We start from the raw sequence: 144,179 nt of genomic DNA, 5'->3' as shown, positions 1-144,179 counted from the left end.
GACGGTGGTTGGCCCGGCCGGCTAGACCGCATTGTAGCACACTGAGCTTCCCACTGCAACTTATGCTTCATGTCCATGTGCCGGTTCATGCATGAAGTACTCAAACTATGTATTTTTTGGCCTCTACTTAGCTTTTGCTGACAAATGTTACAGATAACACGAGTTGGGTCATCTTTATCGATCTGAAAAAATGCCCAGGCTATGCAAGGCTTAGCACCCATGCGACCTGAAGAGCCACCACGACTTGTGGTGAGAGGCAGAGTTGTGTTTGAGGATGCAGTTGTTGACGTGCTTCCAGTACTACGTCTCTGTCCAGGAAGGCGCAACCTGACCTCGTCGTCACTAGCATCTTCCTCCACCTCCTCTGCTGACCTCATCTCTTGGCTGACTGTGGGTTGACAGTAAGTGGGATCTCCGACCTCATCATCATCACCCTGTGCGTTATCACACCCATCGTCCTCAGAGCCAACCTGTTCCTGAACTGACAAAAAACTAAAGTTGTCGCTCCAATCAGGTATTTGAGTCTTATCATCGTCTTCCTCATTGTCTCCACCAACAGGAGTTACAGTTTGGGAATGAGGGTCTACATTATGGTCAGAACCTTCTGCGTCTGGTCCTGGATCCGACTCATAAAGATTCTGGGCATCAGTGCAGATCATTTCCTCGTCTGGATTCACAGAAGCGCTGGAGTCGACCTCTGATTCCCAGGCTATAGTATGAGTAAACAGCTCTGCAGACTCAACCATCTGTTCTACCTCATACTCAGACGGGCAGCTGGAGATTTGGGAGCTGTGAGGAAGCAAGTGCGATTTGGGTGACACCTTTGAGGACTGGAGTATTTGTGATGTTGAAGTTGATGTGGAGGAGAGCCCACTTAAAGGAGCACTTGATATCCGTTGAAGCACCTGCTGTTTTTGTGCCTCATCTGGAATTTGTAGCGATTGGCGTGGCCGTAAGAAAGGGATCTTATCACATTGTCCGCTAAAAGAAGTAGACATTTTAGTTTGGCTGGAAGATGGTCTTTCTTCTGCAGATGTTACTGTTGCTTTAACACCTACCCCACGGACACAACCTTTTTTCTCCTTCCCAACACGCCTATTCCCCTTTCCACCAGCAGCAGGCCTTTTTCCACTCATTTTGGTGGTTAACTAATTCACAACTCTGGAGTTGTTTGCACAAAAAAACAATGGATGGTAACCGAGCAGAGCTGAGTGGCCAAACTGTGGTATTAGGCCAAAACTATTGGCTGGGTTAGATGCAGAAAAAAATTATTTTTAATTTGCAACCTGATGGAGGTCAGTATAGATGGACTAATAGACCAAGTCCCACACACCGCTAGAAGCCCAAATATTTTTTCAGAGCTAGATGTAGAAAAAAATTATTTTTAATTTGCAACCTGATGGAGGTCAGTATAGATGGACTAATAGACCAAGTCCCACACACTGCTAGAAGCCCAAATATTTTTTCAGAGGTAGATGCAGAAAAAAATTATTTTTAATTTGCAACCTGATGGAGGTCAGTATAGATGGACTAATAGACCAAGTCCCACACACCGCTAGAAGCCCAAATATTTTTTCAGAGCTAGATGCAGAAAAAAATTATATTCAATTTGCAACCTGCTGGAGGTCAGTATAGAAGGACTAATAGAACAAGTCCCACATACTGCTAGAAGCCCAAATATTTTTTCAGAGCTAAATGAAGAAAAAAATTATTTTTAATTTGCAACCTGACGAGGGCAGTATAGATGGACTAATAGACCAAGTCCCACACACTGCTAGAAGCCCAAATATTTTTTCAGAGCTAGATGCAGAAAAAAAATATTTTTAATTTGCAACCTGATGGAGGTCAGTATAGATGGACTAATAGACCAAGTCCCACACACTGCTAGAAGCCCAAATATTTTTTCAGAGCTAGATGCAGAAAAAAATTATTTTTAATTTGCAACCTGATGGAGGTCAGTATAGATGGACTAATAGACCAAGTCCCACACACCGCTAGAAGCCCAAATATTTTTTCAGAGCTAGATGCAGAAAAAAATTATATTCAATTTGCAACCTGCTGGACGTCAGTATAGAAGGACTAATAGAACAAGTCCCACACACTGCTAGAAGCCCAAATATTTTTTCAGAGCTAAATGAAGAAAAAAATTATTTTTAATTTGCAACCTGATGGAGGTCAGTATAGATGGACTAATAGACCAAGTCCCACACACTGCTAGAAGCCCAAATATTTTTTCAGAGCTAGATGCAGAAAAAAATTATTTTTAATTTGCAACCTGATGGAGGTCAGTATAGATGGACTAATAGACCAAGTCCCACACACCGCTAGAAGCCCAAATATTTTTTCAGAGCTAGATGCAGAAAATTTTTTTATTCAATTTGCAACCTGATGGAGGTCAGTATAGATGGACTAATAGACCAAGTCCCACACACTGCTAGAAGCCCAAATATTTTTTCAGAGCTAGATGCAGAAAAAAATTATTTTTAATTTGCAACCTGATGGAGGTCAGTATAGATGGACTAATAGACCAAGTCCCACACACTGCTAGAAGCCCAAATATTTTTTCAGAGCTAGATGCAGAAACAAATTATTTTTAATTTGCAACCTGATGGAGGTCAGTATAGATGGACTAATAGAACAAGTCCCACACGCTGCTAGAAGCCCAAATATTTTTTCAGAGATAAATGAAGAAAAAAATTATTTTTAATTTGCAACCTGATGGAGGTCAGTATAGATGGACTAATAGACCAAGTCCCACACACTGCTAGAAGCCCAAATATTTTTTCAGAGCTAGATGCAGAAAAAAATAATTTTTAATTTGCAACCTGATGGAGGTCAGTATAGATGGACTAATAGACCAAGTCCCACACACTGCTAGAAGCCCAAATATTTTTTCAGAGCTAGATGCAGAAAAAAATTATATTCAGTTTGCAACCTGATGGAGGTCAGTATAGGTGGACTAATAGAATGATGCTATGCCCAAAAGATTTTACTTCACTAGGTGCAGTAAAAAAATTGGTATTCTATACACAGGTGGTATATCTTGCAACACAGATAGGCTACTCCACTGACTAACACACTCTGCAATAGGCCAAAAAGGATTAGCTTTGCTAGATTCAGCCAAATGCTGTGAAAAAAACTTGCACAGCACTGGCACAGACCTGCCTGGCAAAAACTGATAGGAACTGATGTAACCTAGTCCTGAAAAGGACTCCAATTACAATTAGTCTTTACTCCCACAATCTATCTATTTAAGAGCACAGACCTGCCTGATAAAAGTCGTAGGAAATGCTGTAACCTAGTCCTTAAAAGGACTGCAATCACAACTATTCCCTACTCCCAAGCTATCTGTATATTTGTGCGAAAATTGGCTTGAAATTAACAAGGTATAGCGCACACAGCAACAGCGGTGCCGTCTAACACGCAGCTGCAGCAGTGAGAAAATGGTGGCGACGGGGAAAATGGCTTGGTCTTATAGGGCAAGGACATGTGACATACACTGCCAATGACACATGCCCTTGCTTGTGTGAAAAAAAGCACTTCGCTCCGTGTGTGCGCTGCTGATAGGCTGACAGATTGCACCTCCCCACTGCAAATGCGGGAAAGAGAAAAAAAAATGGAGATCTTCATTGTTCCTGCAGAGATCCATCCCCTGCCCCTCCCCCCGCCCCGCTGTACACTCAAACTGCGTATTAACATTAATTTTCATCATTACTGAGAAAAAATCCAGTTATGATTTTGGTGCACGAACAGTTATCGAACATAACCTCGAACAGCCGAATTTTTCTCAAATTGTTCGTGTTCGCCGACCGGCTCGAACACCGCCCAAAACAGCTCGAATTTGAGATTGGCGAACAGTTCGAGTAGAACAACGCTCATCTCTAGTGGAGACAACCATTCATGAAATTGGTTCTCCAGAGCTGACCACAACTCCTCAGCTGTGTGACTCACATTTCCCAGACATTTCAATGTAAAAACCGCCTGATGACGTTGAGCCCTACTGCCAGCATAGTAAGGAGGTGTGCAGGATCCCTTCTGCGCAGTTAGAAAGCTTGTGGCATGACCAGACAGGCTTTGGGTGCAGGTGGAAGACCGAGAGGAGGTTGAGGAGGCAGAAGCAGTGGAGGAACTTTGACATAAAGAGGATTGACGCACAACTCGTGGGGACGGTAAGACTTGGACAGCAGCCCCTTGTCCTGCTGTCACCATAGTTACCCAGTGCCCAGTCAGCGACATGTAACGCCCCTGTCCATGCCTACTCGTCCAAATGTCTGTGGTGAAATGCACCCTGTCACACACAGAGTTTCTCAAAGAAGCGGTGATGTTGTGTGCGACATGCTGGTGGAGCGCAGGCACACCTTTCTTTGAGAAGTAGTGCCGACTGGGCATCTGGTACTGGGGCACTGCGACGGACATAAGGTCTCGAAAATCCTCTGTGTCCACCAGGCGGAAAGGCAGCATTTCTGTAGCCAAGAGCTTGCAGATGGTGAAATTCAACCTCTTAGCTTTCTCATGGCTAGGATGAAATGGACTTTTACTTGTCCACATCTGAGGGACCGAGGGCTGGCTATTGTGCTTAGACGGGGTTGATAAGGGTGTCCCCGGCAAACTGCCGGTCTGTGAGGAAGATGCAGGCGGACATGTTAGGTTGCCTTGATCCAAAGGTGGTGCTATCGATGTCGGACAGCGCTCAACACCAGCTGGTGTTACCACCTCCAAAGAAAATGATGACCTGCCAATCACGCTGGCTGTTGCGGGTAAAGAGGTGGCAGGTCTGCGCCCCAAAACAGGTGTGACTGCTGTCCCCCCATTCACAGAGGATGAAGAGGCCGCGGATGCACAAGATATGGCAGACGGTGGTTGGCCCGGCCGGCTAGGCCGCATTGTAGCACACTGAGCTTCCCACTGCAACTTATGCTTCATGTCCATGTGCCGGTTCATGCATGAAGTAATCAAACTATGTATTTTTTGGCCTCTACTTAGCTTTTGCTGACAAATGTTACAAATAACACGAGTTGGGTCATCTTTATCGATCTGAAAAAATGCCCAGGCTATGCAAGGCTTAGCACCCATGCGACCTGAAGAGCCACCACGACTTGTGGTGAGAGGCAGAGTTGTGTTTGAGGATGCAGTTGTTGACGTGCTTCCAGTACTACGTCTCTGTCCAGGAAGGCGCAACCTGACCTCGTCGTCACTAGCATCTTCCTCCACCTCCTCTGCTGACCTCATCTCTTGGCTGACTGTGGGTTGACAGTAAGTGGGATCTCCGACCTCATCATCATCACCCTGTGCGTTATCACACCCGTCGTCCTCAGAGCCAACCTGTTCCTGCCCTGACAAAAAACTAAAGTTGTCGCTCCAATCGGGTATTTGAGTCTTATCATTGTCTTCCTCATTGTCTCCACCAACAGGAGTTACAGTTTGGGAATGAGGGTCTACATTATGGTCAGAACCTTCTGCGTCTGGTCCTGGATCCGACTCATAAAGATTCTGGGCATCAGTGCAGATCATTTCCTCGTCTGGATTCACAGAAGCGCTGGAGTCAACCTCTGATTCCCAGGCTATAGTATGAGTAAACAGCTCTGCAGACTCAACCATCTGTTCTACCTCATACTCAGACGGGCAGCTGGAGATTTGGGAGCTGTGAGGAAGCAAGTGCGATTTGGGTGACACCTTTGAGGACTGGAGTATTTGTGATGTTGAAGTTGATGTGGAGGAGAGCCCACTTAAAGGAGCACTTGATATCCGTTGAAGCACCTGCTGTTTTTGTGCCTCATCTGGAATTTGTAGCGATTGGCGTGGCCGTAAGAAAGGGATCTTATCACATTGTCCGCTAAAAGAAGTAGACATTTTAGTTTGGCTGGAAGATGGTCTTTCTTCTGCAGATGTTACTGTTGCTTTAACACCTACCCCACGGACACAACCTTTTTTCCCCTTCCCAACACGCCTATTCCCCTTTCCACCAGCAGCAGGCCTTTTTCCACTCATTTTGGTGGTTAACTAATTCACAACTCTGGAGTTGTTTGCACAAAAAAACAATGGATGGTAACCGAGCAGAGCTGAGTGGCCAAACTGTGGTATTAGGCCAAAACTATTGGCTGGGTTAGATGCAGAAAAAAATTATTTAGAATTTGCAACCTGATGGAGGTCAGTATAGATGGACTAATAGAGAAAGTCCGACACACTACTAGAAGGCCAAATATTTTTTCAGAGGTAGATGCAGAAAAAAATATATTCAGTTTGCAACCTGATGGAGGTCAGTATAGATGGATTAATAGAACAAGACCCACACACAGCTAGAAGCCCAATGTTTTTTCAGAGGTAGATGCAGAAAAAAATATATTCAGTTTGCAACCTGATGGAGGTCAGTATAGATGGACTAATAGAACAAGTCCCACACACTGCTAGAAGCCCAAATATTTTTTCAGAGGTACTGTAGATGCAGATAAAAATTAGTTTTAATTTGCAACCTGATGGAGGTCAGTATAGATGGACTAATAGAGAAAGTCCGACACACTACTAGAAGGCCAAAAATTTTTTCAGAGGTAGATGCAGAAAAAAATATATTCAGTTTGCAACCTGATGGAGGTCAGTATAGATGGATTAATAGAACAAGACCCACACACAGCTAGAAGCCCAATATTTTTTCAGAGGTAGATGCAGAAAAAAATATATTCAGTTTGCAACCTGATGGAGGTCAGTATAGATGGACTAATAGAACAAGTCCCACACACTGCTAGAAGCCCAAATATTTTTTCAGAGGTACTGTAGATGCAGATAAAAATTAGTTTTAATTTGCAACCTGATGGAGGTCAGTATAGATGGACTAATAGAGAAAGTCCGACACACTACTAGAAGGCCAAATATTTTTTCAGAGGTAGATGCAGAAAAAAATATATTCAGTTTGCAACCAGATGGAGGTCAGTATAGATGGACTAATACAACAAGTCCCGCACACAGCTAGAAGCCCAAATATTTTTTCAGAGGTACTGTAGATGCAGATAAAAATTATTTTTAATTTGCAACCTGATGGAGGTCAGTATAGATGGACTAATAGAGAAAGTCCGACACACTACTAGAAGGCCAAATATTTTTTCAGAGGTAGATGCAGAAAAAAATATATTCAGTTTGCAACCTGATGGAGGTCAGTATAGATGGACTAATACAACAAGTCCCACACACAGCTAGAAGCCCAAATATTTTTTCAGAGGTACTGTAGATGCAGATAAAAATTAGTTTTAATTTGCAACCTGATGGAGGTCAGTATAGATGGACTAATAAAGAAAGTCCGACACACTACTAGAAGGCCAAATATTTTTTCAGAGCTAGATGCAGAAAAAAATTATATTCAGTTTGCAACCTGATGGAGGTCAGTATAGATGGATTAATAGAACAAGACCCACACACAGCTAGAAGCCCAATATTTTTTCAGAGGTAGATGCAGAAAAAAATATATTCAGTTTGCAACCTGATGGAGGTCAGTATAGATGGACTAATAGAACAAGTCCCACACACTGCTAGAAGCCCAAATATTTTTTCAGAGGTACTGTAGATGCAGATAAAAATTAGTTTTAATTTGCAACCTGATGGAGGTCAGTATAGATGGACTAATAGAATGATGCTATGCCCAAAAGATTTTACTTCACTAGGTGCAGTAAAAAAATTGGTATTCTATACACAGGTGGTATATCTTGCAACACAGATAGGCTACTCCACTGACTAACACACTCTGCAATAGGCCAAAAAGGATTAGCTTTGCTAGATTCAGCCAAATGCTGTGAAAAAAACTTGCACAGCACTGGCACAGACCTGCCTGGCAAAAACTGATAGGAACTCATGTAACCTAGTCCTGAAAAGGACTCCAATTACAATTAGTCTTTACTCCCACAACCTATCTATTTAAGAGCACAGACCTCCCTGATAAAAGTCGTAGGAAATGCTGTAACCTAGTCCTTAAAAGGACTGCAATCACAACTATTCCTTACTCCCAAGCTATCTGTATATTTGTGCGAAAATTGGCTTGAAATTAACAAGGTATAGCGCACACAGCAACAGCGGTGCCGTCTAACACGCAGCTGCAGCAGTGAGAAAATGGTGGCGACGGGGAAAATGGCTTGGTCTTATAGGGCAAGGACATGTGACATACACTGCCAATGACACATGCCCTTGCTTGTGTGAAAAAAAGCACTTCGCTCCGTGTGTGCGCTGCTGATAGGCTGACAGATTGCACCTCCCAACTGTAAATGCGGGAAAGAGAAAAAAAAATGGAGATCTTCATTGTTCCTGCAGAGATCCATCCCCTGCCCCTCCCCCCACCCCGCTGTACACTCAAACTGCGTATTAACATTAATTTTCATCATTACTGAGAAAAAATCCATTTTGGTGCACGAACAGTTATCGAACATAACCTCGAACAGCCGAATTTTTCTCAAATTGTTCGTGTTCGCCGAACGGCTCGAACACCGCCCAAAACAGCTCGAATTTGAGATTGGCGAACAGTTCGAGTAGAACAACGCTCATCTCTACTTATCAGGCTCTCCTCGAACCAATCCTTCTAGAAGGACAATCATTAGTGAAAGCTGCTTGCAGCATTGTTATTGTCTCCAATGGAAGAGTGCCAGTTCGGCTGATTAACTTAAGTGACGCACCTGTTAACCTTCACAAATTTCATCCATTAGCGCAGTTGTCTCAACTCTCACCAGAAGACATCATCTCAAGTGAAGTAACAGCTAATCAACTTTCTACCGAAGCTGCCCAAGACAGTAAGACAGTCAGACCCCTGGGGGACTTAGCTAAATGTGGGAGATGCCACTACTCCAGTAGAGAAAATCAATGGAGTTCTGAACATTGCCTAACATTATCATCAAGCATTCAGTAAGCACCCATTGGCTTTAGGTAAGACTACTCTGATTCAGCATCAAATCCTCACAGGTGATCATCCTCTCATCAAGTAGCGACATCGTCCCATACCACCTGCAAACTACCAGCCTGTCAAGAAAATGCTTCAAGACATGAAAGAGGCTGACGTCATACATGAAAGTCAAAGCCCTTGAGCTGCACTGCTGGTCCTTGTAAAAAAAAAAAGATGGCTTCATCCGTTTCTGAATTACTGCAAATTGAAAAACATCACACACAAGGATGCCTATCCATTGCCACGAATTGAAGCGTCCCTGACTGCTCTAGGATCTTCCTCCTACTTCTTTACTCTTGACTTAACCTGTGGATACTGGCAAGTTCCCATGGTGCCAGAAGACAGAGAGAAGACTGCCTTTACCACATCAATACGGCTTTTTTTAATTTAACTTTATGACTTTAGTACTTTGTAATGCCCTTGCTATGTTCCAACGGCTAATGGAGAGATGTCTTGGCCATGAAAATTTTCAGAGTGTCCTCCTATAACTTGATGATGTCATTGTCTATTCCCGGACATGTGAAGATCACATTCATCATCTGTCTGAAGTTTTCAAGGTACTAAGTCAGCATGGCCTCAAAATCAAGCCCTCCAAATGCCATTTTCTAAAACCACAAGTCAACTACCTTGGGCATGTAGTAAGTGGGGAAGGGGTGCATCCTGACCCCGACAAAATTGCTGCAGTTCAAAACTGGAGAACGCCCACTACTGTCAAGAAGTCCAAAGCTTTTTGGGATTTACAGGCTACTATCGCCGCTATATTCCTCACTTTGCTCAAGTGTATGACCCACTTGCTGAATTGCTATGGGGATATCCCAAGGAAAACTACAACCAAAGCCTTCCAGTAGACTGGAAAAACCATCAAGAACAAGCATTCCAAACACTGAAAGCCCTTCTTACCCAGCCACCTATCCTGGCCTATAATGATTACACTCAGCTATTCCTTTTGTATACAGATGCTAGTCTCCAAGGGCTAGGTGCTGTTTTGTCCCAGGTAGAGATGAGCAAATGTTTCAAAATTCAATTCAGATTACGATCGCTGAATTTGCGATATGCGCCGATTTGTTCATCGAATGTTCGTCGAACGTTACCGAACGCCATAGGATTCAATGGGGGGACAAAAAAAACACATACACAACAACTTCAAATGGGCCCAAAAGCTGCCAAAACACATCAAATTAGGGGTAGACACTAGTGATGAGTGAGCATTAAAATGCTAGGGTACTCGTTGCTCGGGTCGAGCAAATTGGAATACTCGGGTGCTCGACCCGAGCAACGAGCCCCATGTAAGTCTATGGGAAAATCGAGCATTTTTCAGGCGGCTCCCCCCGGCGGTCTGCAGAGGGCCTAAAAATTCCCCAAATCTATGGGAACAGTGCTCAAATGACATGGGAAAAAGCATTGGGAAGACCCCTGGAAGCATTTCTGACTCCCAGGTCACTGCTGTCAACAACGTTGTCAGAGGTATTAAGCCACTCACAATAAAACATACAAAACGAAACCAAAATGGATTTTCCTGGGAAATATGTTAAAGAACATCCTTTCCATGACATGTACAATGTATATAAAGCAAAATAAATAACCAAAAGCAAAAATACTCCTCCACACCTTGGGCTATGTTCACACGTAGCGTTTTTTATGCGTTTTTGCACTTTTGCATTGCTTTCAACAAAGACAAATACATTCACTGGGAAATGTCATTTTAACATTTTACAACCTTATCTGGCCATGTGGTGTGTGGCACATCATCAGACACATGCATATAGTGTTGAAAAGACATGGGAACAGTATGGGGAAGACCTCTGGAAGCATTTCTGACTCCCAGGTCACTGCCTATAAGTGTGCCCATCATAAGTGATCCTTGGCGCATGCGAAGATGCCTGCCGCCATGCACCTGTCGTTTCAGACTTGCAACAATCACCGTCCACGTCCTTGTCCCAGTGCAGCGTTCAGCTATCCCTACCCCATTCCATGGAATGCAAGCACAAGTATGCAGCCAGCCACCCACCCACAGGCTGCAATATTATACTGCCAAATTTTTGACAGCTGCTTGCACTTGAAATGTGGCCTTTTAGGCTCGTGTGGGCAGAAGCATTTCATAACCTCATGCCGGCGGAGGCCGGGTGTTCAAACTCGGTCACCAGCCACCACTGTTTCTCCCGGTGTCGCCTCCGCCTTCCACAAGCACGGGTCCTGCAATATTACCCATGCCCTCCCCAGTGCACTTACTGGGAAGGAGCGCCTAACCACAAACACGTGGACAGGTGAATGTAACCAGGGACGGTAAGGAGCCACTCCACAACTATTTTTGCTGACAGTTGTATTTAGCTCAGTGAAAGGACTGGCATAGAGGGAAACCGTGTCTTCCCTGGGTGTCATTTCTCCCAGGAAGTCCTCTAATGCAGCTAGTTGCAGAAGCAATGGCAGACCGTCTAACATCAAGTCGCACTTGTCGGTGGTGCTTTGGACACACACACATCTTTCTTTGCACATTTAATTTCATGAATACAGAGTTGGACAATGGCCTGATCTGCAATGCGGTTAAAGAAATAACATGCATAAGCATGTCCGATCCACATTAAAAAAGCAGCCATAGAGTGTCCGGGAACCTTTCCCATTGCTTTTCTTAGCCAGGGCTGCTTCTCGGAAGGGTTGGATGGGCCCACCAGAGAACCGGAGACTCCTCTGGCGGGCCCTGGCTACTCCTTCAAGAGAGTTCATAGTGCCGAGGTGAGGCCATGATGATGATAGAGACCACCATCTGCTTAGTTTTCTGTTACCTGGAATGCAAGTGCAAGTATGGAGCCAGCCAACCCACCCACAGGCCGCAACACTAAACTGCCAGATTTCTGGGCAGCTTTTTGCACTTGAAATATGGCCTTTTAAGCTCGTGGAGGATGAAGCTTTTCACAACCTCATGCCGGCGGCGGCCAGGAGTTCATACTCGGTCACAAGCCACCACTATTTCTCCCGGTATCATCTCCGCCTTCCACAAGCACGGGTCCCACAACTTTACCCGTGCCATCCCCAGTGCCTAACCACAAACACGTGGACAGGTGAATGTGGCCAGGGACGGTACGGAGCCAGTCAACAACTTTTTTTGCTGAGAGTTGTATTTAGCTTGGTGAAAGTACTGGCATAGAGGGAAACCGTATCTACTCCGGCTGTCATTTCTCCGTCACCAAGTTCCGCCCATTGTCACACACGACCATGCCTGGCTGTATGTTCAGCAGTGAGAGCCACAGATCAGGCTGCTGTGTTACAGCTTTCAACAACTCTGCAGCGCTGGGCAGTTTGTCAATTAAGCATTAAGCATGATATCTTCAGCACAACCTGTTGCCGCTTGGCCAAGGCAGTGCTGCAGAGCTTGTGACTGATTGGTCATTTCGGAGATGGAGGAGGTGCATGAGCTGAACAATGTGATTCCATTGAGGTTAAATTGGTGACGCTGTTTTAATACTAAAGAAAGATCCTATTGATTGTTTTTTTATGTTATTTTTTAAGACAAATGCATTCACCGGGAAATTTCATTTTAACATTTTACAACCTTATCTGGCAATGTGGTGTGTGACACAATATCAGGCACATCCTGTTTTATTTATGATGGAGAGACTCTGAAAGTCATAAAGCCTATTTTCTTAGGGACATCAGACGGCCCTTACTATTCTTAAAAGGCCAGCAGTCGGCCTTCGCTATTGTTAGAGAGCCATCAGCCGGCTATGCTTTTTTGTTCCCATTATTAACAAGTGGGTCTCCAATACTGTTATTGTGAATCCAGTGACTGCAAGGGCTGCCAAAAATTTGGACGCAGCCCAATACCCCTTTGAAGAAACAAAGAGGAGGGTCTCCGTAAAAAAAATGTTCTCATTATAAAGGAGAGGGTCTCCTATAGTGGTAATGTCCATGCTGTGACTGCAAGGGCTGCCAAAATTTGGGAAAAACCCCACAAAGAATTTAAAGACACACAGAGCAGGGCCACAGTAACAATTATGACATGCTCCCATTAGAAAAGAGAGGGTCTGCTATACAGTTATAGGGTATGCAGTGAGTCCAACGGCTGACCAATTTTAGGAAAAACTCCGCAAAGAATTTAAAGACACACAGAGCAGGGCCACAGTAACAAGTACGACATGTTCCCATTAGAAAGGAGAGAGTCTGCTATACAGTTATAGGGTATGCAGTGAGTCCAACAGCTGACCAATTTTAGGAAAAACCCCACTAAGAATTTAAACACACATAGAGCAGGGCCACAGTAACAAGGTACGACATGTTCCCATTAGAAAGTAGAGGGTCTGCTATACAGTTATAGGGTATGCAGTGAGTCCAATGGCTGACCAATTTTAGGAAAAACCCCACTAAGAATTTAAAGACACATAGAGCAGGGCCACAGTAACGACAAATTCCCATTATTATGTAGAGAGTCTCCCATAGTGTTGGCCTATGTAGAGAATGCAGGACTGCAAAAAATTTGGAGGCACTTCAATGCCCCTTGGAAGAAATGTGGAGGAGGGCCTCATAAAAAAATGATCCCATTAGAAAGGAGCGGGCCTCCATTTTTGTAATGCCCATGCACTAAGTGTATGGTCTGATAAACATTTACCCCTGGGGGGTATACATGAACATACTGTATGAAAAATTTTTTTTACAGGCATCATAAACACCCTTTAAAAGAATTATGTGGGTGTTGCATCACGGACCACGGTCACCCTGGTGATATTGTGGTGGAGGATGAGGAGAAGGAGGAGGACAAGAGTAAATAGCCCAAATCAGGAAGCGTATACCCATGTGTGTGTGTGAAAATGTGCATGGGAATACATATCCCAAGAAAAGACACTGGATTTGAGTTTATGTTACGCTGCTATCATGTCTGACATCCATGTCCACTCCTGAGTTCTTATGTGTGGAGTCTGAACTGAATACCGATGGCCTTGCTGATGCTGGTACTCAACAACTGCCCTCTTCTGCTCACAAATCCTTCCCAACATGTGCAGTGTAGAGTACCAACGCGTGGGGACATCACAGACCAGTCTGTGAGCCAGAAGCTGCAAACGCTGCTGAAACACTGCAAGGGCAGCGGAAGCTGTAGCTCACTTTCTAAAATGGGCACACAGGCAGCGTACTTTAACAAGCAGATCCAGCAGCTCCGGGTAGGATTTCAGGAACCACTAACCATGAGGTTAAGCACATGGGCCAGGCATGGTATGTGTGTGAGCTTGCCTCATGGTACATGTGAGTCGCTAACAGGTTCTGCCCATTGTCACACACGACCATGCCTGGCTCTAGGCTCAGCGTTGTGAGCCACAGATCTACCTGCTTTTTCAGAGCTGTCCACAACTCTTCAGCATTGTGCGGTTTTTCACCTAAGCATATTAGCTTCAGCACAGCCTGTTGCCGCTTGGCCGAGGAAGTGCTGCAGTGCTTCCAGCTTGTGACTGAAGTGGTCATTTCAGAGATGGAGGCTGAAGAGGAGGATGAGGCTGAGGAGGATCAGGTGCAGGAGCTGTATACCATGGGGGGCAACCCTGATTGACCTAGGGCCCGCAATCCTTGGCGTCGGGAGGACGTGTTCGGTCCCAAGTTGCGACTGCGTCCCGGCTTCCACTATGTTAACCCAGTGTGCCGTCAGCGAGATGTACCGTCCCTGCCCACAAGCACTTGTCCACGTGTCCGTGGTTAGGTGGGCTTTACCGGTAACTGCGTTGTTGAGGGCACGGCTAGTGTTTTGGGACACGTGCTTGCGTAATGTGGAGATGGCACACTGGGAAAAATAGTGGCGGCTGGGGACCCAGTACCGAGGGACGACCTCCGCCATCAGGTTGCGGAATGCTTCCGTCTCCACGTGTCTAAAAGGCAACATTTCGAGCGCAAGCAGTCGTGAAATGTGAGAATTTAGTAGTGTGGCCTGTGGGGCATTGGCTGCATATTTGCGCTTGCGTTCCAAGGACTGGGGTATGGACAACTAAACGCTGCGCTGGGACAAGGACATGGACATGCTTCCGGATGCTGCTACTTGAGAGTGTGCAATTACAGGTGCAGGGCAGAAGTCATCTTCGCATGCACCATGGACAGGGGATTGGCTTGCATGTACAATAGCGGAAGGAGCAAGGGTGCCACCCGCAGGCACTGCACCTGGACCCTGGGGTTCGGCCCACAAAGTTAGGTGCTTTGCTGCCATGTGCCTGATCATGCTGGTGGTGGTCAGGCTGGTCGCTTTGCCACCCCTGCTGATGCAGGCCTGGCAGGTGGTGCAAATGGCCTTGTTGGGGTTATTGACAGAGTCTTTAAAACACAACCACACTCGGGAAGACCTAACACTTGTACTGGCAACTTCCTTCGTGTTGGTGTTACGGGGAATGGTTGCCAGCCTTCTGCCACCACACTGCTTCTTCCTGCCTGTTGGGGTGCTCTGCCTCCCTCCACCTGTGTGCTGCTGTCCTCCCTTTGCATGTCCTCACGGCTACTAAGACTTATCTGAATAACTTCGCCACTAAGGTTTTGATTAAAGAAGTGAAATTTTAATACATTCCATTCATTTACAAAAAACGTTTCGGTCAAACAGACCTTCGTCAGTAAACTGCAGAACATAAATATAAGATAAAGTGAGTTAAATAATAAAGTCCAAATTAAACACATAGAAAAATTGCATAGAACAATACAATAAGGATTATCATTAGCATAATTGGTAAGGAGGGAAGGGTAGTGGGAGAGGAGATTGGGTATCTGAGAGCACAGACCTTAAGAGTAAGTCTGTCTGCATTTTCCGTGGAGAGGCGTGTGCGCCTATCAGTGATGATTGCCGCAGCGGAAGTGAAAACACGCTCATTCACCACGCTAGCAGCCGGGCAGGTGAGCACCTCCAAGGCATTTAAGGAGAGGTCGGGAAAAGTGTTCAGCTTAGACACCCAATAATTAATGGGAACTGAAGCGTCAGAAAGGATGCACGTATGGTCACTTAAGTACCCCTTGACCATGTTCTGCAAATTATCCCTCCTTGGCATTGTTACAGGCACAGATAGCCCTTGCTGTTGTGCTGGTTTATTGAAAATTTCCCAATTTGTGGACATTTTCCCCCCACCTCTGTTGGAGCTGGTGTTCGTATCTCTCCCCATTATCCCTTGGTGTTGAAAAGAGCTGGTACCTCTGCCACTAGCATTGTCTGAGGGTGATGTTTTCAGCAACTCATCTACAACGGCCCTCTTTAACGATTCCATTGTATAACTCTTTGGTGACTCCAAAAGGAGAGAAGGAAATTTCTCCTTGTACCGTGGATAGAGAAAGGTGGCCAACTAGTATTGGTTGTTGGATAAAATGTGTATCATGTGAGGGTCTTGCCACAGACACTTACACATGAACTGTGCCATGTTTGCCAAGCTGCAAAAATGCAAATGTTCTGTGACCCCAACAGTAGAAAAAGTACCCATCCTCTCCTCACGCTGACTCGCCTCCTCCTCCTCTTCCACCTCCTCGTCCTCCTCTCCAACCCATCCAGCCTAGATAGACATGAAGTTTGGGTTGGGTGTCCCCTCTGTAGCATTACAAGTCCCCTTGTAGCACAGAAAAACATGTCTTCTCCCTCCTCATCCTCCTCATTCTCCTCCTCATCAACCATTGTTGCCTCAGAATATTGGCTGAACTGGATAGTAACACCCATTGGTAAATCTGGCTCCATACCAACATGCTGGGCACTCAAAGCTTCTTCTTTGAGATTATGCAGTGATTGTTTCAAGAGAAACAGCAGCGGGATGGTTACACTAGTAATATTCAAGAGACACAGCAGCGGGATGGTTACGCTGATAATAGCCTGATTACCGCACACGAGGTTGGTGCTGCACACAAAGTTCTCAAGATCCTCACAAATGTCAGCGATCCACACCCACTCGACAGTTGTTATGTGTTGTGGCTGACCCTCAGTCTAACGGGCATGCTGAAGCTTGTATTCAGCTACTGCCCTCTGCTGTTCACTAATCCTCGCCAACATATGATACGTGGAGTTCCACCTTGTGGGCAGGTCGCAAATTAATTGGTGACTTGGCATATTCAAGCACTTTTGCAGCACTGTAAGAGCAGAAAAAACGGTAGATGAATGGCGGAAATGGGTGCTAATACGGCGCACCTTCTCAAGTAGGTACCGCAAGTCACGGTAAGTTTTCAGAAATTTCTGAACAACTAGGTTCAGCACGTGAGCCATGCATGGCATGTGTACCAGCTTGCCGACATTTAAAGCCACCACCAGGTTACACCCATTATCGCAGACGACCAGACCGGGTTGGACGCGTAGCGAGGAGAGCCACTGATCGGTCTGTTGTTTTAAAGTTTGCCACAGCTCTGCTGCAGTGTGTGCTTTCTTACCTAAAAAGATCAGCTTCAGCAGAGCATGTTGCTGCTTTGCAGATGCGCTGCTGCACAGATACCAGCTTGGCAGTGATGGGGAGGGTAATTCATCAGAGGATGAGAAGCAGGAGGAGGGGAGAGAGGAAGTGGAATATGAAGAGGCAGAATCCCTGACAGAAGTAGGGCCCGCTATTCTTGGCGTGGGTAGGATGTGTGATGTTCCACTTTGCGCCTTTGTCCCACCCTCCACCAGGTTCATCCAGTGTGCCATGACAGAAATGTATCATTCCTGTCCACAACAACTTGTCCAGGTTTCTGTTGTTAGGTGGACCTTCCCGGTTACGAAGTTGGTGAGAGCACGGTTCAGATTGTTTAACACGTGCTTGTGTAACGCAGGGAGGGCACACTGGGCAAAATAGTGGCGGCTGTAAACATTGTATCGTGGGGCAGCAACAGCCAAGAGATCACAGAAAGGCTTTTTTCCCACAAGCCTAAATGTCAACATCCCCACAGCTAGCAATTTGGTAATATGCGAGTTTAGTATTTGTTCCTGTGGGAGCGTGGCTGGGTATTTACGCTTTCTTTCCAAGCTCTCAGGCATGGACAATTGGATGCTTTGCTGTGACAAGGAAGTGGATGTGGTTAATGTTTGTCGTGTGTGAGCAACCGAAGCTTGTGGGCAGAAGGTATGAGTGCCTGCTTCCTGAACAGCAGATTCTGAAGGACATAGCCCACGTGAAATGGCATTGGTTTGACCCGCAGACGCAGATTTGGTACCCTGGTGTTCCTCCCAACTACTGGGGTGCTTGGCTGCCATGTGGTTTCGCATACTGGTGGTGCTTAGTAGAGATGAGCGTTGTTCTACTCGAACTGTTTGAAAATATCAAATTCGAGCTGTTTTGGGCGGTGTTCGAGCCGTTCGGCGAACACGAACAATTTGAGAAAAATTCGGCTGTTCGAGGTTATGTTCGATAACTGTTCGTGCACCAAAATCATAACTGGATTTTTTCTCAGTAATGATGAAAATTAATGTTAATACGCAGTTTGAGTGTACAGCGGGGTGGGGGGAGGGGCAGGGGATGGATCTCTGCAGGAATAATGAAGATCTCCATTTTTTTTTCTCTTTCCCGCATTTACAGTGGGGAGGTGCAATCTGTCAACCTATCAGCAGCGCACACACGGAGCGAAGTGCTTTTTTTCACACAAGCAAGGGCGTGTGTCATTGGCAGTGTATGTCACATGTCCTTGCCCTATAAGACCAAGCCATTTTCCCCGTCGCCACCATTTTCTCACTGCTGCAGCTGCGTGTTAGACGGCACCGCTGTTGCTGTGTGCGCTATACCTTGTTAATTTCAAGCCAATTTTCGCACAAATCTACAGATAGCTTGGGAGTAGGGAATAGTTGTGATTGCAGTCCTTTTAAGGACTAGGTTACAGCATTTCCTACGACTTTTATCAGGCAGGTCTGTGCTCTTAAATAGATAGATTGTGGGAGTAAAGACTAATTGTAATTGGAGTCCTTTTCAGGACTAGGTTACATCAGTTCCTATCAGTTTTTGCCAGGCAGGTTTGTGCCAGTGCTGTGCAAGTTTTTTTCACAGCATTTGGCTGAATCTAGCAAAGCTAATCCTTTTTGGCCTATTGCAGAGTGTGTTAGTCAGTGGAGTAGCCTATCTGTGTTGCAAGATATACCACCTGTGTATAGAATACCAATTTTTTTACTGCACCTAGTGAAGTAAAATCTTTTGGGCATAGCATCATTCTATTAGTCCATCTATACTGACCTCCATCAGGCTGCAAATTGAATATAATTTTTTTCAGCATCTACCTCTGAAAAAATATTTGGCCTTCTAGCAGTGTGTGGGACTTTCTCTATTAGTCCATCTATACTGACCTCCATCAGGTTGCAAACTGAATATATTTTTTTCTGCATCTACCTCTGAAAAAATATTGGGCTTGTAGCTGTGTGTGGGACATGTTCTATTAATCCATCTATACAGACCTCCATCAGGTTGCAAACTGAATATAATTTTTTTCTGCATCTACCTCTGAAAAAATATTTGGGCTTCTAGCTGCGTGTGGGACTTGTTCTATTACTCCATCTATACTGACCTCCATCAGGTTGCAAATTGAATATAATTTTTTTCTGCATCTAGCTCTGAAAAAATATTGGGCTTCTAGCTGTGTGTGGGACTTGTTGTATTAGTCCATCTATACTGACCTCCATCAGGTTGCAAACTGAATATATTTTTTTCTGCATCTACCTCTGAAAAAATATTGGGCTTCTAGCTGTGTGTGTTACTTGTTCTATTAATCCATCTATACAGACCTCCATCAGGTTGCAAACTGAATATAATTTTTTTTCTGCATCTAGCTCTGAAAAAATATTTGGCCTTCTAGCAGTGTGTGGGACTTTCTCTATTAGTCCATCTATACTGACCTCCATCAGGTTGCAAATAGAGATGAGCGTTGTTCTACTCGAACTGTTCGCCAATCTCAAATTCGAGCTGTTTTGGGCGGTGTTCGAGCCGGTCGGCGAACACGAACAATTTGAGAAAAATTCGGCTGTTCGAGGTTATGTTCGATAACTGTTCGTGCACCAAAATCATAACTGGATTTTTTCTCAGTAATGATGAAAATTAATGTTAATACGCAGTTTGAGTGTACAGCGGGGCGGGGGGAGGGGCAGGGGATGGATCTCTGCAGGAACAATGAAGATCTCCATTTTTTTTTCTCTTTCCCGCATTTGCAGTGGGGAGGTGCAATCTGTCAGCCTATCAGCAGCGCACACACGGAGCGAAGTGCTTTTTTTCACACAAGCAAGGGCATGTGTGATTGGCAGTGTATGTCACATGTCCTTGCCCTATAAGACCAAGCCATTTTCCCCGTCACCACCATTTTCTCACTGCTGCAGCTGCGTGTTAGACGGCACCGCTGTTGCTGTGTGCGCTATACCTTGTTAATTTCAAGCCAATTTTCGCACAAATATACAGATAGCTTGGGAGTAGGGAATAGTTGTGATTGCAGTCCTTTTAAGGACTAGGTTACAGCATTTCCTACGATTTTATCAGGCAGGTCTGTGCTCTTAAATAGATAGATTGTGGGAGTAAAGACTAATTGTAATTGGAGTCCTTTTCAGGACTAGGTTACATCAGTTCCTATCAGTTTTTGCCAGGCAGGTCTGTGCCAGTGCTGTGCAAGTTTTTTTCACAGCATTTGGCTGAATCTAGCAAAGCTAATCCTTTTTGGCCTATTGCAGAGTGTGTTAGTCAGTGGAGTAGCCTATCTGTGTTGCAAGATATACCACCTGTGTATAGAATACCAATTTTTTTACTGCACCTAGTGAAGTAAAATCTTTTGGGCATAGCATCATTCTATTAGTCCATCTATACTGACCTCCATCAGGTTGCAAAGTGAATATAATTTTTTTCTGCATCTAGCTCTGAAAAAATATTTGGGCTTCTAGCAGTGTGTGGGACTTGGTCTATTAGTCCATCTATACTGACCTCCATCAGGTTGCAAATTAAAAATAATTTTTTTCTTCATTTAGCTCTGAAAAAATATTTGGGCTTCTAGCAGTGTGTGGGACTTGTTCTATTAGTCCTTCTATACTGACCTCCAGCAGGTTGCAAATTGAATATAATTTTTTTCTGCATCTAGCTCTGAAAAAATATTTGGGCTTCTAGCGGTGTGTGGGACTTGGTCTATTAGTCCATCTATACTGACCTCCATCAGGTTGCAAATTAAAAATAATTTTTTTCTGCATCTAGCTCTGAAAAAATATTTGGGCTTCTAGCAGTGTGTGGGACTTGGTCTATTAGTCCATCTATACTGACCTCCATCAGGTTGCAAATTAAAAATAATTTTTTTCTTCATTTATCTCTGAAAAAATATTTGGGCTTCTAGCAGCGTGTGGGACTTGTTCTATTAGTCCATCTGTACTGACCTCCATCAGGTTGCAAATTAAAAATAATTTTTTTCTGCATCTAGCTCTGAAAAAATATTTGGGCTTCTAGCAGTGTGTGGGACTTGGTCTATTAGTCCATCTATACTGACCTCCATCAGGTTGCAAATTAAAAGTAATTTTTTTCTGCATCTAGCTCTGAAAAAATATTTGGGCTTCTAGCAGTGTGTGGGACTTGGTCTATTAGTCCATCTATACTGACCTCCATCAGGTTGCAAATTGAATAAAAAAAATTTCTGCATCTAGCTCTGAAAAAATATTTGGGCTTCTAGCGGTGTGTGGGACTTGGTCTATTAGTCCATCTATACTGACCTCCATCAGGTTGCAAATTAAAAATAATTTTTTTCTGCATCTAGCTCTAAAAAAATATTTGGGCTTCTAGCAGTGTGTGGGACTTGGTCTATTAGTCCATCTATACTGACCTCCATCAGGTTGCAAATTAAAAATAATTTTTTTCTTCATTTAGCTCTGAAAAAATATTTGGGCTTCTAGCAGTGTGTGGGACTTGTTCTATTAGTCCTTCTATACTGACGTCCAGCAGGTTGCGAATTGAATATAATTTTTTTCTGCATCTAGCTCTGAAAAAATATTTGGGCTTCTAGCGGTGTGTGGGACTTGGTCTATTAGTCCATCTATACTGACCTCCATCAGGTTGCAAATTAAAAATAAATTTTTTCTGCATCTAGCTCTGAAAAAATATTTGGGCTTCTAGCAGTGTGTGGGACTTGGTCTATTAGTCCATCTATACTGACCTCCATCAGGTTGCAAATTAAAAATAATTTTTTTCTGCATCTAGCTCTGAAAAAATATTTGGGCTTCTAGCAGTGTGTGGGACTTGGTCTATTAGTCTATCTATACTGACCTCCATCAGGTTGCAAATTAAAAATAATTTTTTTCTTCATTTAGCTCTGAAAAAATATTTGGGCTTCTAGCAGTGTGTGGGACTTGTTCTATTAGTCCTTCTATACTGACCTACAGCAGGTTGCAAATTGAATATAATTTTTTTCTGCATCTAGCTCTGAAAAAATATTTGGGCTTCTAGCGGTGTGTGGGACTTGGTCTATTAGTCCATCTATACTGACCTCCATCAGGTTGCAAATTAAAAATATTTTTTTTCTGCATCTAGCTCTGAAAAAATATTTGGGCTTCTAGCGTGGTGTGTGGGACTTGGTCTATTAGTCCATCTATACTGACCTCCATCAGGTTGCAAATTAAAAATAATTTTTTTCTGCATCTAGCTCTGAAAAAATATTTGGGCTTCTAGCAGTGTGTGGGACTTGGTCTATTAGTCCATCTATACTGACCTCCATCAGGTTGCAAATTGAATAAAAAAATTTTCTGCATCTAGCTCTGAAAAAATATTTGGGCTTCTAGCGGTGTGTGGGACTTGGTCTATTAGTCCATCTATACTGACCTCCATCAGGTTGCAAATTAAAAATAATTTTTTTCTGCATCTAACCCAGCCAATAGTTTTGGCCTAATACCACAGTTTGGCCACTCAGCTCTGCTCGGTTACCATCCATTGTTTTTTTGTGCAAACAACTCCAGAGTTGTGAATTAGTTAACCACCAAAATGAGTGGAAAAAGGCCTGCTGCTGGTGGAAAGGGGAATAGGCGTGTTGGGAAGGGGAAAAAAGGTTGTGTCCGTGGGGTAGGTGCGGAAGAAAGACCATCTTCCAGCCAAACTAAAATGTCTACTTCTTTTAGCGGACAATGTGATAAGATCCCTTTCTTACGGCCACGCCAATCGCTACAAATTCCAGATGAGGCACAAAAACAGCAGGTTCTTCAACGGATATCAAGTGCTCCTTTAAGTGGGCTCTCCTCCACATCAATTTCAACATCACAAATACTCCAGTCCTCAAAGGTGTCACCCAAATCGCACTTGCTTCCTCACAGCTCCCAAATCTCCAGCTGCCCGTCTGAGTATGAGGTAGAACAGATGGTTGAGTCTGCAGAGCTGTTTACTCATACTATAGCCTGGGAATCAGAGGTCGACTCCAGCGCTTCTGTGAATCCAGACGAGGAAATGATCTGCACTGATGCCCAGAATCTTTATGAGTCGGATCCAGGACCAGACGCAGAAGGTTCTGACCATAATGTAGACCCTCATTCCCAAACTGTAACTCCTGTTGGTGGAGACAATGAGGAAGACGATGATAAGACTCAAATACCTGATTGGAGCGACAACTTTAGTTTTTTGTCAGGGCAGGAACAGGTTGGCTCTGAGGACGACGGGTGTGATAACGCACAGGGTGATGATGATGAGGTCGGAGATCCCACTTACTGTCAACCCACAGTCAGCCAAGAGATGAGGTCAGCAGAGGAGGTGGAGGAAGATGCTAGTGACGACGAGGTCAGGTTGCGCCTTCCTGGACAGAGACGTAGTACTGGAAGCACGTCAACAACTGCATCCTCAAACACAACTCTGCCTCTCACCACAAGTCGTGGTGGCTCTTCAGGTCGCATGGGTGCTAAGCCTTGCATAGCCTGGGCATTTTTTCAGATCGATAAAGATGACCCAACTCGTGTTATCTGTAACATTTGTCAGCAAAAGCTAAGTTGAGGCCAAAAAATACATAGTTTGAGTACTTCATGCATGAACCGGCACATGGACATGAAGCATAAGTTGCAGTGGGAAGCTCAGTGTGCTACAATGCGGTCTAGCCGGCCGGGCCAACCACCGTCTGCCATATCTTGTGCATCCGTGGCCTCTTCATCCTCTGTGACTGGGGGGACAGCAGTCACACCTGTTTTGGGGCGCAGACCTGCCACCTCTTTACCCGCAACAGCCAGCGTGATTGGCAGGTCATCATTTTCTTTGGAGGTGGTAACACCAGCTGGTCTTGAGCGCTGTCCGACATCGATAGCACCACCTTTGGATCAAGGCAACCTAACATGTCCGCCTGCATCTTCCTCACAGACCGGCAGTTTGCCGGGGACACCCTTATCAACCCCGTCTAAGCACAATAGCCAGCCCTCGGTCCCTCAGATGTGGACAAGTAAAAGACCATTTCCTCCTAGCCATGAGAAAGCTAAGAGGTTGAATTTCACCATCTGCAAGCTCTTGGCTACAGAAATGCTGCCTTTCCGCCTGGTGGACACAGAAGATTTTCGAGACCTTATGTCCGTCGCAGTGCCCCAGTACCAGATGCCCAGTCGGCACTACTTCTCAAAGAAAGGTGTGCCTGCGCTCCACCAGCATGTCGCACACAACATCACCGCTTCTTTGAGAAACTCTGTGTGTGACAGGGTGCATTTCACCACAGACACTTGGACGAGTAGGCATGGACAGGGGCGTTACATGTCGCTGACTGGGCACTGGGTAACTATGGTGACAGCAGGACAAGGGGCTGCTGTCCAAGTCTTGCCGTCCCCACGAGTTGTGCGTCAATCCTCTTTATGTCATTTTTCCTCCACTGCTTCTGCCTCCTCAACCTCCTCTCGGTCTTCCACCTCCACCCAAAGCCTGTCTGGTCATGCCACAAGCTTTCTAACTGCGCAGAAGGGATCCTGCACACCTCCTTACTATGCTGGCAGTAGGGCTCAACGTCATCAGGCGGTTTTTACATTGAAATGTCTGGGAAATGTGAGTCACACAGCTGAGGAGTTGTGGTCAGCTCTGGAGAACCAATTTCATGAATGGTTGTCTCCACTGGACCTGAAACCAGGGAAGGCCGTGTGCAACAATGCTGCAAACCTGGGTGCGGCCCTTCGCCGGGGCAATGTCACACACGTGCCTTGTATGGCTCACGTGTTGAACCTGGTTGTCCAGCAATTTTTAGCCCACTATCCCAGACTAGATGGCCTTCTGCAGAGGGCACGGTCGCTGTGTGCTCACTTCCGCCGTTCGCATCCCGCAGCTCAGCGACTTACATCTCTACAGAAGTCGTTGGGCCTGCCACTTCACCGGCTAAAATGCGATGTGCCTACCCGGTGGAATTCAACTCTGCACATGTTGCAGCGACTGTGGCAGCACCGACAAGCCCTGGTGCAATACGTTCTGACGTATAGCCTGGGCCAACGAGATTCAGAGGTGGGGCAAATCACGCTGGAGGAGTGGTCTCAGATCAGGGACCTATGCACCCTTCTGCACAGTTTTGAAATGGCGACGAAGATGTTTAGTGCTGACGATGCCATTATCAGCATGACTATTCCGGTGATTTACATGCTGGAGCACATGTTAAACAGAATTCGGAGTCAGGTGGTGGCACAAGAGGAGGTGGAGGAAGTAGAGGAGGAGGAGTTGTATGCGGAAGGGCTAACATCTGCAAGGTCCAGACGGTCGGCAGCACCAGGGCGGCAGGCATGTGAGGGTGGGGGAGATGATTTTACCAGGGCGCATGGTAGCAGCCAAACTAGTGAGGAAGGTGCAGGAGCCCAGGAAGAAGTGGAGGACGAACTGATGGAAGACTCATCAGATGAGGGAGACCTTGATCACATTTCTGTTGTGCGAGGTTGGGGGGAGAGGACAGAGGAAGGAAGCATGATTGTTACCTCGCCACCAACACAACAGGGACTTGGTGCTCCTGGATGCGCAACACACATGAGTGCCTTCTTGCTGCACTACCTGCAACATGACCCTCGAATTGTGAGAATTAGAAATAATCCTGACTACTGGGTTGCCACACTGTTAGATCCCCGGTACAAAAGTAAATTTGCAGAAATTATTCCTGCCATAGAAAGGGATGCACGCATGCAGGAGTATCAGCAGAGACTGTTGCAGAATCTTACATGTGCTTTTCCACAAAATACCAGTGGTGCACGTAGTGAATCTCACAGTTCCAACTTGCCAACCGTGGGACCGTCAAGTGTTCAGCACTCAAACCGTAACAGAACCACAGTATCTGCTGGTAACATCAATTTTGCGGAATCATTTCACCACTTTTTTAGCCCATCCTTTGCAAGGCCACAGGAGATAAGAAGTCTGACACATAGTCAACGCCTAGAGACGATGGTACAGGAGTATCTCCAAGTAAACATTGAAGCCACGACTGTGTCACTGGACCCTTGCTCTTTTTGGGCTTCCAATCTGGATAAATGGCCGGAGCTAGCCACTTACGCCTTGGAGATCTTGTCATGCCCCGCAGCCAGCGTTCTGTCTGAACGTGTGTTCAGCGCTGCTGGTGGTGTGCTGACAAATAAGCGCACGCGGCTCTCCACTGATAATGTAGACAGACTCACGTTCATAAAGATGAACAAATCATGGATCCGAAACGACTTTTCTACCCCTGTGTCATCCTGCGGAGAGTAAAAGCTTGATGATTGGTTAAAATCACCCTACCAACCGTTTTAAGCTTTCAAATTACTAATCATGTTTATCTGTATCTTGACTGAAAAATAATTTGGGCTTTGTAGCAGTGTGCAGCACTGATCCTATTAGGCCATCTATAATAAGCTTCACCAGATTTAAAATTAAAAATAATTTTTAGCTGCATCTAGCCCGGAAAATAATTTTGGGGCTCCGAGATGCGCAAGACACATAAGTGCCTTCTTGCTGCACTACCTGCAGCATGACCCTCATATTGTCAGAATTCGAAGTAATCATGACTACTGGGTTGCCACACTGTTAGATCCCCCAAACTTTTCGATCAACCTTTTCATTTTAATAAAGACCAAAAAAATGGTCATTTTTGAAATTATAAGCATTAGCAGGTTGTTAGAAACTGAAATCAAACAGTTTTCAACTCAAAACTTTATTCTAGGTGATGTTACATTTTCACATAGGACCCCTTGTTCGAAAGGAGCTTCTGAACTCTCTCGTCCATTGAATTTGTCAGGTTTTGGATGGTTTCTGCTTCAATTGTTTTGCATGAGGACAGAATACCCTCCCAGAGCTGTTGCTTAGATGTGAACTGCCTCCCGCCATCATAGACACTCCTTTTAATGATGCTCCAAAGGTTCTGAATGGGGTAGAGGTCAGGGGAGCATGGGGGTCACACCATAAGTTTGTCCCCTTTTATGCCCATATCAGCCAGAGATGCAGATGTTTTATGTGCAGCATGAGATGGTGCATTATCATGCAGAAAAATGATCTTGCTGTGAAATACACGGTTCTTCTTCTTGAACCATGGCAGGAAGTGCTGTTTGAGAAAATCCACATACATTATGGAGTTCATCTTTAGCGCCTTCAGGGATCCTAAAGGGGCCGACAATCTCTCTCCCCATGATTCCAGCCCAAAACATTACTCCACCTCCTCCTTGTTGGCGCTGTAGCCGTGTTTGCGTGGGGTGTCCATCAACCAGCCATCCTCCACTCCATTCATCTGGACCATCGAGCGCTGCACGGCACTCATCCGTGAACAAAACAGTTTTGAAATCAGTCTTCATGTAATGTTTGGCCCACTGGAGCCGTTTCTGCTTGTGTGAAGTGGATAGAGGAGGTCGACAGGATGGCGTATGCACAGCTGCAAACCTCTGAAGGACCCTGCATCTTGTTGTTCGGGGGACGTTGGAGGCACAAGCAGCTTCAAAAACTTGTCTGCTGCTATGACAAGGCTTTTTTGCCGCTGCTCTTTCAACCTGACGTAATTGTCTGTAGGAAAGAGTCCTCAATTTGCCCTTATCAGCACGCACACGTGTGTACTGTGAATCAGCTACATACTTCTTGATTGCCAAGACACTTCATCCTGATCATCGCACAATGTTGATTGTAGTCATGCCTTGACCTAAACACTCCACAATTTGTTGCTTCTCAGCAGCCGACACATCCTTTTTCTTTCCCATTTTGGCAGAAAATGTAGGCTGCTTAATAATGTGAGAGAGCCTTCTTAAGTAGTCTTGCCTTTCATTGGACACACCTGCCAAACTAATTAGCACTGGTGTCTGCAATTGCTTACAGTGATTTAAAGAGCCCTGACACACATCACCATCAATGAGTTTAACTGACAAACAAACAAATTCTTCCCTTATCACTCCTAAACACTTTTTGCATAATAATTTGGAACGCGGTGTACATGTGCTTTTCCACAAAACACCAGTGGTTCACGTAGTGAATCTTACAGTTCTAACTTGCCAACCGTGGTCTGTATGGAATTGTTCAATAAAGGGCCCAAAATTAAGATAACATAGATGGGAGAGGTCTCTATGAATAGGAATTCCTAATTATTTGATACCCTGTGAGGGCCAGGCAAAGGGAAAGTTGGACTGGATGGAATCCTATATGGATTTAGGGAAGGAGACATCGAGGGCCTCAGACTTCGCTGCATTGATTTTAAAATTTTACCATGTAACAAAGTGATCTATTTCAGCCATAACAGCAGGGATGGATATATGTGATTGAGTGATATATACTAGGACATCATCAGCAAATAGAGAGCACTTGTACTCGGTGCCTCCCACCTCAATCCACCTAATATTGGGGTTATGGCGAATTGATGAGAGCAGGTGCTCCGTCACTAGGATGTATAAGAGAGGGGACAGAGGACATCCCTGCCTTGTCCCATTGGTGATTGTGAAAGGTGATGAAAATGTTCTGACGCACCCCCTGGGCCTTGGGACACCCGGAGCCGGACCCTTTTTGGTGGATGCTGGTGGTTGTAGTCTTCGTGGCGGCGATTCGGTTCCGTGGCTCAGGGCGGTCAAACCAGTGGCGGAACTATTTATGTGGTTTTGATGTTTAAATGTCCGACTACGCCACCCGTGGATTGCGGTCAGAGTGAACCGCCGCTACAGGGCAGACCGCTAAGGCTGGTGTTGTGGGTGCAGCAGAGCATAGCATAACTCCCCACGGGAGGAGTATAGCCTCAGGGCAGTGTATGCGGAGGATGGGGGTGATGGTGCAGGGCAGCAGCAGTAACGACACGGAGTCAGTGATGCAGTTCAGGGCCTTTACTCACAGTTCTTATTATCCAGACCACGTCTGCAGGTAACGGCTGCCCACGTCGTACTGTGCTCACCAGGTGAGGGGCTCAGACAACTCCCAGATAACTTTGGAGCGCTTCACAGGACCCCCTTTGTGTGTCCTTTGTCTGGCCTTTCTTACCAACACTTCTGTCCGGCTGCCTCGGGCCTCCTCTTGGTAAACTTGGCGCCAGTTTCCCTGACCCTATATGGTGCCTTCCTAGCGGGTGGAGCAAGGGGCTGCGCCACATAAAATGTCAGAGCCTCCGGTTTCTAGCTGAGGGTCGTTTCCTGCCTCCACTTGTTCGGGGACCGGTCTCCCCCTTTGGCCTGACCCCTCCACGCAGGTGGATTCGGGCGTGCGGTGGCGACTCGCCCGTCCGCACCCCTGGGATCCCTTCATTCCTCGTTCCTGGAGCCTTCTCCGCTCCTCTTCCTTCCTTCTCCCTCTTGCAGGCCTGGGCCTCTGTTACTAGGCCCGCCTCCGGAGCAGAGCTCATGCAGAGCCCCTGCTCCCTGCCACTTCTGCTCAGACTTCTCTGCACTGAACTAAGATGGTGCCCACCTTTTATACTCCCTTCTCAATGCACCCAGGAACTGCTTCCTCCCTGCTCCTGCACTGCAGGGTTCCCCTTCCTCAGTGTTCCCTCCCCCCACTCCAGCCAGGGACAGGGACTGTCGTGCCCATCTCAGGGGCATATTGGTCGCCCTGCCCCACGGCAATGTGGTGTAATGCATGCAGGTGTCGGGTCCTGATCCACACTCCATCCTTATCTGAGAGTGAGATATCACACCTCTGGGTGAGGTGCAATACGTCTGTAGCAACCGAGCCCTCGGTGCTACAGTTCCATTTATCTTCAGCCTAGGTGACGTATTGTGATACAGGGCCGTGATTTTGGCTATAAAAGGGTCCCCTAGACCCCTACCCCAAGCTTTTTAAGAGAATCATATATGGCGTGCCAGGAGATTCTATGGAATGCTTTCTCAGCATCCAACGAGAGTATCTACTTACAAATTTTTAACTGCATCTAGCCCAGGAAATACTTTGTGCCTAGTAGCAGTGTCTGCTAGTCAGCGGATTATCCCGGCTGTTAAGCAAGCTACACCACCTGTAGTTTGGACACTTAATTTTTTCAAAGGAAATGCTTCGGGACCACGGGATACTTAGTGAAGAGCATCAGGAGGCACCCCAAGGCAGAGGGGCTGGGACTGGCACTAGGATGCCTTGCGGTGAACAGCCGAGCTCGATCCTTATAAAAGCTTTTTAACTGCAGCAGCTTTAGTGGACGCTACTGGAGCTGGAATTACGCGGCTGCTGGCATGAGACTTGCCCTCCAATAGATCCTTGTAAATGGATTTAAAGTGTATTCATTCAAATTAGAGGGACAATTTAAATTAAAAAGCTTAGAGCTGCCTCCACCACAGGGGGGCTCTCTCGACCCACCAGCGGACAGGCACCAGTATTGGGAGAGGGGGGCTGGCCGTCAGGGTTCACCGCGGCTCTGGCACAAACCCGGCGACACGGAGGTGGCACGGGCAGGAGCGGACTGGCCGTCTCGGCTTCTCACTTTTTGGATTTTAGAAGGGCATGACATGCCTATATCTGTGTCTCCCCCTCCTTTTACTCCTCCACCTCTTTTCTTTTCGCATGACTATATGTACTTGTCACTTTTCCATGTGTTAGTTGTGTCTTCTGAGCAGTTTGTCAGCTTTTGGACACCTTTGAAGGTGTTTTCTATGTGTTTCTATGTGTTTTTGTTTGCCTGCCATTGGTTTTAACGGTGTTCGAAGGTGTTCGACGAACAGTTCGACGAACAGTTCGGCGAACACACGGGTGTTCGACGAACCGAACCGAACTCGAACACTACGGGGGTGGCTCAACACTAGTTGCAAACTGAATATATTTTTTTCTGCATCTACCTCTGAAAAAATATTGGGCTTGTAGCTGTATGTGGGACTTGTTCTATTAATCCATCTATACAGACCTCCATCAGGTTGCAAACTGAATATAATTTTTTTCTGCATCTACCTCTGAAAAAATATTTGGGCTTCTAGCTGGGTGTGGGACTTGTTCTATTACTCCATCTATACTGACCTCCATCAGGTTGCAAATTGTATATAATTTTTTTCTGCATCTAGCTCTGAAAAAATATTGGGCTTCTAGCTGTGTGTGGGACTTGTTGTATTAGTCCATCTATACTGACCTCCATCAGGTTGCAAACTGAATACATTTTTTTCTGCATCTACCTCTGAAAAAATATTGGGCTTCTAGCTGTGTGTGGGACTTGTTCTATTAATCCATCTATATTGACCTCCATCAGGTTGCAAACTGAATATAATTTTTTTCTGCATCTAGCTCTGAAAAAATATTTGGCCTTCTAGCTGTGTGTGGGACTTGTTCTATTAGTCCATCTATACTGACCTCCATCAGGTTGCAAATTAAAAATAATTTTTATCTGCATCTAGCTCTGAAAAAATATTTGGGCTTCTAGCTGTGTGTGGGACTTGTTCTATTACTCCATCTATACTGACCTCCATCAGGTTGCAAATTGAATATAATTTTTTTCTGCATCTAGCTCTGAAAAAATATTGAGCTTCTAGCTGTGTGTGGGACTTGTTGTATTAGTCCATCTATACTGACCTCCATCAGGTTGCAAACTGAATATATTTTTTTCTGCATCTACCTCTGAAAAAATATTGGGCTTCTAGCTGTGTGTGGGACTTGTTCTATTAATCCATCTATATTGACCTCCATGAGGTTGCAAACTGAATATAATTTTTTTCTGCATCTAGCTCTGAAAAAATATTTGGCCTTCTAGCAGTGTGTGGGACTTTCTCTATTAGTCGATCTATACTGACCTCCATCAGGTTGCAAATTAAAAATAATTTTTTTCTGCATCTAGCTCTGAAAAAATATTGAGCTTCTAGCTGTGTGTGGGACTTGTTGTATTACTCCATCTATACTGACCTCCATCAGGTTGCAAACTGAATATATTTTTTTCTGCATCTACCTCTGAAAAAATATTGGGCTTCTAGCTGTGTGTGGGACTTGTTCTATTAATCCATCTATACAGACCTCCATCAGGTTGCAAAGTGAATATTGTTATGCACACGCCCGGGCTAAGCGGCGTGTGCGTGTGATTGGTAGTGATTCCACTGGACCGTGCCGGAGAGTGAATGCCTGGAGGGGCGTAACTAGGTATTCACCCGATCCGACCAGGGTCGCACGACGGCATACGATGCCAGTGCACCAAGGAGGAACCGAGCAGAGGGACCAGGTGCTACTCCAGGACAGACCCCGGACACGGCTGTTGACCCACACAGGGGAATACAGGAACAGACTGGTAGGCTGGCACACTGACTGGTGGGTATAGGCAGGCACGACTGGTATGCAGGCAGGCGGGTAAGCAGGCAGGGGGGTATAGGCAAGCACAGCAAGAGTGCAGACAGGGAGGCACTAGCAGGTAGGAACACAGGCGGGATAGGACCCAGTACACACCGGGACTCAGGAACAATACAGGCAGAAGGGTACAGGCAGGGCAGGACGGGACTTCCGGAGCAGCGGGCAGAAGCAGGGCAGGACAGGACTGCCGGAGCAGCGGGCAGAAGCAGGGCAGGACAGGACTGCCGGAGCAGCGGGCAGAAGCAGGGCAGGACAGGACTGCCGGAGCAGCGGGCAGAAGCAGGGCAGGACAGGACTGCCGGAGCAGCGGGCAGAAGCAGGGCAGGACAGGACTGCCGGAGCAGCGGGCAGAAGCAGGGCAGGACAGGACTGCCGGAGCAGCGGGCAGAAGCAGGGCAGGACAGGACTGCCGGAGCAGCGGGCAGAAGCAGGGCAGGACAGGACTGCCAGAGCAGCGGGCAGAAGCAGGGCAGGACAGGACTCTGTTCACACGGAACAGACAGGAAGGGAAAGACAGAGCCAGACACCCACAGGGTACTTGCAGTGAAGTAGCGAGTGGACCACAAACTCACAAACGGGAGTACAGAGACAACAGGCAGGAGTTAGGTACGAGTTCAGACTCTGCAGAAAAAGGAAGGGAACGGACATAGAGGAAAAACAGGTAAAGGATAGGAGAGAGTTCAGACTGGAACTGAGTGTACGGAGGAGACCGACACTGCAGCGGGATACAGGAGCGGGTCTGGGAATACTGCCCCCAGAGAGGCGGGACGAACAGGCAAGGAGCGTGTTCAGACAGGACAGACAAGATACAGGAGCGGGTCTAGGTAATCGGCCCCTAGAAGGCGGGAGGAACAGGCAAGGAGCGTGTTCAGACAGGACAGACAAGATACACAGAAAGGACTCAGTTCAGACACGGGAACTAATACCGCAAAGCAGGAGACATACAGGACTCAGTTCAGACACGGGAACTAATACCGCAAAGCAGGAGACATACAGGACACAGTTCAGACACGGGAGCTGATACCGCAAAGCAGGAGACATACAGGACTAAGTTCAGACAGGCCTGGAAATACAGCCTCCAGGAAAGGCAGACAAGGAAACAAAGACGGGACCTGGCACCTTCAGAGTGCAAACACACACTGAAGGAAAACACTTATGCTCAGGCAGGGATAGAAGGGAGCTGCTGAGCTATATACCAAGTGTCAGACAGCAATAGGCTGAGGACGCACAAGGGGTGTGACCCACAGCAGGTACAAAAAGCAGGAAGTGATCGGGCGCCGCCCTTAAGCAGCAGAGACAGACACAAACAGACAGCATGGAGGGAAGCCAGAGAGACATTCTGGACAGGAGATCAAGTGCGCTCTCTTGCACAGTGGGAGATGGACCACCATGCAAGGACGCCGCCAGGTATGTTACAGTACCTCCCCCCTTACGCCCCCTCTTCTTCAGGCCTGCCAGAATCTTCCGCAGGGAATTCGAGGACCAGTCGTTCACTGGGTTGGAGGGGGACAGAGACTTGAGGGTAATCTCTGCTTCGAGGTACATCTTGTCAAGCTCACAGGAAAAAATGGACGGGTTATCAGGTACATAATGAGGAAAAGTCACTGTCTCTTTGTTATCTGGTGGTACCCCGGAGGATTCAGGAAACAACTGGAGGTCCTCCGCCGGGTCAGAAGAGTGCAGAGGCTCAGAGAAAACAACTGCTTCAGAGTACACTAGGTCGGACTCACTGGAGGAAGCAGGCGAGGTATCGGGTACCGAGTATAGGAAAGTCTCTGTCCATTCACCACCAGGTGGCACCCCGAAGGGTTCTGAACACAACTGGAGGTCCTCCGCCTGGTCGGAGGGGTGTAGAGACTCGGGAGTAACCTCTGCTTCGGAGTACACTAGGTTGGACTCACTGGAGGAAGCAGGCGAGGTATCGGGTACCGAGTATAGGAAAGTCTCTGTCCATTCACCACCAGGTGGCACCCCGAAGGGTTCTGGAGACAGCTGGCGGTCCTCCGCCTGGTCAGAGGGGTGTAGAGACTCACAGGTAACCTCTGCTTCAGAGTACACTAGGTCGGACTCACTGGACGAAGCAAGCGAGGTATCAGATCCAGGATATAGGAAAGTCTCTGTCCATTCACCACCAGGTGGCACCCCGAAGGATTCTGAACACAACTGGAGGTCCTCCGCCTGGTCGGAGGGGTGTAGAGACTCAGGAGTAACCTCTGCTTCGGAGTATACTAAGTTGGACTCACTGGACGAAGCGAGCGAGGTATCAGGTACAGAGTATAGGAGAGTCTCTGTCCTTTCGCTACCAGGTAGCACCCCGAAGGGTTCAGGAGACAACTGGAGATCCTCCGCCTGGTCGGAGGGGTGTAGAGACTCGGAGGTAACTACCACTTTGGGGTACCCATTGTCAGGCTCACAGGACGAAGCGGACAAAGTATTGAGTACCGGGTGTAGAGAAGTCTCTCTCCATTTGTCATCGAGTGGTATCCCGGAGGATTCAGGAGGCAACAGGGGATCCTCCGCCAGGTAGTAGAGGTGCACAGACTCAGAGGTAACCACAGCTTTGGAGCATCCTTGGACATGCACACCGGTTAAAGAGAGAGAAGCATCTGATGCCGGGTGCAGGAAGTTCTCCTGTGTGGAGTCTGGATGGGCAGAAGTCTCTTCGGGCAGGAGAACTGGTGCACTACCCACGCACATTACCCATTGGGGTTTCTCCGGGATACAGGGAGGTGAAGCTTCAGTAGGGACTTCAAGGTTGGGGTCAGGAGGTCTCAGGGAGGACAGACCCTGGCGTGACGGCTTGCCTCTACGTCTAGCACGTCTGGACTGCCTCTTGAGGTTGAGAGAAGTATTCCGGAAAGCGTAGTCACCCTGTGAGGATTCTGGGTGGGCAGTAGTCTCATTGGGCTGGAGGACTATTGCGCTACCCACACACATTACCCATCGGGGCTGCTCCGGGATATTGGGAGGTGAAGCTTCAGCAGGAGCCTCCGGGTTAGGATCATCGAAGACCATTAGAAAGGCCACCAGGAAGGCCATTAGGTCCCGGAGGATCGGATCCTGTGTTTCATATAGGGGGTTGATCCATTCCAAGGCATCACCCGCCAGGTAAGACATCATAAAGGCCACTTTAGCCCAATCGGAAGGAAAGTAGAGAGGGTAGGCCTTAAAGTGTAGCATGCATTGCTCCACAAATGCACGACACTGTCTTGGATCCCCATAGTAACGTGGCGGATCCGCAGGAACGAGAGCTGATAGATCCATCTGGACGGTGCGTAATTTCGCCTGGAACTCAGCTAAGAGAAAAAAAATTTATTTATTTATTTTAATGCATATATTCGCTGGAAAACTTCTCAGAGGGCGAAGGCCGTGGGGCTCAACGGGAACCATGGCCTGAGCATGCTGTTATGCACACGCCCGGGCTAAGCGGCGTGTGCGTGTGATTGGTAGTGATTCCACTGGACCGTGCCGGAGAGTGAATGCCTGGAGGGGCGTAACTAGGTATTCACCCGATCCGACCAGGGTCGCACGACGGCATACGACGCCAGTGCACCAAGGAGGAACCGAGCAGAGGGACCAGGTGCTACTCCAGGACAGACCCCGGACACGGCTGTTGACCCACACAGGGGAATACAGGAACAGACTGGTAGGCTGGCACACTGACTGGTGGGTATAGGCAGGCACGACTGGTATGCAGGCAGGCGGGTAAGCAGGCAGGGGGGTATAGGCAAGCACAGCAAGAGTGCAGACAGGGAGGCACTAGCAGGTAGGAACACAGGCGGGATAGGACCCAGTACACACCGGGACTCAGGAACAATACAGGCAGAAGGGTACAGGCAGGGCAGGACGGGACTGCCGGAGCAGCGGGCAGAAGCAGGGCAGGACAGGACTGCCGGAGCAGCGGGCAGAAGCAGGGCAGGACAGGACTGCCGGAGCAGCGGGCAGAAGCAGGGCAGGACAGGACTGCCGGAGCAGCGGGCAGAAGCAGGGCAGGACAGGACTGCCGGAGCAGCGGGCAGAAGCAGGGCAGGACAGGACTGCCGGAGCAGCGGGCAGAAGCAGGGCAGGACAGGACTGCCGGAGCAGCGGGCAGAAGCAGGGCAGGACAGGACTGCCGGAGCAGCGGGCAGAAGCAGGGCAGGACAGGACTGCCAGAGCAGCGGGCAGAAGCAGGGCAGGACAGGACTCTGTTCACACGGAACAGACAGGAAGGGAAAGACAGAGCCAGACACCCACAGGGTACTTGCAGTGAAGTAGCGAGTGGACCACAAACTCACAAACGGGAGTACAGAGACAACAGGCAGGAGTTAGGTACGAGTTCAGACTCTGCAGAAAAAGGAAGGGAACGGACATAGAGGAAAAACAGGTAAAGGATAGGAGAGAGTTCAGACTGGAACTGAGTGTACGGAGGAGACCGACACTGCAGCGGGATACAGGAGCGGGTCTGGGAATACTGCCCCCAGAGAGGCGGGACGAACAGGCAAGGAGCGTGTTCAGACAGGACAGACAAGATACAGGAGCGGGTCTAGGTAATCGGCCCCTAGAAGGCGGGAGGAACAGGCAAGGAGCGTGTTCAGACAGGACAGACAAGATACACAGAAAGGACTCAGTTCAGACACGGGAACTAATACCGCAAAGCAGGAGACATACAGGACTCAGTTCAGACACGGGAACTAATACCGCAAAGCAGGAGACATACAGGACACAGTTCAGACACGGGAGCTGATACCGCAAAGCAGGAGACATACAGGACTAAGTTCAGACAGGCCTGGAAATACAGCCTCCAGGAAAGGCAGACAAGGAAACAAAGACGGGACCTGGCACCTTCAGAGTGCAAACACACACTGAAGGAAAACACTTATGCTCAGGCAGGGATAGAAGGGAGCTGCTGAGCTATATACCAAGTGTCAGACAGCAATAGGCTGAGGACGCACAAGGGGTGTGACCCACAGCAGGTACAAAAAGCAGGAAGTGATCGGGCGCCGCCCTTAAGCAGCAGAGACAGACACAAACAGACAGCATGGAGGGAAGCCAGAGAGACATTCTGGACAGGAGATCAAGTGCGCTCTCTTGCACAGTGGGAGATGGACCACCATGCAAGGACGCCGCCAGGTATGTTACAAATATAATATTTTCCTGCATCTACCTCTGAAAAAATATTTGGCCTTCTAGCAGTGTGTGGGACTTTCTCTATTAGTCCATCTATACTGACCTCCATCAGGTTGCAAATTAAAAATAATTTTTATCTGCATCTAGCTCTGAAAAAATATTTGAGCTTCTAACTGTGTGTGGGACTTGTTCTATTACTCCATCTATAATGACCTCCATCAGGTTGCAAATTGAATATAATTTTTTTCTGCATCTAGCTCTGAAAAAATATTGAGCTTCTAGCTGTGTGTGGGAATTGTTGTATTAGTCCATCTATACTGACCTCCATCAGGTTGCAAACTGAATATATTTTTTTCTGCATCTACCTCTGAAAAAATATTGGGCTTCTAGCTGTGTGTGGGACTTGTTCTATTAATCCATCTATACAGACCTCCATCAGGTTGCAAACTGAATATAATTTTTTCCTGCATCTTCCTCTGAAAAAATATTTGGCCTTCTAGCAGTGTGTGGGACTTTCTCTATTAGTCCATCTATGCTGACCTCCATCAGGTTGCAAATTAAAAATAATTTTTATCTGCATCTAGCTCTGAAAAATATTTGGGCTTCTAGCTGTGTGTGGGACTTGTTCTATTACTCCATCTATACTGACCTCCATCAGGTTGCAAATTGAATATAATTTTTTTCTTCATCTAGCTCTGAAAAAATATTGGGCTTCTAGCTGTGTGTGGGACTTGTTGTATTAGTCCATCTATACTGACCTCCATCAGGTTGCAAACTGAATATATTTTTTTCTGCATGTACCTCTGAAAAAATATTGGGCTTCCAGCTGTGTGTGGGACTTGTTCTATTAATCCATCTATACAGACCTCCATCAGGTTGCAAACTGAATATAATTTTTTTCTGCATCTAGCTCTGAAAAAATATATGGCCTTCTAGCAGTGTGTGGGACTTTCTCTATTAGTCCATCTATACTGACCTCCATCAGGTTGCAAATTAAAAATAATTTTTATCTGCATCTACCTCTGAAAAAATATTTGGGCTTCTAGCTGTGTGTGGGACTTGTTCTATTACTCCATCTATACTGACCTCCATCAGGTTGCAAATTGAATATAATTTTGTTCTGCATCTAGCTCTGAAAAAATATTGGGCTTCTAGCTGTGTGTGGGATTTGTTGTATTAGTCCATCTATACTGACCTCCATCAGGTTGCAAACTGAATATATTTTTTTCTGCATCTACCTCTGAAAAAATATTGGGCTTCTAGCTGTGTGTGGGACTTGTTCTATTAATCCATCTATACAGACCTCCATCAGGTTGCAAACTGAATATTATTTTTTTCTGCATCTAGCTCTGAAAAAATATTTGGCCTACTAGCAGTGTGTGGGACTTGTTCTATTAGTCCATCTATACTGACCTCCATCAGGTTGCCAATTCAAAATAATTTTTTGTCTGCATCTATCTCTGAAAAAATATTTGGCCTTCTAGCAGTGTGTGGGACTTTCTCTATTAGTCCATCTATACTGACCTCCATCAGGTTGCAAACTGAATATAATTTTTTTCTGCATCTAGCTCTGAAAAAATATTGGGCTTCTAGCTGTGTGTGGGACTTGTTGTATTAGTCTATCTATACTGACCTCCATCAGGTTGCAAACTGAATATATTTTTTTCTGCATCTACCTCTGAAAAAATATTGGGCTTCTAGCTGTGTGTAGGACTTGTTCTATTAATCCATCTATACAGACCTCCATCAGGTTGCAAACTGAATATAATTTTTTTCTGCATCTAGCTCTGAAAAAATATTTGGCCTTCTAGCAGTGTGTGGGACTTTCTCTATTAGTCCATCTATACTGACCTCCATCAGGTTGCAAATTAAAAATAATTTTTATCTGCATCTACCTCTGAAAAAATATTTGGGCTTCTAGCTGTGTGTGGGACTTGTTCTATTACTCCATCTATACTGACCTCCATCAGGTTGCAAATTGAATATAATTTTTTTCTGCATCTAGCTCTGAAAAAATATTGGTCTTCTAGCTGTGTGTGGGACTTGTTCTATTAATCCATCTATACAGACCTCCATCAGGTTGCAAACTGAATATAATTTTTTTCTGCATCTACCTCTGAAAAAATATTTGTCCTTCTAGCAGTGTGTGGGACTTTCTCTATTAGTCCATCTATACTGACCTCCATCAGGTTGCAAACTGAATATAATTTTTTTTTGCATCTAGCTCTGAAAAAATATTTGGCCTTCTAGCAGTGTGTGGGACTTGTTCTATTAGTCCACCTATACTGACCTCCATCAGGTTGCAAATTCAAAATAATTTTTTGTCTGCATCTAGCTCTGAAAAAATATTTGGCCTTCTAGCAGTGTGTGGGACTTTCTCTATTAGTCCATCTATACTGACCTCCATCAGGTTGCAAACTGAATATTTTTTTTTCTGCATCTACCTCTGAAAAAATATTTGGGCTTCTAGCTGTGTGTGGGACTTGTTCTATTAGTCCATCTATACTGACCTCCATCAGGTTGCAAATTGAATATCATTTTTTTCTGCATCTAACCCAGCCAATAGTTTTGGCCTAATACCACAATTTGGCCACTCAGCTCTGCTCGGTTCCCATCCATTGTTTTTTTGTGCAAACAACTCCAGAGTTGTGAATTAGTTAACCACCAAAATGAGTGGAAAAAGGCCTGCTGCTGGTGGAAAGGGGAATAGGCGTGTTGGGAAGGGGAAAAAAGGTTGTGTCCTTGGGGTAGGTGTTAAAGCAACAGTAACATCTGCAGAAGAAAGACCATCTTCCAGCCAAACTAAAATGTCTACTTCTTTTAGCGGACAATGTGATAAGATCCCTTTCTTACGGCCACGCCAATCGCTACAAATTCCAGATGAGGCACAAAAACAGCAGGTGCTTCAACGGATATCAAGTGCTTCTTTAAGTGGGCTCTCCTTCACATCAACTTCAACATCACAAATACTCCAGTCCTCAAAGGTGTCACCCCAATCGCACTTGCTTGCTCACAGCTCCCAAATCTCCAGCTGCCCGTCTGAGTATGAGGTAGAACAGATGGTTGAGTCTGCAGAGCTGTTTACTCATACTATAGCCTGGGAATCAGAGGTCGACTCCAGGGCTTCTGTGAATCCAGACGAGGAAATGATCTGCACTGATGCCCAGAATCTTTATGAGTCGGATCCAGGACCAGACGCAGAAGGTTCTGACCATAATGTAGACCCTCATTCCCAAACTGTAACTCCTGTTGGTGGAGACAATGAGGAAGACGATGATGAGACTCAAATACCTGATTGGAGCGACAACTTTAGTTTTTTGTCAGGCCAGGAACAGGTTGGCTCTGAGGACGACGGGTGTGATAACGCACAGAGTGATGATGATGAGGTTGGAGATCCCACTTACTGTCAACCCACAGTCAGCCAAGAGATGAGGTCAGCAGAGGAGGTGGAGGAAGATGCTAGTGACGACGAGGTCAGGTTGCGCTTTCCTGGACAGAGACGTAGTACTGGAAGCACGTCAACAACTGCATCCTCAAACACAACTCTGCCTCTCACCACAAGTCGTGGTGGCTCTTCAGGTCGCATGGGTGCTAAGCCTTGTATAGCCTGGGCATTTTTTCAGATCGATAAAGATGACCCAACTCGTGTTATCTGTAACATTTGTCAGCAAAAGCTAAGTAGAGGCCAAAAAATACATAGTTTGAGTACTTCATGCATGAACCGGCACATGGACATGAAGCATAAGTTGCAGTGGGAAGCTCAGTGTGCTACAATGCGGCCTAGCCGGCCGGGCCAACCACCGTCTGCCATATCTTGTGCATCCGCGGCCTCTTCATCCTCTGTGACTGGGGGGACAGCAGTCACACCTGTTTTGGGGCGCAGACCTGCCACCTCTTTACCCGCAACAGCCAGCGTGATTGGCAGGTCATCATTTTCTTTGGAGGTGGTAACACCAGCTGGTGTTGAGCGCTGTCCGACATCGATAGCACCACCTTTGGATCAAGGCAACCTAACATGTCCGCCTGCATCTTCCTCACAGACCGGCAGTTTGCCGGTGACACCCTTATCAACCCCGTCTAAGCACAATAGCCAGCCCTCGGTCCCTCAGATGTGGACAAGTAAAAGACCATTTCCTCCTAGCCATGAGAAAGCTAAGAGGTTGAATTTCACCATCTGCAAGCTCTTGGCTACAGAAATGCTGCCTTTCCGCCTGGTGGACACAGAGGATTTTCGAGACCTTATGTCCGTCGCAGTGCCCCAGTACCAGATGCCCAGTCGGCATTACTTCTCAAAGAAAGGTGTGCCTGCGCTCCACCAGCATGTCGCACACAACATCACCGCTTCTTTGAGAAACTCTGTGTGTGACAGGGTGCATTTCACCACAGACACTTGGACGAGTAGGCATGGACAGGGGCGTTACATGTCGCTGACTGGGCACTGGGTAACTATGGTGACAGCAGGACAAGGGGCTGCTGTCCAAGTCTTGCCGTCCCCACGAGTTGTGCGTCAATCCTCTTTATGTCAAAGTTCCTCCACTGCTTCTGCCTCCTCAACCTCCTCTTGGTCTTCCACCTGCACCCAATGCCTGTCTGGTCATGCCACAAGCTTTCTAACTGCCCAGAAGGGATCCTGCACACCTCCTTACTATGCTGGCAGTAGGGCTCAACGTCATCAGGCGGTTTTTACTTTGAAATGTCTGGGAAATGTGAGTCACACAGCTGAGGAGTTGTGGTCAGCTCTGGAGAACCAATTTCATGAATGGTTGTCTCCACTGGACCTGAAACCAGGGAAGGCCGTGTGCGACAATGCTGCAAACCTGGGTGCGGCCCTTCGCCGGGGCAATGTCACACACGTGCCTTGTATGGCTCACGTGTTGAACCTGGTTGTCCAGCAATTATTAGCCCACTATCCCAGACTAGATGGCCTTCTGCAGAGGGCACGGTCGCTGTGTGCTCACTTCCGCCGTTCGCATCCCGCAGCTCAGCGACTTACATCTCTACAGAAGTCGTTGGGCCTGCCACTTCACCGGCTAAAATGCGATGTGCCTACCCGGTGGAATTCAACTCTGCACATGTTGCAGCGACTGTGGCAGCACCGACAAGCCCTGGTGCAATACGTTCTGACGTATAGCCTGGGCCAACGAGATCCAGACGTGGGGCAAATCACGCTGGAGGAGTGGTCTCAGATCAGGGACCTATGCACCCTTCTGCACAGTTTTGAAATGGCGACGAAGATGTTTAGTGCTGACGATTCCATTATCAGCATGACTATTCCGGTGATTTACATGCTGGAGCACATGTTAAACAGAATTCGGAGTCAAGTGGTGGCACAAGAGGAGGTGGAGGAAGTAGAGGAGGAGGAGTTGTATGCGGAAGGTCTAACATCTGCAAGGTCCAGACGGTCGGCAGCACCAAGGCGGCAGGCATATGAGGGTGGGGGAGATGGTTTTACCAGGGCGCATGGTAGCAGCCAAACTAGTGAGGAAGGTGCAGGAGCCCAGGAAGAAGTGGAGGACGAACTGATGGAAGACTCATCAGATGAGGGAGACCTTGATCACATTTCTGTTGTGCGAGGTTGGGGGGAGAGGACAGAGGAAGGAAGCATGATTGTTACCTCGCCACCAACACAACAGGGACTTGGTGCTCCTGGATGCGCAACACACATGAGTGCCTTCTTGCTTCACTACCTGCAACATGACCCTCGAATTGTGAGAATTAGAAATAATCCTGACTACTGGGTTGCCACACTGTTAGATCCCCGGTACAAAAGTAAATTTGCAGAAATTATTCCTGCCATAGAAAGGGATGCACGCATGCAGGAGTATCAGCAGAGACTGTTGCAGAATCTTACATGTGCTTTTCCACAAAACACCAGTGGTGCACGTAGTGAATCTCACAGTTCCAACTTGCCAATCGTAGGACCGTCAAGTGTTCAGCACTCAAACCGTAACAGAACCACAGTATCTGCTGGTAACATCAATTTTGCGCAATCATTTCACCACTTTTTTAGCCCATCCTTTGCAAGGCCACAGGAGACAAGAAGTCTGACACATAGTCAACGCCTAGAGACGATGGTAAAGGAGTATCTCCAAGTAAACATTGAAGCCATGACTGTGTCACTGGACCCTTGCTCTTTTTGGGCTTCCAATCTGGATAAATGGCCGGAGCTAGCCACTTACGCCTTGGAGATCTTGTCATGCCCCGCAGCCAGCGTTCTGTCTGAACATGTGTTCAGTGCTGCTGGTGGTGTCCTGACAGATAAGCGCACGCGGCTCTCCACTGATAATGTAGACAGACTCACGTTCATAAAGATGAACAAATCATGGATCCGAAACGACTTTTCTACCCCTGTGTCATCCTGGAGAGAGTAAAAGATGGATGATTGGTTAAAATCACCCTACCAACCGTTTTAAGCTTTCAAATTACTAATCATGTTTATCTGTATCTTGGCTGGAAAATAATTTGGGCTTTGTAGCAGTGTGCAGCACTGATTCTATTAGGCCATCTATAATAAGCTCCACCAGATTTAAAATTACTAATCATGTTTATCTGTATCTTGGCTGGAAAATAATTTGGGCTTTGTAGCAGTGTGCAGCACTGATCCTATTAGGCCATCTATACTAAGCTCCACCAGATTTAAAATTAATAATAATTTTTAGCTGCATCTAGCCCGGAAAATAATTTTGGGGCTCCGAGATGCGCAAGACACATAAGTGCCTTCTTGCTGCACTACCTGCAACATGACCCTCATATTGTCAGAATTCGAAGTAATCATGACTACTGGGTTGCCACACTCTTAGATCCGCCAAATTTTCGATCAACCTTTTCATTTTAATAAAGACCAAAAAAATGGTCATTTTTGAAATTATAAGCATTAGCAGGTTATTAGAAACTGAAATCAAACAGTTTTCAACTCAAAACTTTATTCTAGGTGATGTTACATTTTCACAAAGGACCCCTTGTTCGAAAGGAGCTTCTGAACTCTCTCGTCCATTGAATTTGTCAGGTTTTGGATGGTTTCTGCTTCAATTGTTTTGCATGAGGGCAGAATACCCTCCCAGAGCTGTTGCTTAGATGTGAACTGCCTCCCGCCATCATAGACACTCCTTTTGATGATGCTCCAGAGGTTCTGAATGGGGTAGAGGTCAGGGGAGCATGGGGGTCACACCATAAGTTTGTCTCCTTTTATGTCCATATCAGCCAGAGATGCAGATGTTTTATGTGCAGCATGAGATGGTGCATTATCATGCAAAAAATGATCTTGCTGTGAAATACACAGTTCTTCTTCTTGAACCATGGCAGGAAGTGCTGTTTGAGAAAATCCACATACATTATGGAGTTCATCTTTAGCGCCTTCAGGGATCCTAAAGGGGCAGACAATCTCTCTCCCCATGATTCCAGCCCAAAACATTACTCCACCTCCTCCTTGTTGGCGCTGTTGCCGTGTTTGCGTGGGGTGTCCATCAACCAGCCATCCTCCTCTCCATCCATCTGGACCATCGAGCGCTGCACGGCACTCATCCGTGAACAAAACAGTTTTGAAATCAGTCTTCATGTAATGTTTAGCCCACTGGAGCCATTTCTGCTTGTGTGAAGTGGCTAGAGGAGGTCGACATTATGGCTTACGCACAGATGCAAACCTCTGAAGGACCCTGCATCTTGCTGTTTGGAGGACGTTGGAGGCACCAGCAGCTTCAAAAACTTGTCTGCTGCTATGACAAGGCTTTTTTGCCGCTGCTCTTTTAACCTGACGTAATTGCCTATAGGAAAGAGTCCTCAATTTTCCCTTATCAGCACGCACACATGTGTACTGTGAATCAGCTACATAATTCTTGATTGCCAAGACACTTCATCCTGATCATCGCACAATGTTGATTGTAGTCATGCCTTGACCTAAACACTCCACAATTTGTTGCTTCTCAGCAGCAGACACATCCTTTTTCTTTCCCATTTTGGCAGAAAATGTAGGCTGCTTAATAATGTGGGACAGCCTTCTTAAGTAGTCTTGCCTTTCATTGGACACACCTGCCAAACTAATTAGCACAGGTGTCTGCAATTGCTTACAGTGATATAAAGAGCCCTGACACACATCACCATCAATGAGTTTAACTGACAAACAAACAAATTCTTCCCTTATCACTCCTAAACACTTTTTGCATAATAATTTGGAACACAGTGTACATGTGCTTTGCCATAAAACACCAGTGGTTCACGTAGTGAATCTTACAGTTCTAACTTGCCAACCGTGGTCTGTATGGAATTGTTCAATAAACGGCATAAAATTAAGATAACATAGATGGGAGAGGTCTCTATGAATAGGAATTCCTAAGTATTTGATACCCTGTGAGGGCCAGGCAAAGGAAAAGTTACACTGGATGGAATCCTATATGGATTTGGGGAGGGAGACATCGAGGGCCTCAGACTTCGCTGCATTGATTTTAAAATTTTACCATGTAACAAAGTGATCTATTTCAGCCATAACAGCATGGATGGATATATGTGATTGAGTGATATATACTAGGACATCATCAGCAAATAGAGAGCACTTGTACTCGGTGCCTCCCACCTCAATCCACCTAATATTGGGGTTATGGCGAATTGATGAGAGCAGGTGCTCCGTCACTAGGATGTATAAGAGAGGGGACAGAGAACATCCCTGCCTTGTCCCATTGGTGATTGTGAAAGGTGATGAAAATGTTCTGACGCGCCCCCTGGGCCTTGGGACACCCGGAGCCGGACTCTTTTTGGTGGATGCTGGTGGTTGCAGTCTCCGTGGCGGCGACCCGGTTCCATGGCTCAGGGTGGTCAAACCAGTGGCGGAACTATTTATGTGGTTTTGATGTTTAAATGTCCGACTACGCCACCCGTGGATTGCGGTCAGAGTGAACCGCCGCTCCAGGGCAGACCGCTGAGGCTGGTGTTGTGGGTGCAGCAGAGCATAGCATAACTCCCCACGGGAGGAGTATAGCCTCAGGGCAGTGTATACGGAGGATGGGGGTGATGGTGCAGGGCAGCAGCAGTAACGACACGGAGTCAGTGATGCAGTCCAGGGCCTTTACTCACAGTTCTTATTATCCAGACCACGTCTGCAGGTAACGGCTGCCCACGTCATACTGTGCTCACCAGGTGAGGGGCTCAGACAACTCCCAGATAACTTTGGAGCGCTTCACAGGACCCCCTTTGTGTGTCCTTTGTCTGGCCTTTCTTACCAACCCTTCTGTCCGGCTGCCCCACGGCAATGTGGTGTAATGCATGCAGGTGTCAGGTCCTGATCCACACTCCATCCTTACCTGAGAGTGAGATATCACACCTCTGGGTGAGGTGCAATACCTCTGTAGCAACCGAGCCCTCAGGGTAATACAGTTCCATTTATCTTCAGCCTAGGTGACGTATTGCGATACAGGGCCGTGATTTTGGCTATAAAAGGGTCCCCTAGACCCCTACCCCAAGCTTTTTAAGAGAATCATATATGGCGTGCCAGGAGACTCTATGGAATGCTTTCTCAGCATCCAACGAGAGTATCTAATTACAAATTTTTAACTGCATCTAGCCCAGGAAATACTTTGTGCCTAGTAGCAGTATCTGCTAGTCAGCGGATTATCCCAGCTGTTAAGCAAGCTACACCACCTGTAGTTTGGACACTTAATTTTTTCAAAGGAAATGCTTCGGGACCACGGGATACTCAGTGAAGAGCATCAGGAGGCACCCCAAGGCATAGGGGCTGGGACTGTCAGTAGGATGCCTTGCGGTGGACAGCCGAGCTCGATCCTTATAAAAGCTTTTTAACTGCAGCAGCTTTAGTGGACGCTACTGGAGCTGGAATTACGTGGCTGCTGGCATGAGACTTGCCCTCCAATAGATCCTTGTAAATGGATTTAAAGTGTATTCATTCAAATTAGAGAGACAATTTAAATTAAAAAGCTTAGAGCTGCCTCCACCACAGGGGGGCTCGCTCGACCCACCAGCGGACAGGCACCAGTATTGGGAGAGGGGGGCTGGCCGTCAGGGTTCACCGTGGCTCTGGCACAAACCCGGCGACACGGAGGTGGCACGGGCAGGAGCGGACTGAACGTGTCGGCTTCTCACTTTTTGGATTTTAGAAGGGCATGACATGCCTATATCTGTGTCTCCCCCTCCTTTTACTTCTCCACCTCTTTTCTTTTCGCATGACTATATGTACTTGTCACTTTTCCATGTGTTAGTTGTGTCTTCAGAGCAGTTTGTCAGCTTTTGGACACCTTTGAAGGTGTTTTCTATGTGTTTCTATGTGTTTTTGTTTGCCTGCCATTGGTTTTAACGGTGTTCGAAGGTGTTCGACGAACAGTTCGACGAACAGTTCGGCGAACACACGGGTGTTCGACGAACCGAACCGAACTCGAACACTACGGAGGTGGCTCAACACTAGTGCTTAGGTTGCCTTTGCACTGGCCTCTGCTCATCTTGGTACACCAGATGCTACAGACTACAATGTTTTTCTCTGAAGGACTTTCATAAAAAAAAATTTCAAACAGCAACTGAACGCCCCCCCTTGCCCTGACTTGGCGCACAGTGGGGGTGTTCTTGGAAACAATTGACCCAGTTCTCACTCTGGGCAAACCATGACCCCTTGGTGCCTGTGTTGGTTGCTGCAATGGCTATGCATGCCAACGGTCGAGGTCGGATCAGTGGACTCATCATCGACCACCTCGTCAACTGTGTCTCATCATCATCAGCCTCCACCTCTGGAGACAGTAAATGACATTCCGCCAAGTGGCTTTTTTCTGGTCATAGGTCCTCAAATACTTGATCATCAACACACGCCACCTCCTTTTGTCCCTCTTCAATGCTGCACGGTGATAGGCTAGAGCCAACCAAAGGATACGTACCAAACAGATCCTCGGAGTGGCCAAGCTTGGGTTCATATGTCTCCTGTGACTGATATTGGCTGGAGGAAGGAGAACCAGCTTCAGGATTGGATGGGCCAGCCTTCTGTGTATCCACAGTAGACTGTGTGGTCGTGGAAGATTTGTTGCTGCATGACAAATGCGTAGAGGGCTTGTCTGCTATCCAAGACAGAATCTGCTCTCACTCTTCGGGCTTCCACACATGTTCACGTTCCTGACCGGGAAATTTTTCCAGGAACAAAGTCAATGCATCAACCTTCTTCTGACCTGACACAAACTGAGTGCCTTCTCGCGCACCACTGACAACACCACGTTCACGTGCATGTCCCTTAGCAACAAGCTTTTTTGGCATTTTGAGTTTTGTTGACAGATTTTTAGATGTTGATGGCACAAGCCAAGCTAGCTGTCACAGCCAAAATAGTAGTGGGTAAAATGGCCTGGTGCATGCTTTGGAAAAGGCTGAAGGAAATGTTTGGACTACAGCTTTGTGTAGGGCACTCAATGATTTTTTAAGTGGACTAATATGGACAGAAGGCAGGCTGACACCCCAAAATAGTGGTTAAAATGGCCTGGTGCGTGCTTTGTAGCAGGCAGTAGGAAATGTTTGGACTACTGCTTTGTGTAGGGCACTCAATGATTTTTTAAGTGATAGCGCCACTAACAGGCAGAAAAGGTAGAGGGAGGTAATTACAACGTAGCTGATTTTCATTATAAAAATGTTTTGGCATATTTTAAATAGTAGTAGACAACCCCTTTAAGTGGACTAATATGGACAGAAGGTAGGCTGACACCCCAAAATAGTGGTTAAAATGGGCTGGTGCTTGCTTTGTAGCAGGTAGTAGGAAATGTTTGGACTACTGCTTTGCGTCGGGCACTCAATAATTTTTTTAAGTGGACTAATATGGACAGAAGGCAAGGTTGACACCCCAAAATAGTGGTTAACCCTAGCATGCGTGACGTCACAAGTCTATACTTTTACGTAACAGGGGCCTTTTAGGCCCCCGTGCAAATCATATGGAGAAACTCACATAAATTACTTTTACAAGTTTATTTCAAAATTGCAAAATAAGATATGAATAATGCACAACATTTTAATTATAATTTTTTGTAGAAAACACCCAAAAACTTTTTTTTTTTCAAAATTTCAAGCAAAGATATGATAAACACACATAGGTACAGTGCTGGCCAAAAGTATTGGCACCCCTGCAATTCTGTCAGATAATACTCAGTTTCTTCCTGAAAATGATTGCAATCACAAATTCTTTGGTATTATTCTCTTCATTTAATTTGCTTGCAAGGAAAAACACAAAAGAGAATGAAGCAAAAATCAAATCATTGATCATTTCACACAAAACTCCAAAAAAGGGCCTGACAAAAGTATTGGCACCCTCAGCCTAATACTTGGTTGCACAGCCTTTAGCCAAAATAACTGCGAACAACAGCTTCTGGTAACCATCAATGAGTTTCTTACAATGCTCTGCTGGAATTGTAGACCATTCTTCTTTGGCAAACTGCTCCAGCTCCCTGATATTTGAAGGGTGCCTTCTCCAAACTGCCATTTTGAGATCTCTCCACAGGTGTTCTATGGGATTCAGGTCTGGACTCATTGCTGGCCACCTTAGAAGTCTCCAGTGCTTTCTCTCAAACCATTTTATAGTGCTTTTGGAAGTGTGTTTTGGGTCATTGTCCTGCTGGAAGACCCATGACCTCTGAGGGAGACCCAGCTTTCTCACACTGGGCCCTACATCATGCTGCAAAATTTGTTGGTAGTCTTCAGACTTCATAATGCCATGCTCACGTTCAAGCAGTCCAGTGCCAGAGGCAGCAAAGCAACCCCAAAACATCAGGGAACCTCCGCCATGTTTGACTGTAGGGACCGTGTTCTTTTCTTTGAATGCCTCTTTTTTTTTTCCTGTACACTCTATGTTAATGCTTTTTCCCAAAAAATTCTACTTTTGTCTCATCTGACCAGAGAACATTCTTCCAAAACGTTTTAGGCTTTCTCAGGTAAGTTTTGGCAAACTACAGCCTGGCTTTTTTATGTCTCGGGGTAAGAAGTGGGGTCTTCCTGGGTATCCTACTATACAGTCCCTTTTGATTCACATGTCGACGGATAGTACGGGTTGACACTGTTGTACCCTTGGACTGCAGGGCAGCTTGAACTTGTTTGGATGTTAGTTGAGGTTCTTTATCCACCATCCGCACAATCTTGCGTTGAAATCTCTCGTCAATTTTTCTTTTCCGTCCACATCTAGGGAGGTTAGCCACAGTGCCATGGGCTTTAAACTTCTTGATGACACTGCGCACGGAAGACACAGGAACATTCAGGTCTTTGGAGATGGACTTGTAGCCTTGAGATTGCTCATGCTTCCTCACAATTTGGTTTCTCAAGTCCTCAGACAGTTCTTTGGTCTTCTTTCTTTTCTCCATGCTCAATGTGGTACACACAAGGACACAGAACACAGGTGGAGTCAACTTTAATCCATGTTAACTGGCTGCAAGTGTGATTTAGTTATTGCCAACACCTGTTAGGTGCCACAGGTAAGTTACAGGTGCTGTTAATTACATGAATTAGAGAAGCATCACATGATATTTCAAAGGGTGCCAATACTTTTGTCCACCCCCTTTTTTAGGTTTGGTGTGGAATTATATCCAATTTGGCTTTAGGACAGTTCTTTTTGTGCTTTTTTCATTGAAGACAAATTAAATGAAGAGAATAATGCCAAAGAATTTGTGATTGCAATCATTTTCAGGAAGAAACTGAGTATTATCTGACAGAATTGCAGGGGTGCCAATACTTTTGGCCAGCACTGTATATAAATCTAGAGTAGACTAGCTGCAGCTATATTTCTTTTCTAACTTTTTCTTTTTAATTTTACTGGTCTTCGAAACAATTTTCACATGTTATCTTTTCTGAAGAATGTTCTTTACAGACATTTTCCCCACAAGTGGTACAATATCGCTCAGTTTTCCTCTCTAAGTTTCTTGGACAAATGAAACAACACACTCGCTTTCTTTCTCCTGGCCCTGGAATATCCTGAAACTGTACGCCACACCGTTTCATTGCTTCTTTTGTTTGCTTTGGCAAGCATTTCATGTTGCCTTGCTCCATCATGTGAGGCATTACAAGTTCATGGCAAAGGTCCTTCAAGAATAGGCATCTCCTGTCCTTCCTCCTTACATGGAATTCTGTATGAGTTTCTGTATAAACAATGAATGAATTCAGGGCTGCTATAGCAAGCATATTTGAAAAAATCGCTACAGACCAACGTCTTGTTTTCCTCTTGCATGAATATTCTCCCACCATTTCACCCATTTTGTCAACACCTCCTTTAGTTTTATTGTAATACAGGATGATTTCTGGTTTCAATTTCCTGTCATTGCTGTCAATACTGCAATCATAATGCGTGGTACTGAGTAATATAACGGATTTCTCCTTCTTCGCTTTGTAAGATACCAGTGTCGCTTTGTTGTTGAAACCAAAGACACTCTCATAAAGTGGTCGTTTTGGATTGTGTTTCATTGCTTGAGGAATTTCTCATCGGTTTGGCTTCATAGAATCAACAAGTGTTACAGCTTTTTCAAGCAGAAAATTGCCCACTGCAACATTGGTAAAATAATTGTCCATGGTAATGTTTCTACCTGAATTGTATATTGGTACAGCAAGTGCTTTCACAATCTCAAACCCTATATCTTTCTGTACTGGTGCATCAACTTCTTTGCCACATTAGATAAGCCCATTTATGCCATAATAATTTGCAGAATCACATATCCAGAAGATTTTTATTCCATACTTGGCTGATTTACTGGGCATGTATTGTAAGAACTTGCATCATCGTCTGAAGGGTATAAGTTGCTCATCTAATGTAACTTTAGTACTAGGATAGTAAAGTTTGGTGCAATTGTTGATAAATATGTTCCAGATATAACTGATAGGGGCTAATTTGTCGGTTTGGAACCTCACTGCACGAGTTCGCTTATCATCAAATTGAATGTTTCTTCTAATTTCCTCATATCTGTCCACTGCCATTGTCACTTTATAGTGTGGATCAGAAAGTGGGTCCAGAAATAATTCTCTGATTGGAACATCATACGATTTTTGACTCCCTGCCAGCAGTGAAGGTCCAATATATGCATAAAGTTCCTCTTTTGAGATATTTTTCCAGTACTTATTTTTTGCAGAAGCAATACGTCTTCCTTCTAGGCCTTATCACTCCCTCCCAAAATCACATGACATCCTCACATGGCATGATCCACCCCCTGGCCACTCCACCAGCAACCCTGATTACAAATAAAGTAACTTGAGACACAAACACTGCTGAGCATATGATAAAAATAGCAGGGGCCTTAAAGGCCCCCGTTCCGTACAGATGTGGTTTTCCCCAAAAAAGCATTGTTACACCAAAATGCCTAGCAAAAAAATTATATGAACAACTAGATATTACCAACAACGACATACTTGAGGAATACCTAGAGTTTCAAAATTCTAACTAAAGTAATTTTGCAGATAATAGCAAAAAAGTAAGCACCGAGGCGTAAAAGGTCCCCCGATACGCATTGTAGGGTTACAATGGCCTGGTGCGTGTTTTGGAGCAGGCAGTAGGAAATGTTTGGACTACTGCATTGTGTAGGGCACTTAATGATTTTTAAAGTGGACTAATATAGACAGAAGCAGGCTTTGACCCCTAAAACAGCTGGGAAAATAGACCAGTGCTAAAAAAAAAGGCAGTACAAAATGCTACTTCTGTGTGTGCTGGAAAAATTTTGCTTTGCCTCTGACAAGAGCTGATTTAAGATGGACACTGGAAGAACACTACCTAATACACTCCCTTCCTAATACACAATCTCTCCCTCCCTTTACTCTGGCTTTGTTGTATGTCTTCAGCTCTGAAAAGAGCTAATTTTGGTGGCATTATGGAGCTAGTGAGCGGCTCCTTTAAACACAGAACTAGTATCCACTGCAGGTAGCCCTTTAAAGGGCGTTTGTTTTATCAAGAGGCCTAAACACTCTCCCAAGCAGCTCAGCGATTTCTCCCTAGGCTATTATAACACAGGCTCCGGATGCAATGTGCACAAAATGGCTGCGGCAGGGCTTAAATAGACCCTATGACGCTGGGCGGCCAGCCAATCACAGTAATGCCACAACCAAGATGTCTGCGGCATTACTGTGATTGGTTACGAAGCCCAGCATGTTTAGTGACTGCAAAGTAGGCGCCAAAACAGAAGGGCTGGACATCCGAATATAGGCAATACTCACAATATAACGAGTAACCGAATACCGTACTATCCGCGTGAATAGTAACAAATACACACACTCATCACTAGTCAGAGCCTAATGGGATAACACTGACATGCCAATACACTGTCATATAGAAGTATTGCATTGACAAAATGTTTATCTTATACAGTGGTGGTCAAAAGTATTGGCACCCCTGCAATTCTGTCAGATAATACTCAGTTTCTTCCTGAAAATGATTGCAATCACAAATTCTTTGGTATTATTATCTTCATTTAATTTGTCTTCAATGAAAAAACACAAAAAGAATTGTCCTAAAGCCAAATTGGATGCAATTCAACACCAAACCTAATAAAGGGGGTGGACAAAAGTATTGGCACTGTTTGAAAAATCATGTGATGCATCTCTAATTTGTGTAATTAACAGCACCTGTAACTTACCTGTGGCACCTAACAGGTGTTGGCAATAATTAAATCACACTTGCAGCCAGTTAACATGGATTAAAGTTGACTCAACCTCTGTCCTGTGTCCTTGTGTGTAGCAAATTGAGCATGGAGAAAAGAAAGAAGACCAAAGAACTGTCTGAGGACTTGAGAAACCAAATTGTGAGGAAGCATGAGCAATCTCAAGGCTGCATCTTCTGATCACCAACATGCACACTGAAATCCCAGGCCTCTCACGCTGTGTTGGGACTTTTGGCTCTGACGAAGCACGGGAGGGTTCTGCACAAGCAAGTGGAAGGTCACAAAATCATGACATCATTTTACTTAATCTGCGTTGAAGAGGATAACAAAAAAATCTGCATTTTGGTGAATGATTTTTTGTAAAATTCGAGTACAATTTAATTCAACTCAAAAAATATTCACTCATCCCTAATAGATCTCTATTTCTTTCTCTCTCTTTCTTGCTATATAAAGTGAGAATAATGGAGATACTGTATGCACATATATCTATCTTCCTTGTTTTTTGATACCAATAAAATCTCATCACTCTCCCATTATGGTGACTTTTTATTTTTATTTTACAAAATTAGCATAACATTTTAAAAATTATACAAATATTCATAATAACCATACTGAGCTACAGAATTAAGTTGCCATGTCATTTTTTACCAGTTAAGTAAAACCGTAAAACCATAAACACAAGGTCAATAAAACAATCCCCCTAAAATTATAATTATATTATAATTTTTGTTCCAAAATAATATATATATATTTATTTTTATGTATATATATATATATATATATATATATATATATATATACATATATACACAGAAGTGCAGTACTATCTATTAGTAAAATAAAAAATAATACAGTTGTTATTTTTTTTATTATTATTGCTATTATATTTACTTTTTGCTAGTGCGATCAATGTCTTTTTTTCGGCTTATGCTGTTTGGAGGAAGATTCAGTGGCCTGATAAGTATAATTGTTTGTCTGCACTCAATATGCCTGCAACATTTCATGATCCCCAATTCTTTTATTTCTTAACATATACTTACTACAGAAAACTTTGAATGATGCCCACAAGAGATGTCAATTGCTACTAAACTCACTCCAGTGATTTCAACTGTTCATCAGTTCGCTGAGCATGTCTGTAACTGAAGGATCATCAAATAAGGTTGCTGACAGTCATCCCAGTCAGGCAACCCACAGGAAATTCTGCTGGAAAGCATTTTTGTAACCTTTAGAGGCATTTCAAGAATTTTTCTAGGTTATGTTAAACTTCTGTTATTCTATGTCAGTTTGAAGACTCCCGGCATGAATGTATTTATATAAAATGTAAATATACAATAGAACATTGCTGTCTGAGCATGTTAGTCTTATGATGAATGTAAAATTATACTTTTGCTTCTATTTGATGAAATTGCATTACCATACTCAAAAATTGTGAATAATGCATGCAATTTGTGAATGATGAAATCCCAAAACTCATAAAAATCTTCCTATAACATAGGAACTTTGAGTGCAAATTCAACTTTTTTTTCTTTCATGCTGCTCATCTTAATATAATTAAAACATGCTAAGTGTTAAAATTTTTTCCCATAAATCAATAGTGCATGCAAAGAAAATACATTTTGCAATTCAATTTAATAAAGAAAAAAATATATTTATCTACCTATCTACCTAGCTTTACCATTTGGATTTTTCCTAGTTAATGTGATGTTTGGCACTGTGGAGGAGAAACTTGGCATTCAGTGAAGAAGTCTTGAGGACTTTAAGGCATGAATGTAATTGTGGCTGAGAGACCACTTTACAGAGAAAGAGTGAGGAAGATTGAGAACCCTACTGTACACAAACATAAATACTTTACATAGAGACTTTCCAAAAGCACAATCTTCTGGCAAGTAGTAGGGAAAATTATCAGGACGTAAAGGGGTTGTCCCACAAGCAAAGTTCATTTTAATTTATAGATCTTAGAATAATAATAATAATTTGTACAATTGTGTGTATTTAAAAAAAATGTGCCTGTGCTGAGATAATCTTATAAATGTGTCCCTGCTATGTACTGTGTAATGACTGTGCACAAACATGGTCTGATCATACCACATCTCCTGGGCAGGGGAAGAAGCAAAAAAGTATACAGACATAACAGCATGGGATCACAGCTGATTCTTTCTTTGAGGTAAAACGTTTTTTAAAAACAGGCAGGGAAATATGTTATCTCATAAAAAGAATCAGCTGTGATCCCATGCTGTGCTATGTGCATACTCTCTTTTGCTTTCTCCCCTGGCCAGGAGATGTGGTAAGGTCAGACCTTGTTTCTGCATGGTCAGACACAGCCATTACACAGTACACAACAGGGGAACATTCATAAGATTATCTCAGCACAGGAACATGTTATTTAAACATTATCCAATTGTGGAAATTTTTAGTATTCCAAGATGTATTAATTAAAATCAACTTGAAAACTATTTTTGTTTGTAGGAAAACCCCTTTAGCTAAGCTTTTTACCATACATAGCTGTAAAGTCATAGTGGTATATGAGGTCTCAGTTGTATCTCCAGTAAAGAACTAATGACATGCTCCTTCAGAATCTGTATGTTAGAACTTATTCTCAGTAAGAATATCCCTCTGCATATGGAGCCTGATAGAGATAATATGCATACAGAGTCTGTACAACTCCATATAGGCTCAGAGCAACTTCCATACAATTATTATTATTATTTATTATTATAGCACCATGTGTTCCATGGTGCTTTACATGTGAAAAGGGGTATACATAATAAAAAAAAGTACAAAAATATTGAACAAAACAAGTCACCAACTGATACAAGAGGAGAGAGGACCCTGCCCGCGAGGGCTCACAGTCTACAAGGGATGGGTGAGGATACAGTAAGTGAGGGTAGAGGTGGTCATGCAGCAGTACGGTGGAATGAGTGTTACTTCAGGTTGTAGGCTGCAAAAAAGTGTCCTGCAGGTGCAAGCACACATAGGCCCCGATGAATTAAAGAAAATGAGTGTAAAAAGTTTTGAAAAATGTAAAAATGTGGAATGCAAGGTTGTAAAACCAATGCAAGGTTTTCACGCCATGTTTGCCCAGATCCAACAAAATGACTGGAGTAAGATTTGTGGCAAAGCGCAAGCCACTTTGCTTCTCTTCTGATTTGTTATGGGTCATGCGCCTTTTAACACCTTCAGTCCCGAGCCTGTTTTCTCCTTCCAGACCAGGCCAAATTTTACAATTCTAACCAGTGTCTTGCATGTCACAAAATTTTATACCATTGGACAGTGAAGAAACAATACCTATATTTTTATCACAAAAATGTTGTTTTGCCCCAGATTTTAAATTTTCACATTAGAAAAAGGGTACAATGGCACCAAAATTTGTCACACAATTTCCGTTGAAAATGGCAATTCCCAATATGTGAATGTACAGTACTGCTTAGCCACACAACAAATCTTGAGAGGGAAAGAGTACTATTTAGCAGGATGTGGGAGTCGCTAGTGATGAGTGAAAATTGCAAACCTGCCATTGTTCATAACGCCCAGCTCTTGCTTCTGGAGACATGCACCCATAAATTAAGCAACACAATTAGCACATGAATTCCACTTCTGACACCTCACACACCATCTTTAATATGGTAATTCAGAGTGTAATCTGGTGGAAGCATATTGCTGCTACATGAAATGCGCCACATTCTGGACATCCTCTGACTATAACATTTTTCAGCCAAGATTCATATTATATGTATAATATATCATATACCATAGTTAAAGGGGTAGGGAGTCAGTGTTCATGAATAATGAAAAACCCTCCCATGCTGTGGGTGGATCCAAGAGGGAGGAGAAATATTGGAGAACCCAGCCTCAATACTGGACTGTATATGATGAATCGATAATATCCCTTAAAGTTAATTTAAATTGGGGACCCAAACTAATTGGACTTGCATCCCTGGGACCAGGAAAGGATCTTGTTACAGAAGACTGCTAAGAATAGAACTTTCCTGCTTTTTTACCTTTTGTTGTTATACTGTTTTTGCACCTTTTCTGTATGTCTGTTATTTTTCTATTTTTTATATACATCTTAAGCACTGTACCTTTTGTATATCAGAGTTTAAAACTTTAATAGATTTGCCTCATTGCACTAAAGAACCTAAGTGTCTTTGTAAAGACTAAGTAGTAGTTTTTGCATTTGACTTGTGTATGGCCTGCGGGCAGTGAGTACATTTTGTGCATGCCATTTGAACTTACTGCCATTTTCGTAAGTGGAGGCAGCATTGAGTGGGTTTGGTGGGTGGATTAGTTGAGGCTCCTGCCTCCCTTCCCCAGCAGAGACGCCAAGTCACTCACCATTGTGGGCCCTGTCCTGCACACTCTCCTCCTTCCTCCTCCATTCCTGCAGCTGCTCAGGGTGTGCGCACTGAGCACAGATCCCCAGGCATTGTGCTTAGGGGGTGCGCATGGTCCCATCCTCTTAAAGGGAAAGCACGTGCCATCCTAAAGTGTCCCCAGCCAATGGCGGGGAGACACTTATTATTTAAGGCACCTCCTCTTGAGGGAAGGTGCCTGTAAAATGTTGTTTGTATGTTCATAAAACACACTTGCTAGTTCTCAGGTCCTAGTCCTTGTATCCAGTAAACCTGCCTGTCCATCAGCCATGCCTGCCTGTCCATCAGCCGTGTCAGCCTGCCTGCCCATCAGCCATGTTAGCCTGCCTGCCCATCAGCCGTGTCAGCCTGCCTGCCCGTCAGCTGTGTCAGCCTGCCTGCCTGTCAGCCGTGCCAGCCTGCTCATCCATCTGCCATGCCACCCTGCATGTCTGTCAGTTGTGCCAGCCTGCTCATCCATCTGGTGTGCCAGCCTGCTCATCCATCTTGCGTGCCTGCCTGCTTGTCCATCTGCCGTGCCAGCCTGCCTTTCTACCTGTTGTGCTTGCCAGCACCAGCCTGCCTGTGTTGTGCCAGTCCACTATTCCCGGCCGCTCCTGCCTCCTGTCCCTTGGGGGTCAGCTGCCATCAACGTGAGGTCAGTCCCGGTCAGTCTTTCTATACATGTACATACTAACCTAGCATTTTTTTTACATCCACCTGAGGTCAGTCCCGGTCAGTCTTTCTATACATGTACCTACCTACCTAGCAATTTTTTACATCCTTTTTGGCAAGGATTGAATAATTTTTGGGGTAGAAGAGACTGTCAAAACTTAATTGCAATATTGTACAAAGTGTAATGACAAAAAAGTGGCAATAAATGAATGGAGCAGTGTAAATGAAAAAAAATCATACCATAGCTAAGAATGTGGGGTGAAGGAAGCTACATCAAGTTGGGTGCAGGAGGTGTTCATCTTGACACATATATTATGGTGTCAGGGTCAACACCAGCAGGATCATACAATATCACACCGCTGTCACCAATTTGTCAGGGATTCTGCACATGCACGATCCCGATTAATCAATGCATAGCTATTGGCAAGAGAGCAGTGAGCGTATGGCCTACACACCTCTGAATTCCAGCGCATGCAATATGTGTATACGCCCCCCCGTACGATCACTGCCAGCTTCACGATAACCCAATTAAGATTTTTTGCTGCCCCCACCAATCAGTTCTGACTGATTACACACCTTATGGGTAGCATATGGCTTCGGGGCAGGATTACAGGAAAGAAGAAACAGAACTATTAAATGTTATTTTTAATCCAAAGGGAGGCAATGTTTCTGAAAAGATATATACTCACGATTTTACAAGGGGGCACAATACAATACAGAATATACAGTTACACAAAATAAAAAGGGATTAACAGAAGAAACTTACTAGACAGATCGCAGAGACGATTCAGTTTAGCTGGAGGGGAAGCGCTCCAATGGACCGTTATGGAACGGGACCCGTGCTTACAAAATATGTATCTCCTGGGATGAGTATAGATCAATATTCAGCTGGATCTACTATGCCAAAGGGGGACCCTGCCCACAGACTCCTCTGTGATGACCTCACGTGGGCTGGTCTCCGCCCTTCGTAGTTTTATTAAATCTCTAACTTCTGCGATAACTTCTTGCTGGTTGATCACAGAAGTTAGCAAGCGACGCCATACTTTTTATTGTGAATTTACATTTCTTTAGAGACCCGACATGACCTGGCTGCCGTCCGTTATTTTTGTACTTTTTCTTTATAGCTCACCGGCAGTGCTTACAGATATGGAAAAATATGCATATTGTTCCTTAGCTGACCCTGCCGCTAAAAATATGTATCCCATCGCGATCGGTATTATAGAACTACTGATATTCCATATTTCATGTCGGTGCCTGCGAGACTGCAGATTCCACACATGTGCAAATGGAAACATCCTGACTATTGTGCTGGGTGATGTAGATTTCCTTTGAGGCTTAATGAGCGGTTTCCTCTTTCTTTCAATCTCTGGCCCATATGTTGAGGTGTCTATTTATCACAGGTCTCTACTACTAAGAGCTACATCATATGATAATTACCATAGATAATTGAGTTTGCCACCTCTTGTGTGTACTGCTATTTGCATAGAGCTAGCTGTTTAGCTTGTGAGCTCTTGCTCCTTTGACAAATAGTAGAAGGGAGGGGGGAATAGGGGTTTGGAAGTAGAGAGAGATTTTTTAATATTTTCTATGATATGTGGGTAATGACTTCATTTATAAACTCTTATTGTCTTTTTGGTTAGTTAGAAATCTTTGCTCTGTTAAATTTAAGGCTTTTCTCTTTTTACCACTATTGTAAGTCAAATATTCCAGGTTTCCATAGACAGTACATATTGTTTGCAGGGTATTTATGGGGTACATGTTGTTCCGTCATTTATGCATATACTCTTTTACTATACATGTATCTGTTTAATTATATTTTTTGCCTATAGACAATCATTTTGCTATATTCTTTTGCTCATATACTAGTGTATTTTTGTCTTTCCTCCCTTTCATTTGGGATCTTCACTGTTTATTTAACTCCACCTTTTACTGCATTATAAGTTTGTATTTTTTTCATTTACTTATTACATATTCACTCCTTATTGGAGATACTGTGTTTTTATATGTACACAAATAAAATGTATGTGTAAGGATAAAATTAATATTTTAAATGTTTGGAGATCTGTGACTTTGTAGTTTTGTAGAAAATGTGCACTGTATTATTTGGAGTATTTTTCCGCATATATTTGTTTGATAAAGTTCAGGATTATCTTTTCATTGATTTCCTCCTTATTAGTGATGAGGGAGCATGCTCGCTACTGCTCGGTGCTCGCCCGAGCATCTCACTGCTCGTGATGCTCGGCGTTCGTCGAGTATTTCCGGGTTGCTCGGACAGGAACTCGGGTCCCCTCCCTGTATGTTTGGCTCTCTTTAGAGAGCCAATGAACATGCAGGGATTGCCTGCCATGCACTGTAATGCCATAACCATGTTGGTTGCGGGCATTACAGTGATGGGCTGGCCGCACAGCGTCATCAGGTCTATATCAGACCTGGCGCCGCCATGCTCGTCACAGTCACTCCGAATCAGACAGTGTAGGGGGAGCTGCTGCTGCGTCAGGGAGAGATTTGCTTGTGTATTAGGTAGTGTAGGGAGGAAAACCGTACATTACACATATCCATCTTAACAAACAGTCCTTCTGAGGACTAATCCATCTGCATAGATATCAGGCAGGCAGGGTGTATAGGCAGGCAATGTATATAGCAGACTGCAGTGCATATAGCACAAGAGGCTCCATTCCAGTTCTGCCTACTGCTGCTGTTAGATATTTCTATACAGAGGTTCAGGTCTCAGGGGCCAGGAATACTTTTCTTTGGATCTTAAGCCTCATTATTTGCTTAAAAAGCAATCCAGGGAACACCGTTTTTCTGTGCCATTTACTTGTTGGCACTGCAGAATACAGCCAGGTCCTTTCCATGTTACAGCGCTTGAAATCCAGCTATCTCGGTCAAATGGATCACATATATGTTGTCAGAGAATGCTGCCATTTCTGGCCTCCATTAAAAATTTCCTTTAGTGTGTCAGTAAAGAAATTCACAGCAGTTTGCTGTTCAAATAACTTACCAACAGGCCAGGTATTTAAATCTCTGTTTTCTCCATCACATGGATCACATGTACGTTGTCAGAAAATACTGCCATTTTTGGCCTCCATTAAAAATTTCCTTTAGTGTGTCAGTGATGCAATTCACAACAGTTTCCTGGTCATACTACTTGCCTACAGGCCAGGTACTGTATTTAAAACTCTGTTTTCTCTATCACACGGATCACATATACATTGTCAGAAAATACAGCCATTTCTGGCCTCCATTAACAATTTCCTTTAGTGTGTCAGTGAAGCAATTCACAGCAGTTTGCTGTTCAAACTAGTTACCTACACGTCCACCCAAAGCCAAGGATTGCGGGCCTTAGGTCAATTAGAATTGCCCCCACGGTCTACAGCTCCAGCACCTCTTCCTCCTCAGCCTCCTCCTCCTCTTCAGCCTCCATCTCCAAAATGACCACATCAGTCACAAGCTGGAAGCACTGCAGCACTGCCTCGGCCAAGCAGCAACAGGCTGTGCTGAAGCTAACATGCTTAGGTGAAAAACCGCACAATGCTGAAGAGTTGTGGACAGCTCTGAAAGAGCAGGCAGATCTGTGGCTCACAACACTGAACCTACAGCCAGGCATGGTCGTGTTTGACAATGGCCGGAACCTGGTAGCGGCTCTGAAGTGAGGTGAGCTCACACACGTACCATGCCTGGCACATGTGCTTAGCTTCTTGGTTCAGCGGTTTCTCAAACCCTACCCGGAGCTGCCGGATCTGCATATTAAAGTACGCCGCCTGTGTGCCCATTTTAGAAAGTAAGCTATAGCTTTTGCCGTCCTTGCAGTATTTCAGCAGCGTTTGCAGCTTCCGGCACACAGACTGGTGTGTGATGTCACCACGCATTGGAACTCTACACTGCAGATGTTTGGAAGGATTTGTGAGCAGAAGAGGGCAGTTGTTGAGTACCAGTATCAACAAGGCCGTCGGTATTCAGTTCAGACTCCACACATAAGACCTCAGGAGTGGACATGGATGTCAGGCATATGTACCATCCTCCAAAACTTTGAGGACGCTCTCTGCTCACAATCAAAGAGAATGCATTGAAGACGGAGCACGATGAGATGAAGCAAGGAACCATATAGGGTGATTACACACAGCCAAGCCTCAAGCTAGTTTCATGCACTATAGACGGTACTACCTGCACATCTGTCATACCGTACGTTAAGCAGAGCATTGTCAGTCATCCTCTTGGTGAGGACACGGAAGTCTTGCCTGTTAGTAGTCTGGCACGCAAGGCTGAGTTCATCTTTATGCTGCCTTTCCCATGACCCTCGCGTTCTCAAAATTTTGGGTGACAGCCATTACTGGTTGGTGACACTTATAGACCCACGCTACAAGGAGAACTTTATATCTCTTGCTCCAGAGACGGACAGGTCTACAAAAATGGGGCAATACCAGAAGACCTTTGTTGCGGAACTATTTAAAAAATTCCCATCTGAAAACGCTGGCGGCAGAGGGCATACTTCGTTGGACAACCAAGGAGTACAGGTGAAAGCCACAAAACTTCAATCCTGCAGAGACAGGGGAACACTGTCAAAGTTTGGGAGCGTTTTCTCAGCCCCTCCCATTGCACAGGCCCTGAGGCGTGGGGTACTCTCACAAGGAGTGCAAAGTTTGGGAAGATGCTGAGGGAGTACCTTGCCGACCGTACCAACGTTCTCCGTGGTTCCGCTGTGCCTTATAATTATTGGGTATCCAAACTGGATATGAGGAATGAACTGGCTCTCTATGCCTTGGAGGTCCTGGCCTGCCCTGCCGCCAGCGTTTTATCAGAGCGGGTTTTTAGTGCCGCTGGTGGAATTATAACTGATAACCGCATCCGCCTGTCAACTGAAAATGCTGACAGGCTGACTCTTATAAAAATGAACAAGGGCTAGATTGGGCCAGACTTCTCAACACCACCGAATGATAGCAGAGTAACATAAACTCAAATCCTGTGTCTTTTCTTGGGAGGAGTATTCCCATGTACCTTTTCACAACCACACATGGGTATACGATTCCTGATTTTGGCTATTTGCGCTTGTCCTCCTCCTTCTTCTCATCCTCCACCACCATATCACCAGGGTGACCGTGGTCCGTGATGCAACACCCACATAATTTTTTTAAAGGGTGTTTATGATGATGTAAAAAAAATGTTTTATACAGTATGTTCATGTATACCCCCCCAGGGGTAAATATTTGTCAGCCCATACACTTAGTGCATGGGCATTACAAGTATTGGAGGCCCGCTCCTTTCTAACGGGAACATTTTTTTATGAGGCCCACTTCCACGTCTCTTCCAAGGGGCATTGAAGTGCCTCCAAATTTTTGACAGACATTGCATTCACTTCATAGGCCAACACTATGAGAGACTCTGTTCTTTCTAATGGGAATTTTTCGTTATTGTGGCCCTGCTCTATGTGTCTTTAAATTCTTAGTGGGGTTTTTCCTAAAACTGGTCAGTCTTTGAACTCATTGCATACCCTATAAATGTATAGCAGACCCTCCCCTTTGTAATGGGAAAATGTCGTACTTGTTACTGTGGCCCTGCTCTGTGTGTCTTTAAATTCTTAGTGGGGTTTTTCCTAAAACTGGTCAGCCATTGGACTCACTGCGCACCCTATAACTGTATAGCAGACCCTCTCCTTTCTAATAGGAACATGTCATACTTGTTACTGTGGCCCTGTTCTGTGTGTCTTTAAATTCTTAGTGGGGTTTTTCCTATAATTGGTCAGCTGTTGGACTCACTGCATACCCTATAACTGTATAGCAGACCCTCTCCTTTCAAATGGGAACATGTCGTACCTTGTTACTGTGGCCCTGCTCTATGTGTCTTTAAATTATTAGTTGTGATATTACTAAAATTGGTCAGCCGTTGCACTCACTGCATACCCTATAACAGTATAGCAGATCCTCTACTTTCTAATGGGAACATTTCGTACCTTGTTACTGTGGCCCTGCTCTATGTGTCTTTAAATTCTTAGTGGGGTTTTTCCCAATTTTTGGCAGCCCTTGCAGTCACAGCATGGGCATTACCACTATAGGAGACCCGCTCCTTTATGATGGGAACATTTTTTTACTGAGACCCTCCTCTATGTCTCTTCAAAGGGGTATTGGGTTGCGTCCAAATTTTTGGCAGCCCTTGCTGTCACTGGATATGCAGTTACAGTATAAAACAGGATGTGTCTGATGATGTGTCACATACCACATTGCCAGATAAGGTTGTAAAATGTTAAAATTAGATTTCCCGTTGAATGCATTTGTCTTAAAAAATAACGTAAAAAAACCCAAAACAATAGGATCTTTCTTTAGTATACACACAAGCTGACAGCACTGCAGCACTGCTTTGGCCAAGCGGCAACAGGCTATGCTGAAGATAACATGCTTAATTGACAAACCGCCCAGCGCGGCAGAGTTGTTGAAAGCTGTAACATAGCATCCTGATCTTTGGCTCTCACCGCTGTACATACAGCCAGGCATGGTCGCGTGTGACAATGGGCGGAACCCAGTGACGGAGAAATGACAGCTGGGGTAGATACTGTTTCCCTCTAACGGTTTTCCTCTATGCCAGTCCTTTCACCGAGCTAAAGAATATGGCTGTGGTAAAATACAACTCCCACTGAGAAGCTTTTTCAGATTGAAAAACATTTTGCCCACCAGAGGATTTGATTCTGAGGGATAACCTTTCTCCCCCAGAGCAGCTGCAAAGTTAGCGCTATCATGAACTCTCCTGAGGTAGAAGCCAAGGCACACCAGAGTATTCTCTGGTGGGACCGTCCAACCCTGCCGAGAAGCAGTCCAGGCTAAGAAAAGTGTGTGGGAAGGTTCCCGGACACTCTTTGGCTGCTTTTTAACTGAGGAGGAAACACACGCAAACTCGGGGAGAACATACAGTCCTTGCAGATGTTGTCCTTGCTGGGATTTGAACCCAGGATCCCTGCGCTGCAAGGCTTCAGTGCTAACCACTGATCCAATGTGCTGCCGTTCACCCTCTAATATCTAACAGGCTGGAGAAACTTGCACCTACTGCCACTCTATCTTCAGCTCCTTTGTGAGAAAATGTATTTTGGCAGCCACTCAGTCTACCAAATAAAATTCATGAGAAGGAAATTTGGGATGGCTTCGCTACTGGTACTGGAGGCAGTACTAATACCATGGTGTCGTACCATAGTTTGCTGGAAAAATTCCAGTCTTGAAGGAGGAAAGCAAATTCCCACAGAAAAGTACCATCAGTAATGTTCAGGGACCCGCGCTTGTAGAAGAAGGAGACAACACCGGGAGAAATAGTGGTGGCTGGAGACCGAGTATGGACACCTGGCCGCCGCCGGCATGAGGTTGTGAAAAGCTTCCGCCTCCACGAGCTTAAAAGGCCATATTTCAAGTGCAAGCATCTGCCCAGAAATCTGGCAGTTTATTGTTGCGGCCTGTTGGTTGGGTGGGTGACTGGCTGCATACTTGCACTTGCAGTCCAAGTAACAGAAAACTAAGCTGATTGTTGCGTCTATCATCATTATGGCCTCACCTCGGCACTATGAACTCTCCTGAAGGAGAAGCCAGGGCTCGCCGGAGGAGTCTCCGGTTCTCTGGTGGGCCCATCCAACCCTGCCGAGAAGCAGCCCTGGCTAAGAAAAGTGTGGCGGAAGGTTCCCAGACACTCTATGGCTGCTTTTTTAATGTGGATCGGCCATGCTTATGCATGTTATTTCTCAAACCACATTACAGATCAGGCCATTGTCCAACTCTGGGACTTCCTGGGAGAAATAATACGCAGGGTAGATACGGTTTCCCTCTATGGCAGTCCTTTCACCGAGCTAAATACAACTCTCAGCGAAAAAAGTTGTGGACTGGCTCCGTACCGCCCCTGGCCACATTCACCTGTCCATGTTTTGTGGTTAGGCGGTGCTTCCCAGTAATTGCACTGGGGAGGGCACGGGTAATGTTTTGGGACCCATGCTTGTGGAAGGTGGAGGCAACATCGGGAGAAACAGTGGCGGCTGGGGACCGAGTATGGACACCCGGCCGCCACCGGCATGAGGTTATGAAAATCTTCTGCCTCCACAAGCCTAAAAGGCCACATTTCAAGTGCAAGCAGCTGTCAAAAATTTGGCAGTATAGTATTGCAGCCTGTGGGTGGGTGGGTGGTTGCCTGCATACTTGCGCTTGCATTCCAAGGAATGGGGTAGGGACAACTGAACGCTGCAGTGGGACAAGGACGTGGATGGTGATTGTTGCAAGTCTGCAACGACAGGTGCATCGCGAAAGGCATCTTTTCATGCGCCAAGGATCACTTATGATGGTCACACTTTTAGGCAGTGACCTGGGAGTCAGAGATGCTTCCAGAGGCCATCCCCATGCTGTTCCAATGTCTTTTCAGCACTGTATGCATGTGTCTGATGATGTGTCACACACCACATGGCCAGATAAGGTTGTAAAATGTTAAAATGAAATTTCCTGGTGAATGCATTTGTCTTGGTTGAAAGCAATGCAAAATTGCAAAAATGCGTCAAAAACACTAGGTGTGATCATAGCCCAAGGACTGGAGGAGTATTTTTGTGTTTGGTTATTTATTTTGCTTTATATACATTGTACATGTCATGGAAAGGATGTTCCATAACATATTTCCCTGGAAAATCCATTTTGGTTCAGTTTTGGTATGTTTTATTCTGAATCCGTAAAAGTGGCATAATACCTCTGACAACGTTGTTGACAGCAGTTACCTGGGAGTCAGGAAAGCTTCCAGGTGTCTTCCCCATGGTGTTCCCATGTCATTTGAGCACTGATCCCATCGATTTGGGCACTTTTTAGGCCCTCTGCTGACCGCCGGGGGGAGCCGCCTGAAAAATGCTCGAGTTTCCCATAGACATACATTGGGCTCGTTGCTCGGGTCGAGCACCTGAGTATTCCAATTTGCACGACCCGAGCAACGAGTACCCGAGCATTTTAGTGCTCGCTCATCACTACTCTTTATCTATAGCCAGTTTTTTTCTTTCTACCATGAGACAATAGATGTTTTTATAACTGTCCACAAAGATCCATACACAACACCCTACCCATCCCTCCTTCAAATTCAATTTGCAGCATATTTATTCTTTGCAAATTGATTATCCCATATATAGTGTGAACATGAAAATGTATATTTTGAGTCCATATTGAAATATACAGAATGCATTCAAACCATGACAGTCCAGCATTATTGGTTAAATATTTACAGATAGATATGGCTCATTCTGTCAAAGTCTTGTCCGATGTTTACACACAAACAATGTTCAAAGTAACAAAATCTTGACAACGGTTTACTCACATTTTCTGAAAGTTTACCTCTCAAATAGTCATATGTTTATTGTTTGTTATTGTAAAGCACAGAGATTTGTTTAACCTTTGTCTTCTGTTTTCTTATATGATTCTTGAGAGCTTTTGAATTGTGTGGGCTTACTGCCCCCATTGTTTAATGATTGCCTTGTATCTCTGATTCATCTATTCCAAAGGCTGGCCACTGGAGGGCAAAGGTGAACTAGACTTACAACATAGTGTAGATCACTATATAAGGCCAGAAAAACATGACTAAAGACAGAAGCAGAATTTGTGTATCTGTACTTATATGTATACTGTTTTATAATACCTGCACAAGTGGGGACGCCCATGCAATGTTGTGAAATTTTCAGGGGTTCTCTGTCTTGGTGGTTCCTTCTCTGATATTCCAGACTGATGATGTTTAAATCTCCTTGGTGATGACGTGAGTACATGTGTTTAACCTTTGCATGTTAAAATATACAAAAGTATACTCAATATCATAATATCATACTATTTCTTTAATTCTGTATTTTATTTTTTTAATGAACTATTATAAATAAAATTGTGTTATATCGTAAGTGGTTGCCTTCTTTAAAGCCATATCCAAACCTTAGTGTTAAAAACTTGGCAAAACACCATATTATGTCCTGGGGTCTACACAGAACCCAGGGCATAATAAATTTGAGATATGGACAGTAAAATAAAAAAAAACTAATGCTCACCACGCTGCTTTTCTCTTTGGCTACTTATGACACCATTGAACATTGAAACTCGAGACCTCTTCACATAAAGCTGAGACTTCTAGATGTAACTAGGCCCAGAATGTCTCTACACATGCACAGGGACAGACCGGGCCTAGTCTTAGCAAGAAGGACCAGCCTAGAGTTCATATCAAAAGATTATTGTCGCTACCTTACAAAGCACATGTACAGAGATGTCCCAGTCTAGAATGCACAACTAGAACCGTAATCCTTTTGCGAGTGTGCAACTAGGCCCACAATGCTTTTGCACTTGTGAGTTGTAAGGTCGGCACTATCATGATATCATGGTATGTGCCAAGACATTATAATAAACACTCTAGGCCAGGAATTCCAACAAACACTAGCCCTGTGACGTCCATACGCATACTCAGAGAGGACAGGGGCCTAGTCTTTGCCCAAAATCCTGAAATAAAGTGTACATCATAAGGTCGTCACCGGCCTACAATGTGCATTGTAAGTTCGTTGCCACTACCTTAGAATGTGCTTGTGCAATGTCATTCAGGGCCTATGCCTTGGATGTCTTTGCACATGCACTTTGTAAGGTCACAGCAATGTCATGATATCTTGACATTTGCTGCGACATTCTGAAGCCCCCTCCAGGCAGGGACTTCAAGCCCCAATTAGGCCCAAGACATCCCTGCATATGAGCATAAATAAAGAGTGGTATCTAATAATCTTCCAAGAGCAACTTCTTCCAACCAAGTAGGAGCAATTATGTGATGAACAATACTTTTTCCAGCATTATGGCACACGTCAAAGGTACTAAGTGGCTTGGTGAATTAAACAATTAAATTTTGAGTCCATGGCTATGAAACTTCTTAATCTCATTGAGAACCTGTGGCCAATCTTTAAAAAGTGAGTGGACAAACAAAAACAAGAATCTATCTATCTATCTATCTATCTATCTATCTATCTATCTATCTATCTATCTAACTATCTATCTATCTATCTATCTATCTGTTTATCTGTCTATCCAACATCTATGCCCACCTTGCTCTTGCTATGACTTTATGGTTGTGTTCATGAATGCCACAACTTCTGACAGGCAGAATTATTACTAGAATTCTTCATCATAGATTCATATGAAATATTTTTTTTTGCCTGCATTTACCAATATTGAATACTTTTTTTTGTTCCAAGAAATACACCAGCAATTTATGTTTCTCCTGAAGTCTTGGTGAAGGAGGTCACTACTCAATTGAATATGTTTTTGCCTATTTCAATTACCCTTTTTATCACTACTCATGTTCTTTTCAATTTTCATTTCAGTACAGATAAAATTAATTATACTATTACATTTTCAATTTTACATTATATGAAGATATCAGTGTTTTAAAATATAAACTGCATATCTTAACACTCAATGCCGAAGAAAGCAATGTCCTTTACACTGGAATAACTGTTATATGTTAGACTATTATAAGTTTACTCAAGAAAAACCAATGAAATCCTATCTACTTCGTTACATTACCTATAACCACAGTGTTCAGCACAATGGTGTATGTACAGTCTTCTCTTTCACTGTTCCTTTTCTGTGTTTCATCTCATTTTGTTCTATCTTTTTTGGTTTGGTTGAATGCACTGATCACTATACTCTTAGTTCAAAGAAATGCATTGCCTATCAGTCCTAAAGTTTCTGACCTGAACAGGATATGTATGGATGATTCTTAAATCAGGTAAGAAATAGTTTCAGCAAAGGTTTACTATTTAGAGTACCGTATATTCTTTTTCAGCACATTTTCTATGATCTTCATGATCTTATTAACCATAAGGCTATACTTATTGGTCCACTGTATGGCACCTATGTGAGGTTCTTTCATCAGTCTGGAATCAATGCTTCTAGGGGACAATATTTATATTTAGCTTGTGATGGACAATTGAAAAAAAAAAAAAATAGTGTATTTATCTTTAAAATTAGAGGCACAGTAAGGCCCTTAATACATTATGGACCTCGTGGACTTGTGCCACATACAGCCATAATAAAATAATTTATAGCTAAACATGATAAAACACACTCATACTTGCCTTTGCTGACTCCAGTGGCAATTGCTGTATCTACAGTGTCCGGTCTTGTCTGTTCTTCTGCGCATTGAGTTCTATCCTGAAAGCTTCTGTGTCATCTGCCTGTCATCTGTAATGTAAACCCAACAAACTGTTGGAGTATTCAAATAGTTGATGTTACTACTGCTATATTATACCACCACTGCAAACTCAGCTCCTCTGCATCTGTTCCAATGCTGCTAACAGCCAGTAACTTGTCGTCCCTTGGGAATTAAATGATTGGACATGGCAAATCCAACTGCTCGATCTTTCTCTCCCCTGACATCTGCCATTCCTGGAGAGTCGGGAGGTCCATACATATGAAATAGTTGTCAAAGTATTGCTGAAATTGGCAGGACCCAGTGTTTTGCCAGCGTAAGATAGTACAAGAAACTGTAAGTACTGTATTTTTTGGAGTATAAGCCGCACCGGACCATAAGACGCACCTAGGTTTTAGAGGAGGAAAATACAAAAAAAAATTAAGCAAAAATGTGGTCACGATGCACTGTTAAGTGGGAGCGGGTCTGCTGCTGACACTGGAATAGGGGTAATGTCCCCAATTCTGATAATATCTCCCATCCTGGTAGATATGCCCCCCTTCCTATTATACGTGGCTCCCATCCCCATCCTGATATGCATGGCACCCCTCCATCCTGATATGCATAGCACCCCACATCCTTATCATGGTACGCATGGCACCCCTCATCCTTATCCTAGTATGCATGGCACCCCTCATCCTTATCCTGGTATTCATGGCACCCCTCATCCTTATCCTGGTATGCATGGAACCTTTCATCCTTATCCTGGTATGCATGGCACCCCTCATACTTATCCTGGTATGCATGGCACCCCTCATCCTTATCCTGGTATGCATGGCACCCCTCATCCTTACCCTGGTATGTATGGCCCCCTCATCCTTACACTGGTATGTATGGCCCCCTCATCCTTATCCTAGTATGCATGGTCCCCCTAATCCCCATCAGGCTGCACATAAAAAAATAAACACTCCTACTCACCTTTCTTCTCTCTCCTCCAGCGCTACATCCTGTCTGCCCGCACTAATCTCTACATGTGAGCCGTGCATGACGTCACTGCCATGCATGGCTCACAAGGAGAGATCATCTGCCGGAAGTCACTGCTCCCCACTCCGGGACTGTGTGCGCAGGGAGCAGTGACTTCATGCTCCTTAATAGCAGGCATAAAGCGTGGAGAGGGGGTGAATATTCATGCCCTTTAATAGCGGGCACACGCGATCGCCCGGCAGCAGCAGGAGCCGTGCTGCGGATACACTGTGTGCCGCTATTAAGGAGCATGAACATTCTGTGCTCCTCACGCCTATGGGCGTGGGGAGCAGTGAATATTCATTTTCTTTAGCAGCGGGGACAGTGTAGTCAGCAGCAGGCGCCTGCTGCCTCCTGTGCCCCGCTCCTCCGCCGCAACCGCTCCCCCCAGCACAGCATATATATATATATCCCCCTGCAACATTCGGACTATAAGACGCACCCCCCATTTTCCTCCAAAATTTTGGAGGAAAAAAGTGCGTCTTATGGTCCGAAAAATAAGGTAGATACAAGTCAATTTTGCAACGTGTTATTTCACAAGGTGAAAGTTTGCTCCAAAAATAGAGACATAAGAATTGACAAAGAGGTTAAACAAACTAAGTCAACAATGAAGTCTAAACTGAATAATAGAAAAATACTCTGTACAATGAGAAAAATCCAAACTAGAACATTCTGATACAAACATAATCATAATAGGTTATCAAATCATCCCTTACAGTAAAAACAATGACATTATCACTGTGCGTAACAAGGTTATGACAGCAGGGATGACAGCTGAATAGTATAGATGTAGTAGAGCTGAATTTGTCATTTAACTCTCTGAAGCCACATACTGTAGTTATTGCTATCAAGAAAATCCATTATATCTACCTATGGAAAACCATGGAACGCTGCCATGTATGAAAAAAAACTCAGACAGTTTTACTTCATGTGAATCTGGATATGCATATGATACCTTGTTTCTACTGGAGTTTTTGCAATCAAGTTAATGCATTACATTTTCATGCAGCCCAATGTAAAACCACAGAACACATTGAGGCTAATGTATAATAAATCCCACAGACAGATTTTTTCCCTGTGAATCTGGATTTGGAAATGATACATCAATATGCCTCACATTTATAACATTTATATGGGATGTTTTTACAAGGTTCCCTCATGACAATTGTTTGGTTTGGGGCTTGGACAATATTAAGAACAGTGGAAAGTAGCAAAGTACCACTCCAGCGTTTTTTTTTTTCTCTCAGCGCTGGAGTGGTAACACAAATGTAAGGTCCTTGTCTCTAGTATTGTACTTACCAACTGCCGTCTTCAGATCTTCCTGGTGTTGCTCCAGTCTCGGCGCCATCTTGTGACTGCAACTTCTGAGTAACCGGAATTCAGAGGTAATGATCACAAGCTCTCAATGTAAGTTTACAAGAGCTTTGTTCTGGCCTGATCTGGCTCTCATAGACTTATATTAAGTTGTGACTTCCTGATTGCCCTGCAAATACTATAATGATCCTCCAGGTCACAACCTGCAGAAGACCGACTGAAGCAGCGCCGAGAACAGATGAAGATGGTAGCTGGTGAGTATAAGACTAAGGGCAGGGAACTTACAATACTGCTACTACTCTAGCACTGAAATAAGAAAATGCTGGAGTGGTGCTTTTGTGGTATGTATTTAGGATGAATTGGCAAATGTGACAGAGATAGATTTGTCATTTCTTTTTTTTATGTGACTAATAATGTCCTGAATACAGATTAAGTTCAATGGGAGCTGTATAACTAATTGTGGTTATAAACTTCTATTGTTGTCTATATTTACACAAAATGTTATCATATACATGCAAAGATAATTTGCATGATCCCATAAAGTAATACAACGCTATTTAAGCAAAATAAATAAACAAGCAAACAAATGGCTTGGACCATTACCAATGCCACAGAAATATGGATTGTAAAACTCTAAACTATTCTCTACACATAGAGATAATAGATAATAACCCATATCCTATCCCACCATTGATATCACACTCTTATTCCACTAAAACTACAAGGAATATTACAGGAATACTATCATAGACATGAAAAAACATCTTAAACAAAAGTGCAAAAAACATTTATATAAACTAACAGCATATCTGAATTAAAGCCTTATGACTTTTTAATAGTGGAGCGAATTGTTATGACTGTGCAAGGCCCCTTTTATATTGTGTTCTTCCCCACGCTCAGTTGTCATATTGGGGTTTACGTCTGAACCACCCACAAAATAGAGCCATAGACTATAATGGTTTGCTCTGATGTACATCATTTTTGGGTGTATATGCATACTGGAGGCGGACACTGAGACGTAGTATACTGTGCCATTATAGTCTAAGGCCATGTCGGCAAATAAGCCTGAATCCCATTTTGCGGTGGGGGTTCAGACAAATGCCCAGAGGGGACCACTGAATATGAGGAAAAGAGATATGTGAAAGCACCCAAAGAAGGGGAATCAATTCAGTGCTGCATGCACTCCAACCACGGGGCCCATAGTGGTTGAATTACCAGCCACTACTTTAGTTACCTCAATGACTGACATGAGTATTACAAATGTATCTCAAAAACAAATGTGGATTACATCACACCATAAGAGACGCTATGTATTTGTTTTATTTACAGTTTGCACCATTTTTGCTTTCTTCTATTCTTCTATCAACAACACAAATAATACATTTTCCAAAATTTGAAATAATATCTTGGGATGCCATATAAACTTTGCACTGCTACGTTTGAGAAACCGATATCTACATTTACTTATATGTGAATCTGTGAAGCACTCTTATCTATTTTACTTCTTATCAGTCATTTGACAGCTATTTATGCTATTTATATAATGGATGCTGTCACTGGAATAATGCATTCAAGCATAAAACACTAGTTCCGGAATTTTCTCATTATCGCTTTAACAAGGGTATGCATGAAAAGCTGACATGAAGGTAGCAATGCCATCTTTAAAGTTCTTTGAATGCAAACAAAGTATTGTTGAAATAAAAGACATCCCACACACATTTGCTAATACAATGATCTGTGTATTATTACTGCACTGTTTATGATGCTCCTCATAATGTTCAAAAACCTTATGGATTCAGTTCTCTGTTCCAGCAGATGCTTGAAATGTTCTTTATGTGAAAATAAAACACGTCTAGAACTGTGGTTATATTTCCCATGCACCGCACAGGGTCTAATGATTTATTATGTCTTATGAAAAACGTTATGTCAGAGTACAAGTCTACATTAGGACTCAGCCCTTTAACATCTATCTGACATTTTACTGTGACATTGCTGTCTGGCAATTTAGCTATCTAGCCATAAAGAAGGCTATAACACTTGTGAAAAGATGTAACAATGCCGACAATGCCGGATTTGCAAATAACCTGAACTAAAGAATCAGCAAGCAAACACAGTAAACATTACATCAAAATCAGATTTTATACAGAAAATATAAGGATGCAGATAAATGAATGAGTCCCCTGAGGAAGCCGTGGTGTGTGGCAATACGCCGGGGACATTGTCATTGTGCTATTAACACATCTTTTGATTTCATGTATTTTAATCATTGTGGTTACTTTTGGATAGTGTGGATATTATATTTCTTCTTTATTTTAATGCCTCTTAGGGGGCTGGCCGTTAGGGGTGTCTCACATTATTTTCATCACTAGTGTTATTCTCCCATTATTCATGCATTCTGCTCATTCTTCTTTATGTGTAGTATTTTGTGCTCATTTCAATATGTAATAATCATGGATTCAACAATTAGCAATGCCAGGCTTTTTTTTATATGTACCTCATATACTATACATGTATTTGACTCTGCTACATAACAAAAGATGAGAATTCTCCTTTTAATAAATGGCAAGCAGGGTAACAATGTATGTAACACACATTCCATTGTCTGCTGTTTTCTTAGTAAGAGCATTGGAACAAGAAAGTGGGGGAAGAGATTAGGTCAATATGTGACAAAGATCTGAAAATTTAAAGAATAACTGAAAACTTGAAGGATTTTTCCATTTTCGAAAAAAAAACCTTTACCCCGGCTGCAAATTGTTTTTTAAATAAAACAAACAAACCAGGCTTTTCCTACCCTTCTCAGGTTCAGTAGTGAATCTCCCCTCCTGCTTCCGATCTTTATTAGTGGCTTTTCCTGAATTGATGGCATTGAGACACTCAGAGCAGCAGAGTTATCGCTTGTAGCGCTACTGACATGATGTCAACACTGCAGACAATAACACAGAACGTGAGCAGTAGTGGAGAATCAGCTCTTGACCCTGGGAAAGTAAGAAAAGAAAAGTTTGCTATTTATTTAAATATACTAAAGCCAGGGGAAAGGGATTTCTTAAAACCTGGAAACCTAAGGGGAGCACAGGAGTTTGGTAGAGGTTCTTTCATAGAGTTCAGTGGTAGATTTATAAATCTGTATGCATCAATCTCCCCCCATTTAATAAGAATTTATTTTCATTACCTAACAGAAAATTAATTGCATTCTTAAAAGGATTGTCCACCTTTGGGGACATTTTTTTTAACTTAAATGTACGTATTTTTGGCTAAAAAAAAATAATTTTTGTAATTATAATTCATTAAAAATATTGCACTGTTTGGCATGAACACTAGACATTTTATGGACAGAAATGCAGTCAGTTTGTGAGGAAAGCTGTACTAACAAGATACAGTAAAGTGTCAGACCTCTTCTGTTTTCTTCTAACGGAATTGTGTTGCTCTTTTTTATTTATCTTTTTCTAAGTTCCTCTCAACTGATTTATGGCCACAGACCACATTAAAGTTAAATTTGCATGGAAACAAAGAGCATGTAACAGCCAAATGGTGAAAATTTGTAATGAAACCGAATTGCAAAACATAATTTTGGCACAAAATACATGCATTTAAGTAAAAAGACATGCTTCCGGAAGTGACTAATAGAGATGAGCGTTGTTTTACTCGAACTGTTCGCCAATCTCAAATTCGAGCTGTTTTGGGCGGTGTTCGAGCCGTTCGGCGAACACGAACAATTTGAGAAAAATTCGGCTGTTCGAGGTTATGTTCGATAACTGTTCGTGCACCAAAATCATAACTGGATTTTTTCTCAGTAATGATGAAAATTAATGTTAATACGCAGTTTGAGTGTACAGCGGGGTGGGGGGAGGGGCAGGGGATGGATCTCTGCACGAACAATGAAGATCTCCATTTTTTTTACTCTTTCCCGCATTTACAGTGGGGAGGTGCAATCTGTCAGCCTATCAGCAGCGCACACACGGAGCGAAGTGCTTTTTTTCACACAAGCAAGGGCATGTGTCATTGGCAGTGTATGTCACATGTCCTTGCCCTATAAGACCAAGCCATTTTCCCCGTCGCCACCATTTCCTCACTGCTGCAGCTGCGTGTTAGACGGCACCGCTGTTGCTGTGTGCGCTATACCTTGTTAATTTCAAGCCAATTTTCGCACAAATATACAGATAGCTTGGGAGTAGGGAATAGTTGTGATTGCAGTCCTTTTAAGGACTAGGTTACAGCATTTCCTACGACTTTTATCAGGGAGGTCTGTGCTCTTAAATAGATCGGTTGTGGGAGTAAAGACTAATTGTAATTGCAGTCCTTTTCAGGACTAGGTTACATGAGTTCCTATCAGTTTTTGCCAGGCAGGTCTGTGCCAGTGCTGTGCAAGTTTTTTTCACAGCATTTGGCTGAATCTAGCAAAGCTAATCCTTTTTGGCCTATTGCAGAGTGTGTTAGTCAGTGGAGTAGCCTATCTGTGTTGCAAGATATACCACCTGTGTATAGAATACCAATTTTTTTACTGCACCTAGTGAAGTAAAATCTTTTGGGCATAGCATCATTCTATTAGTCCATCTATACTGACCTCCATCAGGTTGCAAATTAAAACTAATTTTTATCTGCATCTACAGTACCTCTGAAAAAATATTTGGGCTTCTAGCAGTGTGTGGGACTTGTTCTATTAGTCCATCTATACTGACCTCCATCAGGTTGCAAACTGAATATATTTTTTTCTGCATCTACCTCTGAAAAAATATTGGGCTTCTAGCTGTGTGTGGGTCTTGTTCTATTAATCCATCTATACTGACCTCCATCAGGTTTCAAACTGAATATATTTTTTTCTGCATCTACCTCTGAAAAAATATTTGGCCTTCTAGTAGTGTGTCGGACTTTCTCTATTAGTCCATCTATACTGACCTCCATCAGGTTGCAAATTAAAACTAATTTTTATCTGCATCTACAGTACCTCTGAAAAAATATTTGGGCTTCTAGCAGTGTGTGGGACTTGTTCTATTAGTCCATCTATACTGACCTCCATCAGGTTGCAAACTGAATATATTTTTTTCTGCATCTACCTCTGAAAAAATATTGGGCTTCTAGCTGTGTGTGGGTCTTGTTCTATTAATCCATCTATACTGACCTCCATCAGGTTGCAAACTGAATATATTTTTTTCTGCATCTACCTCTGAAAAAATATTTGGCCTTCTAGTAGTGTGTCGGACTTTCTCTATTAGTCCATCTATACTGACCTCCATCAGGTTGCAAACTGAATATAATTTTTTTCTGCATCTAGCTCTGAAAAAATATTTGGCCTTCTAGTAGTGTGTCCGACTTTCTCTATTAGTCCATCTATACTGACCTCCATCAGGTTGCAAATTAAAACTAATTTTTATCTGCATCTACAGTACCTCTGAAAAAATATTTGGGCTTCTAGCAGTGTGTGGGACTTGTTCTATTAGTCCATCTATACTGACCTCCATCAGGTTGCAAACTGAATATATTTTTTTCTGCATCTACCTCTGAAAAAATATTGGGCTTCAAGCTGTGTGTGGGTCTTGTTCTATTAATCCATCTATACTGACCTCCATCAGGTTGCAAACTGAATATAATTTTTTTCTGCATCTAGCTCTGAAAAAATATTTGGCCTTCTAGTAGTGTGTCGGACTTTCTCTATTAGTCCATCTATACTGACCTCCATCAGGTTGCAAATTAAAACTAATTTTTATCTGCATCTACAGTACCTCTGAAAAAATATTTGGGCTTCTAGCTGTGTGTGGGACTTGTTGTATTAGTCCATCTATACTGACCTCCATCAGGTTGCAAACTGAATATATTTTTTTCTGCATCTACCTCTGAAAAAATATTTGGCCTTCTAGTAGTGTGTCGGACTTTCTCTATTAGTCCATCTATACTGACCTCCATCAGGTTGCAAATTAAAACTAATTTTTATCTGCATCTACAGTACCTCTGAAAAAATATTTGGGCTTCTAGCAGTGTGTGGGACTTGTTCTATTAGTCCATCTATACTGACCTCCATCAGGTTGCAAACTGAATATATTTTTTTCTGCATCTACCTCTGAAAAAATATTGGGCTTCTAGCTGTGTGTGGGTCTTGTTCTATTAATCCATCTATTCTGACCTCCATCAGGTTGCAAACTGAATATATTTTTTTCTGCATCTACCTCTGAAAAAATATTTGGCCTTCTAGTAGTGTGTTGGACTTTCTCTATTAGTCCATCTATACTGACCTCCATCAGGTTGCAAATTCAAAATAATTTTTTTCTGCATCCAACCCAGCCAACAGTTTTGGCCTAATACCACAGTTTGGCCACTCAGCTCTGCTCGGTTACCATCCATTGTTTTTTTGTGCAAACAACTCCAGAGTTGTGAATTAGTTAACCACCAAAATGAGTGGAAAAAGGCCTGCTGCTGGTGGAAAGGGGAATAGGCGTGTTGGGAAGGGGAAAAAAGGTTGTGTCCGTGGGGTAGGTGTTAAAGCAACAGTAACATCTGCAGAAGAAAGACCATCTTCCAGCCAAACTAAAATGTCTACTTCTTTTAGAGGACAATGTGATAAGATCCCTTTCTTACGACCACGCCAATCGCCAACATCACAAATACTCCAGTCCTCAAAGGTGTCACCCAAATCGCACTTGCTTCCTCACAGCTCCCAAATCTCCAGCTGCCCGTCTGAGTATGAGGTAGAACAGATGGTTGAGTCTGCAGAGCTGTTTACTCATACTATAGCCTGGGAATCAGAGGTCGACTCCAGCGCTTCTGTGAATCCAGACGAGGAAATGATCTGCACTGATGCCCAGAATCTTTATGAGTCGGATCCAGCACCAGACGCAGAAGGTTCTGACCATAATGTAGACCCTCATTCCCAAACTGTAACTCCTGTTGGTGGAGACAATGAGGAAGACGATGATAAGACTCAAATACCTGATTGGAGCGACAACTTTAGTTTTTTGTCAGGGCAGGAACAGGTTGGCTCTGAGGACGACGGGTGTGATAACGCACAGGGTGATGATGATGAGGTCGGAGATCCCACTTACTGTCAACCCACAGTCAGCCAAGAGATGAGGTCAGCAGAGGAGGTGGAGGAAGATGCTAGTGACAACGAGGTCAGGTTGTGCCTTCCTGGACAGAGACGTAGTACTGGAAGCACGTCAACAACTGCATCCTCAAACACAACTCTGCCTCTCACCACAAGTCGTGGTGGCTCTTCAGGTCGCATGGGTGCTAAGCCTTGCATAGCCTGGGCATTTTTTCAGATCGATAAAGATGACCCAACTCGTGTTATCTGTAACATTTGTCAGCAAAAGCTAAGTAGAGGCCAAAAAATACATAGTTTGAGTACTTCATGCATGAACCGGCACATGGACATGAAGCATAAGTTGCAGTGGGAAGCTCAGTGTGCTACAATGCGGCCTAGCCGGCCGGGTCAACCACCGTCTGCCATATCTTGTGCATCCGCGGCCTCTTCATCCTCTGTGACTGGGGGGACAGCAGTCACACCTGTTTTGGGGCGCAGACCTGCCACCTCTTTACCCGCAACAGCCAGCGTGATTGGCAGGTCATCATTTTCTTTGGAGGTGGTAACACCAGCTGGTGTTGAGCGCTGTCCGACATCGATAGCACCACCTTTGGATCAAGGCAACCTAACATGTCCGCCTGCATCTTCCTCACAGACCGGCAGTTTGCCGGGGACACCCTTATCAACCCCGTCTAAGCACAATAGCCAGCCCTCGGTCCCTCAGATGTGGACAAGTAAAAGACCATTTCCTCCTAGCCATGAGAAAGCTAAGAGGTTGAATTTCACCATCTGCAAGCTCTTGGCTACAGAAATGCTGCCTTTCCGCCTGGTGGACACAGAGGATTTTCGAGACCTTATATCCGTCGCAGTGCCCCAGTACCAGATGACCAGTCGGCACTACTTCTCAAAGAAAGGTGTGCCTGCGCTCCACCAGCATGTCGCACACAACATCACCACTTCTTTGAGAAACTCTGTGTGTGACAGGGTGCATTTCACCACAGACAATTGGATGAGTAGGCATGGACAGGGGCGTTACATGTCGCTGACTGGGCACTGGGTAACTATGGTGACAGCAGGACAAGGGGCTGCTGTCCAAGTCTTGCCATCCCCACGAGTTGTGCGTCAATCCTCTTTATGTCAAAGTTCCTCCACTGCTTCTGCCTCCTCAACCTCCTCTCGGTCTTCCACCTGCACCCAAAGCCTGTCTGGTCATGCCACAAGCTTTCTAACTGCGCAGAAGGGATCCTGCACACCTGCTTACTATGCTGGCAGTAGGGCTCAACGTCATCAGGCGGTTTTTACATTGAAATGTCTGGGAAATGTGAGTCACACAGCTGAGGAGTTGTGGTCAGCTCTGGAGAACCAATTTCATGAATGGTTGTCTCCACTGGACCTGAAACCAGGGAAGGCCATGTGCGACAATGCTGCAAACCTGGGTGCGGCCCTTCGCCGGGGCAATGTCACACACGTGCCTTGTATGGCTCACGTGTTGAACCTGGTTGTCCAGCAATTTTTAGCCCACTATCCCAGACTAGATGGCCTTCTGCAGAGGGCACGGTCGCTGTGTGCTCACTTCCGCCGTTCGCATCCCGCAGCTCAGCGACTTACATCTCTACAGAAGTCGTTGGGCCTGCCACTTCACCGGCTAAAATGCGATGTGCCTACCCGGTGGAATTCAACTCTGCACATGTTGCAGCGACTGTGGCAGCACCGACAAGCCCTGGTGCAATACGTTCTGACGTATAGCCTGGGCCAACGAGATTCAGAGGTGGGGCAAATCACGCTGGAGGAGTAGTCTCAGATCAGGGACCTATGCACCCTTCTGCACAGTTTTGAAATGGCGACGAAGATGTTTAGTGCTAACGATGCCATTATCAGCATGACTATTCCGGTGATTTACATGCTGGAGCACATGTTAAACAGAATTCGGAGTCAGGTGGTGGCACAAGAGGAGGTGGAGGAAGTAGAGGAGGAGGAGTTGTATGCGGAAGGGCTAACATCTGCAAGGTCCAGAAGGTCGGCAGCACCAAGGTGGCAGGCATGTGAGGGTGGGGGAGATGGTTTTACCAGGGCGCATGGTAGCAGCCAAACTAGTGAGGAAGGTGCAGGAGCCCAGGAAGAAGTGGAGGACGAACTGATGGAAGAGTCATCAGATGAGGGAGACCTTGATCACATTTCTGTTGTGCGAGGTTGGGGGGAGAGGACAGAGGAAGGAAGCATGATTGTTACCTCGCCACCAACACAACAGGGACTTGGTGCTCCTGGATGCGCAACACACATGAGTGCCTTCTTGCTGCACTACCTGCAACATGACCCTCGAATTGTGAGAATTAGAAATAATCCTGACTACTGGGTTGCCACACTGTTAGATCCCCGGTACAAAAGTAAATTTGCAGAAATTATTCCTGCCATAGAAAGGGATGCACGCATGCAGGAGTATCAGCAGAGACTGTTGCAGAATCTTACATGTGCTTTTCCACAAAATACCAGTGGTGCACGTAGTGAATCTCACAGTTCCAACTTGCCAACCGTGGGACCGTCAAGTGTTCAGCACTCAAACCGTAACAGAACCACAGTATCTGCTGGTAACATCAATTTTGCGGAATCATTTCACCACTTTTTTAGCCCATCCTTTACAAGGCCACAGGAGACAAGAAGTCTGACACATAGTCAACGCCTAGAGACGATGGTACAGGAGTATCTCCAAGTAAACATTGAAGCCACGACTGTGTCACTGGACCCTTGCTCTTTTTGGGCTTCCAATCTGGATAAATGGCCGGAGCTAGCCACTTACGCCTTGGAGATCTTGTCATGCCCCGCAGCCAGCGTTCTGTCTGAACGTGTGTTCAGCGCTGCTGGTGGTGTGCTGACAGATAAGCGCACGCGGCTCTCCACTGATAATGTAGACAGACTCACGTTCATAAAGATGAGCAAATCATGGATCCGAAACGACTTTTCTACCCCTGTGTCATCCTGGGGAGAGTAAAAGCTTGATGATTGGTTAAAATCACCCTACCAAACATTTTAAGCTTTCAAATTACTAATCATGTTTATCTGTATCTTGACTGGAAAATAATTTGGGCTTTGTAGCAGTGTGCAGCACTGATCCTATTAGGCCATCTATAATAAGCTCCACCAGATTTAAAATTAAAAATAATTTTTAGCTGCATCTAGCCCGGAAAATAATTTTGGGGCTCCGAGATGCGCAAGACACATAAGTGCCTTTTTGCTGCACTACCTGCAGCATGACCCTCATATTGTCAGAATTCGAAGTAATCATGACTACTGGGTTGCCACACTCTTAGATCCCCCAAACTTTTCGATCAACCTTTTCATTTTAATAAAGACCAAAAAAAATGGTCATTTTTGAAATTATAAGCATTAGCAGGTTATTAGAAACTGAAATCAAACAGTTTTCAACTCAAAACTTTATTCTAGGTGATGTTACATTTTCACATAGGACCCCTTGTTCGAAAGGAGCTTCTGAACTCTCTCGTCCATTGAATTTGTCAGGTTTTGGATGGTTTCTGCTTCAATTGTTTTGCATGAGGACAGAATACCCTCCCAGAGCTGTTGCTTAGATGTGAACTGCCTCCCGCCATCATAGACACTCCTTTTAATGATGCTCCAAAGGTTCTGAATGGGGTAGAGGTCAGGGGAGCATGGGGGTCACACCATAAGTTTGTCCCCTTTTATGCCCATATCAGCCAGAGATGCAGATGTTTTATGTGCAGCTTGAGATGGTGCATTATCATGCAGAAAAATGATCTTGCTGTGAAATACACGGTTCTTCTTCTTGAACCATGGCAGGAAGTGCTGTTTGAGAAAATCCACATACATTATGGAGTTCATCTTTAGCGCCTTCAGGGATCCTAAAGGGGCCGACAATCTCTCTCCCCATGATTCCAGCCCAAAACATTACTCCACCTCCTCCTTGTTGGCGCTGTAGCCGTGTTTGCGTGGGGTGTCCATCAACCAGCCATCCTCCACTCCATCCATCTGGACCATCGAGCGCTGCACGGCACTCATCCGTGAACAAAACAGTTTTGAAATCAGTCTTCATGTAATGTTTGGCCCACTGGAGCCGTTTCTGCTTGTGTGAAGTGGATAGAGGAGGTCGACAGGATGGCGTATGCACAGCTGCAAACCTCTGAAGGACCCTGCATCTTGTTGTTCGGGGGACGTTGGAGGCACAAGCAGCTTCAAAAACTTGTCTGCTGCTATGACAAGGCTTTTTTGCCGCTGCTCTTTCAACCTGACGTAATTGCCTGTAGGAAAGAGTCCTCAATTTGCCCTTATCAGCACGCACACGTGTGTACTGTGAATCAGCTACATACTTCTTGATTGCCAAGACACTTCATCCTGTTCATCGCACAATGTTGATTGTAGTCATGCCTTGACCTAAACACTCCACAATTTGTTGCTTCTCAGCAGCCGACACATCTTTTTTCTTTCCCATTTTGGCAGAAAATGTAGGCTGCTTAATAATGTGAGAGAGCCTTCTTAAGTAGTCTTGCCTTTCATTGGACACACCTGCCAAACTAATTAGCACAGGTGTCTGCAATTGCTTACAGTGATATAAAGAGCCCTGACACACATCACCATCAATGAGTTTAACTGACAAACAAACAAATTCTTCCCTTATCACTCCTAAACACTTTTTGCATAATAATTTGGAACGCGGTGTACATGTGCTTTTCCACAAAACACCAGCGGTTCACGTAGTGAATCTTACAGTTCTAACTTGCCAACCGTGGTCTGTATGGAATTGTTCAATAAAGGGCCCAAAATTAAGATAACATAGATGGGAGAGGTCTCTATGAATAGGAATTCCTAAGTATTTGATACCCTGTGAGGGCCAGGCAAAGGGAAAGTTGGACTGGATGGAATCCTATATGGATTTGGGGAGGGAGACATCGAGGGCCTCAGACTTCGCTGCATTGTTTTTAAAATTTTACCATGTAACAAAGTGATCTATTTCAGCCATAACAGCATGGATGGATATATGTGATTGAGTGATATATACTAGGACATCATCAGCAAATAGAGAGCACTTGTACTCGGTGCCTCCCACCTCAATTCACCTAATATTGGGGTTATGGCGAATTGATGAGAGCAGGTGCTCCGTCACTAGGATGTATAAGAGAGGGGACAGAGGACATCCCTGCCTTGTCCCATTGGTGATTGTGAAAGGTGATGAAAATGTTCTGATGCACCCCCTGGGCCTTGGGACACCCGGAGCCGGACCCTTTTTGGTGGATGCTGGTGGTTGTAGTCTTCGTGGCGGCGACCCGGTTCCGTGGCTCAGGGCGGTCAAACCAGTGGTGGAACTATTTATGTGGTTTTGATGTTTAAATGTCCGACTACGCCACCCGTGGATTGTGGTCAGAGTGAACCGCCGCTACAGGGCAGACCGCTGAGGCTGGTGTTGTGGGTGCAGCAGAGCGTAGCATAACTCCCCACGGGAGGAGTATAGCCTCAGGGCAGTGCATGCGGAGGATGGGGGTGATGGTGCAGGGCAGCAGCAGTAACGACACGGAGTCAGTGATGCAGTCCAGGGCCTTTACTCACAGTTCTTATTATCCAGACCACGTCTGCAGGTAACGGCTGCCCACATCGTACTGTGCTCACCAGGTGAGGGGCTCAGACAACTCCCAGATAACTTTGGAGCACTTCACAGGACCCCCTTTGTGTGTCCTTTGTCTGGCCTTTCTTACCAACACTTCTGTCCGGCTGCCTCGGGCCTCCTCTTGGTAAACTTGGCGCCAGTTTCCCTGACCCTATGTGGTGCCTTCCTAGCGTGTGTAGCGAGGGGCTGCGCCACATAAAATGTCAGAGCCTCCGGTTTCTAGCTGAGGGTCGTTTCCTGCCTCCACTAGTTCGGGGACCGGTCTCCCCCTTTGGCCTGACCCCTCCACGCAGGTGGATTCGGGCGTGCGGTGGCGACTCGCCCGTCCGCACCCCTGGGATCCCTTCATTCCTCGTTCCTGGAGCCTTCTCCGCTCCTCTTCCTTCCTTCTCCCTCTTCCAGGCCTGGGCCTCTGTTACTAGGCCCGCCTCCGGAGCAGAGCTCATGCAGAGCCCCTGCTCCCTGCCACTTCTGCTCAGACTTCTCTGCACTGAACTAAGATGGTGCCCACCTTTTATACTCCCTTCTCAATGCACCCAGGAACTGCTTCCTCCCTGCTCCTGCACTACAGGGTTCCCCTTCCTCAGTGTTCCCTCCCCCCACTCCAGCCAGGGACAGGGACTGTCGTGCCCATCTCAGGGGCATATTGGTCGCCCTGCCCCACGGCAATGTGGTGTAATGCATGCAGGTGTCGGGTCCTGATCCACACTCCATCCTTACCTGAGAGTGAGATATCACACCTCTGGGTGAGGTGCAATACGTCTGTAGCAACCGAGCCCTCAGGGTGCTACAGTTCCATTTATCTTCAGCCTAGGTGACGTATTGCGATACAGGGCCGTGATTTTGGCTATAAAAGGGTCCCCTAGACCCCTACCCCAAGCTTTTTAAGAGAATCATATATGGCGTGCCAGGAGACTCTATGGAATGCTTTCTCAGCATCCAACGAGAGTATCTAATTACAAATTTTTAACTGCATCTAGCCCAGGAAATACTTTGTGCCTAGTAGCAGTGTCTGCTAGTCAGCGGATTATCCCGGCTGTTAAGCAAGCTACACCACCTGTAGTTTAGACACTTAATTTTTTCAAAGGAAATGCTTCGGGACCATGGGATACTCAGTGAAGAGCATCAGGAGGCACCCCAAGGCATAGGGGCTGGGACTGGCAGCAGGATGCCTTGCGGTGGACAGCCGAGCTTGATCCTTATAAAAGCTTTTTAACTGCAGCAGCTTTAGTGGACGCTACTGGAGCTGGAATTACGCGGCTGCTGGCATGAGACTTGCCCTCCAATAGATCCTTGTAAATGGATTTAAAATGTATTCATTCAAATTAGAGAGACAATTTAAATTAAAAATCTTAGAGCTGCCTCCACCACAGGGGGGCTCGCTCGACCCACCAGCGGACAGGCACCAGTATTGGGAGAGGGGGGCTGGCCATCAGGGTTCACCGCGGCTCTGGCACAAACCCGGCGACACGGAGGTGGCACGGGCAGGAGCGGACTGGCCGTGTCGGCTTCTCACTTTTTGGATTTTAGAAGGGCATGACATGCCTATATCTGTGTCTCCCCCTCCTTTTACTCCTCCACCTCTTTTATTTTCGCATGACTATATGTACTTGTCACTTTTCCATGTGTTAGTTGTGTCTTCTGAGCAGTTTGTCAGCTTTTGGACACCTCTGAAGGTGTTTTCTATGTGTTTCTATGTGTTTTTGTTTGCCTGCCATTGGTTTTAACGGTGTTCGAAGGTGTTCGACGAACAGTTCGACGAACAGTTCGGCGAACACACGGGTGTTCGACGAACCGAACCAAACTCGAACACTACGGGGGTGGCTCAACACTAGTGACTAACTCCTTTAATTCAATGAATCGAGGAGACGATAGACAAGTTTTTTTACGACTTCTGTCATCTATTTTGCAGAAATATAGGAGCATTTTCTAAGCTGATGCTTCATTTCAGCTTTTGATCACATGATTGTTGGGTGATAGCCTGAAATAGCAAATTTGCTGGTGTTAAGCGTCAGTCTGGTGCTGGATTCGAAATGGTTCACTCGGCTAATTAGCACAGGTCGCCTAGGCAGGTTAGCTCCATAGAGGCAGGTTAGCTCCATAGAGGCAGGTAGCTTCGTCTAGCAGCCTGGCTCAGCCAAAGGGGTCGCTTAACACCCCGAGCAGCCTGCAGACGTCCTGTTCACGGCTAACGACTGTCAGCCACGTGGAGTTGAACTCTTCAGTCCGGTAGGACGCCGGCTTGAGGCACGTGCAACCGTTGGCGTAGTCACACATGCATTCTAGCGCCGCCACCGTAGTCCCTGTGCAGATAACAGGGCTACAGATAGTTTTCCGGTCGCTCTTCTCCCATGCTGTTAACGGAGACAGAGTGTACCGCTATACCCGTTCCTGTGTAGAGAAACACGGAAGGGTTTAATATATAAGTTGTCGCTTTCTTTCCACCCAGAAAGTGTTCGGCAGCAGTCCACCAGGCTGCATTGCGGACCCCGGGGTCGGTTGCGTTCCATTAAATTAAAGTTGTTTGCAACCGCCCTCCTAACAGTATCTGAGCGCCAGGGTCTTGCCGAACATGGCCGACACTCCACAGCTGCAGCGCTATATACAGCAACTGGAGACCAGACTTAGGTCTCTGGAACAAGCTGCTCCTGTTGCTGATATCACTGCAGTAGCTTCCCAGACGGCTACTCTAGCAGCCAATATTATTAACTCGGCTGCGGTTAATACTGCAACCACTGCAAGTGCCCCATTACCCCGGTTTGCTCTCCCAGAGAAATTTTCTGGGGATAGTAAACTCTGCAGGGGTTTTATTAATGTATGCTCCATTCATTTGGAGATGATGGAGGCACGGTTCCCTTCCAAAAGAGCCAAAGTGGGATATATCATCTTACTGCTTTCTCACAGGGCTCTGGAGTGGGCTACTCCTCTATGGGAGCGGAACGACCCGGTTGTAGTAAATGCGGGTCTTTTCCTTAAGACCCTAAAAAGTGTTTTCCTGGGTCCTCAGTTCACGCATGATACGGCTCTCAAGCTCCTTGCGTTGGTCCAGGGTTCAGCCACTGCCAGCCACTATGCCATCCAGTTCAGAACCCTAGCGGCTGAACTGGATTGGTCTGAGTGGACGCTTATCCCGGTGTTCTGGAAGGGTCTGGCTGGGCATATTAAAGATGCTTTATCTACCAGAGAGATTCCAACCTCTCTGGAGGAGTTAATTTCTCTCGCTGACTGTATAGACTTGCGTCATGCAGACCACAAGTTAGAGCTAGAGGTTGGCAGACCTCAGTATCTGGTGGCACCAGGCGTCTTTGGGTCCAAACCCAAGACTCTCGACCCGGAGCCTGAGGCTATGGATATATCCCGGACTGAGTCTGGTCCCTCTCGTTCCCGACCTGTACATCTCTTGGAGCATCCCGTAAATAAGGGTTCCAAGCAGTCGGTAAAACGAGTGGGTCTTACCACCGTTGGAGGAGGTGAATTAAATTCCGGGACTTCGTCCTCCAAGTTATCATATAAAGTGACGTTGTCCTTTGGTAGATCTGTTGTGGCTGCGAAGGCTTGGGGGACTCTGGTGCTGAGGGCAATTTTTTATGATCTACATTTTCCCAGAGGCATGCCATCCCAATTGAACTACTCTCTAGTACAATGAACATTAGTGTTGCCAACGGTTCACTCCTGGATGTGCAAATCACCAATCAGTCGATCCCTCTCACCATGTCATTTCCTCAGGGCCACCGGGAGGTTATCTCTTTTCTTATTATTCCCGGTGGATTAGATGAGGTGTTATTGGGTCTCCCCTGGTTACGTTGTCATACTCCACACATTGACTGGAATAGGGGAGAATTTCTTCCTGGAGTGAGAATTGTGCATCTCAGTGTTTGGTCAAAGTCACCCAGAGGGTAGTCTCTGAGCCTCCTATCATTGCGACATCCGGTACAGATTCCTTGTCTGTTTCCAGGACCCGGGTCTTGTCAGATTATGTCGCAAAGAACTCTCAGGAAGAGAGGGTGGCTGCAGTGTCCTCCAACCCGGGTCCGTCAGGAAGGACGTTTGTTTCCCCTAATCTACGGAGTGTGGTGCTCTCCTGGGTTAATGCCCCTAAAACCGGAGCTCACATGGGGGTCAAACGTACCACTAAGTTCCTTCAACGATCTTATTGGTGGCCCCGGTGGCGCCAAGACATCAATGACCTTGTTCTCGCATGTCCCGTCTGTGCGAGAGATAAATCTTTCCGCCAGAGACCGGCGGGTCCTTTCCCTCTGTCAACCGTGAAGGATCCCACACATAGAGAAACAGTTGTCACTTCATGCCATCCTGCTTCTCACCCTAAAAAAAGGTATCCTGTACACCGGAGGGATCACAGTTGCGTGAATCCTCTCTGTGACCCGATGGACCACATCATTGCCCCCCGGCTCATGGAGGAAAAGGAGTGTCAAGTGGAGAGGGTTGCTAGAGGGGGGGATAATGTTAGGCATTGGTCTGGTGCTGGATTTGAAATGGGTCCAGGACCTTCTGTGGTCTCCCATTTCAGTCCAGCTGGGGCTGATGCTGCTCAGTATCACCTTCAGCCCCAACGCCTAGCTGGTCCGCGAGCACTGTTTATCTCCCAGGTAGTTGTGCCTAGCAATGTTAAGCCTGGGTTGCAGAGGGAGACAGGGCTTGTGGAATCTAAGTCCAGGGTTTGCCGTACTGAGCATGTCCGTGACCTGGCGGATCATGATTGGTGGGTTGGCACCCACCTGACCCGGTGACCTGGCACTGCCTGATTGGTTCACGGGTAACGTCACCAATGGCGCGTCGGTGGGCAGGGCTTAGTCTTTAAAAGGCCCGTCCACAAACATGGCGACGCGCTCAGATCATTTAAGCAAGCGATGCTGTTGTGTGGACAACTGTGTTGCACGTGCTGTCTAGCTGTTCACTCCGTGACCTGCCGATGCCAGAGTTCGCTCGGCTAATTAGCACAGGTCGCCTAGGCAGGTTAGCTCCATAGAGGCAGGTTAGTTCCATAGAGGCAGGTAGCTTCGTCTAGCAGCCTGCCTCAGCCAAAGGGGTCGCCTAACTCCCCGAGCAGCCTGCAGATGTCCTGTTCATGGCTAACGCCTGTCACAACGTGGAGTTGAACTCTTCAGTCCGGTAGGACGCCGGCTGGAGGCACGTGTAACCGTTGGCGTAGTCACACATGCATTCTAGCGCCGCCACTGTAGTCCCTGTGCAGTAACAGGGCTACAGATAGTTTTCTGGTCGCTCTTCTCCCGTGCTGTTAACGGAGATAGAGCGTACCGCTATACCCATTCCTGTGTGGAGAAACACGGAAGGGTTTAATATTTAAGTTGTCACCTTCTTTCCACCCGGAAAGTGTTCGGCAGCAGTCCACAAGGCTGCATTGCGGACCCCGGGGTCGGTTGCGTTCCATTAAATTAAAGTTGTTTGCAACCTCCCTCCTAACAGCTGGATTCCAGAAACTCCAGATAAGCTCTGCCAGGGATTTTTCACTTTCTGGCAGTTGTTCCTGTAACTGGGGCTCCTATAGACAAAAATTAAGAAAAATACCAAAAATAGCTTTTTCTATATTTCTAGTTGTGTCAGTTAAAAAATAAAAGGTTATGGCTGTGGAAAGGCAAAGGGGGTAAATGCAAAAAAGTCAGCTGGTTATGAAAGGGAATTTCTCCATTCAACTTTCTTATTACCAACAGAGTGCCAATGTGAAAAAAATAATAAAATCAGCATAACCATCTTTAGCAACTGCTCCCTGTGATTGTTTACAGGTCGCAGCGGTGACGTTACAACTACAGTGCATATGACTGACACAGCCAATCACTAGGTTCAGCAGCTTGTGTCATCTTCCATGTCATTACTGCTAAGCTCAGCTATTGGTTGCAGTGGTCATATGCACTGTATTAGTAACCTCACTACTGCAGCCTGAAAACAATTAGCAGGATCAGTGGACCCAACTGACCATAGGAGCTTACACTTTAAAGGAGAGAGAGGACTCCACTGAACATAAGAACTTACAATTTACATGCGCAAGAGATGGCGAGAAAGGACCCTGATAAGCATACTTACACTCTGCTGGAGATAGAGTCCCCCCGTTGACCATAAGAGCTTACACTCTACAGAAGAGATAGAGTTACCCAGTGGCTCTGGAGATGGAAAAAGACTCTGACGAACAAACTGTACACCACTGGGAACCGCTGATTTCAGATAACCCAGGTACTGATCACCACTATATAAGGTATGATTGTCTGTAAGATGTCATAGCAGCAAGGCATAGTCGAGAATCCCACGTGGTAGCGCCAATTGAATTTACCTGCTCTCTAATGCTTCAGCAGTGTAGGAAATGGTGACAGGCAAGGTTTTTTTTGAGAATTTCAAAATTTTCAAATTCGCATAACACCATAAATTTCAGGAAATTTGACTTGAACATGAACCTTTGCTGATTTGTCAGCTCATTTGTAGTCATGAATGACCATCCAAGTAGTGAATGCAAAGACCACTAGAGCAGAGCTGCAAGTCCAAACCAACACTTTGTTCCTGCTTATAGAGGGAGGTGCCATGTTCTAATAGGGCATAGGGAAAGAGATTGTCCTATCAAGATAACCACCCTCTAGAGTATAAAGCAAAGATAGAGAGTTATACACTATAAGATAACCTATAGGTACATACAATTTGCTGAAATACAGTTTTGAATCATTAACTTTACCATTGTCATCATGAAAAAACTTGTCTTTTATATGAGACTAGAAAGAAATATAAGAAAATAAGAGTGAGAAATAACTTCGTATTTACAATGACAGCATAATTACCATAATTACCATACCATAATTACTCTCAGGCCATTAATTACAACTAGCACAATATGGATCGCTTACAGATATAAATATATACAGCATAAATCTTCTAGAAGATGTTGCTGAAAACTCTTTCAAATTATTTTTAACATCTATGGACATGTAGACGTAGGTACGATCAGTATGAACAATGCAAACCAAGTGTGCGTTTTGTTTGACATCAGTTAAGATCACAAAGAGCATATTTTAGGAAAGAAGAATTACCAGATGTTATGGAACTAACATGAAAATAGAAGTAAAACGTGGTTCAAACCATAATAAAATTAAAGGAACCTTTTATTAAAATGATTTTCGGCTGTATCCTTCATCAGGTGTATAAAATCTTCTCAATTAAACAGATTTATATACATATTTATGATTAGGCATTATTAATTACTGCCAAGAAAATTACAACATCTATATAACACTGATGCAAAAGACACCAAGGGTATAGCCACATATATATAGGGTTTTTTCAGCAAGGACCAGTTGGTCAGTGTAAAATACCCATAGTATCACGAATTGTGTGCTATATGGACATAAAATATGAATGGCAGACCATTCGGTTAAAACCCACAGCAACCAAGAGAATCACCGAACGTAGGGTCCAATTATGAGCATGACATATTTGAATCCATGAATAAAAAACCTTTATTACAGAAATGGTTACAATGGCACAACAAGCACAAGAATGCCCACATTCAGAATAGTAAATCAAGAACTAATACATCAAATATCAAATATGCATAGAAACAATGTCTATACAACAGATAAGAAAAATAGAAACGAGGACCGCCAGCCCATATAAAACATGATGACCTGTCATATTACAACTAGTGTTGAGCCACCCCCGTAGTGTTCGAGTTCGGTTCGGTTCGTCGAACACCCGTGTGTTCGCCGAACTGTTCGTCGAACTGTTCGTCGAACACCTTCGAACACCGTTAAAACCAATGGCAGGCAAACAAAAACACATAGAAACACATAGAAAACACCTTCAAAGGTGTCCAAAAGCTGACAAACTGCTCAGAAGACACAACTAACACATGGAAAAGTGACAAGTACATATAGTCATGCGAAAATAAAAGAGGTGGAGGAGTAAAAGGAGGGGGAGACACAGATATAGGCATGTCATGCCCTTCTAAAATCCAAAAAGTGAGAAGCCGACACGGCCAGTCCGCTCCTGCCCGTGCCACCTCCGTGTCGCCGGGTTTGTGCCAGAGCCGCGGTGAACCCTGATGGCCAGCCCCCCTCTCCCAATACTGGTGAATGTCCGCTGGTGGGTCGAGCGAGCCCCCCTGTGGTGGAGGCAGCTCTAAGCTTTTTAATTTAAATTGTCTCTCTAATTTGAATGAATACACTTTAAATCCATTTACAAGGATCTATTGGAGGGCAAGTCTCATGCCAGCAGCCGCGTAATTCCAGCTCCAGTAGCGTCCACTAAAGCTGCTGCAGTTAAAAAGCTTTTATAAGGATCGAGCTCGGCTGTCCACCGCAAGGCATCCTACTGCCAGTCCCAGCCCCTATGCCTTGGGGTGCCTCCTGATGCTCTTCACTGAGTATCCCATGGTCCCGAAGCATTTCCTTTGAAAAAATTAAGTGTCTAAACTACAGGTGGTGTAGCTTGCTTAACAGCCGGGATAATCCGCTGACTAGCAGACACTGCTACTAGGCACAAAGTATTTCCTGGGCTAGATGCAGTTAAAAATTTGTAATTAGATACTCTCGTTGGATGCTGAGAAAGCATTCCATAGAGTCTCCTGGCACGCCATATATGATTCTCTTAAAAAGCTTGGGGTAGGGGTCTAGGGGACCCTTTTATAGCCAAAATCACGGCCCTGTATCGCAATACGTCACCTAGGCTGAAGATAAATGGAACTGTAGCACCCTGAGGGCTCGGTTGCTACAGACGTATTGCACCTCACCCAGAGGTGTGATATCTCACTCTCAGGTAAGGATGGAGTGTGGATCAGGACCCGACACCTGCATGCATTACACCACATTGCCGTGGGGCAGGGCGACCAATATGCCCCTAAGATGGGCACGACAGTCCCTGTCCCTGGCTGGAGTGGGGGGAGGGAACACTGAGGAAGGGGAACCCTGTAGTGCAGGAGCAGGGAGGAAGCAGTTCCTGGGTGCATTGAGAAGGGAGTATAAAAGGTGGGCACCATCTTAGTTCAGTGCAGAGAAGTCTGAGCAGAAGTGGCAGGGAGCAGGGGCTCTGCATGAGCTCTGCTCCGGAGGCGGGCCTAGTAACAGAGGCCCAGGCCTGGAAGAGGGAGAAGGAAGGAAGAGGAGCGGAGAAGGCTCCAGGAACGAGGAATGAAGGGATCCCAGGGGTGCGGACGGGCGAGTCGCCACCGCACGCCCGAATCCACCTGCGTGGAGGGGTCAGGCCAAAGGGGGAGACCGGTCCCCGAACTAGTGGAGGCAGGAAACGACCCTCAGCTAGAAACCGGAGGCTCTGACATTTTATGTGGCGCAGCCCCTCGCTACACCCGCTAGGAAGGCACCACATAGGGTCAGGGAAACTGGCACCAAGTTGACCAAGAGGAGGCCCGAGGCAGCCGGACAGAAATGTTGGTAAGAAAGGCCAGACAAAGGACACACAAACGGGGTCCTGTGAAGTGCTCCAAAGTTATCTGGGAGTTGTCTGAGCCCCTCACCTGGTGAGCACAGTACGACGTGGGCAGCCGTTACCTGCAGACGTGGTCTGGATAATAAGAACTGTGAGTAAAGGACCTGGACTGCATCACTGACTCCGTGTCATTACTGCTGCTGCCCTGCACCATCACCCCCATCCTCCGCATACACTGCCCTGAGGCTATACTCCTCCCGTGGGGAGTTATGCTACGCTCTGCTGCACCCACAACACCAGCCTCAGCGGTCTGCCCTGTAGCGGCGGTTCACTCTGACCGCAATCCACGGGTGGCGTAGTCGGACATATAAACATCAAAACCACATAAATAGTTCCGCCACTGGTTTGACCGCCCTGAGCCACGGAACCGGGTCGCCGCCACGAAGACTACAACCACCAGCATCCAGCAAAAAGGGTCCGGCTCCGGGTGTCCCAAGGCCCAGGGGGTGCGTCAGAACATTTTCATCACCTTTCACAATCACCAATGGGACAAGGCAGGGATGTCCTCTGTCCCCTCTCTTATACATCCTAGTGACGGAGCACCTGCTCTCATCAATTCGCCATAACCCCAATATTAGGTGGATTGAGGTGGGAGGCACCGAGTACAAGTGCTCTCTATTTGCTGATGATGTCCTAGTATATATCACTCAATCACATATATCCATCCATGCTGTTATGGCTGAAATAGATCACTTTGTTACATGGTAAAATTTTAAAATCAATGCAGCGAAGTCTGAGGCCCTCGATGTCTCCCTCCCCAAATCCATATAGGATTCCATCCAGTCCAACTTTCCCTTTGCCTGGCCCTCACAGGGTATCAAATACTTAGGAATTCCTATTCATAGAGACCTCTCCCATCTATGTTATCTTAATTTTGGGCCCTTTATTGAACAATTCCATACAGACCACGGTTGGCAAGTTAGAACTGTAAGATTCACTACGTGAACCGCTGGTGTTTTGTGGAAAAGCACATGTACACCGCGTTCCAAATTATTATGCAAAAAGTGTTTAGGAGTGATAAGGGAAGAATTTGTTTGTTTGTCAGTTAAACTCATTGATGGTGATGTGTGTCAGGGCTCTTTATATCACTGTAAGCAATTGCAGACACCTGTGCTAATTAGTTTGGCAGGTGTGTCCAATGAAAGGCAAGACTACTTAAGAAGGCTCTCTCACATTATTAAGCAGCCTACATTTTCTGCCAAAATGGGAAAGAAAAAGGATGTGTCGGCTGCTGAGAAGCAACAAATTGTGGAGTGTTTAGGTCAAGGCATGACTACAATCAACATTGTGCGATGATCAGGATGAAGTGTCTTGGCAATCAAGAAGTATGTAGCTGATTCACAGTACACACGTGTGCGTGCTGATAAGGGCAAATTGAGGACTCTTTCCTACAGGCAATTACGTCAGGTTGAATGAGCAGCGGCAAAAAAGCCTTGTCATAGCAGCAGACAAGTTTTTGAAGCTGCTTGTGCCTCCAACGTCCCCCGAACAACAAGATGCAGGGTCCTTCAGAGGTTTGCAGCTGTGCATACGCCATCCTGTCGACCTCCTCTATCCACTTCACACAAGCAGAAACGGCTCCAGTGGGCCAAACATTACATGAAGACTGATTTTAAAACTGTTTTGTTCACGGATGAGTGCCGTGCAGCGCTCGATGGTCCAGATGGATGGAGTGGAGGATGGCTGGTTGATGGACACCCCACGCAAACACGGCTACAGCGCCAACAAGGAGGAGGTGGAGTAATGTTTTGGGCTGGAATCATGGGGAGAGAGATTGTCGGCCCCTTTAGGATCCCTGAAGGCGCTAAAGATGAACTCCATAATGTATGTGGATTTTCTCAAACAGCACTTCCTGCCATGGTTCAAGAAGAAGAACCGTGTATTTCACAGCAAGATCATTTTTCTGCATGATAATGCACCATCTCATGCTGCACATAAAACATCTGCATCTCTGGCTGATATGGGCATAAAAGGGGACAAACTTATGGTGTGACCCCCATGCTCCCCTGACCTCTACCCCATTCAGAACCTTTGGAGCATCATTAAAAGGAGTGTCTATGATGGCGGGAGGCAGTTCACAACTAAGTAACAGCTCTGGGAGGGTATTCTGTCCTCATGCAAAACAATTGAAGCAGAAACCATCCAAAACCTGACAAATTCAATGGACGAGAGAGTTCAGAAGCTCCTTTCGAACAAGGGGTCCTATGTGAAAATGTAACATCACCTAGAATAAAGTTTTGAGTTGAAAACTGTTTGATTTCAGTTTCTAACAACCTGCTAATGCTTATAATTTCAAAAATGACCATTTTTTTGGTCTTTATTAAAATGAAAAGGTTGATCGAAAAGTTTGGGGGATCTAAGAGTGTGGCAACCCAGTAGTCATGATTACTTCGAATTCTGACAATATGAGGGTCATGCTGCAGGTAGTGCAGCAAGAAGGCACTTATGTGTCTTGCGCATCTCGGAGCCCCAAAATTATCTTCCGGGCTAGATGCAGCTAAAAATTATTTTTAATTTTAAATCTGGTGGAGCTTATTATAGATGGCCTAATAGGATCAGTGCTGCACACTGCTACAAAGCCCAAATTATTTTCCAGTCAAGATACAGATAAACATGATTAGTAATTTGAAAGCTTAAAACGTTTGGTAGGGTGATTTTAACCAATCATCAAGCTTTTACTCTCCCCAGGATGACACAGGGGTAGAAAAGTCGTTTCGGATCCATGAAATCTGTCAGCACACCACCAGCAGCGAGAACACACGTTCAGACAGAACGCTGGCTGCGGGGCATGACAAGATCTCCAAGGCGTAAGTGGCTAGCTCTGGCCATTTATCCAGATTGGAAGCCCAAAAAGAGCAAGGGTCCAGTGACACAGTCGTGGCTTCAATGTTTACTTGGAGATACTCCTGTACCATCGTCTCTAGGCGTTGACTATGTGTCAGACTTCTTGTCTCCTGTGGCCTTGCAAAGGATGGGCTAAAAAAGTGGTGAAATGATTCCGCAAAATTGATGTTACCAGCAGATACTGTGGTTCTGTTACGGTTTGAGTGCTGAACACTTGACGGTCCCACGGTTGGCAAGTTGGAACTGTGAGATTCACTACGTGCACCACTGGTATTTTGTGGAAAAGCACATGTAAGATTCTGCAACAGTCTCTGCTGATACTCCTGCATGCGTGCATTCCTTTCTATGGCAGGAATAATTTCTGCAAATTTACTTTTGTACCGGGGATCTAACAGTGTGGCAACCCAGTAGTCAGGATTATTTCTAATTCTCACAATTCGAGGGTCATGTTGCAGGTAGTGCAGCAAGAAGGCACTCATGTGTGTTGCGCATCCAGGAGCACCAAGTCCCTGTTGTGTTGGTGGCGAGGTAACAATCATGCTTCCTTCCTCTGTCCTCTCCCCCCAACCTCGCACAACAGAAATGTGATCAAGGTCTCCCTCATCTGATGAGTCTTCCATCAGTTCGTCCTCCACTTCTTCCTGGGCTCCTGCACCTTCCTCACTAGTTTGGCTGCTACCATGCGCCCTGGTAAAACCATCTCCCCCACCCTCACATGCCTGCCGCCTTGGTGCTGCCGACCTTCTGGACCTTGCAGATGTTAGCCCTTCCGCATACAACTCCTCCTCCTCTACTTCCTCCACCTCCTCTTGTGCCACCACCTGACTCCGAATTCTGTTTAACATGTGCTCCAGCATGTAAATCACCGGAATAGTCATGCTGATAATGGCATCGTCAGCACTAAACATCTTCGTCGCCATTTCAAAACTGTGCAGAAGGGTGCATAGGTCCCTGATCTGAGACCACTCCTCCAGCGTGATTTGCCCCACCTCTGAATCTCGTTGGCCCAGGCTATACGTCAGAACGTATTGCACCAGGGCTTGTCGGTGCTGCCACAGTCGCTGCAACATGTGCAGAGTTGAATTCCACCGGGTAGGCACATCGCATTTTAGCCGGTGAAGTGGCAGGCCCAACGACTTCTGTAGAGATGTAAGTCGCTGAGCTGCGGGATGCGAATGGCGGAAGTGAGCACACAGCGACCGTGCCCTCTGCAGAAGGCCATCTAGTCTGGGATAGTGGGCTAAAAATTGCTGGACAACCAGGTTCAACACGTGAGCCATACAAGGCACGTATGTGACATTGCCCCGGCGAAGGGCCGCACCCAGGTTTGCAGCATTGTCGCACACGGCCTTCCCTGGTTTCAGGTCCAGTGGAGACAACCATTCATGAAATTGGTTCTCCAGAGCTGACCACAACTCCTCAGCTGTGTGACTCACATTTCCCAGACATTTCAATGTAAAAACCGCCTGATGACGTTGAGCCCTAATGCCAGCATAGTAAGGAGGTGTGCAGGATCCCTTCTGCGCAGTTAGAAAGCTTGTGGCATGACCAGACAGGCTTTGGGTGCAGGTGGAAGACCCAGAGGAGGTTGAGGAGGCAGAAGCAGTGGAGGAACTTTGACATAAAGAGGATTGACGCACAACTCGTGGGGACGGCAAGACTTGGACAGCAGCCCCTTGTCCTGCTGTCACCATAGTTACCCAGTGCCCAGTCAGCGACATGTAACGCCCCTGTCCATGCCTACTCGTCCAAGTGTCTGTGGTGAAATGCACCCTGTCACACACAGAGTTTCTCAAAGAAGCGGTGATGTTGTGTGCGACATGCTGGTGGAGCGCAGGCACACCTTTCTTTGAGAAGTAGTGCCGACTGGGCATCTGGTACTGGGGCACTGCGACGGACATAAGGCTTCGAAAATCCTCTGTGTCCACCAGGCGGAAAGGCAGCATTTCTGTAGCCAAGAGCTTGTAGATGGTGAAATTCAACCTCTTAGCTTTCTCATGGCTAGGAGGAAATGGTCTTTTACTTGTCCACATCTGAGGGACCGAGGGCTGGCTATTGTGCTTAGACGGGGTTGATAAGGGTGTCCCCGGCAAACTGCCGGTCTGTGAGGAAGATGCAGGCGGACATGTTAGGTTGCCTTCATCCAAAGGTGGTGCTATCGATGTCGGACAGCGCTCAACACCAGCTGGTGTTACCACCTCCAAAGAAAATGATGACCTGCCAATCACGCTGGCTGTTGCGGGTAAAGAGGTGGCAGGTCTGCGCCCCAAAACAGGTGTGACTGCTGTCCCCCCAGTCACAGAGGATGAAGAGGCCGCGGATGCACAACATATGGCAGACGGTGGTTGGCCCGGCCGGCTAGGCCGCATTGTAGCACACTGAGCTTCCCACTGCAACTTATGCTTCATGTCCATGTGCCGGTTCATGCATGAAGTACTCAAACTATGTATTTTTTGGCCTCTACTTAGCTTTTGCTGACAAATGTTACAGATAACACGAGTTGGGTCATCTTTATCGATCTGAAAAAATGCCCAGGCTATGCAAGGCTTAGCACCCATGCGACCTGAAGAGCCACCACGACTTGTGGTGAGAGGCAGAGTTGTGTTTGAAGATGCAGTTGTTGACGTGCTTCCAGTACTACGTCTCTGTCCAGGAAGGCGCAACCTGACCTCGTCGTCACTAGCATCTTCCTCCACCTCCTCTGCTGACCTCATCTCTTGGCTGACTGTGGGTTGACAGTAAGTGGGATCTCCGACCTCATCATCATCACCCTGTGCGTTATCACACCCGTCGTCCTCAGAGCCAACCTGTTCCTGCCCTGACAAAAAACTAAAGTTGTCGCTCCAATCAGGTATTTGAGTCTTATCATCGTCTTCCTCATTGTCTCCACCAACAGGAGTTACAGTTTGGGAATGAGGGTCTACATTATGGTCAGAACCTTCTGCGTCTGGTCCTGGATCCGACTCATAAAGATTCTGGGCATCAGTGCAGATCATTTCCTCGTCTGGATTCACAGAAGCGCTGGAGTCGACCTCTGATTCCCAGGCTATAGTATGAGTAAACAGCTCTGCAGACTCAACCATCTGTTCTACCTCATACTCAGACGGGCAGCTGGAGATTTGGGAGCTGTGAGGAAGCAAGTGCGATTTGGGTGACACCTTTGAGGACTGGAGTATTTGTGATGTTGAAGTTGATGTGGAGGAGAGCCCACTTAAAGGAGCACTTGATATCCGTTGAAGCACCTGCTGTTTTTGTGCCTCATCTGGAATTTGTAGCGATTGGCGTGGCCGTAAGAAAGGGATCTTATCACATTGTCCGCTAAAAGAAGTAGACATTTTAGTTTGGCTGGAAGATGGTCTTTCTTCTGCAGATGTTACTGTTGCTTTAACACCTACCCCACGGACACAACCTTTTTTCCCCTTCCCAACACGCCTATTCCCCTTTCCACCAGCAGCAGGCCTTTTTCCACTCATTTTGGTGGTTAACTAATTCACAACTCTGGAGTTGTTTGCACAAAAAAACAATGGATGGTAACCGAGCAGAGCTGAGTGGCCAAACTGTGGTATTAGGCCAAAACTATTGGCTGGGTTAGATGCAGAAAAAAATTATTTTGAATTTGCAACCTGATGGAGGTCAGTATAGATGGACTAATAGAGAAAGTCCGACACACTACTAGAAGGCCAAGTATTTTTTCAGAGGTAGATGCAGAAAAAAATATATTCAGTTTACAACCTGATGGAGGTCAGTATAGATGGACTAATACAACAAGTCCCGCACACAGCTAGAAGCGCAAATATTTTTTCAGAGATATTGTAGATGCAGATAAAAATTATTTTTAATTTGCAACCTGATGGAGGTCAGTACAGATGGACTAATAGAGAAAGTACGACACACTACTAGAAGGCCAAATATTTTTTCAGAGGTAGATGCAGAAAAAAATATATTCAGTTTGCAACCTGATGGAGGTCAGTATAGATGGATTAATAGAACAAGACCCACACACAGCTAGAAGCCCAATATTTTTTCAGAGGTAGATGCAGAAAAAACTATATTCAGTTTGCAACCTGATGGAGGTCAGTATAGATGGACTAATAGAACAAGTCCCACACACTGCTAGAAGCCCAAATATTTTTTCAGAGGTACTGTAGATGCAGATAAAAATTACTTTTAATTTGCAACCTGATGGAGGTCAGTATAGATGGACTAATAGAGAAAGTCCGACACACTACTAGAAGGCCAAATATTTTTTCAGAGGTAGATGCAGAAAAAAATATATTCAGTTTGCAACCTGATGGAGGTCAGTATAGATGGATTAATAGAACAAGACCCACACACAGCTAGAAGCCCAATATTTTTTCAGAGGTAGATGCAGAAAAAAATATATTCAGTTTGCAACCTGATGGAGGTCAGTATAGATGGACTAATAGAACAAGTCCCACACACTGCTAGAAGCCCAAATATTTTTTCAGAGGTACTGTAGATGCAGATAAAAATTAGTTTTAATTTGCAACCTGATGGAGGTCAGTATAGATGGACTAATAGAGAAAGTCCGACACACTACTAGAAGGCCAAATATTTTTTCAGAGGTAGATGCAGAAAAAAATATATTCAGTTTGCAACCTGATGGAGGTCAGTATAGATGGACTAATACAACAAGTCCCGCACACAGCTAGAAGCCCAAATATTTTTTCAGAGGTACTGTAGATGCAGATAAAAATTATTTTTAATTTGCAACCTGATGGAGGTCAGTATAGATGGACTAATAGAGAAAGTCCGACACACTACTAGAAGGCCAAATATTTTTTCAGAGGTAGATGCAGAAAAAAATATATTCAGTTTGCAACCTGATGGAGGTCAGTATAGATGGACTAATACAACAAGTCCCACACACAGCTAGAAGCCCAAATATTTTTTCAGAGGTACTGTAGATGCAGATAAAAATTAGTTTTAATTTGCAACCTGATGGAGGTCAGTATAGATGGACTAATAGAGAAAGTCCGACACACTACTAGAAGGCCAAATATTTTTTCAGAGCTAGATGCAGAAAAAAATTATATTCAGTTTGCAACCTGATGGAGGTCAGTATAGATGGATTAATAGAACAAGACCCACACACAGCTAGAAGCCCAATATTTTTTCAGAGGTAGATGCAGAAAAAAATATATTCAGTTTGCAACCTGATGGAGGTCAGTATAGATGGACTAATAGAACAAGTCCCACACACTGCTAGAAGCCCAAATATTTTTTCAGAGGTACTGTAGATGCAGATAAAAATTAGTTTTAATTTGCAACCTGATGGAGGTCAGTATAGATGGACTAATAGAATGATGCTATGCCCAAAAGATTTTACTTCACTAGGTGCAGTAAAAAAATTGGTATTCTATACACAGGTGGTATATCTTGCAACACAGATAGGCTACTCCACTGACTAACACACTCTGCAATAGGCCAAAAAGGATTAGCTTTGCTAGATTCAGCCAAATGCTGTGAAAAAAACTTGCACAGCACTGGCACAGACCTGCCTGGCAAAAACTGATAGGAACTCATGTAACCTAGTCCTGAAAAGGACTCCAATTACAATTAGTCTTTACTCCCACAACCTATCTATTTAAGAGCACAGACCTCCCTGATAAAAGTCGTAGGAAATGCTGTAACCTAGTCCTTAAAAGGACTGCAATCACAACTATTCCCTACTCCCAAGCTATCTGTATATTTGTGCGAAAATTGGCTTGAAATTAACAAGGTATAGCGCACACAGCAACAGCGGTGCCGTCTAACACGCAGCTGCAGCAGTGAGAAAATGGTGGCGACGGGGAAAATGGCTTGGTCTTATAGGGCAAGGACATGTGACATACATTGCCAATGACACATGCCCTTGCTTGTGTGAAAAAAAGCACTTCGCTCCGTGTGTGCGCTGCTGATAGGCTGACAGATTGCACCTCCCCACTGTAAATGCGGGAAAGAGAAAAAAAAATGGAGATCTTCATTGTTCGTGCAGAGATCCATCCCCTGCCCCTCCCCCCACCCCGCTGTACACTCAAACTGCGTATTAACATTAATTTTCATCATTACTGAGAAAAAATCCAGTTATGATTTTGGTGCACGAACAGTTATCGAACATAACCTCGAACAGCCGAATTTTTCTCAAATTGTTCGTGTTCGCCGAACGGCTCGAACACCGCCCAAAACAGCTCGAATTTGAGATTGGCGAACAGTTCGAGTAGAACAACGCTCATCTCTAATTACAACATCATAAAGAAAAATATGAAAATATTATTATGTGTAGATGAAAAGAGGCGCCAGTTTAGATGCGCACTACATAGTGCAATGTGCCCACCAGTTTATGCAAAAGATAATATAACAGTAACATATAATATAAAGCATGTGCTAATGTTAGTGAACATGCACACCAAACGGACACAAAAGTAATGTTGCTATGTTGCTGAATGTAAAAGCACCTAATGTGGGGCCACCTCAGATGTAAAAGGAAGTAGTTGTAAAGGTCTCATACTGGGAGAAAAAGGAAGAAAAGCGGCATAATATACCTGATAGGCAGTCCAGGAACTGAATGCGGAGCGCTCCCCGACGCGCGTTTCGGACGCAAAGTCCTTCGTCAGGACTTGACGAAGGACTTTGCGTCCGAAACGCGAGTCGGAGAGCACTCCGCATTCAGTTCCTGGACTGCCTATCAGGTATATTATGCCGCTTTTCTTCCTTTTTCTCCCATTATGAGACCTTTACAACTACTTCCTTTTACATCCCAGGTGGCCCCACATTAGGTGCTTTTACATTCAGCAGCATAGCAACATTACTTTTGTGTCCGTTTGGTGTGCATGTTCACTAACATTAGCACATGCTTTATATTATACTGTATGTTACTGTTATATTATCTTTTGCATAAACTGGTGGGCACATTGCACTATGTAGTGCGCATCTAAACTGGCGCCTCTTTTCATCTACACATAATAATTTTTTCATATTTTTCTTTATGATGTTGTAATATGACAGGTCATCATGTTTTATACGGGCTGGCGGTCCTCGTTTCTTTTTTTCTTATCTGTTGTATAGACATTGTTTCTATGCATATTTGATATTTGATGTATTAGTTCTTGATTTACTATTCTGAATGTGGGCATTCTTGGGCTTGTTGTGCCATTGTAACCATTTCTGTAGTAAAGGTTTTTTATTCATGGATTCAAATATGTCAAGCTCATAATTGGGCCCTACGTTCGGTGATTCTCTTGGTTGCTATCTATATAACACTGTATATGAAAAATATGATTTACCTCCATAAGTATGAAGATCCTATTCATATGACACTGTACTCACAAACAATGTAAAAAAACATAAAATATCAGAAAACTCACTAGATACAGTGGCTTGCAAAAGTATTCACCCCATTGGCTTTTTACCTATTTTGTTACATTACAATCTGTGTGTAAATATTTTTGTAATCCGATCTGTGTGTGAAGCATCAGCACTAAGTAGTCTAAGTTGGTGAAGTGAAGTGAGAAAAATAGAGGGATAAATTAAATTACTAAATTTAATAATTAAATAACTAAAAATTGGCATGTGGCAAATTGTCATATGTATTCACCCCTTTTGCTATGAAGCCCAGAAAAATTTCTAGTGCAAGTAAGTATTTTCATAAGTCAAATACTTAGTGAAAGAAAGTTCACCTGTGTGCAATCGAAGAGTCACATGGTTTGTCAGTATATGCACACCTTTTCTGAAAGGCCACAGGGGCTGCAACCCCATTAAGCAAGAGGCAAAACTAACCAATCAGCACAGTGCAAAATACAGGTGTCACGATTCATCTGCTCAGTGAGTGACTGTTTTGCTACCCTATGGAACCTGGGTCATGCTGAGTTGTCAGTGTTTTGATTGACAGCTGTTTAATCTTGTGATGTGTGTGCTGAGCTGTCATTAATTTGATTGACAGCTCGGCCGTCCAATCCGTGACCGGGAGGTGCTGGGCTTTCTCCAAGTGTTCTCTGTTATGGAGATTGCACAGGTACTTAACTGAGCTTTCTGACTCTGACTCCAGCCAGAAGTAGTTTGTGCGTCCAGGTGAGAACTAATCATCAAAAGAACACCATCACCACAGTGAAATATAGTGGTGGCAGCATCATGCTGTGGGGATGTTTTTTCGCTGCAGGGACAAGGAAAATGGTCTGAGTTGAGGGGAAGATAGATGGTACGGATGACAGGGATATTCTTAATCAAAACCTGTTTCAGTCTGTCAGTGATTTGAGACTGGGATGGAGGCTCACCTTCCAACAAGACAATGACCGAAAGCATACCGCTAAAGCAACACTCAAGTCCCATCAGCCGGTGCCTTTGACCCACGGTAAGCTTTTTACCATGGGTCACTGTCACAGCTGCGGGATCATGCTGACACCTGACAGCATGATCCTGCAGTGCTGTGACCGGTGGTGTCGATGTTCCGTTGATCAGAGCCCCTGTTTCCCGCACTGTCATGCAGGTGACAGCGTGGGAAACAAGGGATGTTCGGGGCCCCGTTCGGGTTCGTGTTAGGGATGGGGTGCATAAACAAGAACATTTTTTTGATGCTTGGGTTTAATCGACGAACCTGAACATGAAAACATTCGCTCATCTCTATTAACAACCCTATACAATGTATGTTAGCTTACATATTACATAAATAAGAACATAGAACATATCAAAGTTCATTAACTTAGTTACCAATTTATTATAGTTACTTCCTTTGTTAAATATTGCAAAGCAATCCTAACCCAATGCACCACATTTAATGCTTGAAGAGTATATTATGAGTAACCAGAAAATTAAATTTATTTTGATTCTGCTTAGTCTACCCACTATTTAAAGGGAATATGTCAGTTGGATAAACACTCCTAACTGACTCCTGACTTTGGACCCGTTGAAGGCAGCGAAACGGCCGTTGTCTTTTTTTCCTCTCCCCCGCACACCCTACGGGGTATCAGTCCGATGCCTCACTCTCATATGTCTTGTACATAAATATAAAGGAACGTTTTAAGGAGACTGGTTGGGTGCTACCTTTCTTTCTACCTCATGCTGAAGTTAAATTGTTCTTGGATGTGCACCACCACTACGGTCTTGAAGCACGCAGTCTGAGGTGATTCCTAGTGATTTATGCTTGAAAAGCAGTGTGGTGCCATATCGCGTCTCTTGTGTTAAACACTCCTAAGCTGCCTATTTGGGCATGCAAGTCTAAGAAAGTTGAATAAATGACACCTTGATATCTGTGAGATGATGCTCTAGAGAAATACACATTTTCTTATATGCAAATGAGCTGTTAAGATTTATGGGCCGGACACTGTATGAGAATCTGCCTCCAGGGCTTATTTTTAATGAAAGGGGATGCTACCAGTGTGGGACATTTAATGTCTGACACTTTGCTCTTAGAGACTCACACAACTCTGCAGGGAGATCAGAACTAGCACAGTAAGCAGAAGTGATATTGTCTCATTACATACATTTGCATCTACAGTTGTCCTCTCCCAGTGCAGGCAGCTCTGATTCAGAGCTGTGCTTGACTCTAACAAGCACAGTATAGCAGAGCTAGCACAGTACAGCAGAGTTGAACCTTGTCTCATTACTAGCACAACAAACACATTTGCAGTTTTCTTCCCACACTGGCTGACTGAAATGGATTCCAAAGCATTGCGAGTGGACAATTGTAAATGTGATTGTTGTGTATGTAATGAGACAAGGTTCAACTCTGCTGTACTGTGCTACCTCTGCTGTACTGTGTTGGTTATAATCAATCTATACAGCAGAGCTGACAGCACCATGAAAGGATAACTGTAGATACAAATGTGTTAGTAATGAGGCAAAGTTCACTTCTCCTGTATTGTGTTAATTCTGAGCTCACTGCAGAGCTGTGTGAGATTATGAGAGCAAAGTCACACAGTCACACACGCCTTCTTTTCACTTTCACAGCTCTGTGTGACACCCTGCTTCAGCTTATGGGCACTATATCAATATGGTTAGCCTCTTGAACGTTGCCACTTCTTTCTTCACTTGAATATGTTTATTCCTATACCTTGGTATAAGCCGTTTGGCTATTCTATAGATGGATATTACCTTCCGTTACTCCCATGGTATATACTCAGGCCTATTCTGGCAAGACAGGATGTCATATCACCCGAACTACTTTGTTCCCATGTCACATTTGTGTATTATGTATATATATGAAATTGTAATTTTAAATATCACTTCTTACTAAAATTTGATGTATGCCATGCTACTCTCTTTCTCCTTTTTCAATTACAAAGGTTTCCTGGAGGTCTGTAGGTGGAGACAACATAATACTTTTCATAATTTTTTGATACTTTGTTGCTAAATTGACATGCTGCCTACATGTGTGTGACTGTAGTTTGTTTGAAACAAAAAAAAGTGCTTTACTCACCCTCTCCGGGCACAGCACTGATTCTCCATTGCTGCTTCCAGTATCTGCCATTGTATGCAGCGCTGATGTAATGTGGAAAGACACTCAGTGCTGCTGAGCTTACTGATCATCTGTAATGCTATCCATGTGATATCAGCGCTGCAGACAATAACAGACACAGGGAACAATGATGGAGACTCAGCACTGGACCGAGGAAGGTTTTTTTTTAAAACAAACTTTGCCTAGGGACAAGGGTTTTCTGAAACCAGAATTTTACTTTACAAGTCAAATTCCCATCTGGGTCTAATATAGGGTTGTATGCCATGTTTTATTGAAAGGTGAGCATTATATAGGAGACATTTAAGTTTCACCATCATTTGGCAGAAAACATAATATATAGATTGCAGTAATGTCAAGAAATCAAGAGGAGGTAAGAGCTTTTCCACAGCTCCCAGTGTTTGCTCATCCCTGCAGTATGCAGCAGTCACTCAATGAATAATATCCATCAAAGAATGTAAAAGGATATTTCTCCATGTGTGTCTCAGTGTGTATCTGTGTATGAACGTATGTAAATATGTTTGTTTCACAATGTATATATGTGCATGCAATATGCAGTGGTGTGAAAAAGTGTTCACCCCCTTCCTAATTTATTATTCTTCTACAAGTTTGTCACACTGAAATGTTTGAGATCACAAAACAAATTTAAATATTAGACAAAGATAACACAAGTTAGCACAAAATGCAGTTTTTTAATGAAGGTTTCTATTATTAAGGGAAAAAGAAATCCAAACCTACAGGGCCCAGTGAGAAAAAGTGATTGCGCCCCCTCTTAAAGCATAAATTAACTGTGGTCTATCACATCTTTGGGCAGCTGAGTTCAATTTCCCTAGCCACACACAGGCCTGATTACTGCATACCTGTTCTCAATCAAGAAATCACTAAAATAGGAACTACCTGACAAATTGAAGTAAAGAAAAACATCTTCCAAAGCTAGACATCATGCTGTGATCCAAAAAAATAATTCAAGAACTGCTGAGCAAAAAGAAGATAAAGGTTCCTCTCAGTTTTACCAGAAAATATCTTGATGGTCGTCAAGACTTTTGGGAAAATGCTCTGTGAACTGACTAGACAAAAGTTGAACTTTTTGGAAGGTGTACGTCCCATTACATCTGGCGTAGAAGTAACACAGCATTTCAGAAAAGGAACATCATAACAACCGTAAAATATGGTGGTTGTAGGGTATTGGTCTGTGGTTTTGCTGTTTTAGGACCTGGAAGACTTGCTGTGGTAACTGGAGCCATGAATTCTGCTGTCTACCTAAAAATCCTGAAGGAGAATGTCCGGACATCTGTTTGTGACCTCAAGCTGAAGCGCACTTGGGTTATGCAGCAGGACAATGATCCAAAACACCTCTGAATGGCTTAAAAAAAAAATAAAAATTAAGACTTTGGAGTGGCCTAGTCAAATCCTGACCTAAATCTGATTGCGATGCTGTGGTATGACCTTAAAAAGGTGGTTCATGCTCGGAAAACCTTCAATGTGGCTGAATTACAACCATTTTGCAAAGATGAGTTGGACACAATTCCTCCATAGCGATGTAAAAGACTCATTGCCAGTTATCACAAACGCATGATTGCAGTTGTTGTGCTAAAGGTGGCCCAACCAGTAATTAGGTTTAGGGGGCAATTACTTTTCATACAGGTCCCTGTAGGTTTGATTTTTTTTTTCATTTAATAATAAAGACCTTCATTTAAAAATTGCATTTTCTGTTTACTTGTGTTGTCTTTCTCTAATATTTAAATTTGTTTTGTGATCTGAAACATTTAAGTGTGACAACCATGCAAAAGAATTAGAAATCAGGGAGGCGGCAAACACTTTTTTGCACCACTGTATGTGTGTACATGTAATTCCATATATGTTTTTATGTGCTTGTGCATGTTGTGTACTAGACAAGTACTGTCTGACGCAAACCTCTACCCATTACAGAATACAGTGAACATCCTTAGGTCTGAACAACTTTTTTAAATATAATTTTAAAGTTAAACTTGTGCAGAAATGTCTAATATTTTAGAAATTATAGCAATGTAAAAAAGTTGAATAACTTCTCAAAAACTGGAACTACATCATGTTTTCTTATTCATTCATGTCTGAAGCTCTAGTCAGGATTCTACTGGTTCCCTTGTTATCAGTGAGCTGTGCATTTGGGAGCTGAGATGACAGCTACGCTACCTGCTATGGCACATGTCTGAAAGTAAAGTGGAGATGATGAAGAGACTTCTATTTTTCCAATAATTTTAAACTTTGAAGAAATTCAAAAACAGCTATGGATAAAGAAAAAAATCTATAGAATAAGTACAAAAACTGTAACCGATTTAAACTGAAATGATGCTAAAAATGTGATATAATCTTTACAGTTAACGAGTCTTTACTCACTTTACACAGAATTTAAATTGCTGCCAAAACATTATATAGGGTTATGCTCACTGAAATGTTCTCTGCAAGATATTGTATATTACATTAAACCCATCCATACTTCCTAATGCACAATCAAGATATTCAAAAGGTAAATTTAACCCTAAAAGATTCATTCATATCCTAAGTAACGATATAACATCAAAACTTTTTTCATTTTGCCCAGCCTCAAGAATTCATGAGAGCACAAGTTCAGAGATAGCTATTGCAGGTCCATAACATTTGAAGTCACATGATGAAAGCTGATCAGAGAAGGTTCGCCCTCTGAAAGTCCTAGTGGTCCAGGGATTGTGAACTGTGGGCACCCCGTGATAAATCTCTACAAGAGTTGTGCTGCTCAATTTCTACATATGCATTTGTGGATTTACAGTAATGTGCAAAAAGTTTTGGGCACTTCTGGAAAAAATGCTGCAAAATAAGAATACTTTACAAATAAATAAGTCAATAGTTTATTTTTCGCAATTAACAAAATGCAATGTGAATGAACAAATGAGAAATCTAAATCCAACAAATATTTGATGTGATAACTAGTGATGAGCGAACGTGCTCGCCACTACTCGGTACTCGCCCGAGCATCATGGTGCTCGACTAGCTCGGTGCTCGGCGAGTATTTTCGGGTTGCTCGGGCGGGAACTCGGGTCCCCGCCCTGCATGTTTGGTGCTCTTTAGAGAGCCAATGAACATGCAGGGATTGCCTGCCATGCACTGTAGTGCCGTAGCCATGTTGGTTGTGGGCATTACAGTGATTGGCTGGCCGCACAGCATCATCAGGTGTATATCAGACCTGGCGCCGCCATGCTCGTCACAGTCACTCCTGATCAGACAGTGTAGGGAGAGCTGCTGCTGAGCTAGGGTGAGATTTGCTTTTGTATTAGGTAGTGTAGGGAGAAAAGCCGTACATTATACATATCCATCTGAACAAACAGTCCTTTTGAGGACTAACTAATCCATCTGCAGAGAAATCAGGCAGGCAGTGTATATAGCAGACTGCAGTGCACATAGCACAAGAGGCTCCATTCCAGTTCTGTCGTCTACTGCTGTTAGATATTTCTGGAAATAGGCCCAGGTCTCAGGGGCCAGGAATATTTTTTTTTGCATCTTAATCCTCATTATTTGCTTAAAAAGCAATCCAGAGAACATGGTTTTTCTGCTCCATTTGCTTGTTAGCACTGCAGAATACAGCCAGGTCCTTTCCATATTACAACCCTTAAAAACCATCTATTCAAAACTGTGTTTTCTCCATCACACGGATCACATATACATTTTCAGAAAATACTGCAACTTCTGGCCTCCATTAAAAAAAAATTTCAGTGTGTCAGCAAAGTTTTTGAGACTGGTTTGCTGTTCAAAACAGTTACCTACAGGCCAGGTATTTAAAACTGTGTTTTCTCCGTCACACGGATTACATATATGTTTTCAGAAAATACTGCCATTTCTGGCCTCCATTAAAAAAAAATTTCAGTGTGTGAGTGAAGCAATTGACAACAGATTGCTGTTCAAAACAGTTACCTACAGGCCGGGTATTTAAAAGTGTATTTTCTCCATCACTCGGATTACATATATGTTTTCAGAAAATACTGCCATTTCTAGCCTCCATTAAAAAAATTTTTCAGTGTGTCAGTGAAGCAATTGACACCAGATTGCTGTTCAAAATAGTTACCTACAGGCCAGGTATTTAAAACTCTGTTTTCTCCGTCACACGGATCACATATACGTTGTCAGAAAATACTGCCATTTCTGGCCTCCATTAAAAATTTCTTTCAGTGTGTCAGTGAAGCAATTCCCAGCAATTTGCTGGTCAAACTACTTACCTACAAGCCAGGTATTTAAAACTCTGTTTTCTCCGTCACACGGATTACATATAAATTCGCTCCAAACTCAGTCATTTGTAGTGAGCATGGAAGATACTGTCCTCTATTTAAAATGGGCAAGGCATGTGGCAAGGGACGGGGAACTGGACGTGATGGTAATGGTGCATGCAGAGGCCGAGGACAAGGCCATGGGCAAGCCGAAATTGTGCCACAACAAACACCCAAATCTTCTCGCCTGACCTTCCTGTCCCAATTTCTAAGCGACCACAGCACACCACTATTGAACCCAGAGCAGTGTCAAAAGGTTGTTGGTTGGATAGCAGATAATGCTTCCAATCACTTAGCCACCATCACCACCACCCTGTCTCCCACACGGTCAAGTCTCAGTAGCCGTGAGTCTGGACCGCATATACCTCACCCTGATCCTCCTTCCTCCCACCATGCCGAGTACCCAGAGACAACTGATCCCACACTTGGACACTCTGAAGAGCTGTTCACTTATCAATTTATAGATTCGGGAATCTCACCCGGTCCACTTGAAGTGGGGCAAGAAGAGATTGCGTGTAGCGATGCCTAAATATTTGGGCAGCCACGGTCACACGAAGGCGACGATGGGAAAGTGTCACAAAAGGTGGACGATGATGAGAAACAATTGCCAGAAAGTCAGGAGGATGACCACGGTGCGGAAGTGAAAGACAAGGTGGTGGATGATATAGTAACTGACCCAACCTGGCAGGAGGACATACAGAGCAAGGACAGCAGAACACAGGGGGAGGGAGGCAGAGCACCCCAACAGGAAGGAAGAAGCAGTGTGGTGGCCTCAGACAGAAGACAGGCAACCTTTCCCCGTAACACCAACACAAAGGAAGTTGCCAGTACAACTGTTAGGTATTCCCGAGTCTGGTTGTTTTTTAAAGACTCTGCTGATAACCACAAAAAGGCAATTTGCAACACCTGCCAGGCTAGCATCAGAAGGGGTGGCAAAACGACCAGCCTGACCATCACCAGCATGATGAGGCACATGGCAGCAAAGCACCCGACTTTGTGGGCTGAACCCCAGGGTCCAGGAACAGTGTCTGCGGGTGGCACCATTGCTTCTTCAGCTGTTGTGCATGCAAGCCAATCCCCTGTCCATGGTTCATGCGAAGATGCCTCCAGCCCTGCACCTGTCGTTGCATACTCTCAAGTTGCAACATCAGGAAGCACATCCATGACCTTGTCCCAGCGCAGCGTTCAGTTGTCCTTACCCCAGTCCTTGGAACGCAAGCGGAAATATGCAGCCAACGCCCCACAGGCCACACTACTAAATTCTCACATTTCACGACTGCTTGCGCTCGAGATGTTGCCTTTTAGGCTCGTGAAGACGGAAGCAATCCGCAACCTGATGGCGGTGGCCATCCCTCAGTACTCGGTCACCAGCCGCCACTATTTCTCCCGGTGTGCCGTCCCTGCATTACACAAGCACGTGTCCCAAAACATTAGCCATGCTCTCAACAACACAGTTACCGGTAAAGTACACCTAACCACGGACTCGTGGACATGTGCTTGTGGGCAGGGACGGTACATCTCGTTGATGGCACACTGGGCTAACATAGTGGAAGCCGGGACCCAGTCGGACCTTGGGACGAAACACGTCCTCCCGACGCCAAGGATTGCGGGCCCTAGGTCAATCAGGGTTGCCCCAACGGTCTAAAGCTCCTGCACCTCATCCTCTTCAGCCTCCTCCTCCTCTTCAGCCCCCATCTCCGAAATTACCAAATCAGTCAAAAGCTGGAAGCACTGCAGCACTGCCTCGGCCAAGCGGCAACAGGCTGTGCTGAAGCTAATATTCTTAGGTGAAAAACCGCACAAAGCAGAAGAGTTGGGAACAGTTCTGAAAGAGCAGGCAGATCTGTGTCTCAGAAAGCTGAACCTACAGCCAGGCATGGCAAGCATTGGAACTCTACACTGCAGATGTTGAGAATGATTTGTGAGCAGAAGAGGGCAGTTGTTGAGTACCAGCATCAACAAGGCAGTCGGTATTCAGTTCAGACTCCACACATAAGACCACAGGAGAGGACATTGATGTCAGACTTATGTACCATCCTCCAAAACTTTGAGGACTCCACCAAGATGGTGAGCGTCGATGACGCCATAATTAGCATCACCATCCCGCTTCTCTATCTTCTGAAGCGCTGTCTGCTCACAATCAAAGAGGATGCATTGCAGGCGGAGCACAATGAGATGGAGCAAGAAACCATGCAGGTTGATTACACACCACCAAGCCTCATCTCATCCCAATGTGGATTGGGTGACAATAAGGAAAAGGAGGAGGAGGAAGGACAGGAGCTAGTTTCATGCACTATAGTCGCTACTACCTGCTCAGCTGTCATACCGTCTGTTCAGCGTGGATGGTCAGAGGACAGAGAGGAGGAGGAGGAGAGCATAGTCAGTCATCCTCTTGGTGAGGACACGGAAGTCTTGCCTGTTAGTAGTCTGGCACGCATGGCCGAGTTTATGTTACGCTGCCTTTCCCATGACCCTCGCATTCTCAAAATTTTGGGTGACAGTCATCATTGGTTGGTTTACACTTCTAGAGCCACGCTACAAGGAGAACTTTATATCTCTTATTCCTGAGGCGGACAGGTCTACAAAAATGGGGCTGTACCAGAAGGCCCTTGTTGCGGAACTATTAAAAAAATTCCCATCTGAAAACGCTGACGGCAGAGGGCACACTTGGTTGGGCAACCAAGGAGTACAGGCAAGAGAGATACAACTTCAATCCAGCAGAGGCAGAGGAACACCGTCAAAGTTCTGGGAGAGTTTTCTCAGACCCTCCCATCGGACAGGCACTGAGGCGCGGGGTACTCTCACAAGGAGAGCAAAGTTTGGGAAGATGCTGAGGGGGTACCTTGCTGACCGTACCAACGTCCTCCGTGATTCTGCTCTACCTTATAATTATTGGCTATCCAAGCTGGATACGTGGAATGAACTGGCTCTCTATGCCTTGGAGATCCTGGCCTGCCCTCCCGCCAGCGTTTTATCAGAGCGGGTTTTTAGTGCCGCTGGTGGAATTATAACTGATAACTGCATCCGTATGTCAACTGAAAATGCTGACAGGCTGACTATTATAAAAATGAACAAGGGCTGGGTTAGGCCAGACTTCTCAACACCACCGAATGATAACATAAACTCCAATCCAGTGTCTTTTCTTGGGAGGTGTATTCCCATGCACCTTTTCACACCCACACATGGGTATACGCTTCCTGATTTTGGCTATTTGCCCTTGTCCTCCTCCTTCTCCTCATCCTACACCACCATATCACCAGGGTGACCGTGGTCCGTGATGCAACACCCACCTAATTTTTTTAAAGGGTGTTTATGATGCCCCTAAAAAAAATGTTTTATACAGTATGTTCATGTATACCCCCCAGGGGTAAATGTTTGTCAGCCCATACACTTAGTGCATGGGCATTACAAGTATAGGAGGCCTGCTCCTTTCTAATGGTAACATTCTTTTATGAGGCCCTCCTCCACGTCTCTTCCAAGGGGCATTGAGGTGTCTCCAAATTTTTGGAAGCCCTTGCATTCACTGCATAGGCCAACGCTATGGGAGACTCTGTCCTTTCTAAAGGGAATTTGTTGCTTCTGTGGCCCTGCTCTGTGTGTCTTTAAATTCTTAGTGGGGTTTTTCCTAAAATTGGTCAGCTGTTGGACTCACTGCATACCCTATAACTCTATAGTACACTCTCTCCTTTCTAATGGGAACATGTCGTACCTTGTTACGGTGGCCCTGCTCTGTGTGTCTTTAAATACTTAGTGGGGTTTTTCCTAAAATTGTCAGCCGTTGGACTCACTGCATACCCTATAACTGTATAGCAGACTCTCTCCTTTCTAATGGGAACATGTCATACCTTGTTACTGTGGCCCTGCTCTGTGTGTCTTTGAATTCTTAGTGTGGTTTTTGCTAAAATTGTCAGCCGTTGGACTCACTGCATACCCTATAACTGTATAGCAGACCCTCTCCTTTCTAATGGGAACATGTCATACCTTGTTACAGTGGCCCTGCTCTGTGTGTTTTTAAATTCTTAGTGGGGGTTTTCCTAAAATTGTCAGTCGTTGGACTCACTGCATACCCTATAACTGTATAGCAGACCCTCTCCTTTCTAATGGGAACATGTCATACCTTGTTACAGTGGCCCTGCTCTGTGTGTCTTTAAATTCTTAGTGGGGTTTTTCCTAAAATTGTCAGCCGTTGGACTCACTGCATACCCTATAACTGTATAGCAGACTCTCTCCTTTCTAATGGTAACATGTCGTACCTTGTTACTGTGGCCCTACTCTATGTGTCTTTAAATTCTTAGTGGGGTTTTTCCCAAATTTTGGCAGCCTTTGCAGTCACAGCATGGGCATTACCACTATAGGAGACCCGCTCCTTTATAATGGGAACATTTTTTTAACTGAGACCCTCCTCTATGTCTCTTCAAAGTGGTATTAGGTTGCGTCCAAATTTTTGGCAGTCCTTGCAGTCACTGGATACGCAATAACAGTATAGGAGACCCACTTGTTAATAATGGGAACAACAAAGCATAGCCGGCTGATGGCTCTCTAACAATAGCTAAGGCCGACTGCTGGCCTTTTTAGAATAGTAAGGGCCGTCTGATGTCCCTATACAAATAGGTTTTATGACATTCAGAGTCCCTCCATCATAAATAAAACAGGATGTGTCTGATGATGTGTCACACACCAGATTGCCAGATAAGGTTGTAAAATGTTAAAATGACATTTCCCGGTGAATGCATTTGTCTTAAAAAAAAACAAAAAAACAATAGGATCTTTCTTTAGTATAAAAAACAGCATCACTAATTTAACAACAATGTAATCACATTGTTCAGCTCCTGCACCTCCTTCTCCATCTCCGAAATGACCACATCAATCACAATCTGACAGCACTGCAGCACAGCCTTGGCCAAGCGGCAACAGGCTGTGCTGAAGATAACATGCTTAATGCTTAATTGACAAACTGCCCACCACTGCAGAATTGTTGAAAGCTGTAACACAGCAGGCTGATCTGTGGCTCTCACGGCTGAACATACAGCCAGGCATGGTCTTGTGTGACAATGGGCGGAACTTGGTGACGGAGAAATGACAGCCGGGGTAGATACGGTCTCCCTCTATACAAGTCCTTTCACCGAGCTAAAGAATATGGCTGTGGTGAAATACAACTCCCACTGAGAAGCTGTTTCAGATTGAAAAACATTGTGCCAATCAGAGGATTTGATTCTGAGGGCTAACCTTTCTTCCCCGCTCAAGAGCCCCATAGCAGCTGCAAAGTTAGCGCTATCGTGAACTCTCCTGAGGTAGAAGCCAAGGCACACCAGAGGAATCTCTGGTGGGACCGTCCAACCCTGCCAAGAAGCAGTCCTAGCTAAGAAATGTGTGTGGAAAGGTTCCCGGACACTCTATGGCTGCTTTTTTTACTGAGGAGAAAACACGTGAAAACATGGGGAGAACATACAAAGTCCTTGCAGATGTTGTCCTGGCTGGGATTTGAACCCAGGATCCCAGCGCTGCAAGTCTTCAGTGCTAACCACTGATCCAATGTGCTGCCGTTCACCCTCTAATATTTAACAGGCTGGTGAAACTTGCACCTACTGCCACTCTATCTTCAGCTTCTTTGTGAGAAAATGTATTTGGGCAGCCACTCAGTCTGCCAAATAAAATTCCTGAGAAGGAAATTGGGGATGACTTTGCTACTGGTACTGGGGGCAGTGCTAATACTATGGCGTCGTACCATAGTATGCTGGAAATATTCCAGGCTGGTAGGAGGCAAGTAAATTCCCACAGAAAAGTACCATGAGTAATGTTCAGGGACCTGAGTTTGTAGAAGACGGAGACAACACCGGGAGAAATAGTGACGGCTGGGGACCGAGTATCGACACGAGGCATGAGGCATGTGGTTGTGAAAAGATTCCGCCTCCACGAGCCTAAAAGGCCACATTTCAAGTGAAAGCAGCTTTACAGGACTTCCTGTGAGAAATGAGATGCATGGTAGATAGGGTTTCCCTCTATGCCAGTACTTTCACCGAGCTAAATACAACTCTCAGCAAAAAAAGTTGTGGACTGGCTCCGTACTGTCCCTGGCCACATTCACTTGTCCACGTATTTGTGGTTAAGCGGTCCTTCCCAGTAAGTGCACTGGGGAGGGCACGGTTAAAGTTGTGGGACCCGTGCTTGTCGAAGACGGAGGCGATACCGGGAAATATAGTGGCGGCTGGGGTCCGAGTATGGACACCCGGCCGCCGCCGGCATGAGGTTGTGAAAAGCTTCCGCCTTCACGAGCTTAAAAGGCCATATTTCAAGAGCAAAAAGCTGCCCAGAATTCAGGCAGTTTAGTCTTGCGGCCTGTGGGTGGGTGAGTTGCTGGCTGCATACTTGCACTTGCATTCAAAGTAACAGAAAACTAAGCAGATTGAGGCCTCTATCATCATCATGGCCTCACCTCGGCACTATGAACTCTCCTGAAGGAGAAGCCAGGGCCCGCCGGAGGAGTCTCCGGTTCTCTGGTGGACCCGTCCAACCGTGCCGAAAAGCAGCCCTGGCTAAGAAAAGTGTGGGGGAAGGTTCCCGGACATTCTATGGCTGCTTTTTTTAATGTGGATCGGCCATGCTTATGCATGTTATTTCTCAAACCGCATTACAGATCAGGCCATTGTCCAACTCAGTATTCAAGAAATTAAATGCGCAAAGAAAGATGTGTGTGTGTCAAAGCACCACTGACAAGGGCGAGTTGATGTTGGACGGGCTGCCATTGCTTCTGCAACAAGCTGAATTACAGGACTTCCTGTGAGAAATGAGATGCAGGGTAAATAGGGTTTCCCTCTATGCCAGTCCTTTCACCAAGCTAAATACAACTCTCAGCAGAAAAAAGTTGTTGACTGGCTCCATACTGTCCCTGGCCACATTCACCTGTTCACGTGTTTGTTGTTAGGCGGTCCTTCCCAGTAAGTGCACTGGGGAGGGCACGGGTAATGTGGAACCCGTGCTTGTGGAAGGCGGAGGCGATACAGAGAAATTTAGTGGCGGCTGGGGACCGAGTATGTACACCTGGCTGCCGCCGGCATGAGGTTATGAAAAGCTTCCGCCTCCATGAGCCTGAAAGGTCACATTTCAAGTGCAAGCAGCGGTCAAAAATTTGGCAGTATAGTATTGCAGCCTTTGGGTGGGTGGCTGGCTGCCTGCATACTTGCGCTTGCATTCCAAGGAATGGGGTAGGGACAACTGAACACTGCAGTGAGACGTGGATGGTGATTGTTGCAAGTCTGCAACGACAGGTTCATGGCAGGAGGCATCTTCGCATGCGCCAAGATCACTTTTGATGGGCACACTTTTAGGCAGTGACCTGGGATTTAGAGATGCTTCCAGAGGTCTTCCCCATGCTGTTCCCATGTCTTTTCAGCACTGTATGCATGTGTCTGATGATGTGTCACACACCACATGGCCAGATAAGGTTGTAAAATGTTAAAACGAAATTTCCTGGTGAATGCATTTGTCTTGGTTGAAAGCAATGCAAGTGCAAAAACGCATCAAAAACGCTACGTGTGAACATAGCCCAAGGTGTGGAGGAGTATTTTTGTTTTTGGTTATTTGTTTTGCTTTATATACATTGTACATGTCATGGAAAGTATGTTCCTTAACATATTTCCCAGGAAATATTTTGTTTTGGTATGTTTTATTGTGAGTTCCTAAAAGTGGCGTAATACCTCTGACAACGTTGTTGACAGAAGTGACCTGAGAGTCAGTTATGCTTCCAGGGGTCTTCCCCATGATGTCCCCATGTCATTTGAGCACTGTTCCCAACGATTTGGGCAATTTTTAGGCCCTCTGGAGACCGCCGGAGGGAGCCACCTGGAAAATGCTCGAGTTTTCCGTAGACTTACATTGGGCTCGTTGCTCGGGTAAAGCACCCGAGTATTCCAATTTTCTCGACCCGAGCAAAGAGTACGCGAGGATTTTAGTGCTCGCTCATCACTAATGATAACTCTTTGCAACGTTTGCCTTCGAAAACAGTATCAATACTTATTGGTCCACTTGTACATATTGTTTTAAGAAACTCGGCAGAGAGGTTGTTCCAAACATCTTTGAGAACTAACCACAGTTCTTCTGTGGATGTAGGTTTGCACAAATCATTCTGTCTCTTCATGTAATCCCAGATAGTGATGAGCAAATTTGCTTGACTAATGTTCTAAAGTTTCAAATTCGACACGAATATGGTACATTTTGATTCGTGATCAGAAAGGCGAGCAAAATTTCTTAAAATCGGAAATTATTTGACAAATAAGCGCGGGAACGTGAATATGGGGCAACCACAGCATTTTGAACAGTTTTGGTAGCATAGTGCAAGTGTATGTTGACGGGGGAGATGTGGTAGCTGAGTGTGGGGGATGTGGAGAGCTCAGATCAGCTATTTTTTTTTCCTGACAGGCTGTAACTTTGAGTCAGGAAAGCGCAGCCAGCCAATCAGAGCACAGGAAGCATCCACACTGTCCAGACAAAAAGGCTTGTGCAATTGGCTGCTGAAATCACATGTCCTCTCCATATAAAAAACGGCCATGTTCCCTCAGTGCCATTCTATCCATATAACTGATGGGGAGACAGACGCAGCTCAGTGTTCTCCTGTGTAATGAGAGATATTAGCTAGCTAGATGGGCGCTTGTGTGGAAGTCAGATAGTGTCGATAATTCCTGGCCTGTGTACCTGTGCAATCGATGGTGCAGCACATTTTTTGTTTTCTTGTGCAAGTACTAAGATTCATACAGAAAGAGAGGGCCCATTCCATACAACAGTGTTGTGCACCGCTTGTATTGAGCTCCATGCATGAGAATACCTTCAATCTATTTTTGCACTTGCTAATATGATCAAGCAAGCACGCGCAGCCCACCTTTTCATTTTGTGGGGCTGAAATTCTGCTCTATGCAGAGTCTGTAGAGCTTCTGATTGCAGAACACAAAAACCTTTCTTTTCTGTTGCTAATGTGATAGTGCAAGCTGTGTTAGCCCAGTTTTTCCTATTTTGGCTGGGTGAATTGCAGCTGTATGCACAGTAAAACAAATCTATTTTTTTGGTTGGCAGGCAGAGTCCACAAAAGTTTTTTAGTGTGGCAAAGGTGATCCAGTCTGCTAAAAGCCAGATACTATTTTAGTGGCATTGAACTTCATCTGGTTTCAGAGTAAAAAAAATACATTTTTTCTCTTGCTAGGCACAGTCGAAAAAATATTTTATTGTGTGACAAACATGATACACTGTGCTATAAGCCAGCTACTACGTCAGTGGGGGTCAAATTCAGCTGTACGCAAAGCTTATGCAGAGTAACCAAAAAAATATCTTTTGCTCTGAGTAACGTGAAACAGCAGGCTAGATCTGAGTTTGAAATATTTTCGAGCATATATTCTATGTTATACAGGCCTCATCCACACTAAAAAAAATACTTTCTTCTGTGCCTAACGTTATACAGCAGGGGACATCTCAGTTTGAAATTGTTTGTATCATATCTTTTATGATATACAGACCTCATTCACAGTAAAAATATACTTTCTTCTGTTACTAACGTGATAGAACAGGCGACATCTCAGTTTGAAATTGTTTGGAGAATATCTCATATGTTTTATCGGCCTCATCCACACCAAAAATTTCTTTCGTCTGTTAGTAACGTTATACGGCAGGCCATATCTTATCTTGTCATTTAGCGTCGCTGAAATTCAGGTGTGTGCAGAGCTGTTGCAGAGGAAAAAACAAATTTTTTTTTAGTTAATAGTGTGCTCCTACCACAGTATCTGAGCAACATGAGTGGGAAAAAGAGAGGTCATGGTGGAAGGGGGAATAGGTTTGGTGTTCAAGGTATACATGGGGTAGGTGGTAATGTTAGTGAAAGCACTAGTGAACCAACACAAACAGGTCCTATCCAAAGACAACTGACAACTTCTGTTACTGGATGGCCTACTCCACTCCCTTTCTTTGGCAGTCACACAGCAATACACCTTGCTGATAAGGGCCAGAAAGAGCAGGTGCTCCAGTGCATGGCAAGCTCTGATTCAAGTGCCCTCTCCTCTTCTTCTTCCACCTTAACATCGCACGCAGTACAGTCCACAGAGGTGGCACTCCAATTACCCATGCTTCCCTCCGCATCACAACAGTCCAACTGCCCAACTGACTGTAGCAAACCACAGATGGGCGATTCTGTAGCACTGTTCACCCATTCTATACCAGGGGTGTCAGAAGTGTACTCCAAACAGTCACAGAGTCAAGAGGAAGAAAGGCCAAAATTTTTTTTAGCTTGGATTCAGGGCAGGATGAAATAGGGTCCGAGCAGGTTCCTGACCCTCATCACCAGACATTAACCGCAGGGGAGGGAGGTGATCCCGATGAGACTCAGATACCTGAGGCTGATGAGAACTGTACTGTACTGTTAGGGCAACAAGAGGAGAAGGGTCACTGTGAGGGTGGGGAATGGGAAACACATTGGATGATGGCGAGGTTGAAGATCCTACTTGGTGTGAACCCAGAGTCATGCAGCCAAGTAGCTCATCTGACGAGGTGGAGGAGGAAGATGAGGAGGTTACATATCACTGTACGGCACATACACGGAGTGATGCATGCATGAGGAGCACTACATTTGTAGCCACAACCTTGACTGTGGCCAGCAACGGTCACGGGTCTGCAGCTCGCAGGGGCGGCAAGGGTTGCCTAGCATGGGCCTTTTTTGCCGCCAAAAAGGATGAGCCAACTCACATTATCTGCAAACTTTGCAATAAAAAACTCAGTAGAGGCAAAAACTGCAATAATTTGACTACTGCATGCAGGAACGTTCACATGCTCAAACAAAATTCTTTACGCTGGGAATCTTACCACAATGAAATGCGGACCAGCGCACCTCAACAACCATCAGCTGCCCCATCAAACGCATCCACTGTTTATTCCTCCTCCTCTGTTACCGTGCCAAGTATTGTCACGCAGGTCTCCCATCACAGAAACTCTGGTTCTTTACCTTCTCCAGTTAGGCTGAGTGACAGCATATCAGCTGTAACGGAAGCGGACACGCCTGCTGTGTTTGTTTCACTGAGCACACTGCATGTTTCTCAATCCACCTTAACATCTGCTCCTGCACCTCCCTCATGGTCCAGCAGTTTGTCCAGTTCACCATACTCCACCCTCTCTCAGCACCGCAGCCAGCCCTCCGTCCCGCAATTTTGGTCACGTAAAAGATTGTTTCATCCTACGCATGACAAAGCTAAGAGGTTGAACTTGACCATCTCCAGTTTGTTTACAACGGAAATGCTGCCTTTCCGCCTGGTAGATACAGATGGTTTCCGAAAGATGATGGTTGTTGCAGTCCCCCAGTATCAGTTGCCCAGTTGCCATTACTTCTCTAAGAAAGCTGTGGCTGTGCTACACCAGCATGTCGCAGAAAACATCACCCGTTCCTTGTCTAAATCTACGTCTGCCAGGGTGCATTTCACCACAGACACTTGGATGAGAAAGCATGGCCAAGGGCGTTATATCTCACTGACTGGGCACTGGGTGACTCTGTGGGTGTGGGGGCAGGCGGGGAAGGGGCTGCTCCACAAATCTTCGAATCCCCAAGGCTTGCAGAAGAAACCTCTGTATATCTCACTTCCTCCACTGCTTCTGGGTCCTCCACCAGCGCACTGAACCTCTGCCTTGATGAGACACCCGTTCCAAGGGTGCAGAGTGAATCCACACCACCTCCATACTGCGCAGTCAGGGCTCACCTCAATAAGGCAGTCTAAAAATGAATATGCCTTAGAGATCGCAGTCATACAGGTGAAAAGTTGTGGGCTGCTCTCCAGGCTCAGTTTGAGCAATGGCTGTCTCCACTGAACCTAGAGCCAGAGAAAGCTGTGTTCGATAATGGTATGAACCTGTTAGCGGCCCTAGGTTGAGGCAAGCTCACACATGTGTCTTGCATGGCTCACGTCCTCAACCTGGTGGTACAGAAATTTCTCTGCCACTATACTGGATGAGCTGCTTCACAAAGTACAGAAGCTGTGTGTTCACTTCCACCGTTCGCACCTCTCATGTCTTTGATTTTCATTGATACAGAGGTCTTTGTCCGTGCCAGCTAACAGGTTGATCTGTGATGTGCCGACACGGTGGAATTCCACTGTGCACATGTTGCAGTGAGTGTGGCAGCAGCAACAAGCTCTGATGCAGTATGTCATGTCATATAGCCTGGGCCAATGCAGTACGGATGTAGGGCATATCACGTTTATGGAGTGGGAACAGATTAAGGACCTCTGCACCCTTCTGCACAGTTTTGAAATGGCTACTAAATTGGTTAGCGCTGATGATGCCATCATCCGCAACACTATTCCAGTCATCTACATGCTGGAGCCTTTGAATAACCTGTGGTAGGAGGTGGTGGTCCCAGAAGAAGAGGAGGATGTGGAAGGGATGAGAATGTCTCAAAGTTCCAGACTCTTGTCACACAGGCGAATGCCAAGTGATGGTGGATTCCTGCGATCGAGGGGGTTTGGTGATACTAGGCAAACTGTTAGTGAAGGTGCAAGAGCCAAGGAAGTAATAGAGGAGGAAGAGGTGATGGGCGAGCTGCTGTCAGAGGAGGAAGAGGATAATTATCCCCTCTCAGTTGAACGTGGTTGACAGGAGGGGACAGAGGAAACAAGCATCAGTGTTACACAGCTCACAATACAGCCTGGCTTTGGACCTCCTGGAAGAGCCCGACATATGAGTGCTTTTTGATGCACTATCTGCAACAGGATCCCCCTATAGTTAGGATTCGAAATAATGCTGAATACTGTGTTGCAACTCTGTTAGATCCAATTTTGCTAGATGCTTCCCGCCCTGGAAAGGGACCCATTTATATTGGAGTATCGGAACAAGCTTTTAAGCAACCTTAATAAAGCTTTTCCCCAAGATAGCAGTGAGGCACACAGTGTGCATCGCAGCTGTAGTCTTTCAACCTCCGGCACGTCAGTTCATCAACGCCAAAACATTATCAGCAGCAGAGTAAGAGGCAGAAGCAATTTCTGTGGGTCCTTTAACACATTTTTTAGACCACCTCGTGCACCAGCACAACTGAGTAGAAGTCTGACACGTGGTGAATGACTGGGGAGGATGATGGAGGAGTATCTAGAGCTTAATATGAATACCATCAGGGAGGATTTGGACCCTTTTACATTTTGGTCTTCAAAAATGGATGAATGGCCTGAGCTCGCCTGTCACGCCTTGGAGGTTTTATCATGCCCGGCAGCCAGAGTTCTCTCTGAACGTGTCTTCAGCACTGCCGGCTGTTCCATGAAACTGTAGACTGCCTAACTTTCATCAAGATGAACAAGTCATGGATCTCCAAGGACTTTTGCACCCTAATTGCAGACTGTACAGAGTAGGCGATGTTGTTGTTTTTAGTGTGGTGCATTGATCTCTCGGAATTGCAGTCTGTGATATGGCTTCTGTGCCTGCTCTTGCTGCTGGTTTTAGGCCCTAATTTTGGGAAATGTGAAGAATCCTGATTGGGTCTCCATATATTGGGTTGGCGGTAGTGGAAGAGGTTTTGGTCTCCTTTGCAATAGTTATACTGTAATGATATTGATGCCACTTCATTGGTGTTAGGCCCTCATTCAGGGAAATGTGAACAGTCCTGGTTAGGTCTCCATGTCTTGGGTTGTCTGTTCTGGAAGAGGTGTGGGTCTTATTTACACTATTTCTACTGTAGTGAAATTGATTACACTTTTCTGGTGTCTGCCACTAATTTTTGGAAATGTGGAGAATCCTGATTGGGTCTCCATCCATTGGATTGGCCGTAGTGGGATAGGTGTCGGTCTCCTTTACAATAGTTATACTCTAGTGAAATTGATGTCACTTCAGTAATGTTAGGGCCTCATTTAGGGAAATGTGAACACTCCTGGTTAGGTCTCCTTCTCCTGGGTTGGTCGTAGTGGAAGAGGTTTTGGTCTCCATCCATTTGTATAGTTATACTTTAGTGAAATTAATTATTTGGGGCAGATATTGTTATCCACAAAGGAGTACACAAACATGATAAACTCAAAATTGGTTTTCAATAAACAACTAACAGCCGCCCCATCAAATGCATCTGCTGCTTTTTTCTCCTACTCTGTTACCGAGCCAAGTATTGTCACGCAGGTCTCCGACCGCAGATGCTACGGTTGTATACTCACTCCAGTCAGGCTGAGTGAGAGTCCGTCAGCTGTAACAGAAGTGGACATGCCTGCAGTGTTTGTGTCACTGAGCACACCACATGTTTCTCATTCCAAGGAAAAATCTTCGCCTGCACCTCATTTACAGTCAAGCAGTTTGTTAATTTCACCGTACTCCGCCCTCTCTCAGCACTGCAGCCAGCTCTCGGTCATGCAGTTGTGGTAATGTAAAACATTGTTTACTCCAACACATGACAAAGCTAAAAGGTTGAACTCCACCATCTCCAATATGTAGGCTATGGAAAGGTCTTAAGCCCTAATTATCTTAAATGTGAACAGTCCTGATTGTGTCTCCATCTACTGGGTTGGGTGTAGTGGAAGAGGTGTCAGTCCTAATTATACTATTTGTACTGTAGTGAAATTGATGCCACTTTGCTGATGTCTGCCACTAATTTTTGTAAATGTGGAGTATCCTGATTGGGTCTCCATTAGGTTTGGCTGTAGTGGAAGATATGTCGGTCACCATTATGCTAACATAGTAACATAGGTTGAATAAAGACCTAGGTCTATCAAGTTCAACCTTTCTCCCTCAATTGTACTCCTCATACCAACAATACAGTAACTTAATGGAACTAGGCCTCACAAATGAATTACCATTTTTATTTTTTTATTACTACTGATGAGCAAACGCGCTCACTACTGCTCGGTTCTCACCCAAGCATTACTGTGCTCGACGAGCTCGGTGCTTGGCGAGTATTTCTGGGTTGTTCGGGCTGGAACTCGGGTCCCCTCCCTGCATGTTTGGCGCTATTTAGAGAGCCAATGAACATGCAGGGATTGCCTGCCATGCACTGTAATGCCGTAGCCATGTTGGTTGTGGGCATTACAGTGTTTTGCCGGCCGCACAGCGTCATCAAGTGTATATAAGACCGGGCGCCGCCATGCTCGATACAGTCTACCCCGGAATCATGCACAGTAGGGAGAGCTGCTGCTGCGTCAGGGAGAGATTTGCTTGTTCATAGTTAGTATAGGTGTTCCACAACATATATCTATATCCATCTGAACTAACAGTCCTTCTGAGGACTAATCCAGCTGCAAATAATCAGTGCAAGGCAGGCAGGCAGTGTATAATACAGTACAAGAGGGTCCATTGAACATCCTGTTAGTCTCGGTATTCCATAACTTATATTGTGCATATATATATATATATATATATATATATATATATATATATATATGTTATGGAATACCTAGACTAACACTGCCTGCCTGCCTAGCTCTGATATTATATATATATATATCAGAGCTAGGCAGGCAGGCAGTGTATGTGGCAGACTGGAGTGTATAATACAGCACAAGAAAGTCCATTGAACGCCCTGTCTGCTGCTACAGATAATTACAGATATTTCTAGACAGCCCCAGATATCAGTGGCCAGGGCAAATTTTTTTTTTATCTTAATCCTGGTTATTTGCTTATAAAGCAATCCAGAGTACACCATTTTTCTGCTCACTGCCTAATAAAGTCAGATCTGTTCCATATCACAGCGATAAAAATCCAGAAATTTGAACTGAATGTGGAAAATATTGGCTTCCTTTTCCATTCTGTTGCAGTGTGTCAGTGAAGCTATTCATACTAGGTCTCTGTGTAGAATAATATTAGTAAATTACAGGCCTAAAATTTAAAGCTGTGGTTCTCTGACAGACATATCACCGAAAAGACTTCAAAAATCTTACATTTCTTCCATTTTCATTCCGTTGCAGTGTGTTGTGACGCTATTCACACTCTGTCTCCGTGCAGAATAATTAGTAAATTACAGGCCTGCTTTTTAAAATTGTGGTTCTCTGTCAGACATATCACATATAACTGCGTTCCAAAATCAGCCATTTCTCGTGAACGTGGAAAATATTGTCCTCCATTTAAAATGGGAAGGTGTGTGGAAAGGAACGGGGAAGTGGACGTGATGGTGCATGCAGAGGCTGAGGATGTGGCCGTGGGCAAGGTGAAATTGTGCCACAACAAACACCCACATCTTCTCTCTCGAACTTCCTGTCCCAATTATTAGGGGACCGCAGAACACCGCTATTGAACACAGAGCTCAACACTACAGATAATGCTTCCAGTCACTTGGCCATCACCACCTCCACCCTGTCTTCCACACAATCAAGTCTCAGTAGCCGTGAGTCTGGACTGCATATTCCTCACCCTCATCCTCCTTCCTCCCACCTTGCCAAGTGCCCAGAGACAACTGATCCACAACTTGGACACTCGGAAGAGCTGTTCACTTTTCCATTTGTAGATTCGGGCCTCTCACCCGGCCAGCTTCAAATGAGTCAAGAAGAGAACACGTGTAGCGATGCGCAAATATTGGAGCAGCCACAGTCACAAGAAGGCAACTGTGGGAAAGTGCAATTACTGTCGCAAGAGGTGGATGATGAAGATGATGAAACATAATTGACAGAAAATCAGGAGCAGGACCAGGGTGCGGAAATGGAAGAGAAGGTGGTGGATAATATAGTAACTGATCCAATCTGGCAGGGAGATACACACAGCGACGACAGCAGAACACAGGGGGAGGGAGGCGTAGCACCACAAAAGGCAGGATGATGCAGTGTGGTGGCCGCAGACATAAGGCGGGAAAGCCTTCTTGTAACGCCAACATGACGGAAGTTGCCAGTACAACTGTTAGGTCTTCCCAAGTCTGGTTATTTTTTAAAGACTCTGCAGATAACCCCAAAAAGGACATTTGCACCACCTGCCAGGTCAGCATCAGCAGGGGTAGCAGAGCTACCAGCCTGACCACCACCAGCATGATCAGGCACATGGCAGCAAAGCACCCTACTAAGTGTACTGAACCCCAGGGTCCAGCAACATGGTCTGCGGTTGACACCACTGCTTCTTCCGCTGTTGTGCATGCACGCCAATCCCCTGTCCATGGCACATGTCAAGATGCCTTCCACCCTGCACCTGTCGTTGCACACTCTCAAGTAGCACCATCAGCAAGCATGTCCACATTCTTGCCCTAGTTGTCCCTACCCCAGTCCTTGGAACGCAAATACAAATACGCAGCTAACGCTCCACAGGCCACACTACTAAATTCACACATTTTGCGACTGTTTGCGCTCGAAATGTTGCCTTTTAGACTCATGTTGCCTTTTAAGCTCATGGAGACGAAAGCTTTCCGCAACCTGAAGATGGCGGCAGTCCCTCGGTACTTGGACCCTAGCCGCCACTATTTCTCCCTATGTGCCATTCCCGCATTACACGAGAACGTGTCCCACAATATTAGATGTGCCCTCAACAATGCAGTTACTGGGAAAGTCCACCTATCACGGACACGTGGACAAGTGCTTGTGGGCATGTACAGTACATCTTGCTGATGGTACACTGGGTTAATGTAATGGAAGCTGGGACCCAGTCGGACCTTGGGACGGAACACGTCCTCCCGACGCCGAGGATTGCGGGCCCTGGGTCAATCAGGGTTGCCCCCACATTCTACAGCTCCTGCATCTCCTCCTCTTCAGCATTCATCTGCGAATTGACCACATCAGTCGCAAGCTGGAAGAATTGCAGCACTGCCTCGGCCAAGCGGCAACAGGCTGTGCTGAAGCTAGTATGCTTAGGTGACAAACCACACAACGCTGAAGAGTTGTGGGCAGTTGTGAAAGAGCAGGCAGATCTGTGACTGACACTGCTGACCCTACAGCCAGGCACGGTCGTGTGTGACAATGGCCGGAATCTGGTGGCGGCTCTGAGGCGAGGTGAGCTCACACACGTACCATGCCTAGCCCATGGGCGTAACCTCGATGTCCCCACATGTTGGAACTCTACATTGCAGATGTTGGGAAGGATTTGTGAGTAGAAGAGGGCAGTGGTTGACTACCAGCATCAACAAGGCCATCGGTATTCAGGTCAGACTCTACACATAAAACCTCAGGAGTGTACATGAATGTCAGACATCTGTACCATCATCCAAAACTTTGAGGAGTCCACCAAGATGGTGAGCAGCGATGACGCCATAATTAGCATCACCATCCCACTTCTCTGTCTTCTGAAACACTCTCTGCTCTCAATTAAAGAGGATGCATTGTAGGCAGAGCACGATGAGATGGAGCAAGGAACCAAACAGGGTGATTACACACAGGGCAGCCTCATCTCATCCCAACGTGGATTGGGTGACATTGAGGAAGAGGAGGAGGAGGAGGAAGAACAGGAGCTATTTTCCTGCTCATTAGAAATCTATATCACAGCAGCCTGATCTTTGGCTCTCACCGCTGAACATACAGCCAGGCATGGTCATGTGTGACAATGGGCATAACCTGGCGATGGAGAAAGACAAGAGGAGTAGATACGGTTTCCCTCTATGCCAGTCCTTTCACCGAGCTAAAGAATATGACTGTGGTGAAATACAACTCCCACTAAGAAGCAGTTTCAAACTAAAAAACATTGAGCCCACCAGAGGATTTGATTCTGAGGGATCATCTTTCTCCCCCATTTAAGAGCCCCATAGCTGTTGCAAAGTTTGCGCTATCATGAACTCTCCTGATGGAGAAGCCAGGGCCCATCCATGGATTCACGAGTGGGACCGTCCAACCCTGCCGAGAAGCTGTCCTGGCTAAGAAAAGTGTGTGGGAAGGTTCCCGGACATTCTATGGCTCCTTTCCTCCAGAAACCCACACAAAAATGAGGGGAAAATACAAAATCCTTGCAGATGTTGTCCTTGCTGGGATTTGAACTCAGGATCCCAGCGCTGCAAGGCTTCAGTGCCAACCACTCAGCCAATGTGCTGCCGTTCACCCTCTGATATCTAGCAGGCTGGAGAAATTTGTACCTACTGCCACTCTATCTTCAGCTCCTTTGTGAGAAACTAATGTATTTGGGCAGCCACTCATTCTAACAAATAGAATTCCTGAGAAGGGAATTTGGGAGGGCTTTGCTATTGGTACTAGGGGCAGTGCTAATACCATGGCTTTGTACCATAGTTCACTGGAAATATTCCAGACTGGTAGGAGGCAAGAAGATTCCCATAGAAAAGTACCAGCAGTATTGTTCAGGGACCCTTGCTTGTGGAAGGCAGAGACGATACCGGGAGAAATAGTGGCGGCTGGGGACCGAGTATGGACACCCAGCCCCCGCCAGGAGATTGTGAAAAGCTTCTCCCTCCATGAGCCTAAAAGGCCACATTTCAAGTGCAAGCAGCCGCCGAAAAATCTGGCAGATTACTATTGAAGCCTGTGGGTGGGTGGATGGCTGGCGGCATACTTGCGCTTGCATTCCAAGTAACAGAAAACTTAGCAAATGGTAGCCTCTATCATCATCATGGCCTCACCTTGGCACTATGAACTCTCCTGAAGTAGAAGCCAGGGCCCACCAGAGGAGTCTCCGGTTCTCTGGTGGCTCCGTCCAACCCTGCCGAGAAGCAGCCCTGGCTGAGAAAAGTGAGTGGGAAGGTTTCCAGACACTCTATGGCTGCTTTTTTTAATGTGGATTGGACATGCTTAATTGCATCTTATTTATCAAACCGCATTGCAGATCAGGCCATTTCCCAACTCTGTAGTCATGAAATTAAAGGGCAAAGAAAGATGTTTGTGTGTTGAAGCACCACCGACAAGTGGGAGCTGATGTTGGATGGGTTGCCATTGCTTATGCGACAAGCTGCATTAGAGGACTTCCTGATACGGTTTCCCAAGTCCTTTCACCGAGCTAAAAAATATGGCTGTGGTGAAATACAACTCTTACCGACAAGCTGTGGACTTGCTCCATACCGTAACCTGTCCACGTGTTTGTGGTTAGGCGGTCCTTCCCAGTAAGTGCACTGGGGAGGGCACGGGTAATGTTATGGGACCCGCGCTTGTGGAAGGCGGAGACGATACCTGGAGAAAACACCAAGAGTTCTTGTTATGAGTAAGCTGAGCAACAGTACTCAATGTCAAGCAGCTGCCACAAAAGCAAACAAGATTTTAGGGTGTATAAAAAGAGAAATAAAATCTTGTGATCCCAACATATAGTTACCCCTTTATAAATCACTGGTGAGGCCACATCTAGAATTTGGAATCCAGTTTTGGGTTCCACATTTTAAAAAAGATATTCAGAAGTTAGAGTCAGTTCAAGGGCGAGCAACTAGATTATTACAAGTGATCGAAGGCCTCTCATATGATGAGAGGTTGAAAAAGTTGAGCTTGTTTAGCTTAGAAAAACGATGCCTCAGAAAGGGATCTCATTTATATGTATAAATATGTGTGTGGTCAGTACAAAGGTCTAGCACATGACTTATTCCTTCCAAAGACTGTACTAAGGACCAGGGGACACTCATTACGGGTGGAAGAAAGGTGATTCCGGCAACTAAACAGGAAAGGGTTCTCTACAGCCAGAGCAGTCAGGTTGTGCAATGCCCTACCACAAGAGGTAGTAATGGCAGATACTATAACAGCATTCAAAAAAGGGCTGGATGATTTCCTCGATACACATAACATTGTGGGCTACAGTTAAATTAGACAAAATGTTACACCAATAGCAATAATTTTGATCCAGGGTTCTTGTACTGATCGCCTTTCTCGGGGTCAAGAAGGAATTTTTCCCTGTGATGCAAATTGGCTGAATGCATCCTGGGGTTTTGGCCTTCTTCTGGATCAACAGATTTAGGTACAAGGATTTTAGTAATACCATAACAGTAATACAAAAATAAAACTAATTAAAAAAATATAAACTGGTTTATTTGTAATTGTAATAGTGCAGTAATAATTAGTGATGAGTGAGCAGTAAAATGCTCGGGTACTCATTGTTCGGGTCGAGCAAATTGGAATGCTCGAGTGCTCGGTCCGAGTAACGAGCCCAATGTAAGTCTATGGGAAGCTCGAACATTTTTCCAGCGGCTCCCCCTGGCGATCTGCAGAGGGCCTAAAAATTTCCCAAATCAATGGGAACAGTGCTCAAATGATATGGGATCAGCATGGGGAGGACCCCTGGAAGCATTTCGGATGTCCAGGTCACTGCTGTCAACAATGTTGTCAGAGGTATTATGCCTATTTTACTGACTCACAATAAAACATGCACAAACGAAACCAAAATGGATTTTCTAGGGAAAAATGTTAAGGAACATCCTTTCCAGGATGATGACTTGTATATTAGGCAAAATAAATAAACAAAAACAAAAATGCTCCTCCACACCTTGGGCTAGGTTCACATGAAGCGTTTTTTATAAGTTTTTGCACTTTTGCATTGCTTTCATAGACACATAGAGCTGGGCCACAGTAATGACATGTTCCCATTAGAAAGGAGAGGGTTTGTTATACAGTTACAGGGTATGCACTGAGTCCTACGGCTGTCAAAATTTAGGAAAAACCCTACTAACAATTTAAATACACATACAGATGCAGGCTACATGAAGGCCATTTTGTGTCAACTAACGCTGCATTGGGTCCATGTTGTTAAATGAGTCAGTGCACATGTCGCTGCATGCCCAAGTTTTATCCAATATTCGGATCGCACTCGGCCATGCAAGTCAATTATATATTTCCATGAACTGACACAATGGACAGTATAGAGAATTTTTTTCTCTATCTTCTCAACATCCGAGAAAATCGCATCACATTATGATCACACTCTGATCAAACTCTGATGAGAGTCTGATCAGAGCATGAGTAGCATAATTGAAATATGCTCCTCTACACCTAGACTCATACAAATAAAAATAATGTGTCCTCATGGCATAAAAGAGCTATGTTAATATTACTATTGTAATCACTATTTTGACGTATGGGGGTATTTAGTTACACTACCGTTCAAAAGTTTGGGGTCTTTTAGAAATTTCAATATTTTTGAAAGAAAAGCACTTTTTTTTTTCAATGAAGCTAACATTAAATGAATCACAAATACACTCTATACATTGTTAATGTGGTAAATGACTATTCTAGCTGGAAACGTCTTGTTTTTATTGCATTATCTATATAGTTGTATAAAGGCCCATTTCCAACAACCACCACTCCAGTGTTTTAATGGTACATTGTGTTTGCTAACTGTGTAAGAAGGATAATGGATGTTTAGAAAACCCTAGAAAACCCTGACACAAGTATGTTAGCCCAGCTGAAAACGGTTTGGCTGATTTGAGAAGCTATCAAATTGACCTGCCTTTGAGCTAGTTGAGAATCTGGAGCATTACATTTATTTGTTCTATGAAACTCTCAAAATGGCCAGAAAAAGATAACTTTCATGTGAAACTCGACAGTCTATTCTTGTTCTTAGAAGTGAAGGCTATTCCATGAGAGAAATTGCCAAGAAACTGAAGATTTCCTACAACGGTGTGTACTTCTCCCTTCAGAGGAGAGCACAAACAGGCTCTAACCAGAGTAGAAAAAGAAGTGGGAGGCCCTGCTGCACAACTGAGCAACAAGACAAGTACATTAGAGTCTCTAGTTTGAGAAAATGATGCCTCACAGCTCCTCAACTGGCAGCTTCATTAAATAGTAAGCGCAAAACGCCAGTGTCAACGTCTACAGTGAAGAGGCGACTCCGGAATGCTGGCCTTCAGGGCAAAATGGCAAAGAAAAAGCCATATCTGAGACTGACTAATAAAAGGAAAAGATTAATATGGGCAAAAGAACACAGACATTGGACAGAGGAAGATTGGAAAAAAGTTTTATGGACAGACGAATCAAAGTTTGAGGTGTTTGGATCACACAGAAGAACATTTGTGAGATGCAGAACAACTAAAGATGCTGGAATAGTGCCTGACGCCATCTGTCAAGCATGGTGGAGGTAATGTGACGGTCTGGGGTTGCTTTGGTGCTGGTAAAGTGGGAGATTTGCACAAGGTAAATGGGATTTTGAATAAGGAAGGCTATCACTCCATTTTGCAACGCCATGCCATACCCTGTGGACAGGGCTTGATTGGAGCCAATTTCATTCTACAACAGGACAATAACCCAAAGCACACCTCCAAATTATTCATGAACTATTTAGGGAAGAAGCAGGCAGCTGGTATTCTATCTGTAATGGAGTGGCCAGCGCAGTCACCAGATCTCAACCCCATTGAGCTGTTGTGGGAGCAGCTTGACCGTATGGTATGCAAAAAGTGCCTACCAAGCCAATCCAACTTGTGGGAGGGGCTTTAGGAAGCATGGGGTGAAATTTCTCGAGATTACCTCAGCAAATTAACAGCTAGAATGCCAAAGGTCTGCAATGCTGTAATTGCTGCAAAGGGAGCATTCTTTGACTAAAGCAAAGTTTGAAGGAGAAAATTATCCTTTCAAATAAAAAACATTATTTCTAACCTTGTCAATGTATGGACGCTATTTTCTATTCATTTTGCAACTCATTTGATAAATAAAAGTATGAGTTTTCATGGAAAACACAAAATTGTCTGGGTGACCCCAAACTTTTGAACGGTAGTGTATATCAGCAGTGGAGATTGCCTGGTCCATCAACCGCATCAGTATTCCATAACCACAAGACAGAAGACCTGCACACCACATCCTACCACGTGCTTGAGTGCTTGTCCTCTGATTTGTAGGCACTCAGTGTGACATTAGGATTTCAACATAATGCACATATGATGTAATGATGGACCTACTTATCAGAAGAAGGATACGATTCGCAGGGTTCTTGTCTATGGCCATGAAATATTGACCTGACTGCTGGACCATTGTCCTGTGAATCAATTCACTCATCTACAATCAACAGTAAAATATCATTATATGGCTGAAATAATACAGTTTTAAAGGCAATTACTGATGGAGATTTTTTATGCAACCATAGAAGTGGATGCGAATAAAAATAAGTCTTCACTCGGTCTTTCTGTTTGGCCTTGGCTAAAATTCCATCAAAAACTACAAGAAAAAAAACTGATTTCTGATCTCAGCCCAACTTTCAATTTCCTTTCTTCAAGAGAAATGTGACATGTTTTGCCCACAGTCCTCCACACTCCTTGATCCACCCCAGTGTATTGTGCCATGCTAGCGCTGCTGAAATTCACTCCTTGTGTTAGAAAGAACACAAACTTAATTCATCTCTTGGACTTTGTCAATAAATAATTTACACAAATCCCTTCTCTAATAATGCCATTTCTGATGATCAAGTAGAAGAAAAATAAAGTATTGAAGTCATTATCAGTTTTACCACTAAAGGAAAAATAAATCCTTCTTAATCCCCCCTAACTCCACAATGACAATCACATTCTCCCTGCATTAATAGTCTAACCGACAGACTACTGAAATTAATGCTGCTGACATAGAATAGCCAAATATGCAGAAAGAACAGTAAACAGTCTCCAGAATGGAGAATAAAACTGAGAAAGCCTTAAAGGTGCAAGTGACTCGATTAATAAGGTAGAAATAAAAAGAAATAATTTCTGTAATTTTTTGCGTAGCGTTTGTTCTTCCTGATCTTCTTATGAACAATATGCAAGAATTACAGTGATAAATATTCAGACACAATGAAGGAGGGACCTGGAGATAATATGTCTGCTTAAAACCATATATATATATATATATATAAAATGTTTTTGCCCTACTTTTGAGAATAATAGTGCTCACCCCTAAAACAATTAATAAATATCTTACCGTAAAGCGTAACCAATGTTTTAATTTTAATCTCATAAATCAATAGTACACATGAAATAGGAGATGGCAGATGCTACAGATACAATTCTCTGTAGATGGAAGAAGGGAGGAGCTAGAGGCAGAGCTCCACCCTCCTCACCCTTTTATCTACATAGAATCTCATCACTAGCAGCTGCCATCTCCTATCTCAGTAATGGGAAAGTCGGTCTTCACTGAATACAACTTTTGCCTCAGAATTGAGAATTTTGATAATGACCGATCAATTTTGGCAGAGAAAAAAGCACATTTTTCTGATAAGATACAGTATATTACAAAGTTGCTTATTTTCATGTGTACTATTGATTTATGAAATAAAAATTAAAAAATTGGTTCCACTTTAAGGTAAGATATTTTTTAATGACATCAATTCTGGCTTCTTTTCTGGCCCCCAATTCCATAATGTATCCACTTCAAACTGCTAACACTGACCTACAAATCCGTCATTAATCTGTCTCCCCCATATATCTCTGAACTAATCTCCTGATATCTTCCCACATGTAATCTCCGGTACTCCCAAGACCTCCTTCTCTTCTCCACACTCATACGTTCATCAACCAATCGCCTGCAATACTTCTCCCGAGTATCCCCAATCCTCTGGAATTCTGTGCCCCAACACATCCGACTATACCCTACATTCAGAGCTTTCAAGAGGAATTTGAAAACTCATCTGTTCAGAACAGCTTACAGCCTGCAATGACCCTTCTGCCACCTCACCAGAGCCGCCGCTTCACCAACACCAGAGCTGTCGGAACTCCCTATCCTACCGTCTACCTCTCCATTATCCTGTAGAATGTAAGCTCGCAAGGGCAGGGCCCTCTGTACCTGTCTGTCACTATTAGTTTGTTCATTGTAATTTTGACATGTACAGCACCATGGAATCAATGGTGCCATAAAAATAAACAATAATAATAATGAGTACTATTAATTTATGAAATTTATGCTCCTGGAACTTTAACCCCCTAAATGCTGCGATCGCTGCATTAAGTAAGCAAGCAGAGGGTCAAAATTCCCTCTGCTCTTGGATAGGAGACCCCGCGCAGTCAGAGCAGGGTCCTGATAATTGCCATGGTGACCTGATGGCATCATGACGACATCTGGTCACCAGGCACCAGCAAGTTAGTCTGATCATGCGCAGCTTTACTTGTGTCTACAGCACTGACAGTTACAAGGTATAGCAGTGATCCTGCACATAGTGGGACTAAGTAAAAAGATATAAAAAAAAAAAAGGTTTAAAAATATATTTAAAATAATACATAAATATACACTGTACATATATAAATATATATATTGTACCTATCAATAAATATTGCTATGAAAAAAAAACAATAAAAGTACACATATTTGGTATTGCTGCATCTGGAACGAACTGACCTATAAAACTGCTGTACAAGTTAACCCCTTTAGTGAACACAGTAAAAAAATAAATATAAAAACGTAGCAGAAAACTGTGCTTTATCACCATACTGCCGAACAAAAATTGCATAAAGCGCAATCAAAACTACCAATGTAAATAAAAATGGTACCGCTAAAAATGTCATCTTGTCCAGCAAAAAACAAGCTGCCAAACAGCTCCATCAGCTGAAAAATAAAAAAGTTATTGCTCTCAGAATAAAGTCATGCAAAAAAAAATATTTTTTCAATAAAATAGTTTTTATTGTGTAAAAGCGACAAAGCATAAAAAACAATGTAAAAGTAGTATCGCTGTAAACGTGCTGACACGTAGAATAACTCTGCCTTATAAATCTTACCACACGCGGAACGGCATAAAAAAAAAAAAAAAATTCCTGAATTGTTGATTTTTGTTTATTCTGCCTCGCAAAAATTGTAATAGAAAGCGATCAAAAAATTTCACATCTGAAAATGGTACCAATTAAAATGTCAACTTGTCCCTCAAAAAGCAAGCCCTTACATGACTCTGTTGGCTGAAATATGGAAAAATTATAGCTTTCAAATTATGGCGATGCAAAAACTATTCTTGACCAAAAAAAGCGTCTTTTAGTGTGTGACAGCTGCCAAACATAAAAACCGAATATAAATCTGTTATCGCTGTAATCACACCGACCTGAAGAATAAAGTAATCGAATCACTTATACTGCACGAGGAATGGCATAAAAAATATGTAAAACCAATTCTTTACCTGATGCTGATTTGTTCATTCTGTCTCCCATAGATCACAGTATGGATCGGCTCACATTTATCCTGCGCTCTGCGCTGACGACTTGCACCAAGGTTTCCATGTAAATCTCTGAAATACTTGATTCAGACCGAACCTCCGGTGGAAAATTCCCTGTAAAGAGGCAGATGGAGGCACCGTGGATTAGGGTTGTGTTGAGGTTAGGGTTGCGTTAGGGTTAGGATTAGGTATGCGGTTAGGATTTGGGTTAGAGTTGTGTTAAAGTTAGGGTTGTATTGCGGTTGGGATTAGGTTTGTGTTAGTGTTAGGGTTGTGTTGGGTTGGATTTTTTCTAAAGTAAAGAAAAAAATAATATGGAGACTAGTGTTGAGCTTAAGTGCTCGCTACTTGAGTTTGCATCAGGTGCTCGGGCATGCACCTAGTATCGCGGTTGCTCAAGTGACATGCTCAAATCTCCGCTCCATATGTTTCCCTGCTGTTATATAGCCAAAAACAACATGCAGAGATTGCCTGCCATACACGAGCAATCCCCGCATGTTTTTTTTTAGTTGTCTAAAAACCGTGAAACATGAGGGGTGGGGACTCGAGCATGTCACCTAAGCACTCATGATACTTGGTGCATACCCGAGCACCCAATACAAACTCAAGTAACGAGCTTTTGCACTCAAGACTAATGAAAATGTATTCAATAGGATGACCTAATGTTATCAAATTTTGTGTCGTACCTCTGGGTTTAAAATGTTCACTATACTCCTTGATAAAATCATTGAGGGGTGTAGTTTCCAAAATGGGGTCACTTGTGGGGGATTTCCACTGTTTTGGCACATCAGGTACTCTCCAAACGCGACATGGCATCTGCTCTCGATTCCAGCCAATTTTGAATTAAAAAAGTCACAGTGTTCCTTCCCTAGCGAACCCTACTGTGCATCCAAACAGTGTTTATTCACCACATATGGGGTATCGGCTTGCTCAGGAAAAAATTCTCAAAGAATAGTATGGTGTAATTTCTCCTGTTACCCTTATGAAAATGCAAAATTGGAGGCTGAAAAACATTTTTGTGGGAAAAATGTGACAATTTTAATTTTACGGCTTAATTTTATAAACTTTTGTGAAGCACCTTGGGGTTCAAGGTGCTCACCACACATCTAGATAAGTTCCCTGAGGGGTCTAGTTTCCTAAATGGTTTCACATATGGGGGGTTTCCACTGGCACATCAGGGTCTCCCCAAACACAACATGGCATCCGCTAATTTTTCAAGCAAATTTTACATTCAAAAAATCAAATGGCGCTCCTTCTGTTCCGAGGCCTGCTGTGTGCCCAAACAGTGGTTTTCCCCAACATGTGGAGAATCCGCGTGCTCATTTTTTCTGTGGAACCCATAGGATGCGCCAATTCTGGCACTTAGCCTCGCTATTCCCACTGGCAGTGGGGTAATACGGCTGGGGTTGATGTCAGCTTATAATGACAGCTGACATCAAGCCTAGGTTAGTAATGGAGAGGCGTATATAAGACACCCCCATTACTAACCTCATAGTCAAAGTTAAAAAAAAACACAAACACCCAGAATAAAGTCCTTTAATTGAAATAAACACACAATTCTTTAATGTTCTAAATTAAACCATACTTACCATCACACCCATTCCAGCTGAAGCCGATGATCTCAGCAATAAAATTAAAATAATAAACCAACATCATCCATACCTTTCCATGGTTCCCAGGACGGCTCCAGCTCTGCTACATTCACATGACAGGCTGGATCGCAGCCGAAAGCTGCCATCCAGTTTGCCACACCGCAGACACTGAGAAGCGCAGGCATGCTTGCGCTCCTCAGTGTCTGGCTGTGACGGCATCGAGATGAGCCGATTTCATGTCCAATGAACTCAGCTCACCTCATGCACGTCACTGACAGCGTGGGAAAATTCTCCTTGCGCTTGCATCTATGCGTGATGCTCTATTCTTTCTGTTCTAAATTGTCGGGTACCGGTGTTTGCCGCTGATGAATTGCCGGCTTTTCATGCTTCACTGTGAGCACTGATCCCATCAATTTGGGCAATCACTGTAATGCCACAACCACCATGGCTGTGACATTACAGTGAGTGGCAGACAATCCCTGCATGATTGGTTCTCTAAATAACGCCAAACATGCAGGGCGGGGACCTTGAGCTCCCGCCCGAGCATCTCGAAAGTACTCGGCGAGCTCCGAGCATCTCGAGTACTGAGATGCTCGGGCGAGTACCGAGCAGTGGCGAGCATGCTCGCTCATCACTAGTTAAGAGTTCTTCCTACCATTGTCTGAAAGGTCTGTGGTGTAAGTGAGTAGTGTTGAGCGAATTTGTTCGGCATTTCAAATTCGGGTTTGTGTTGAGGGTTCCGCTTGTTCACGCCAAAAAATCGGCTCCGCCCATGAACATCCCTGATTTTCCACATAAACATGCAAATGTTATCGCGAACAAGCCGGAACCCAAACACGAACCCAAATTTGAAACAAATTCGCTCAACACTACAAGTGAGCACTAAGTGGTAAGTCCATCATCATCTGAATGAAGATGATTATGGACTTTGGGGTCAGGAATCAAAGGCTCCAATGTGTTGTCATAGTATTAAACTTTATTCATGCTATCTCGGAAAGTCATATTGGCAGCAAAAAGGAGATTCTGAGAATAATGTGGCAAGACGACTCGCTTGGCTCTCCCGGAGGCAGACTCAGGACACATGTTCTCAGGTTACCTTCCAGCTGGTTTATTATATGGCATAAACTCATGCAGGGTTCCACAGAAAAAATAAACAAGACCCCTCTGGGTTAAACGGGAAAACAAAACAAAATATAGCTCAGTCTATAGGTGAGCGGGTTCAGCCCAGTCTCGGTAGCACAAACTGCACAGGCAAAGTCCTTGTAAAATGCTCTGCAGCTTCCACAACACTGTCTGGAGAATTTACTGTCCAGACCACACTACAGAGATAAAAAAAAGGGACTGAGCTTTTACACATTGCTCAGTCACACCCTGAGGGGAGGTAGGGGGAATGGCATCCTGCCCTCTTTGCCATTCCCATAAAACCACGTGCCCTTTAACAGGGTAAACCCACCAGCATATAACATGCTGGCAGAAATAAAGTAGGTCTTAGTTCGAGAGCATCCTGAGTGACACATACCTCCTCTCACATATAAAACCAGTGACACTGTCACATATTCCCCCACTCTACCCAAATCCCGGGGTTTGGGCACCTTCTGACACCAGGCAGGGAATCCTAGAGAGGACATCTGCATTCCCATGTAACTTTCCGGGCTTATGCTCCACATGAAAGTTAAAATCTTGGAGCCCTAGGAACCATCCAGTTACCCTGGCATTTTTACCCATCTTCTCCCTCAACCATCTCAATGGGGCATGGTCTGATACTAATTTAAACTTCCAGCCTAATAGGTAATATTTCAGTGTACCCACGGCTCATTTTATGGCTAAACACTCTTTCTCTACTATGGTGTAGTTCTTCTCTCAGGAGGACAGCTTTTGGCTCAGATAGGGAATGGGATGTTCTTCCCCATTTATCTCTTGAGAGAGTACAGCCCCTAGACCAACCTCTTAAGCGTCCGTCTGGACCACAAATTCTTTCTTAAAGTCTGGCACGACCAGGACCGGCTCCTTGCACAGTGTTAGCTTCAACTGTTGAAAGGCGATCTCCGTTTTTTCCGTCCATTTCACCATGGTTGATTTGGTGCCTTTTAGAAAATCCGTTAGTTGCGCGTCCATCATGGTGAAATTCGGGATAAACCGCCTGTAATATCACGCCATTCCCAGGAACGCTCTCACCTGCATCTTGGAGAGTGGTTGCGGCCAGGTTTGAATTGCCTCCACTTTCTTGATTTGTGGCTTTATTTCACCTCTCCCAACGACATAGCCAAAGTACTTTGCCTCCTCTTTTCCGATGGCACACTTTCTCGGATTTATGGCAAATCCCGCCTTCCTTAGAGCCTCCAGAACGGCCTGTAGTTTAGGTAGGTGACTAGCCCAGTCTGGGCTAAA

The sequence above is a fragment of the Phyllobates terribilis genome, unplaced genomic scaffold (assembly GCF_046119375.1).
Source record: "Phyllobates terribilis strain yellow unplaced genomic scaffold, ASM4611937v1 Scaffold_1__5_contigs__length_1240528914, whole genome shotgun sequence".
NCBI classification, from domain to species: domain Eukaryota; kingdom Metazoa; phylum Chordata; class Amphibia; order Anura; family Dendrobatidae; genus Phyllobates; species Phyllobates terribilis.
This window is presented reverse-complemented; position numbering follows the sequence as displayed.